The sequence below is a fragment of the Vulpes lagopus genome, chromosome 19, assembly GCF_018345385.1.
Source record: "Vulpes lagopus strain Blue_001 chromosome 19, ASM1834538v1, whole genome shotgun sequence".
Classification (NCBI taxonomy): domain Eukaryota; kingdom Metazoa; phylum Chordata; class Mammalia; order Carnivora; family Canidae; genus Vulpes; species Vulpes lagopus.
In genome coordinates, this window is record NC_054842.1 from 45,756,350 (window position 1) to 45,900,528 (window position 144,179).

Sequence of the window (144,179 nt, forward strand, 5' to 3'; positions counted from 1 at the left end):
TACTCCGTATAAGGAAAATTAACATGAAGATTGGGGAAAAGAAACGGTTTGCTTCATGTAGTTTTTGCTTGGGAAATCTGAAGTCTGTTTCTGATGGTCTTCTCTCCAAAATAAGTTGGATAGATGTGTATTCTTTTGAGAGAACTCATGCACCAGAGCTGTAATGCCTGAGCTTGAAAAAGGAAGCTTATATCACAGGTAAGAAGTTGATGGAAGAATGTTGGTTAGAGACACCACACAGCTCTAAAGGCACTTCCTTCCTCTGCCAGATGGAATCCAAATCTAGACCAACGTGCTTTTTGTTCAGAATGTCGTCTCTTCAATATATCAAAATAAGACCTCAAAATCTAGTTTTAAAAACAAGTGAACTAATCAAAGGTAGGATTTGTTTATCTGCTTCCAAAGGAAGGCATAATAACGATTCCTTCCTCAGAAGGAAAAAGACCATTTACTTACCTCTTCTACGTTACCTATTCGTTGATGCCCAAATGTGTTATTCTGGAAGAAATGACTCCTACAGTTCTGTAATGTTCACTGAGGATTCGGTATTTTACGAGTTGGGAATAGCATGCTAAAAGCATGGTCCCCACCTTGAAGGAATTCACCTAATCAGGAAGAAAAAATATTGTTTGCTGGCTAGATGCGTGATTAATTATAATGATTCACAGTTTCTATTCTGAGCTCTGCCATTCTACCCTGGGTAGCCCTGGGCAAATTGTTTAAATTTCCCCATGCCTCAGTTTTCTCATCTGTAAAATAGAACTAAGACTACCAGTCTTCCTCGGCTGTTCAATGAGAATTAATTAACGTTTGAGATCCTCAGATGAAAGACTCTCTGAATGTGTATAGGGCTATTACACAAATAATAAAACTGCTTTTATGCACAGCTGGGCATGATTCACGTGAGAAGAGACAAATTCTTGTAAGCTCTATATCCTGTCAAGGCCAGAATGTATATCTGCCCCTTGATGGTGTAAACCTTAGACTCTGTCCAACAGAAATATAACTTCACCCACATATGTAATTTTAAGTTTTCTACTTGCCAAATTAAAAATAAATATAAATAATAAATAAATAATAAATAAATAAATAAATAAATAAAAACAGGTAAAATAGTTTTAATAATATATTTGATTTAGCTCAATATACCTAAAAATGTTATTTCAACCTGTCATAAATATAAGCAAGTATTAATGAGCATTTTATGTTCTTTTTTTTTAAACTAAGGAATTGAAATCTGGTATATGTTTTATACTCAAAGAATATCCTGATTTTGACTAGCCAAGTGTCCAGTGTTCCTTAGCCACTTGTGGCTGGTGGCCCTTGTATGAGAGTTCAAGTCTAGAAGTTCTCAAAGCTCCAGGTTGTAAGTGTCATCCATTGGTCCATGTGCCTCTGGTTTCTCTTAGGTGGATAGGTCAGCACAAATATGCTCCACTCTTCTCCTCTGTACTGTTGGGCTTTAGAGAGGATGCTTCTAGAAAGTCCCTGCTTCTAGTCGCTCTTAAGAGATTAGCAAGATGGTAATGGAAGGCGCTCTAAAGAAAAAAATAAATCTTTCCACTTCTCTCATCCTCATAGAGGAGTGTCTTGACACATTTGGGGCAAGTTCCCTGTATTTCTTACCATGATTGCCAGCACACACTTGGCATCCCCCAGAGAATACACAGACTCACAGCATCACCCCTGAGACTTCACTTAAGAGCACTCAGTCAACTTTAAATGATTCCCAGTAAAGTTGATGAGAGTTTGAAATAAAATAAACAAAAATCTGTTTTGTTTTGTTTCATCTAATTGGAGGGAAACTGTCATTATTTGATTTGTTGGTTGGTTGATTGTTCTTTAAACAGAAGAGCATCAAACTATTAGGGGCCTGAACTATTGTTGATTTTAACCCTTAAATTCATTTGCTTTAGAAAAATCCTAACTCAAAAACTATAATGATTTTTCAAATCAATTTGAAATAGATAAGCCACCATGTCATCTTACATAATGGTTTGCACAGTACCAAATGCTCATGAAAAATATGCCTCATGTGGACACATTGGCCATTTCACTCTCCCCACTGATCTTTGGGAAACCCTTTCTCCTCGGCAGTCTTGGTAATCTCCCTGATGCATATTGAGACCATCTTGCTTCCACCTAAATTCCAGTCTTGATTTACCCCATGAATCTGCCTCATATCCCGCACTAAGCACATTCTCTGTGACCCTCTTCAAACAAAGTGGTGCATGGTCTTGAGTCATGCCAAGCTGACCTCAGGTCATCAAATGTTTATTAAGCATCTCCTGTGGGCAAAACAGGGCCTTGCAGGGCAATGTACCATAAGTATGAAGGACCTGGGCTCCAGATGCCTCCATCTCAAAGCAGTAAGAGGAAATGTGCATTTTTAGAGTGAAGGGAGGGACTACCTATGGGAGAAATGCAGCAAACTCTTCATACAAGAGTATTTTAGGTAGTTCAGGATGCTATAACAAAATAGATAGCATAGCTTATGCAACAAAACTATTTCTCACAGTTCTGGAAGCCAGAAATCCCAGACCAAGATCCAGCAGTACCGGTTTCTACTGAGAGCTCTCTTTTAGGCTTGTAGACAGCTGCCTTATTGCTGTGTGCTCACGTGGCCTTTCCTTGGTGTACGCAGAGTGAGAGAGCAAGCTCTCTGGTGTCTCTTCTTATAAGGGCACTAATCCCATCAGGACAGTGCCCCATCCTCAAGACCTTGTCTAATCGTAATCACCTCTTCAAGACCTTTCTCTAAATACCACCACGCTTTGGAGTTAAGACTTCAATATGTGAATTTGTGGGTGGGGAGGGACATAAACATTCAGTCCTTCGCATAGGGTCTCAGAGTAAAGAGACCTTACCCGGTTGGGTTGATCAGCAAATATTTAATGATGCAAGTTGCATCTGAGGTAGCTATTAAGGTGCCCTCCCTTCTGGATACTAATAGAAGTCATGCATCAAAGGCCAAATAGATGAAAAGAAGTTTGTACATGAGGGCAGCCATTTCTAATCAATATGCCTGCTCATGTGGCTTTTATTTCCCTTTCCTGAACTCCAGCCTGCATATCTCTCTGCCTTCTGGACATCTCCACCTTTAGGACCCACGAGTATCTAAAACTCAGAATCTCCAAAACAGAATTTGTTATCTTCTATCACCCAGCTTGTCCTTACTCCTGTCTTCCCAAACTTCTTTGGCGCCAACACCTTCCACTCAGCCATTCAAGCTAGAGATCAAGAGATCTCCTTCCTCACCTCTGAATCTAATCAACTACAAGTCCTATTGAATCCCCTCCTTGTCTTTCTCATCCCCTTCCCCTCCTCACAATTTCCACTGCCTATTCCACAGTTCTGAGCATTGTTCTCTCTCTTTTGAACTCCTGAAAGATTATTATTTTTTACTGTTACCATTACTGCTGCTGCTACTACTACTTAGCAAGTATTGAGAGTTTTCCATAGGGCAGTGTCCGCCCTGAGCACTTTATAGGTATTGTTGCCTTTAATCTTCACAGCTATTATAATTTGCATTTTACAGATGAGGAAACCAGGTCAACAAAGAGGCTAAGGAACTTGCCCAAAGACACAGGTGCTAAGTGGGAGAAACAGGTGCTGATTCCCAGCAGTCTGAATCCAGAACTTGCTCTCATCATGACCCTGGAGTTATTCTGATTTCTTGGCAGGGGGCTCCCTCCTTCCGGACTACTCACTTCCAATTCTTCCTCTGTACTATTGCCATAAAAATCTGTCTAAAATGCAATCTGATGTTCTCATTTCCTGACTTCAAATTCTTCAACCTCAGCTTCCATTTCCTATAGGATAAAACTGTGGGACACAGGGCCACAAAACCCTCCAGATCAGAGAAAGGCAGGGCCTTTTGAATCCTTTTGCTTCCCTACCTCACTCTTTTTAATCTAGCACTTCTAAATACTGGTCTCAGAACATGTCATTCCATTTCATGCCTTCAAGATGACACATGTGCTGTTCTCTCTTCACAGAATATTTTTCTTCAGTAAGGCACCACATTCCTTCCCATTCAAACGTGTGTGCATGCATCATACCCTAGCTTGAATGAAGCTTCCCCTCAAAGAAGCAAGCCAGTTAGCTAAAAAGTGATTTGCTGAAAGTGAATTCCTGAATGCTTACTTTGTCAAGTGACCAGTTTACCAAATTTATCAAAAACTTTAAACCACTTAGAAAGTTTACAACAGGGCAGCCCAGGTGGCTCAGCAGTTTAGCTCTGCCTTCAGCCTGGAGAGTGATCCTGGAGTCCCGGGATTGAGTCCCACATTGGGCTCCCTGCATGGAACCTGCTTCTCCCTCTGCCTGTGTCTCTGCCTCTCTCTCTCTCTCTCTCTCTGTATCTCATGAATAAATAAATAAAATCTTAAAAAAAAAAAGAGAGACAAAGAAAGAAGAAAGAAGAAAGAAAGAAGAAAGAAAGAAAGAAAGAAAGAAAGAAAGAGAAAGAAAGAAAGAAAGAAAGAAAGAAAGAAAGAAAGAAAGAAAGAAAGAAAAGAAAGAAAGAAAAAGAAGAAAGCTCACAACAATTCATCTTGGATGGGATGGTTTCTAAAGCCTTCTTAAGATATCTGTGAGGTTAATTAACCTGATTAATTGATCTCAGGATCCTGACCTACAGATTTTCCCTCCTTTCTCTCTGTGACTTCTGTACCCATGTCTACACTTGACTGATTTACTTATCACCCATGTAGTAATCATTTCACATGTCTGAGATCTGTAGGATATCGTGAACTCCATAACAGGCTGGCTGTGTATTTTTAATCCTTATCCCTATACCTGGTGGAATGTGAAGTATGGTAAAGCTTCAATAAATACATTACGCTAAATCTTACCTAATAAATAAATGAGCCCTTTTACATACTACTCCCTTTCATCCATAAGGAAAATTAAAATTAAATTAAACAAACAAAATAAAATATATTTTCTAGAAAGTAGTAGTCATAGAATATATATGCTGTGAGCCTGTTCCTCACATTTTGGGGGCCCACCTAGAAAATAAATGGAGACTCGCATACAAAACATTTTGAAGTTTCAAAGGCAGTCTAACAAACTATTCAATTAAATATACTCTTTTTGCCTTGAAAAAGATAGCTTCATAACCATCTGGAAACTAGGATTAAATTTAGAATTCTCAATGGTAGTGTAGGGGTATTCAATCCTAGACCCTAGTTCTTGGTCCCTGGCCCCTGGCCTATAGCCTACTCCTCCTTCTGCCCCAGTTCTACACTGTGAAGTGACACCCACATGCACTCACTCACTCACATTTATGTGGACATCCAGCCACCTGAGATAGCTGCCCCTCAATTCCATAGTGATGCAGCCCACTCCCTTAGGCCGTAAGGCCCTGGAGGGGGCTGAGTTCTTTGGGATGAGGAATTCCCGGTACCATGTAACTGGAATCCCTTGGGCTCACAGCCATTCAATGTTATGTTGGAAATGGAAAAGCATGCATGGCATATTAAATTTTAAAAGCAGAGTTTGGAAGTTTTAAGACATATGTATGATAATCTATTTTTATGAATACGCATGCATAAAAGTACATAGAAAAAAATCTAAAAATTATACATTGAATTTATTATGATTGTTATTATCTCCAGGTGGTAGGATCAGGTGTGATTTTTTTTTTTTTACTTACCTATATTTTATATGTTTCCACTATGAACATGAATTAACTTATATTATTTTTAAATAAAATTTAAATCAAAAACATTTTTTAAAGTACTTATACTGGGATAATTTCTACATGGTTTAAGTGAAACATGATATTTCTTAAAAAACCTCAGAAATTTAGTACTTCCTATCTAGGAATAGTAGAGGATTTATAAAATATACCAGAGAACTTACTGGCTAGTGAGGAAAATGCATGAAGCTATTGAGACCCCCATATTTACAGACATGCGCTCATGAAGCTATGAATGTATACATTTATACTGAGTCATATAAAAATACTCAAAGTATACAGTGCATATGTGTTCATCCCAGTGCCTGGAATTTTGTGGACAGAGAAGTGCTCTGTTCTCCACAGAGCCTGTCACTAGCTCACTGTCTGAATGTGGGCAAACCACTGTGGGCTCAGAATGGTAGAGTTGGGATATAAAACTAGTCATTAGCAAGATGGTCACAGACTCTCACAAATGACCATCTCTCTGCTATTACTAACGTGGAACGGAAGGATATTATTTGTTAATATTCCAGGTAATTTTAAGGATTGTGTGTGGGGGTGGGAACACATACATATGCAAATTGCCGATGGAGCTTGGATGCTTATATGCGTGGCATTTCAATAACCTTGGATGTTGTTAGGTTTTTTCCACTGAGAATAACCTTCTGCCTAGAGATGGAATCAGAATAATCATCATATAAATTTTCAACAATCTCAGTGAATAATAAATTGACCCAAATATTCCCTCAGTGTTCGTTATAAATTAATTCTGAACTAAGCTTCTCTGAACTCATTTTTAAGAGTTAGTTTTAAATTAGCATTTCCTGCCATTTGTAATAAATAAGTGTTACATACAAATAAGAATATGACAACATTTCTGTTTTCGGGGGATTCTATTTAGACCATAAATATTCACTCCAGGATAACTGTCTGGGAGTGAAAAAAAATTCCATTCCCAAAAGAACTGCTTATTTTCACCATATTCTGAAAAATTGATCTGTTTGAAAACAAGAATGTATTATACATTCTGAAGGTTTATGCATTCTGTTATCAACTTTGTTTCTCACAATACTAAAATAGAAATATAATTGCCTTCATAAGCTACACAAACAGCAAGTGAGAAATCAAAGAAACGTTCCATGGTGAAAGAGAATTAAAAATACTGAACACATTGCCATAACATGCCACATTCACACTCAAACTTCTTGTATTTATTCATTTTATTTACTTGTCTAGGTAGTTCTCTACTGATTTTAAGGATGCATTTCAAAAGCTGAGCATTCTGACAATAGAACACATATATCCTTAGGATCAATATTAAATTTGGTAGTTGAGTTTACCAGATAGCCTCAGAAGCCTATTCCTATCCTATAGCAGAATGGGCTAGCCTTGGAAATTCACCACTGAGGACATGCATTCCCAACCATGGCTCAGAAATCATTTAACTACCCTCCCTCCATGCTTTCCTGCACTTTTGCACACAAGAAGGAAGCAACGCAGTGTCTGGGGGAATGCTCTGAGCCTCCGGGGCTAGAGATGGTCTGTCTCTGTTGTTTTTGTTTGTTTGCTTAATTAACTGTGCTTTGTTTTTCTGATTATAAAAGGAATGTATGCCTGTTGCTATGAAAATTAATAATGCAGAAGGTAAAATTTAAGAAGTCAATGTCTCCGGTGATTCTATTCAATAGCCATACTCACTGCTAAGAGTTTGGTACATAATCTTCTTATGCTTTTAGTAAGTGTTGGTAACTTGCATTTTAAAAAATTAATCACATCATACATAGTTTCCTGCCAATAAACACATAAAAAGATGTTCGATATCATTAGCCCTTAGGGAAATGCAAACCAAAATCACAGTGAAATACCATTTCATACCCACTAGAACAGCTATCTTCAGAAAGACAGATAATAAATAACAGGTACTCATGAGGGTGCAGAGAAGTTAGGACCCTTATACACAACTGATTGGAATGGAAAGTGGTAGCCTGGCAGTTCCTCAAAAGGTTGAGATACAGTTGCCATGTGATCTAGAAATTCCATGTCTAAATTATACCCAAGAGAAATGAAAACCTATGTCCACACAAAACTTGTACACACATGTTCATAGCAGCATTTTCATGATAGCCAAAAGGTGGGAACAGCTCAAATGTCCATCAATTGATAAATGGATGAGTAAAATATGGTATACACCCATGTAATGGAATCTCATTTGGAAATAAGAAGAAATGAAGCAATAATGTATGCTACAACATGAATAGCTATTTTAAAATCACCCTCGGGGCACCTGGTTGGCTCAGACAAGAGAGCATGGGACTCTTTGGGGTTGTAGGTTCAAGCCCCACATTGGGCGTAGAGGTAATTTAAAAATAAAATCTTTAAAAAGAAAAAAGAATCACCCTAAGAAGCCAAATACAAAAGGCTTCATACTGTGATTACATTTATATGATACATCCTGAATAGGCAGATCCATGTAGAAAGAAAATAGAGTCTGTGATTACTAGGGCTGGGAAGAGGAGGAGGAATGACAAGAGAAAACTTAAGTCCAGACAGTTTTCTTTCAGGGTGATGAAAACGATCTAGAAATTAGCAGCAATTTATAACTCTGTGAACCATACTAGAAACCATCCAATTGTGCACTTTATTTTTTTAAATATATTTTTTAAAGATTTTATTTATTTATTCATGAGAGATAGAGAGAGGCAGAGACACAGGCAGAGGGAGAAGCAGGCACCATGCAGGGAGCCCGATGTGGGACTCGATCCCGGGTCTCCAGGATCACACCCGGGGCTGAAGGCAGTTGCTGAACCGCTGAGCCACCCAGGCTGCCCCAATTGTGCACTTTAAAAGAATGAATTTTATGCTATGTGAATTATGTATCAAAAAAGTGTTATTAAAATATATATATATACACTAGCTGTGTAACCTTCAACAGGTTATTTAACCTGAGTCTTAATTTCTTTTTTCTATAGGGTACTGTGTGGTTCTACTATTATGTATATTTGATATATATTTAATACTGATATATAATCACTATCATATATATAACCACTGATATATATGTATGTACATATACATCATCACCAATATATAATAAATATATTTATATCTTTATAATATTTTTAAATACATTATATATATTTATATATAATACTGTACCTGGCACAGGACAAATTTTCTGATAATGATAGCTATGGTGCTAAATTCTTTATGCTACAGCAAACTTCCTGTGATTTGGGGGGGATATTAATTTTATATTATATTTTATATTATATTTTATTATATTATATTTTATTATATTATATTTTATAGCCTAATATTTTCCAAGATAGTTTGAGAGAATAACTGGAGCAGATAAACAGGATTCTTAAGTATCAATAATAATGATCTTCGTCAGTTTTAGTTGTTACAGAGCAAACCTTTTTAATGTCTTTTCTCAATTTAAAATAACTAGTCATGCTCCTCCATATAATTTCCTCATCTTATATCCTACTTATTTTTTTTATATCCTAATTATTAAGCTCCTCTTCCATTTAGCTCTCTTCTTGATGAATAAGCCCAGATTTGTAACACTTACCTGACTGGTGATTTTACATTTACCTGCTTGGTTTCATTAATTTGTGTACTAAACCATTCTAAGAAGGCAGGGCCCATGTCTGTTTTTGTTGAACCCTGAATCAGTGCTAGCCCAGGGCCAGACACATAGTTAGAGTTCAAGAAATAGTTGTTTAATGAATGAGTGAATGAATAGATAGATAGATAGATAGATATTATATCTTCTCAGTGAATGGTCTTCCTGTAAATGGGTGGTTCTCAGTGAGGGATGGGGTGTGGAAAGAAGGCAGACTGTCATACAGGATACAGGGTGTCATATATGAATCACCTGGGGTGATTTTTTTTTTTTTTAAGTTACCTGACACCTTATCCCCACGGTGTAACTACCAGATCTTACAGTGTGCTGTATGGGGCAGGAAGGTCTACTTCACCCAAAACACACCTCCTACAACCAGTCACTAGTGACAAAAATTTCACCAAAGGACACAAAACCTTCCATTCATAATCAGAGATAAAGATTAGTGTTCAAATACCTTCCACCAGTGTGATACCACTGACTAGACCAAGTGTCAACAAAACTGACCTTTAGACCTGCCTTGACTTCGGATATGGGTATGGCAGGAAGGAAGGGGGATAAATACACGGGCTGCTGAGGATCCGAAGAAGGTATTGGAGAAGTGAAGCAAAAGCAGAGACACAGATGGGATAAGATGTTGAAGGCTTCATCTTCTTCCTAAACTTGGTAGTGTCAAGCCTACCTTCCCTTGGGCCCATTTGCTTTCTGCTCTCAGGATAAGAAGCTCATGAAGCATACTGCCCGGGTTTAAGACCTGCCTTGGCAGTCACGATCTATCACTGGTCCACCCAGTGATGTTTTCCCATATGAGCTGGGAGGAGAGCTTCTTGTCTACTGTGTGCTTCCTTCATTCTTATTTCCCAACATATGTTAATTTTTTAACCAGAACCCTAACTGCTAATTCATGTTCACCTTTGATCCAGTCTGTTCCCAAGAGCCTTGACTGTATCCAAATCCTATTTTTAACTTTTAAAAAAATATTTAATTTATTTATTTGGGAGACAGGGCACTAGAGAGACAGAGCAAGCACCAGTTGGGGGCAGAGGGAGAGGGAGAGGGCTCTACAGGGAGCCTGACAAGGGGCTCGATCCCATGACCAGGGATCATGACCTGAGCTGAACCAACCAAGCCACCCAGACTCCCCTATTCTTAACTTTTTAAACTATAAAATATAACATACACAGTACATAGAATATAAATGAATAGTTTAATGAATTATCATAAAGTCAATATTTATGTGACTAAAACAGTTTATATTTACATTGCATATGTATATATTATACATATATAAAATATTACAATAATTTTATTGCATTTCAGTTAAACCACAATAGGAAGAATTTTTAAAGGAAAAACAAATAGAAATGATATATTGTAAATACCTCCAAAAGACCCTACCCATGGCCCCTGTCCAACCACATTTCCTACAACCCTCCCTAAAAGAACCATTATTCTCACTTTTATGGCATTCACTTTTCTTGCTTTTCTTTTCTCTCTCTCTTTTTTTTAAGATGTATTTATTTATTTGTGAGAAAGTGAGAGTAGAGGGCAGGAGGAGGTTAGAGGAAGAGAGAGAATCCTAAGGAGACTCTGCACTGAATGCAGAGCCTGACATGGGACTCCGCCTCAGACAGAGACCCTGAGATCACGACCTGAGCTGAAACCAAGAGTCCAATGCCTAACCAACTACATCACCCAGGCGCCCCTTTTCTTGCTTTCCTTAATGGATTTATCACCTAAGTATGCATCTCTAAAAAAAAAAAAAAAAAAAAAACTTTAATTTTGTCGGTTTTTAAACTTTCCACAAATGGAATCATACAACATACATTTCTTCATGCTGGATTTCTTCCTCTCAACATCGTTCTTAAGATTTATCCACATTATTGCTTGTAGCTGCAATATTTTATTACATACAGTATTTATATACTTTTTATTTATACACAGTATTCTAGTGAATGAATGTCCCACAATTTGTTTACACATTCTCCCGTTGATGGATACTTGGGTTGTTTCCAGTTTCGGGATATTATGAGTAATAATGCTGTGAACATTTCATGTACGTGTCTCCTGACGTACAAATGCACCTATTTCTGTTGTGTGTGTGTGTGTGTGTGTCTCGGAGTAGGATTCTGATAACTTACCTGGTGGTATGTGTATCTTCACCTTTATTAGATAATGTCAAACTGCTTTCTGAAATGACCACCAATTTACAATCTGACCAGGAGTGCTTGAGAATTCTTTATACCTGGTACTATCAGACTTTTAGCTTATCCGGGAAGAAGCAGGATCTCATTACCATTTTAATATGCATGCCTACTCCCCCCTCTTTGGGGTACACTTTCTTTCCTACTGTTTGCTCTTCCTTAACATTTTCCTCATGATTTAATTTCTACTTACCAGCACGAATTCATTACCTATTGCTGTGGAGCAAATTATACCAAAAATTAGTGGCTTCAAACAACAAATACGTATTACCTTTCACACTCATCAGTGTAGGTCAGGAATCCAGGAGTGCCTTAGCTGGGTGGTTCGGGCTCAGGATTTCTTACGAGGATGCAGTCAAGGTATTTGCCAGGGCTGCAGTCTGAAGGCTTCCCTGGGGCCAGAGGATTCACTTCTAAGGTAGCTCACTCAGACACCTTACAAGTTAATGCAGCCACCATAGAGCGCTCAAGTGTCTTCATGCATGGCGGCCAACTTCTCCACGTGGGGGATCTAAGACAGGGGCAAAGAGGCAATCACAATGCCCTTTCCGACCTGGTCTTTGAAGTCACTTCTGACATTCTGTTCCTTACAAGAGAGGCACTAAATGTAGACAATAAAGGAGAGGAGAATTAGGCTTTGTGTCTTGAAAAATGGAGCATCAAAGAACTTGTGTACATGTTTTAAAATGACCACACAACACAATTCAAAATCTCTTGATTGTCACCATCTGGCAAGCACCAAAGTAATCATTCTTTCAGGCATTAATGGGCATTAAAATTCTTGGGCAAAAGTTTGATTTAAAAAACAAAACAGGGGGAATCCCTGGGTGGCTCAGTGGTTTAGCACCTGCCTTTGGCCCAGGACGTGATCCTGGAGTCTTGGGATCGAGTCCCACGTCAGGCTCCCTGCATGGAGCCTACTTCTCCCTCTGCCTGTGTCTCTGCCTCTCTCTCTCTCTCTCTCTCTCTGTGTGTGTGTGTGTCTCATGAATAAATAAAATCTTTAAAAAAAGAAAACAGAAAACGTGCATAGTCTCAAAGTATCTTCTTACAAGATATTTACTAATTACAAAGGGAATCATAATGACTTTACATGGAAAAACTTAGCAAACGTGACCTTGACCAAATTATCAAAATTAACATCACAATGAGACATATCAGGTGACTTCCAATATCATGCACTGAGGACACGTAACATCATTTCTGTGGTATTCTTGCCAAAAAATGCATAACTTAAATTTAATCATGGGTAAATATCAGATAAGCTAAATCCAAGTTGACGAACATTCTACAAAATAACTGGGTAGTACTCTTCAGTAGTATCAAGGTCATGAAAGACAAAGACGGGTTGAGAAGTTGTTCCAGATTAAAAGAGATTAAGGAGACTAAGGAGATATAAAAACAAAATGTGATCTTGGACCAGAAAAAAGCATATTAATCAGAAATTGGTAAAATTTGAATAAGTATAGTAGGCTAGTTTAAAGTGCTATGTTGATGTCCTCATTTTCATAATTGTACTGTGGTTATATAAGATGTTAACATTTGAGGAATCTGGGTGAACAGTATATAGGAATTCCTTGTTCTAGTTTTGTAAACCTTTGGTAAATCAATGAAAACAAAAAATTATTGTAAAAATATGTATCTTAATTAAAGGATCAATAAAAAGATATGAGTGATATAGTCAACATCAGAAGCTCACTAGTCTCAGGGACACCTGGGTGGCTCAGTGGTTGAGCATCTACCTTCAACTCCGGTTGTTATCTCGGGGTCCCTGGGATGGAGTCCCACATCAGGCTTCCCACGGGGAACCTGCTTCTCCCTCTGCCTATGTCTCTGCCTCTGTGTGTTTCTCAGGAATAAATAAATAAAATCTTAGAGGAAAAAAAAATAAGTTCACTAGTCTCTAACAGGTGTAGCTGCTGAGAAGAACTGCAACAGTTTTCTGTATGATTTCCATTTCTTCCTGCTTCAAGTCCTAGTGACTAGGCCTTTCTGGTGATATCCGCAATAGCAGTCCATCTAAAACAGCTAGACGGTATATAGTCATGTCAGTCTCCCACTTAAACCCTGTCAAGGGCTTCTCATATCTTAAAAGAAATCCATCTTTCCTAGCAAGGCATCCTCACAGGAATCCTTGGCCATAGCTAAGAGAACACATTCCCTAAGATATGCAATGGTTTCTCACTTCTGGATCTTTGCATTTGCTATTCCCTCTTCTTCACTGGGAAAGTTCTGATTTTTCTTGGAGATTAGCTTCCAAATATCTGTTTTTCTGTCTTTTTAGGGACCCTTTTCTCTCCAAATGCAGTTAATTGTTATCTCTTGCCTCTATGGCATTTTGTAAGGGACCTCCCTTGTAGCATCTGTTGTACTCTGTTGTACATAGGTGCTTGTATATCTGTTGTTGTTGCTTTTCTGGGTACTGTTAGCTTCTAGAGAGTCAAATCAAGCTCTGTTCATTCTCAGCACCGTCACAGTAACAAACCAATGGTAGACATATTAGTTATTTATTGCAATGTGAAAAAAAAAATTAAAGCCACTTAAAGCAATAAACATGTATTACCTAGTACAGTTTCTGAGGGTCAGAAGTCCAAGATCAGTGTAGAAGGATGGATTCTGTCTCAGGTTCTCCTAAGGCCCAAATCAAGGTGTTAGGCAGGGCTGCAATGATCCAAAGGCTTGACTAGGGCTGTTGGATCTGCTTCGGGGATGGCTTATTCACATAACTCTTGACAAAAGGCCTCAGTTCTTGTCCAGCTGTTGACAGAAGGCCTCAGTTTCACCGCATGGGACTCTTCATAGGTCACTGACTGTCCTCATTACATGGCAGCTGGCTTCTTCCAGAACAAGTGATCCAAGAGAGAAAGTTAGGCAGAAGCCACAATTTTTTTTCAATAAACTATCTCAGAAGTTACATACCAGCATTCTTGCTGTAGACTATTGGTCACACAAAGCTACCCTGGTAAAGTGGAAAAGCACCATACAGAGCACGCATACCCGGAGGCAGGAATCATTGGGAGCCATCTTAGGGGTTGAAAAACATAGTAGGCACTTATTCAATGTCTAAATGTATGAATGAATGAATGAATGAATGAATGAACCACCTTTGGACCATATCCCAAAGCACTTACTGATTAAACCAAAACGAACTTATGTATCTTAAGGCAGTCTCAACTATAATAGTCTCCCAAGACACTGACCAGGACCACAAAAAGCAGTTGAGAGAGGTTTCCAATGCATTATTCACCCACTCTCTGAATTGAAGGATCTTATTATCATTTTTCAGGAATATGGACTCAGATCAGGAAAGGCAGAGCGATTGACCTGAGGTCACTACAAAGGTCAGATGACCCAATAGTAGACTCCCTGTCCATTGAAGAGTTTTAGATGAGCACACCTTCTGGATGGTGTTGAGCTGTTTAGAATGCTGAGTCCTGGGATCCCTGGGTGGCTCAGTAGTTGAGAGACTCCCTTTGGCTCAGGGCGTGACCCTGGAGTCCCGGGATCGAGTCCCACATTGGGCTCCCTGCATGGAGCCTGCTTCTCCCTCTGCCTGTTGTCTCTCCCTCTCTTTCTGTGTCTCTCATGAGTAAATAAATAAAATCTTTAATAATAATAAAAAAAAGAATGCTGAGTCTTCTCCTATTTTCATTAAAGAGAGATTCATATGTGCAAGGGATGGCCAGCTCACAGACATCAAAATGTTAAGATTTTCCCTTTCCTAATTTTGGTATGAGACACACTTTTCCATTACGTCCTAATCTTTGGTATAAAAGCAGAACAAATAACTGGCCATTTCTGCAAATTTTTATTGAAGATTCTCATATTACTTACTAGCTGTGTACTTCTGAGAAGGATTCACAGCCTTATACCTTCATGTTGTCTTTCTGTATGACTAGTTCCCTGCGTGGACTGTCCTTTCCTTCACTTTTATATCAACCTATTCTAATTCTACTAGTTCTTCTAGTTCCAGCCAAGAATCTGCTCCTACAAGAAGTTTCCCTGATCATTCCCTCCAGGGAGTTCACTTCCTAATTGGACCAACCCTATCCTACAATTTGTTTCACTCTTAGCCTTTGAGTCTGTTCTTTAAGCATTTAGGTATATGCAGGATGTGTCATACATATTTTAATCTCTACTTCCCCAAAATAAAATATTCTTTTTTTCCATAATAAATAGTCTTTAAATGAACAAATAGATACATTGGATATCCTTTACTAGAATAACATTTAAAAAGAACTCTTTACTTTTGAAAACTTGAAGTTAAATACTTTTGCAATACTCAAACTCCTTTTCAATCTTTTGTTTGTTTTTTAGTTTCTGTTGGCTTTTTGTTGTGATTTCAGGTTTTTTAAATTATTACACCCTTGAAGGCAGGACATTGATACTGTAAAAGTAATGGGTTACACATGTGCCTTGTTGATGCCTTTCCCCTTTAACAAAATTAAGTTTGCTGATCACATTCATTTCTAAAGCCTTCTGAAAATGTGTGTCATGCTTATGGGTGGCTACATTCCACAGAACTGAATATGTGCTACGAAAGGAGAGGAGGCTTGGGGGTGGGGAGGAAACCCTTACAAGGCAAGAGAACTGAGCATGTGCGAGTTTCTGTACTAACCAAAGGAGGCAGGGAAGTGCAGTTTTGGAAATATCAAGAAGGCAGACAGAAAAGGAATTTAAGGGAGAGAGGGGAGTCTGACCACATTCAGGAGATCACCCAGGATCCACAAATGGGGAGAGTGCATCAAAGAAGGAAGCCTCTTCATCAGAGCACTGCTGACTCTCAGGACCTTTCTGGCATCTCTTTAGCAGGTCCCATCCTTTGGGGATGCCCAGACCAAGATACTATTCCTCACACTCAGTGACTCCTGAGATCCCAGCCCTTTACCTGACATGCTATTGGTCGCCCTGCATCAGAATTGCAGTGTGGGAGGGTGGAGTCCAATGGAAGACTTCTGGCTCTGCTTGCTACCTAGAAGCTGGCAGGTTACCTAATGGCTTGTAGCCTCAGTTTTCTCATCTATAAATTGGGGTTAATAATTCCTATAGTGCAGATATTTTTGTGGATCACAGGTATCACAGGATTATTATAAAGATTACACATCAGTAGATACTCAATAAACAGTAACTATGAAAAGCAGTCTTGCATGGTGGTTAAAAGCATGGAGTCTGGATCTGGATTGTCTGGGTTTGAATCCTTTTTTTAATTACCTACTCTCTGTATAACTTACTTTCTGTGATTCACTTTCCGAATCTATCAATGGGGATAATAGTGCAACCAGTATCTCACAGAGCTGATGAGAGGATACGATGGTTACAGTACAGTGCCTGTCACATGAAAGGTATTCAGTAGGTAGAAGTAGTAGTAGTAGCAGCAGCAGCAGCAGCAGCAGCAGTAGTAGTAGTAGTAGCAGTAGTTGCTGTTGTTGTTTTGATTTAAAAAGATGCAGTGGAGGGCTCTAGGTTAAGACTGTGCTCTAGTGCTGAACTAGCTGGCTTCCTTCCGATCCTTGTTCTACTCTTTACCAGTTTTATGATCCCAGAGTCTCCATTCTCTCATCTGTAAATTGGGGATAATAGTATCTTCTTCATAAAGATGAAATAAATTCATATGTATGAAGCTGATGCACAGTAAACAATAAATATTACTCATTAGTCCTATAAATTCCAATCACCCACAGCTCCAGTTTTTGTGCATTTCTTTGGGTCGTGGTAAAGCTTGACATTTTGTACAACTAAATAAACTTAAAGTTTATGTATTCTGTGGTGATTAACCTGAACTACCAGTTCCCTTGGAAATAAGCCAGGTTTTTAACCATAAAAGGTTTTCAACTGGGTCCCAGCTGACCATCTTTTCAGGGTCTATGTGTATAGCAGATGGTGAGCTGCATTTTCAAAACTGTTCTCTCCAAAGAGAAGACTGTAAAGTTCTCAGAAAAATGAAATGCCCTCATTACAAGAGAGTGCCATTGTCTCTGCTCCCTCACCCCATACCTTAATGACTGGCATCGTGAAGTCCCACATAAAGGGAAGAGACCTCATCATTAGGCGTGTTGGCGAATCTACAGACTGTGATTTTCAATGACACACCAAAAGCCAGCCACTTCAACTCGCATTTTTACTTTGCTCTCCGGCTGCACTGCAGTCACAGTACAAGTCATTCGCTCAGATGCCGGAAAGGCTGACACTCCAGGAAACTTTTTTTTCATTTCTTCAGCCAATGATCTTGCAGCCCAGTGATGTCACCCAACAATTATGCAATATGACTTAACTGTTGGATAGGTGACAGGAATTCCACTGACACCAAGATCACAATGAAACTGCTTAGCTGCTAAATTAGTCATATTGTACGTTACCGATAAGTCACTTTTAAACTGATTAACTGCCAGTTCAAATAGCACTATTGTCTAGTTAGGGAAGTCGGGGCCCCATCACTCATAGTTTAAATGATTACATCCAGTGACTCTAGCATCTGAATCATGCAAATGAAGTGGTTATCGAACTTCATAACAGCACAGGCCACTTGAAAAGGGACACAGTGTGAAAAGGAAACACTTTCTATCTTCCATTTTCAAGGGGAAATTTGTACAATATTTTCTGGACTGTAGCCTCCAATTAGTCATTCCAACCGCTTGATGATTTTCCAAATCCAAATAGCATGAGAATAGGATCCTGTTTCTCAGCGAAGACAGGGATTATTTAGCATTGTTTTTTTCTTTCTTCCACAAGCTGGCCTCTGTCCTACAATTCAACTACACTGTGAAAGGGGACTTTTTACTGACCGCAAACCACGAGGTGGATATCACTTATTCCATAATATCCATTGTTAAAATAATGCTTAAAGGTTCCCGTTTAAAAAGTATTACATGTGTGTTTGAGAAAACTTAGGAAATACTGAAAAGTACAAAAGGGAAGGAAAGCCCCCCACAATCTGATCCTTCTCCCCAAAAATCATAACTACAACTTTGTCAATTTCTTCCACTCTCAATAAAGAATGAATATAGCAGCCTAGCAAACTTTTGTCAGGGAGCGTGGTGGATGCTGGGCATAGAAAGATAAATAAGATTCCAACTGTCTCCCTTAAGAAGCGCACAGCTTAATGTAAGGGGGTATTTGAACACAAAAGAGGCATTTAGCACAGGCTGGAGAGAACAGAATGTGGAGTGGAGGACATGGAAGGGATTATCGGAGCAGATTAGAGAAATCCTAGAGCAGGGCTACTCAAAGTGTGGTCCGCAAGGTGACACCAGATCTTACAAGCTACCTACAGAAACAGAAAGAAAGTATTTAAAACTTCTGGAACATTTTGACAGGGTGATTGTCTGTCTTTTGCATCTAAAAATAACTTTTTAAATTGGACTGGTGTTTTGTACGTCTTTTTTTAATTTAACTTCTGTTGTATTTATTTTTATTGTATTTTCAAAAAAATCAGTCTACAACGGATTCAAAATTAAAAATGAAAAGCTCCCCTGTCACTATAAAAAAAACCACTGTCTTCAGGGACACAATAGCTTAGCTAAGTGTAGGGTAACCAACCGTCCTGGTTTGCACTAAACCTGGCAAAGTCCCAGGTTTAACCAGGATGAGTTGGCCACCCTACAAGTGTTTTAATTCCAAGAAAAAGTTAACTCCATGGGAGGATAGATCAGACGAAGGGGAAACAATCCTCAAAGAAACAAAAGAAGAAAATTTCTCTGAGCTGAAGAGAGATTTTACTCTTCAGGTCAAGAATTCACCAATAGCAAGGTAGGATCATTGAAAAGGGAGTCACAGTCAGCTACATCCTGATGCACTTTCTAAATTTCAAGGATCAAGAGGAGAAAAATCGCATGAGATGACACACACAGCAAAATAAAATGAACAAAATAAATTAGTAAGATGGTTAAGCACAATATTTATAATATTACATTCCTTTAACATAAAGATATTTGCTTCAGCTTCCTAAGAGAGAATATAATGTCCTTTATATACAAATATAATAATGAGGATAATAAACTGGAGATAGAAAACCATGCTATGAAAAAGGAAATGCCGGGATCCCTGGGTCGCGCAGCGGTTTGGCGCCTGTCTTTGGCCCAGGGCGCGATCCTGGAGACCCGGGATCGAGTCCAACGTCGGGCTCCCGGTGCATGGAGCCTGCTTCTCCCTCTGCCTGTGTCTCTGCCTCTCTCTCTCTCTCTCTCTCTCTCTGTTGACTATCATAAATAAATTAAAAAAAATTTTTTTTAATAAAAATAAATAAATTAAAAAAAGGAAATGCCAACATGGTTACACCTTTAACATAATTTATATGATTTGGCATGAAATTTGGCTCTATGCTTCCTGGTTGGTGATGAAAAGGTTAGGACTCACAGTCATTAAAACTGCCATAACTATGATGAAGGAAGAATTATATATCAGACTCTCAGTCAGACATTATTTCCTGGCACTGAAATGTAAAACAAATTATCTGAAGGAGTTTAATAGTAGGGATCATCGAGTGGTATAATAGACACTGTCCTCAATAGCATTTCTATAGCAAACATAGGAACATATTTCACATATGTTTCTTATAGGGATCCTCATTACTGTCAGTACAGGGTTTCAAGATAGAAATATATGCGACAGGGGGCAGCCCAGGTGGCTCAGTGGTTTAGCGCCACTTTCAAGCCAGGGTTTGATCCTGGAGACCCGGGATCGAGTCCAATGTCGGGCTCCCTGCATGGAGCCCACTTCTCCCTCTGCCTGTGTCTCTGCCTCTGTGTGTGTGTGTGTGAGTGTCTCTCATGAATAAATAAATAAAATTTAAAAAAAAGAAATATATGAGATAGTCCAAACACCTTATTTGATCCAAGGATAGAATTCAGAATACCCTAGAGAAGATGAATAATATGTCACTTCGTGGTCTCCAAATATTTTTTCTTTCAGCCAGACTAATGTGCTAACATAATTTAAGGTCTTATAATATCAAAAAAGAAGTTACTCTGGTGATTTTGTCTTTGATTGAAGGAGTATAAGAACTCCAGTTACAAAGGAAATACAGTTAGACTTTGTGTACCTAGCCTTGTCAGCACTCCGATATTAATATTAATTAATTATTAAATGGACATCAAATCTGTATGAGATGAAGCTATTATGCTTCACAGAATAAATATTATTTTAGTCGACATAAATAGCATTAATACTGATTAGTTTTACTTCTCTGGCACTCTCAAAAACTCTAATAAATATTGTAACACTTCCATTCATACGAATGGATTTGTCAAAATATTGTTCTAATATCCAGTCTTAATAATTTTAAGGTAGAAAAGCTTCTTTCACATGCCATCTGTTTGAGTGAAAATCAGTTTGTACATCAAGTATGTACATTTTGATCATTTTTTGTAGAATATATATTTGTATAAACACAGTACTAATAAATGCATAAGTACAGAAAAAATTCGCGAGATATGATAAAAATGTTAATCCTGCTTACCTCTGGGTGTCAGAATTTGAGTGACTTTTATTTTCTTATTTTACTTGTCCCTTGGCTCAAATAACTTGTATTATCTCTGCATGAAGAATGATTAGTATTGTTTTATTTAACTACATGTAAAGGTGGAAGTAAGAGAGGTCTCTACATCATCCCTGAAGCACATCACCCAGGTGATCTTTCTGCACCATCTACCTCTTGCATCACAGTTGCCCTTTAATGGCTTTCATGATGATTGCCAAGGTTGGGTAGTTTGAGAAATCATGCAATTAGGGTTAGAGACAATCCCCAATTTTGCCTTAATAGCAGCTAGGTGATGTTGGGCATATTTTTACACTTTTGATTTTCTGGTTCCTCACTTTCAAGATTAAGACGGGACTGTTGTAACCATAAAATGAAATCACTAATACACACTAAAGCTCCTGGAACAAAATAGGTATTCAATAAATATTGCATGCTAATTTACTCGCTCCATTCCTAAAAGGATTTGCCCTGTTTCTATAGATGCCAGTTCTCTTCCCTGCAGTATCCTCATGTAAACCTGGTTTACGTGTTGGAAAGTGTTGGAAAATTAAGCCCATAGTCTCTCTGTTCCCAAGTTCACTAGTTAGGAGTCGTGAAAGGGAGAAAAAGGAAGATCTACTGAGTATCAGGTACTGTTATGTGTGTTACTTTGCTTAAGGAAGGCTCTATATTTTCCTTTTTCACTTAAACATCTGTGAAGACTCAAGTTTTTTTCCTTATTATTAATGCATTCACCTCTGGAGAACTATGTTACATTATATCATCGTTCACCCTAAAACAAGTTCTTTCCTCCTGTTTTCATCTTCATAGACTCCTAGTGTTGACACAGAAGTATAGCTGGTTATGTCATTGTCACAGGTCACATTTTCAGAACTTCACATCACAGTGTTTGGGACTCCAGAAATGAAAATGATGTTTTTCTATCACTTCATCTACATGTCAAAATGTCTCAAATCTTTATTTCTTACATCAGTGGGTTTGTAATCGGTCTCTCTAACCTATGTTAAGCATGCTTTCCTTAAATGAGCCTTACTTGATATGGAGAAAAGGAGACAGAAGGATAATGAAATGGATATCTCTAATTATCAGGCCCCAGTTGGGAAAATGTGACTAGGTTTATCCTTCTAAAAAGAACTGACTCTCATCACATTTATAATGCAAAAAAAGCATTCCAATACAAGAATGTTTCTGGGTCTCTGACAACTTGTTCTCATTATAACTTTGTATTTCAGACAGAGAGAGTTAAGCAATTGTAGGGAGGCCTGAGAGACTTGGGAATGGGGCCTTCCTTCCTAATGATTTATTTCAGTTGAATTGCACATCGATTGCACAACAAAGGCTTCTATTTTCCTACTTTTTTTCTTTATCATGTGTCAATTATGCCTTTTTCCTTCACTCTCTTAAAACTTCACCCTTTCTCTTCTCTTATGCTTTTGTGTCTGTGACATAAAAACTCTAAGAAGGCAAATTGCTAACTGTATACCTCAAAGTCTCAACTACATATGATATAATTAGCCCCATAAACATGACCTGCATCTCTTCCCCTGAAAACTTTCCTAGCAATTTATCTACTAAAGCTTGGATTTTCTACAAACACATTTCCTAGGAAATGTCCCCAGATGGCATGTGATCTTTCCATTTTAGACAAGCTGCCTTGATCGGGTGTCACCCAACTGACCTGCTTTTCTCTACCTTTATTCTCAACACAATGTTGTCTCAACAGACTATCCTCTAAGTCCTGGTTTTTCTTCACTGACTTCCATTCTCAGCCCTATCCATACACCACCACACCTGCCACGTGCACTCATTGCTAGCATCCTCTTTATTCCCTCACAATTCTCACAGGGTCTCGGAGTGACCTTGAAACTCCCTAATCATTTCCCCAGTGTTCTCCTCCAATACTTTGGCTATATGGAGCTTGGCTTCAGATTTGTTACCACCTTAATTCCTTTTTTAATTTCCAGTTGGCTGAGAGCCAGCCCTTGGCCCTCTTGCCCATAATCACCTTGCATATTACCTATCCAGGTCATCCTTTTCTTCATATTTCTCTCTTTGATCAAAAGAGTAAACCAACCCAAAGCAGAGAGGATGGGTAACAGGGGAAGAAATCAGTGAGGGCTTGGGATACTCTTAGATCGCAGATCATAAAGCAGAGTAATCCTTGATGGCATCTAGTCCAATTCTGCCATTTTACAGATGACAGCGCTGGGACCTCAGAGTCCAATGTCATAGACCATTCATCTGAATCTAGACCAGAGCTACTGGGAAGAGCATTTCCGAGTGATTATAATAATTAACTTTGGAGTCATATACACTTGGGTTCAAATCCAAAGCTATGTGCCCTTGTACAATTAATTTAGACCCTCTAATCCATGATACTCTTACTATTAAAAAGGGGATGATAACGCCTACCTTGCTGGATTATGAAGCTGGATATACAGTCATTACTAATTATTAACTAGAATCCAGCGCTATTGAATTTTAGCCTAATGCTCTGTATAAGATAACGCTGTTACTATGGTTCTAGTGCCAATCTTTCAAGATTCTATATTTACTAATGATGGTGTGACTTTGAGCAATTTATGTACAAAACTGAAAATAAATTGATTAATCAGTTGATTAATCCACAATGTAAAGCTAATAATAATAATACCTAGTGTACAGGAGGTTGTGAGGATTAAACAGATAATCCTTATAAATATAGCATTCTACACGGTGTCTGGCATGTGGGAAACAACAAGACATTGAAATGCTCTAGGTAGTCCCAAATGCCCAGAGTGAATTCATGAATGGTCAGGATAATCTCCTGCCACATGCCCTCAGAAACAGATCCAGGGTTATATATTTGGTTCTCTTTGGCCCACAGCACCCATATTCATTCATTCAAGCTGGCCCTCAAACAGCAGGTAGCAGTAGAGCATGTGGAAATGGAAGAAAAGATGGTTTCCACCAAAGAAACGACTGTGAACAAAGAAGAAAAAGGGCAAGGTATGCTGGGGGTCTCTCACACGTGAATTAATTTGGTTTCAGAGACTTCAAATTGGCTTCCCTACCTATAGTCTCATGCCGTTCTATCCAGCATCCCTGCAGCTACCAGAAATAAAATACTAATTTCAACATGATTATAATCCTTCCAATTTTACTGCTCCCCATCACATTCAGAATAAAGTCCTAGCTCCTTAGCACAGCCCTTTAGCCCTGTCCCTCTCTTTCTACCAGCCTTGCCATCTTCAATTCCACTACTCTGCCAACTGCCCTCCCTGACTACACATATCTGAGTTATCGAACTCACCTTCAGCCCTGTGCATAGGCTGTATCCTTGGCCATAAACATTATATGTCCTACTTGGCCTTCAAGAGTCAATTCGGAGGTTGCCTGTGGGGAGTCCTCTATGATACCCTTTGCCCATCCCAGCCCTTCTGCCCAAGAGCAGCATCCCTCCTTGGAGGTCCCATAGCAGCCGACATGAACCTCAAGCATAGCTGGGAACATAGAGGATTCTGTGCTTGTATCTCCCTCCCTCTAGAATGTACATTCCTTGACCGCAGAGCCCGGACCCTTTCGGGGGCCCATTATGTGTCAGGCACAGGTGTAGGAATTAAGAATGCAGAGAACAAGCAAGAGAAAGTCAGTCCCTGATGTCTCAGAGCTCATGGCCCAGTGGGTTAAATCAGACAATTAACAAAGTTAAGTGCAACAATAAATATTTTTAGATAGGGACAAGAGCTGTGAAGATAATAAAATGGCATAATATGCTAAAATGTGGTAAGAGAGGGGAAGAACAACATAAGATAAAGTGGCCTAATCACAGCAATTGAGTAATAAACTGATGAGAGGTCAGTCATGTCAAGGAATATGAAGGATGATATTATTCCAGGCTAAGGGAAAAAAGTAAGAGCTCAAAATGCTTTTGGAAGGAAGGGATTGGTTGGGATGTAAAGGAGATTCAAACTCCTCCTGTTTGGGAACCGGGATTATACTAACTTTTCAGTTCGGGAGTATAAGACAGAGAAAAGCACCAAAATGATCAAGTCCACTTTAGACTTGGGGCCTTTAAGGGTTGGGGGCAGTGGGGGTGAACTGGGAAGAACAGGTAAATGAAGAAGGTTTCTGTAAAACAACATTTCCTGAAGAATGTTCCAGAAATGCCAGACTAGATCCCAGGTCACCCTCAAGTCTTTTGGGGAAATATTGCTCCTCCTAGTACTACTCCCCCACCCCTCATCCCCAACCACTGGGGCACTCATAATGTACCTTAGCATATTAAAGTCTCTGAATAATTCAGCATTTTGAAAAACTGGTTAATTTTGATTTCCCAATTGGTTTGACCATTGTACGTGTTTGTACGTGTTTTATTTTGTTTTGCTTTGTTTGAACACAGCAATGCTTAAGTCCTGAGAACCAGGACTTCAGGAAGCTCTGGTCTAAATCACTCTCCACAGCTCACAAGCCTTGCTGTGGTAATTTCTAGCTTCCAATCCATTTTGTTCAGGGATAAATAAGGAGATAGGATTCTTTAGAAGATACAATAGTTTGGTTTGCAAGTATAAAGATAAAAGAGTACATGAGTTACAACAAATCTAATTCACCAATTTATTCACCTTAAAATAGTTTCAACAAAATTAAAAATGATTAATAGGTGTAATGATAAATATATGTGACTATAAACTAATGTAAATGCTACAGAAAAACAAGAAGTTTATTGCTAAAGGTTAAAATTCAATTTAAATGCATTCTTATGCACTGCAGATTAGTCAGATTTTTTAAATTAAAATTAATGGTTTTTGCTCAACCAAATGCAAAAAAATTATCACAAATCCAGCTTGGTTATTTTGATTACAACTATTTTATTTTATTTTTTTAAAGATTTTATTTACTTATTTGACAGAGAATGTGAGAGTGAGAAGAAGCACAAGCTGCGGAAGAGGCAGGGGGAGAGGGAGAAGCAGATCCCTCTTCTGAGCAGGGAACCCAATGTGAGGCCTGATCCCAAGACCCCAAGAACGGGACCCGAGCTGAAGGCAGATGCCCAACCGACTGAGCCATCCAGACACCCCTGATTACGACCATTTTAAATGGCAAAAACTATCAAGCATACTCTAAGATTATGTTTTAAAGATCAGATACATGAAATCAGATTTCATAAGAATATAAATAGGGGGGGAAACCATGTCAAAGGCTAATTAATACCACTGACACTCTTTCAGTAACTAAAAATAAGATTAATAGCAATTTCCTCCAATACCATTTTATAATATATTTAATGTCCATTGAAAAAAATGGCATTCTTTCCTGATTAATGTATTTTAATAAACTATGCAAAATGGTTGTTCTAACCATATGAAAATGTCAAATTTTAATCATAAAGTTCACATATATATCATCAGCATATACAAAACCCACTTCCTTTTTTAATTCCCTTGTTTTTTTAGATTTTTATTTGACAGAGAGAGCAAGTGAGCACAAGCAGGGGGAACAGCAGAGGGAGAAGGAGAAGCAGACTCCCTACCGAGCAGGAAGCTCAATGCAGGGCTCTATCCCAGGATCCTGGGATCATGACCAGAGTCAAAGGCACATGCTTAACCTACTGAGCCACCCAGACACCCCCAAAACCCACTTCCTAACTAAGTTTTAATTATAGCCATCTTTGTCAAATAACTCTTTGCAAGTTTCCATTTTTCTAAAACCTTTACAATTATGAGTCATATCAAATAAAGTGGAGACCTCAAAATAAGTTACTGGGGAAATGAATGCTAATAGTGAAATAACCAAAAATGCTAACAGTATTTATGTATTTTCAAACCAAGTTTCTTCTGGTAAATATCACATGATTTGTTACATTTCCAAACTGGTTATCAAAATATGAAACACTAGCTTAATTATTCAGCTGATTAATGTACAGCTAATACAATAACAATGTCATTGTTAATTAGAATTAACCTAAACCTCCCAAATTATTGCTTTATAGAAGCCTTAAGTCAAAATTCACTTTTTAGGGATGCCTGGGTGGCTCAGTGGTTGAGCGTCTGTCTTTGGCTCAGGGTGTGATCCTGGGTCAGGAGATCAAGTCCCGCATTGTGCTCCCCACAGGGAGCCTGCTTCTCCCTCTTCCTGTGTCTCTGCCTCTCTCTCTCTGTGTCTCTCATAAACAAATGAATAAAATCTTCTTTAAAAAATTCACTTTTTAAAGTCTACCTTTTGTTGGTCTCCTAACGGTCAATTCAAAATTATAACTAAGAATTTTTATCATATTTTAACACACATGACTGTTTTTAGCATCTCAGTATTTATTCTTTATAGGATAAAGTGTTTCAGCACTCTGCAGTAATTTTTCTTTTTTTTGGAAGTTACTCAGGCCTCATGTTAAGGAAGAATTTATACAAGAAAATACTCATTTAAAATGCTTTTTCAACTAGTTAAATAGTACCTCTCCATTCATACGGTGAAATATCATAGATTTACACAAAAGACATGTTGTGTGGAAAGGAGTTTTTTAATAAGTGACACTGGGTCAATCAGCTACACATGTGAAAAAAATCTTGATCGTCTACCACAAACTACATATAAAAATAAACTTTTGATATATTATAGACCTAAATGTGAAAGGTAAAATATGTGACTTTCAGAAAAAAACATAAGAGAATATCTTCATGGCCTTAAAATAGGCCAAGATTTCTCAAACAGGACACAGAAATTACTAATCATAAAAAAGTGATAAATTTCAACTACATTAAATATAAGAACTTGCCTTCCATGAAAAGTCACCATTAGGAGGCAAGCCATAGGGTGGGAGAAGATATTTGTACTACATATCTGACAAAGGACTCATTCAAAGATATCAAGAACTTCTACAGGTCAAAAAAGCAGACAACTCAAGAGAAAAATTAGCAAAAGATCTGAATAGACATTTCACAAAACAGTGCATCCAAATGACCAGTAAATACGTGCAATGAAAATTAAAACCACAATGAGGTACCACTACCCACCCATCCAAACGACCAAAATTGTCCTGTATTTCTTTAAGTGAACATATCATTGTGGTAATAAAAACGACAAGTAGTATCTATACGCTTCTGTAGAGTTTATCCAAAAAAAGATAAACATATACATAGGCCTTATCAGTGTACATAAAAGAAGAGCTTCAACAGATTATCTTCAATGGTCTGGCCTGTTTAAACTGAGAATCCCAAGTGTTGGCAAGAATGAGAAACAAGCGGAACCCTTAAACATACGTTGCTGGTGAGAGCCTGAAATTGGTATGGCCACTTGGGAACTGTTCAGCATCATCTAGTAATGCTAACCATATGCCTACCATACAACCCAACAATCCATTTTCTAGGAGAGAAAGGAGTATGTATGTCTGCTAGAAGATTTGTTGCATAGTATTTCACCACAAAGTATTTAACCATTCTATTTTCCATGTGCGTTTGTGGTGTTGGCCTCTCCTGAGCTATTATGAATGGTGCTGCTCTGAACATAAGGATGAGAGAAGCTAGACAAAAAAACAAAAGTGAAAAATACATACTATAGTCTTTATAAATATTTTATAACAGATCATCCATTTTATAAATATACTGTTTATATAAAGTTCAAAACCAGGGGCGGGGAAGCATCTATGCTTTAGAAGGTGGGCTAGTGGGAAGACCTGAGATGGAGCACAGTGCCTAGAAGGGGGCATGGGGGAGGCTTTTGGGAAGCTGGTGCGTCCTGTTTCTGGGGTGCCTCTTTTGCACGTGTTGGTTATGTGGGTGCATTCGCTTTGTTAACATCTGTCAAACTGCTCACAGTTTGTGTATTTCCACTTTTGTGTTACACTGTAACCAAATCCATACTTTAAAAATTCTGTTACGTAGATGCAATGAAACGCCGGGACACCTGTACCCCTCGGTGTCCATCGAAAGATGAATGGATAAAGAAGATGTGGTTTATGTATACAATGTAATATTCCTCAGCCATTAGAAACGACAAATACCCACCATTTGCTTCGACGTGGATGGAACTGGAGGGTATTATGCTGAGTGAAATAAGTCAATCGGAGAAGGACAAACAATGTATGTTCTCATTCATTTGGGGAATATAAATAATAGTGAAAGGGAATATAAGGGAAGGGAGAAGAAATGTGTGGGAAATATCAGAAAGGGAGACAGAACATGGAAGACTCCTAACTCTGGGAAATGAACTAGGGGTGGTGGAAGGGGAGGAGGGTGGGGGGTGGGGGTGACCGGGTGGCGGGCACTGAGGGGGGCACTTGATGGGATGAGCACTGGGTGTTATTCTGTATGTTGGCAAATTGAACACCAATAAAAAATAAATTTATTATTAAAAAAAAATTCTGTTACGTACCCAGGCATGTGTTTGGAGTACAGTGTTAAATAAGAAGGATGTAGGCTAGAATGAACACCATGGTCCCTACTGGGAGAGGAAGAGAGCGAGAAGTGGGTATATGTATCCATCCAGCAGGTGGACCAGATACACACCAAATAGTAACAGCAATTCTCTGAGCTTCTGACCCTTTCTTTTTCTTTCTTTCTTCTTTCCTTCCTTCTTTCTTTCTTTCTTTCTTTCTTTCTTTCTTTTTTCCTTTTTTTTGGGTACTTTTTCTGGATTTCCTTAGGCGGCCAGATTACACAGAAAGGTAAATGTTATATATAGGCTCCTGCCAGGATTTAGACAAAAAGAATAAACCAATGTTATCAACACAGAGGCTTTGTCTATAGAGGCAAAAGAAAGAATTTTAAGCAATTATCTTCAATGGCCTGGAAAATTGAGTTAAAACATCAACGTGATATGAAATACATATTATGCAGAATATTATTGAGGAGCTGTGAAAGAAACTTGGAAAATATGGTCAACAGATGACTGTCTCTTCAATGTCAGGATCTTCTTGCTTTATGAAGTATCTGAAAAATTGCCTTTTTTTGCCCCCCACGTCCTAGCATATCAGTAACTCACCTACCATTTAGACATTTTAAATGCCTCATCAGAAGTCTCATGAAATGCATTTTAATTAAATAAGGCACAGGATAATCCAGCTTTCTTCTAAATAAGAAGCAAATCAACAAGTAAATATTTTCTCCTTCTCCCTCTTTGGCTGTCTCCCCTCCCACTTCTCTCCTTCCTCCCCCTCCCTAGGACTGCCTTGCCCGGGTGTCTTCCCTTCCCTCCACCTCCCTCCCCTATTTGGTCTGAGTCTTGGGGCTGCAAGTGAGGCTGGAAGGTCCTAAGCTGTACTCTCCTAGTGTCCTTGAAACACAAGCTGAAGAGGAGGCTCCACTCTAAAACTGAAAGTGCAGAGACAGAAGAGAAAGTGAACAATTCTCAGTTTCTTCTCCCCTCTCCCAGCTCTGGCTCCTCCCCCACTCAGTTTCCCAACACAGGCCCAGCTATAGGTCAAGATGAATGCAGCTGCCAACCCTGTGATGCCAGCTTGTTCACACTGACCACTTTTCACATGGTAGGTCACAGAGCAGTAGGGGAAAGGGAAGTGGTGATGCAATATCTAATAGCCAGGGGAGGGGTGGGGGACCAGAAAGCTGTTAGGAAAATAACCAAGATCCGGACAGTGAATGGAGCCTGTATCCACGTGGCTGAGGGCGGCCCTTTTCACCTATCATCATGGCCCGTGCAAAGCAGGTGCTGTCTGCCTCATGAAAGAACAAGAAATAATTGTTTAAATGAGATGACATACATCCAACTTGTTTGAAAACCCTGAAATTCTCCAAATATCAGGGATGAATTACAATTATGAAGATAAATGCTTCAGGGACTTTCAGAGCAACTCATATTTAAAAAGAGTACAAAAACTCAGGAAGATTAATGGGCATCCTAGAAATTCCCCCCACAAACTCTGAAACCTGCATAGAGACTTTCCGTTTCATGGGGACATGGAAGGTGGGGGGTGGTTTCCACTGAGCCCAGCAGAAGGGAGCAGAAAGGTCACCTTCTCCCAGTCAGCAAATATCTGAAATCCCCTCAGGCAGGATTGTGATATGAGGCCCAAGGACACAGAACACTACAGGATGATATTCCAGGCCAGAGCTGTGAGATCAAGAATCAGCCCCCAAAAGAAGCTGGGAAATTGCTCTTCTCACCCTGCTGGAAAGCCAGTCCCCCAGGGACAGAAGCACAGCAAAGGAGGATTGGTGCTTGGTCAGCCCACTTGGCAAAACTAGGTGGTGGTTCGAGAAAATGGCCTGGGAGCACCAACTAGGTTCGACTGTTTGATGTCTGAGAGGGCTTTGAGGTGAAGCAGAAACTGAAATGATTTGATAGAGAACCATGAAGGCAGGTGAAGGAGAAAAGGTAGAAGAGGGGCTACTCACTGTAGGCAAGTGAGTCAGTAGGTTGAGAGAGAGAGGGAGGCTGGGGGGTGTCAGGAAGAAAGAGCACCAGGTAAGAGAGGGGAGGAAACACCCCCAGAAGGAGTGGAATTCACAGCAGAACACAATCTGAAATTGTACAGGCCCAAGAGTTGTGGTTTGGGATGCTCTTATTATTGGGCTGAGGATTGTCTCTAAATAAGTGAACCGTTGGGGCTCTGGGTGGCTCAGGTGATGATCTTGGGATCCTGGGAGCCAGCCCCAGCAAGGAGTCTGCTTCTCCTCTCCCTCTGCCCCTCCCCTGCTCATGCTCTTTCTCTCAAATAAATAAAGAAAATCTTTCAAAGTAAATAAATAAATGAACCATAAAGGATCCAAACTTTTTTTTTAACTTTTCATCATAGAAAAAAATCAACATACAAAAAAGTAAGCAGAATATAAAAATGGCCTTCATATACCTATTACTTCAATAATTGTCAAATCGCAGCTAATCAGGCCTCATCCAGCTTCCATCTATTTCCCTCATTCTCATACTAGGTTTTTGTTTTTGTTTTTTTAATTTTTGTGGTTAAAAATACTCTCACACTAGTTGAAGGCATACTCCAGCTACTGTTCCATTTCATCAGGAAATATAGTATGTATCTCTAAAAGATCAAGATTTCTTTTATTCTTTTTAAATAATCACAATATCGTTATTATACCTTAAAAACAATTTCTTGATATCAGGGGCTACTTTGAAGTCATTTCTATGATAAAGCCTCTCCTTTTGTTGCTGTACCCAAAAGGGCTTATGCATTTTAAAACAACCTAGAAAAGCTAAGGAAACTTTACTAAGAGAAGGGACCAGAAGACTCCATACAACAGCTCTAAAAGACTCTGCTACAGCGTGCCTGGCTGGCTCAGCCTGTGGTGCACGCAACTCTTCATCTCAGGGTTGTGGGTTTGAACTCCACCTTGGGTATAGAGATTAAAAAAAATAAAATAAAATCATAAATAAATAACTACGTCAATTAGTTGCCACAAAAATATTTGAGCTACTTTTGATGACAGCAAAAAATCATGGGACCCAAGTGACAGGGAAAAGAACATTTTCTGTTCCACTTACCTTGAAGGTTGTATACTTTTTTGATAGTGCATCCCCTCTGAAAAATAAAGTCTATTATGCTACTATAGTACGTGCAGCATAAAGTATTTTAAAAACAGCTACCATTAGAGAACGGGATTTAAAAATAGAGACAGAAGTTTTCATTTTTCCCCCATACCCTAATAAATCATCATGGTCCCCTCCTTGGAGACTACTGCTCTTAATTGCCACAGTTATTCCAAGAGCAGTCTTTAAGCGGGGCTCGGGGGCCAAGTTTGGCAGGTTGAAAATGAACCTGGGGATATTCGTCCAAAGAGTACAAAGAATGATAGAGGTCAGTGGTCTCAATTCTGCTGTACTTTAGAGTCAGCCTGTTTTAAGAAATGTGACCACCCAGGCCCCTCCCCACACCAACTAATTAGTAATTCTGGAGGTGGGGTCTGTGAGTCGTTTTTTTTTAATTTTTTTTTTAATTTCCCAGATGACTCTAACAGGTGGACAGGGTTGAAAAATCAGCGGTATAGGTGTTCAAAAGAAAAGAGTTACTTCACTGGAAAATATCTGTCCTGACTTAAAAGCATTCTGGTCTACTACTTTCCCATGTAAGACTGGGGAAAATGTTTCACTTTTCAATAAAGACAGTGTGAAGGAAAGTGAGAAGAAAAGCACAAAGAAACTTTAGGGTAAAAACCATACCTAATAAAAGAACAGTGAGGTTCTCTCGGAAGGGGTGGTTTTCATTTCCAATTCCAGGTTCTAATTTACTACATCTTCAACTACCCCAATTTTGACAGACCTTATTTTTCCATTTAATCAAAAACATTTATCCAATTAGATTATTCAAATTATCTAATGACTATTTCATATTGCAATCATGGTTATTTCATAGATCAAAATAATTAATTCTGGCTACTTCATTATTTTGTTTAATCAAGTTTATCTCTCAACTTGGGTGGGGGGGGGGAGGGAAGCGCCTGACCTTAAAAAAATAATAATAAAAAGACATATTCTATCTCTGAGGAACTGACTTCATCGAATTATCCTGGAGGGAAAAGCAAGTACAAAAACGTGAACTACAGGCAGCTGGAAAGCAAAATTCTGCACAATGAATGACACACCAAATCCTGCAGGGAAATATGCACCACAATACATTATTTCCTGTGACTTCCTGCCCAGGGACACTGAAGAACAGTAAAAATTCTTCCAGAAATTATTTCTTCAGCTGCCTTATTGATGGATTTAGCATAGGTATTTGGTCAGAATTTAAATCATTCTCAAATCCAAGCATGTATATTGACAAATTTTTACACATCTACTCACAAGTGCCACTTGGCTCCTTAAAATGAAGGCTAAAGGGATCCCTGGGTGGCGCAGCGGTTTGGCGCATGCCTTTGGCCCAGGGCGCGATCCTGGAGACCCGGGATCGAATCCCACATCAGGCTCCCGGTGCATGGAGCCTGCTTCTCCCTCTGCCTGTGTCTCTGCCTCTCTCTCTCTCTCTGTGACTATCATAAATAAATAAAAAAAAAAAAATTAAAAAAAAAAAAATGAAGGCTAAAGAAACTCCAACTGGATACCGTTTTATCACAAGCCTGGAATGCTAAAAATGCTGTGGCAAAACCATCAATTCATTCATCTGAGTGAAAAAGCCTATAAAATCACAGGCATCTTTGGCCACATCCTTAAATTTCACTATCCTATCAATTCCACAAAAGTTATATTGACATTATCTTTTGTGCTAGAAGCAAAATTAATCGTCTTCTGCGGGGTACTTAAAGAAAATGAAGCGGGCAATCTAAGTGTGTTTTATGATGTTTAAAGAGACTAAAATGAGCTTATTCCATAAATAGCCTTCCTAAGAAATTCTGGGAAGCCATGAGGGGACTGTGATACTAGCACCTACCTACTGTAGATGACATTGTACATTAGATTGGCCATAGGGACTAGTTAAACTGGGGAAGGGTTGTCCCAACACACTCCAAGTTAGGACAGATAATAACACCAATAATATCTTTTTTATGATTTTGCATAGTACTTCACATTTGTCAATGATTTCTGATGACTTTTCATTTCCTGCTGATGTGCTTATGGCCATAGCTCAGGAACTCCATATCCCTCACCATAATGACTCCTAACTACTGTCTCACCTACTCCAGCCCTGTCAGCACTGCATCTTGGAGCCTGTCACTTTTGTACTGACTTCCTGGTTCTCACCTCCTACCACCTTCCTATATTTACTTCTCACCTGAGCCACAGGGAGCTTCATGCCATTCCCTAAAATACTGTTTGGTCCTAAACTCGATTCCTTGACCATACACCATTCCTTTGCTATCCTTCATAAATGTCCTCAATTTCCCTTTGACTGATGGGCATCTGTGGAAGCCTTTCCGGAAAACCCCATGGTTGGCCTTATTAGCTTTTATACTATCTTAACCTTTGTATGTTCTGTTATCTTCATCATCACTATTTCCAAATCTGGGTTCTTCTCCCTCCACCATCAACCCTAAACAGAAAATGAGCTCCTCCGGGCCATTACTCTGTCACAACCATTTAGTATCCCCAGAGTCCAGCAGGTGCTCAATCCAAGGAACTGATGGATTCAACTGAAGAATGATGGAAAGGATTTTTGTTCCTGTTTGAGGCAAAGAAAATGGAATAACCCAAAGTAGGAACTCAATGCCCTTTTTCACCTAGATCAAAGGTGAGAAATCTATTTTAACCTAAGCCAATTCTGGGAAAATTAGGGATTGCATTTTTTAAGGGTATATAAGATGAAAATATTTTTATTAAATGACAGAAATTCAATGTGGAAAATAGGCACTGAAGATAGTCAATATCTTGTGGATGTGAGAGGCAGCAACATAGAGTATTTATTTTTAATCTTTCATCTGGAAATCCACTTTGGACAGAATTATGAAGTTGTGCTTCATCAAGCAGAATCATTTATTCTTGGCATCTGGATTATGGAGGACCATAGGACCACATGGTTTCCGTTCCTTAAGAAGACTTTTCTTCAAAGGCTGACTTTTTAAATTTATTTATTTATTTTTAATTTTTGCCATCTTTGCTCTGCAAGGGGTCTCTTTAGCTCTTCCTAAGTGGATTCTTCTCCACCCTTGCATCCCTTTGCCTTTGTGAGCCAGGCACTAGAGTTAACACTTAGCAAGTACCCCCTCCCCCAAATTGCTCTTTAGCAGCCTCACATAAAAATTACCCTAAGGGAAATACCTGGATCCATAAATAGTTGTTTACAAACTATGATTCACTGGCTCTCAAGGGGTTATGTAGCAATTTGGGAGACTGGTTGGATGGGGCATGTTTTGACTATTCCATCACCTACAGGCCTTGAGCATTTCTGGAGTCTTTTCATGCTACGAAACCACATGTAACACATAAACACTCCAATTATGTCTACAAGACATCAAAATAGTTATCTAATTTGAACAAATCGACTATTTTTAAAGCATATTCATCTAGGATGGAAGAACCGATTGTTTTTGCCTCATGTAAATGAAAAGAACAAGCATATATTTAAACACATATTTAAAATTTTCTACCTGATTGTATTAGAGTTAAACAGATACCATGATAATATGACTCAAATGATTACTTCTCTGAACCTGTGAGATTACTATGTCAGAGGGGAGGGAAGGGATTATTTTTAGAGCATCTTTCAAGTGCTTTATAATTGCATTTAATCCCTCAGCAGCACTATGAGGTATGTATTGCACAGACCCATTTTACAGATGATGAAATCATGGTTCAGAGAGGTTAGGTAACTTTCCTGAAGAGGTCACATGAATAGCATATGATTGAGCTCGAGTTTGACCTTGGGTCTGTGTGTCTACAAGGCCAGTGCTCTGTCCTTTACATCACACCCCTGCCAGAGGCCCACAAAATTATAAGGAACCCAGAAGATGATCCAGGACAATGCACTGGGGCCTTACTCCATAACTGCATATAAGGCGAGCCATGCCAGACTGTTGAGTGTGGATTGCTAGTGCCGCACAGCTCCAGGAAAGGAAATGCCTCATCTGTTTAGAAACTCCAGCAGAACAACCCTTACCAGAATGCAGCATTAAGCAAAAGCTTAACTTCACAAATACAACAAGCAGTGAGTTATCACCTTGAGAAAAGACAAATTTCTCCATGTTTGGATATTTTTAGGTCACCTCTTAAATATATTTTTTGGTAGTTAAATAACTTGATTTTTTATAGTTTTAATCAAAGCTATGCACACACACAGTGTAAAGAATCCAATTTAGGGGGTGGCTCAGTTGGTTGAGTGCCTGACTCTTGATTTCGGCTCAGGTCATGATCTCAAGATTCTGAAATTGAGCCCCATGTTGGGACTCATTGCTCAGTGGGAAGTGTGCTTGAGGACTCTCTCCTTCTCCCTCCAGCCTCTGCCCTTTCCCCCACTCACATTCTCTCTCTCAAATAAATAGATCTTAAAAAAAAAAAAAAAAGAAAGAAAAAAAAGAATGCAATTTAGATGGTCTATTGTGAAAAACAGCAGTCCCTCATCCCTCCCCCAGCACCTTTCTCCCCATTCCAAAGGCAACCATGTCCAACATTTTTAGCTATTTGTTTTGTCTGCTTGATTAATTGGCTGAATGATGTTTTTGGTGTTAACTTCCACAATTCTAAATATACTATATTTGTTCAGATTGTTAATTTGATTAACATGACTCTTCACTGTGGACGATAAGGACAAAGTTTCCTTTCAGCTCCTTCTTCCACCCCATCAGGCACAGCTCCCCTTCTCACCTCTTCATGCACTCAGTATCACAAGATCACAATTTTGGTTCAATTAATACTTAGTGTTTATATTATAGTAAATATATAAATGTTATTTACAGCTAAGATTTGTCATATATATATACTATATTTCTCCTATTCTTTTTGGCTCAGACTTTTGTCTCCCTAGGGTTACTTTCTGTTTGTTTTGCCAAGTACTCTATGTATTATCACTAATTTAACTCCAAGGTCTCCATCAATTATTTAACCTTTTTCTTAAAATGTTCAAACACATCAGGATTCTTTTAATTTCATCTTTCTAAAGAAGCCTCTCCTTGAGCCTTGTAATGTGCATTGATCAGCTGGATAGTCCCGGACACTGGAGACCCACTTGCCACCCTGGCTCCCCCTTCCCTCTATCCTGTCTCCATTGCCTTTCTCCGTCTTCATTCCCTCATTTTGGTGCAGCAAGTCCTAACATAGCTTCTGAGAATGGGTGTATGAGAGGTGAAAATTTTTGAGGCCTTACATGACTGAAATTCAATTTATTTTCTATGTTTTTATGTTCCCAAATCTCCAACCTTCAATTATTTTCTATATCCTCTGAATCTCATATGATTTGTTACAAATCTCTTAAACAGGTAGACCCACAACTGGCCAGAGTATTCTAGTAACAGTCTGAAGAATGCAATACAAGAATTACTTTGTGATTACTGAATTTGGAACTCTAAATTCCTTCCTGCCACAGTCGCATATTACAGTTATTGTACCTTTGTCTTTCCTGCCTACATGTGTTCCTATTTAGGATTAACAACTCTGTTTTGCCAAGGTCATTTTGAATTCCATTCTTATATTCTAAAGTGCTAATAACCCAATATCTTAGCTTCCGCCGTAAACTGAACTTCATAAATATCATGCAAATTACTAACACAGCACACAAGTTCTTCTAGACTCTCAAACTTGCTGCCATCTCTTTTAATGGCTAATTCAAAAGTATTTCAAACCATTAAACAATTGGAAATCCTGATACATATGACATAATTGTTTCTTTATGAAGGAAAGAGTACTACTTTGTTGAGTTTCAAAGTCCAAGTTCTGGGGGATTTATTGTGGTGCTTTGCAAGGGTGTTCAGCTTCTGCTTTTCAAAGGCAATCTCTTTCCTTATTTATAATTAGGTAGTACGTAATTCTTTTTCCAGACCAAGCATCCATTCTGTTAATACTAAACAGATATAATTAAAGAGGCAGCAAGGCATAGTGAAAAAACACTTGCTGGAAGAGGGAGAAGATTAATGCTACTAATGCCAATCTGGGATATCAGATTTGTTGGATATACTAATAATCTAATATTTACTAATCCACTAACTATGTATTGAGCAACTATTAGGTTCCATGTGCTGTGTTAGGCACTAGCGCTATAGAGTGAAAACGACAGACATGGTCCCAGACCTTGAGAAACAGGACAACAAATACTGAGCAAGTAAATAACAAGTGGACCATTACAATAATTTATCCTTTATAAGACTCAGTTTCCTTGAGAGTAAAATAAAGAAAACAATAATACTACTTCATGAGCTCCAATGAGCTAAAAGAGTAGAAAAACTTTATCAGCTCTTTTTCTGTACAAACTACAAGCATCTTCTACTAGCCTTGATTTACCAGGGGCAGAGAGCATATCTTACTCATCTGTGAAAGTAGTCATCTCAGTCAGTGGTCAGTGCTTATCAAATGAGCAGGAAGTCAACATATGTGTGCTGAGCAAGCAATAACTCCAAAAGAAGATGAGTCTACATTTTCACACATGCAAAAATCTTTTCATTTTCTCACCAAGCTTATCCACCCATTCACGAACAAATGAACCTTATGCAGTAAAAAAGCATAAAGTCATATGATAGTGAGATATGTCCCCACTTAGCTTGAATCCAACGCTAAATTGTGAACGTTTGAGTAACTGAAATATTATAACATGTAAGTTTTCATCTATCCCATTTCATGTAACAAGCAGTTGTCCCAGACAATTTCTGAGAGCAGAGTACAATTTTTGGAGTGTCCGACAAAATTATTTGAGATTTGGAAAGCACCTAAATAAGACACACAGAATAAGTCAATTACTTTGAACTTCAATATGAGATGTAAAACAAAACAAAAAAAACTCCCAGCAAAGTTTCAGCCTACAGAACAATTTTCAAACAATGCTAAAACACATTCAAATAAGTGTAGGAAAATGTCAACTGACCTGCTTCCCGGCAAGTCTATAGAATAAATGTTCTTTAAATCTTTGGACGCTAAAATTTGTGTAGCAGACAGAGGATTTTACCATGCAAGGTAATTATTTTGGTTTTATTCCCCCCACAGGGCCTAAGGAATAGTTGTGATTTCTGTTCTCATAAAACCACAGAATAAAAGGCCTGGAAGGGGGTCTAGGAATTGTCCATTGCAGCTTCTTTATTTTTCAGAGGAGGGAAAACAGAGGCCCAGAGAGGTGAGATGATTTGCCAGTTCCAGAGCTGGGATGAGAACCAATGTCTCCTCTTCTCTGGGACAGGAAGCAGCAGCAGCCTGCTGAAAACATTGCCTGGTATCCCGGGAATTTGCTTGTCTGCTGTGTGGAGATAGTCTGACCTTGGAGAGTCTAATTCCAAGACAGTTACACATACATTCCTGCTAAAGATGCATCTTCATTTTAATAGAATGGCAGACCAATACCTCCAGTTGTTTTCTATTTTTTTTAAAGAATAGAAAAATAAAATTATCTCATATTATAAAAATTCTACTTCTTAATATAAGTAAATAGAAAGTTCTCCAGAGAAGCTTACTCAACCACAGCAGTGGTTCCCAACACACTAGCCTAATTAACTAGTACAACCCAAAGCCTGTACTGGTCTATTGTTTCTTTCATGTGCCAGGCAATGACCTCCTGCCCACTTCCTATCCACCCAAGATTCTCACTATCAGCTCTTCTCCTCAAAGCCATCCATAAAAAGTTCAACCCCTTTATCTTGGCCTCTCCTTCCACCATCATGAGATCACAAAACAAGACCAAAACCCAGAAAGTAGTTTGTCTTCACAAGTTTGGGAATATCTAATCTGCTGGCTCATAAATTATAAAATGGAGTAATATAGAGAACACGGGCCTGAAGAACATGCAGACCCAGTGTAAATATGGTTCTAGCTCTAAACTCTTGAAGAAGTCTTCAATCTTTCTAAGGCTCAATTTCTTCATCTATAAACTGGAGATGCTAATGGTTATCCCATGGAGTTGCTATAGAGATTAAACGAAGACACCTTTAAGGATCTACCACACTGCCTGGCACACACTTTAAGAACTAACTCTTTTCTACTCTCTCTCTGCTGCCCACTTTTTCTCCATTTTCTAGGAACCCTGTTGAATATGCAAGTAGTGTCATTTGTTATATAATTCTATTTTTCTATATATTTGGAATTATTAAAAATTCAAAATTATAAAAATTTCAAAATAAAGTTATTAAAAATGATCATTCCCTAATGTTCACAATGTTTAGTAAATATAAATAATCTTTCAATCATGCAGATTTGGGTGATAATATATTTTTAAAAAACAATACTTTACAGGATCCTTGGTGGTTCAGCGGTTTAGCACCTACCTTTGGCCCAGGGCGTGCTCCTGGGGTCCCAGGATCGAGTCCCGCATTGGGCTCCCAGCATGGAGCCTGCTTTTCCCTCTGCCCACCCCCCATCATGAATAAATAAATAAAAAATCTTTAAAAAAAAAACACAATACTTTAGAAGCTAGAGAATGACATTTTATGCATACTGAGACATGCCATAGAATAGCCAATGTTCTTAGGGAGGTTTTAGTCTAATATGTAAGCTATACAACAAAGCTATAGCAGTTGACCATCTTAATTATTGCTTATGAAATACTATTCTGATCATGTATATATTTGGAAAACATTTTTTATCAAAAATATTACCTACTTTTAAGTATATAAACACTGCTTAATTGGGTATCTTTTTAAAAAATGTTGTTTTATTATCAGTTATCATATACAGCCTGAATGCTGATCAACAACCAATGAAATCATATTCAGTTTGATGCATTTAAGTAAAATTAGTGAGTTCATGGTTCAGAATGGATATTTGTCTATATTTTTTAGAAGGTACTATTCTCCACCTAAGAGACGGTATTTTGCCCTTTGTGATAAAATCTCATGCCATTTTTAAACTAAGGTATAAAATACAAATATTTTAATCCATGGTTCTGTGGGTTTCTTGGAACTAATATGGTTAAATACTTAGGGCCAATTCACTTGGTCTCTCCAAATTTCAGTTTCCCAAGTTAGATGGATATAAATATATTTATAATAATACCTTTCTTTTAGGGATCCCTGGGTGGCGCAGCGGTTTGGCGCCTGCCTTTGGCCCAGGGCGCGATCCTGGAGACCCGGGATCGAATCCCACGTCGGGCTCTCGATGCATGGAGCCTGCTTCTCCCTCTGCCTGTGTCTCTGCCTCTCTCTCTCTTTGTATGACTATCATAAATAAATAATAAAAAAATTTTTTTTTAAATAATACTTTCTTTTAAAGAGTTCATAATGTGTTGAACCATTTTGTTATTAATTCTGAAGCATTTGTTAGGGTTAGTAGAAGCTATCTATTAAATTTAGTTGACCTAATGGGAACCACAGCCATGGCTGAATGCCTTGCCCAAGATCATACAAAGAGTTATAACGATCAAATGATATGACACATGGCAAAAGTTTGACAACCATAAAGTACTATGCAAATTCAAGGTATGACCAGAAATATAAATAGATCTGTGATGAGTTCTTGTAGTCATTGACTACTATTTTTAATATTCTTTTCCCTTGACTTTCTGACCAAAACTAAAATAAAACTTGCCACCAGAAAAATCTCATAGAGCATACGAAGTATACAGAACTCCTTGAAAATACAGTGCCATGTTATCTTTATGGGTATTAATAGTGATCCTGCTATTGAAGTAGCCTCTATGATTTATTTACTTTTTTTTTTTAAAGAATAAAACAATTAAGTTTGGAATTCTGACCAAACTCTAACTTGGGAGTTGACTTTCAATACTTCAAATCTCTCCTGCTGCATCTACTGATTTTCCTACTTGGCTGGAGAATTACTGAGAAATCTTGTAATGCATTCTAAGTATGTGCTACATGACGCCCTCTACACAGCTACAGAGTATCAGCAAAAGTTGTGTATTATTTTTCCTTATTCTCAGAACTGTTTCAGAGTATAATGAGCTGCCTCAGAGGGGTCTGAAGCCTTCTAATGAAAGGTGTTTAGGACGTGCCAAATACCATGGTTGCTATGAAAATTATCAACCAACTAGAAACATTAGCTATTTTATGCCAAAAAAACAGTGTTTTAACAATGATTCATTTTTTGGTCATTAGCTGATTATCCTAAGTTCTCATTATCTTGAAACTATATTGGTACCAAGAAAAAAATATGTTTTCAAATTTGGCTTCTTTTATGTGATGGTTCCATCTCTCATGTACCAACCATAAATTCTTTGCCTCTGGGACTGCAAATAATTCAGCATGTAATGGAAAGTTAGTATCACATGGCAAGACATTTGTTCCCATTGCAGAGTGAGGCCAGCTCTGAAATTCAAACCCTAATGAGAACAAGTATGTAAATGAGAGTAGCCAAACTAAACAGATGAAGAAAACAAAGCCTAGGGAGTCTATAAAAGACATTTTTTTAAGCCTAGGTATTCATTAACCCATAGCATTTAGACTCTCTGAGTTAAAAATAGAGCTGCCTTTCCAATAATTTGTTACTATCATGACATATCTATAGACCTACATTTAAAAAACTATATGGGGAGAACTTTTTACCCACATAGTAGATCTGTTTATTAAATTTTCCTATGAAAAGGGAATGTTATTTAAACTAGACTATTATACCAAATATTGAAAACGTTTTAATGTGGCTTAAATTAATAAGATTAATAATGGCTAGTGTCAAAGGAATGTGTATTCATGATCAAAATTTCAATCTGTGCTTTCTATGGAATACTAAAGATGCTGTGTTTTCAAGGATTTCTCCATATGATCTGATGTTAGCTTGGATATTTCCTCAACTTTCTGCAAATATAAAAATTCAACAAAAAAGTTTAAAATTTTGTCTAATAATTAAAATGAATTCTTTTTTATTTCCTCTTAAGGATACATGTTTATAGAAGCACCTACTTTTTGCAGGGAATTTCTCACTGTGCCAATCTTCCATGATTTTAGACATATTTATTGCTTTACTTTCATAATGTTGAATGAAAATGTAAGATGTAAAAATGGAAAATTCATTTATACAATATTTATTAAGCAACTAAAATATGCCAGCCTCTATTATAGACCTTAAGAATGCAAGAATGAACAAGAGGCGTGCCTGGTTGGCTCAGTCCGTCAGGTGTCTGACTCTTGGTTTCAGCTCAGGTCATGATCTCAGGGTCCTGGGATTCAGCTCCACCCTAGACCCACCTCTAGTGGGGAGTCTGCTTGAGATTCTCTCCCTCTGCTCCTCCTTGCCCTACTCCATCCACCCCCACCAAATAAACACATTTTAAAAACAAAAAAATGAATGAACAAGACAGATGAAAACCCTTGCCCTTCTAGGAGCAAGCCATTTTAGTGTAGGAAGATAGACGATAAACAAAATAAGGAAATGACATAATGTATTAAAAGGTAATAAGGGCTACAGTGAAAAATAAAATAGGAAAGAGGATGGGAATGGAAGAGGCTTACAGTTTTAAATAGTGTAGTCAGGGTAGGCCTCACTGAGAAGGTAACATTTAAGCAAAGCTTTGAAGGAGGTCAGGAAAGTAAGGATACAAACATCTCAGGGAATAAGCAGAAGGTACAGGAAATGCAAAGGTCCTGAGGCGGGAAATGAGACAAAAATTAGCATATTTGAGTGTTTCCAAAGCTGAAGCAAAAACATTTTGTGGACCTATTTATTTGTTGGCTGCCGCATGCAACATCAAGACTCTAAACTTGTCCTTTGGGAATCTAGATTCATAAAATATGAGAACCAAAAATAGTCATCCTCTCTCAGTCACCTCCTTATTTTACAGATAAAGAATATGAGACCCAGAGAGGTTATGACCTATTAAAAGACACATAGCTGCACAGAAAGCTGCAGAGCCCACAAAGGTTTCCTAATACTCCATTTTCGTTCAATTTTACTTCTCACATTTTCATCACATTTCTGTCCTTTGTGTCTCTTTAATTTCTTTTAAATTCCTTTTTAACTTCATAAATTAACTCTTTAAAGTGTCTTTGCATTAATTTGATTCAACTGAAAAAGCACTAATGGTTCCTAATGTTATCTTTCGATGGGATTCAAATATATACTATTCCTCAGGGGCAGTTTATCTTTAGACAGCAATTATGAGGTGTTATGTATCACATGACTAAAATTGTCTTGTCTGTCATTATACCTTTCTAAAGGTACATTTGGTTTAGGTGGTGCGTGGGGGTACATTTTTTACTATAAAAGTAATACATTCAGATAAAAATTCTATGTGATTGTTGTAGAAAATTCGGAAAATATTTTTAAAAATCAAGCATAAAAGGCCAATAACCTCATCACCCAGGGATAGCCACTATTTAAATTTTGATGCATTTTCCCCCGAATTCTTTTACTATGCATATGTGTAATTTTCTTTCAGAGATGAGATGCAATTTTGTTTAATGTCTCTTAACTCAATATTATACCATATTTGTCATATTTTTAAAAAATCGTCAAATGATAACAAATGTTCATCTTTAAAATGTTTTGCTCTTTTGAAAACTGAAGTCAACTACAGGGCAGCCCAGGTGGCTCAGCGGTTTACCGCCGCCTTCAGCCCAGGGCATGATCCTGGAGACCCAGGAGACCCAGGATCGAGTCCCATGTCGGGCTCCCTGCACAGAGCCTGCTTCTCCCTCTGCCTGTGTCTCTGCCTCTCTGTCTGTGTGTGTGTGTGTCATGAATAAATAAATAAAATCTTTAAAAAAAAAAAAAAAGAAGTCAACTACAAGCTCATTAATTAGATGAGGTATATAAACTTTGCATAAAGTAATATTTTCCTACCCATAACAAGGGACTATCATAAAGTAATATGATCAACAGTTGTAAGTTTCATAATTAAGTTGTAAAATAATTTAAGAGTTTTGGAATGATATTTAACAAAAATGCAACAATGGAACACGTGTATCCCTTTTAAAGAATTTGAACAACCTTGGTGTGCTACCCTTTTCTCTTTTTAGTCTTAATGCTTTATAATCGTATAAACACCTAGTGCCATCAAATAATAAACAATATATTTCAAAAGTATTGGATAAGATAAGCAATCTTTCTTTCCCTTTTTGTTTGAAATTTATACCAGTCCATTCCCCCTTACATTGGGGCAGATAGCACAAAACTTCTAGGTGTTTCTTCTCCCATGTTTCACTAGGAAAATAACTTTGTGTGCTTCAGAGAAAATAATGGCCTACCCATCTATCTCTGCTGAAGCTCTCAGACATGTTCGCTCGCTACTGGGTTTACCATGGTAAGAATAAATTTAACATTCATAGACATAAACCTGGAATTGAAAGAAGATAAAGGAAAGAGGAAAGTGGCCAGCCCAGTTGTCACCACCACCAGTGCACCAGAGTGCAACCTCATTAAAAAAATGCTACTCTAGCCTTCTCTTACTAATAAAAAACTAGCCCAAGAAACAGTAAAAATCATCCACTGTTCAATTGTACCTGACAAGAAAGAAAGAAAATGCAATGTATCAATACAGAAGTGTATGGCCTTGCCTCCTTTCTTCATAAAGATCCCTTCTTTGTGGCTCTTTTATAACTAACTGAATGTTTCACATCATTCCTAGATTTATCTATGTATATTTTTATCTCATTGGAAAAATGAGGCTCAGCCCTGAGCCTCCCTAAAATTAGCTCTACTTGTTAGAAGTTCTCCTTGTCAGGTGGTTCTATCACACTTATCTAATAATTACCTTTAAACAAAAATGCTTTCTTTTTCACTGTTGCTCAGAGTTGGGTTTTTTTGTTTTTTTTTCCAAGTGGGGCATTTCAAGTTCTTGAGCAATCAAAATCACTGACTGTAAGTCAGTTAAGGTTTTACTGAGAAAAAGACTTCCCTCTTACAGGTATTTAATGAGCTATGCTGCAAAGTTGTTAAATCTCTATTTTAAAAATGTCATAGAGATTGTTAAATATTTCTGCCATTTTGGTATGACACAAATAATTACGGCCATATAAAATGAAACTTACCTTTGACTATTTTTTAACAGATCTTTCTGAACACAATACACAACATATTCTAAACTGTGAGAAGTTAAGAAAACAGAGAGGTTTCTTTTTAAATGCAAATCCGATCATGTTAATCATCTGCTTGTAACCCTCCTGTGGCTTCCTGTTACATTTAAAATAAACTGCAAGCTCCTTCACTTGGCCAACAAGGTCCATAAGATGTAGCGCCTGCCTACTTCTCAAATGTCCACAGTGCCCTCCCCACAACACACTGGTTTCCACCAAACAACCATTGTCTTGTACCTGCTTCTCTTTCCTAAAGATGGCTATTGATAAAGAGCCCACCTGCCAGATGTCTAAGGTGCCCTTCGCCCCACCTTCCATTGAGTTTTGTTTCTTCTTAACACTTACGAATCTTTGAAATTACCACATCATTCATTTATTTCTTCGGTGTCTGTTCCTGTACTAAAATATAAGACCTATTAGAACAAAGACTTTACAGGATGCCTGGGTGGCTCAGTCAGTGGAGCATCGGCCTTCAGCTCGGTTCATGATCTCCGGGTGCTGGGAACGAGCCCCACGTCCGGCTCCCTGCTCACCTCTACTCCCAGCTCCTGTTCTCTATCTCTGTTGCTATCTCTGTATCTCTCAAATAAATAAATAAAATCTTAAAAAATAAAAAAGAACTTTTTTGGCTAGTTCACAACTGTTCCCCAAGTCAAGCAAAGAGATCAGCACATGGTAGTCTTCTAAATATATGTTAGATGAATGAACAGAGTAATATTTGGAGCTGTTTGTTCAAAATACAAGCTTGATTTTACTACGAGAATTTTTTTCTTTTATCAAAATACTTCAAATGAAATATTAATAAGCACAATTATTTTAAATACAGTAATTAAGTTTAAGGAAATCCAGCAGAGAATACGTGGAAAATATCAACGAATCATTATCATATAATTTATATTTCCTTAAAATACGCATTTTTGTGAAAGGGTTGATCTTTTTTTCTTTAAAGGGTAGGATCACTGTATTGATGGAGAACCTATAAAACAAGTATGAATGAAATATTTATAAACTAAAAATCTCGAATTAAGTCAGCTCTTGAATAAACACCTGCAATATGCAAAAAAAGATTAGAATCAAATCCAGAAGAAACGGAGTGAAGATGGAAAAAATATTCTAGATATTTGAAGATGAAAATATCTTTGTATCTAGTTAATTTAATTAAAAAAGAAAAAAAATAAAAATAAAAAAGAGGTAAATGTCACAAAATGTGTGTCATAGTAATACTGTTATGATTATTCATTAGATGTATGATGGCCAAAACTGTACAGATCTTTGGTTAGCATTTCACCTTGATTTTGAATTTTCCCCCATTTCCTTATTTCTTACTAGCCTCCTTCTTCTCCAAAGATCCCAGGTTATAGTTGGGGGAGAGGAGTGAAAATTAATTTGCGGAGAAGCAGCTCATCACATGACCATTTTAAGTAACGCCCAAATCCTGGATCCATGGATCATGGGTTGAGCTTTTAATGAGTATGAATGCTGCAAAGTAGGATTTCAAGTATTCTAAAGTTAAATGCTAGAAGTGTTTTGTTTCCAATAACTAAAGAGCTACTTATTTTAGAATTAAAATGTAACTGCTAATACAAAATAGTCAAGATTATATTTGTGCCTTTCAACCATTGATTCCTATGAATTAAAATTAGTCCAGGGGCGCCTGGGAGGCTCAGTCAGTTAAGCGTCTGCCTTCAGCTCAGATCATGATCTCAGAGTTCTGGGATCAGCTCTGCATCAGACTCCTTGCTCAGCAGGGAGCCTGCTTCTCCCTCTCCCTCTGCCTGTTGCTCCCCAGCTTGTGTTCTCTCTCTCTCTCTCTCCTTCTCTCTCTGTGTGTGCCAAATAAATAAAATTTTTAAAATTAGTCCAATCAGCCAGGTCAGAATGACCACCAGATTATCAGTCGACACTTAGATCATCCTTCATGTCCAAATCCAGCTTGTACAAGTTTCTACACTCAAACACATTTTTTTGAACTTCCTAAGCTGATAATAGTAACGTATGGAACTAACCCTAACCTAGAAGTCTAGAAATTGACAATGTCTTTCAATGTTCTTTTGTGCGTATTAAAGTCATAACTTAAAATTACAGGTATACTACCATTTGAAGCGATACATAATTACACTGTGCTTTTACCAACTTCACATATACAAGAAAGACAGAATAGATGGTATGATTCACCTTACCAAATGATATCCCATTAAATGTCCTTAAATAACTAGCTCATCTATGACAGAATACAGCTTCCTCATAAAATCATGTATACCTAATAACTTTTTAAAAGGTTTTTATGCTATTTGTTTGTTTTTTAAAGATTTTATTTATTTATTCGTGAAAGACACCAGAGAGGCAGAGACACAGGTAGAGGGAGAAGTAGGCCCCTTGCGGGGAGCCTGATGCAGGACTCGATCCCATAATAAACAGGTGTCCCTACTTATTTATTTTTTAAAGATGTATTTAATTATTTGAGAGCACACAAGTTCATGAGAGAAAGAAAGAGAGAGAGAGAGGATGGTAGGAAGAGCTGGACTCTGGGCTCCATCTCCCAACCCATGAGGTCATGACCTGAGCTAAAACCAAAAGTCGGACACTTAACCAGCCACCCAGGTGCCTCTATTCTATTTTTTTAAGAAAATATCTACACCCATTGTGGGGCTCAAACTTACAACCTCAAGATCAAGAGTTGCATGCTCTACCCACTGAGCCCGCCAGGCGCCCCAAGTAACTTTCTTTTTTAATTAATGAGCATTGAAAATATTACTGTCAATAGTATCACATTACGTAGCCATCTTTTCTTCCAAAGTCACCAAAACACTGCCACATGTTATCTTTTTTCTTTCCACTCTCTCAGTGGAATTGGTAGTTTAACACCTCACTACCACAATGTTGCTTCTTTTTAGTAATGGGAAATTGAGGGATTAATAGATTTGTCAATAGTCACAAAACAAGTTTACAACAAAATTTAAATTTACCTTAAAATCTTTTTTTAAAAAAGGAGGCAGGGGGCACCTGGGTAGCTCAGTCAGCTAAGCATCTGCCCTTGGCTCAGGTCATGATCTGAGGATTTCGAACACCACATTGGGCTCCCTGCCCAGTGGGGAGCCTGCTTCTCCCTCTCCCCTGTGCTTGTGCTCTCTCTCTCATATAAATAAATAAAAGCTTAAAAAAAACTGAAGCTTACTCTTGATTTCAAGTTTTCTCCAATTAGGCAATATAGATTTACTTAATTTTATCCCAACAGGTCAGAAACAATATATATATAGTATATATATACATATATAAAAATATATATATAATTATTTATATAATTTAAATAATATGTTATTTATATAAACAGTATATATAATCATTTAAATAATTACATATATTATTTAAAGGTGACATAATAACTAACAGATTATCTATTGAAGTTGCAGCATTAAGCTAGATTTCAGAACCACAGAATATTTTAGATTCTAAATTAAGTGCCACAATAGAAGAAAATAGGCTTTAAGAGGAAATTATATTTATTATTAGTTTGAAATGCACTATTTTCTTCCATCAGATTGCTACATTTTTCCAGAACTTCAAAGATCTTTGGGACTAAAGGGAATCTTCACTATTAAAAAAGACAATATTGTTTCATGGTATATCAAACTTTAGATTATCTAATAGAATTTTTCTTAAATGTGAAAATCTATACACTTCATTTGCTCTCAAGTGATGAAAAGATTGTGCATGTCAGATTATGTTTTCTTTCATAAAAGTATTTATGGAGTTTCACCAGGTTTAGAATTCTTTCATTGTAGTTTGTTGTTGTTATTATTTTGTTTTTGTTTTTTACTTTTCAGATATTATACAATGACCTCACTGCAAGGGATTAATAGTAAGATATGGTTCCAGAAATGGAACCCCAGGAAAATCATAGTAATAAATCAAGTACTACTTGTTTAGGCAACTGATATTTATTTCTAGCAAATGCTCTTTGGAACCTGAAAACTAGTCCTCCATTTTGTATTTTTCTAACAATTTGGTGATAAAAATATAGAAAGTAAAGATAAGCTATTTCTAGATCCCAGAAAAAGTTGTCAGCTAGGATACAGGCTGTCCAATTCTTTCCTTTTTTTTAAGATTTTATTTATTTATTCATGAGAGACACACAGAGAGAGGCAAAGACACAGGCAAAGGGAGAAGCGGGGAGCCTGATATGGGACTCGATCCCAGAACTCTGTGATCACAACCTGAGCCAAAGGCAGACGCTCAACCGCTGAGCCACCCAGGTGCCCACAGGCTGTCCAATTCTTAAAGCAAACAGGGAGGGCTCAATAAATGTCACTGACTGGTAGTATTAACGCTTAAGGGTTACTTCTCTTAGTTAGGTAGTTGCTTAGTTCTCCTGAAAGTATGATTTTCTTTTCTCTATCCCAGATTAGCTAGGTAATGTGCTATTACTGCTTTAAACGTATGATGTATTTGTTGAAAACAATAAAAAAGGTTGTCTTGAGTATCTACAGTTCACATTCCAGGATCTTGTGACCGTGAAACAATTTACCATCTGGTACTGATATGGTTAGATAATAACCTAGTAGAATTCGGAGTATGATACTCTCAGATGAAATCTTGCTAGTAGTTGTGGTGTTTTATTTTGTTTGGTTTTGGTTTTCTTGGTCATCAGTGGAAACAGTCGTTAGTTTCTAAGTTGTTGCAATTTTTTTCTTTGTCCCTGCATTGTTCTTCCTAAACATACCTCCCCTACATGGCTTTAAAGTAAATCGTTGGGGGGAGGTACCAGACGTAGGACAGTCAAGTTGGGTGCTCGGGAGCAGTAATCAAGGATTCCCACAGTTTCCACATGTGGTTTTGGGGTGTAAGCATAGAGCTAGGATACTCCCATTAAGACCCTTGGTCTTGTGTTTTGGGACTCCAGAGACCTCTCCAGTTCAATGAGTTAGGCTACCATGTTACTTATGACCAACTTTCCACACACACACACACACACACACACACACACAGAGCATGTATACTGATGCGTACATCTGGTTTCCTATCACTTTAAATAGTGGAGGTTTCTAATCCTTCGTGGGCCAACCATGCATTACACAATACTGTGTAGCTTTATGACAGTTCTATAATTTGTTTTTCTGTGCAAAATGCTTTTGAACCTATTTGTAACAACCAGAATTTTTATTATTTCTTCATAGCAGCTTTATGCAATAAATTCTCTACATTTCTAAGGAGCAAATGTATAAAAGAAGCTAGAGCCTTTAAGACTTTTGGAAAACTTACTTTCAAGAGAACAATTTTATTCATGCAGAAATCCTTAAGCATATAAATAAAACATTTTAACTTTACACATCTGATTTTAGGCCAAGATGTCTTTTAACATCTTTAACCCTTATTCTTACCCCCCCCCATATATATATATATATATATATATATATATAGCCCACTTACTGATCTCATCTAAATTATCTTTATCATTACTTCGATTTCATAATAAATCCTTAATGTGTTCTTTAAGGAGAAATAATCCTACACCTTACTTTAGATTTTTCCTTTAAGTGTGAGATTTAAGATTATCATAACAAGTAATCAAGTTTATGTAAGAAGATCATGTAATGGGATAGGCAGGCATCTGATGCTTATTTTTCCAAAATTAATCACCATTGTTAACAATATGGCAAATCAATCCAAAGTCAAATTAAGCTTTTTTAAGTCTGTATTGGATTTAATAGTTGATCTTACTTATTAATGGAGCATATAGCTAACAATTACTAAAATTACAGATTTAGAAATGAAACATTCCATTAGCTATCTCTGCCACAATAGCAGCATAATGTTACACTTTGTTCCTTTACTCTCTCCCATCTTCTTTAAGAAACAGGGATGTTATTATGTGGTCTTATTTCACATCCTGACCTCATTCACTTGGGTTTGGAGGACATGGTTTCCACTAAGGCTGAGAGACATGTGTGTAGGTTATTTACAACTAAGGGCCTGGAAATTCTCTGTAAACTGCCATTATCAAGACATCCTTTGCGATAAAAAGTATTTCTACTCTTCGAAGATTAGAGAACCGAGTGTAATGATTAACTGATTTATGCAAGTTATAATGATAGGACTCCTGAAGCTGTGATGTGTACGAAATGTTGATTTCCAGCAAGATTTCTTGGATTTTACTTACATGATATATTCGTGTGTCAAAGTTCAAGAGCCACCTTTCCCCCCAATTTTTTTTTTCTTTTTTTTAACCGTTTAAGAGAATGCACTTTCTTTTGCCAGGAAGTAGCTAAAAAAGATGAGAAAAATCTCTCCAGCACTTTACAGCCGCTCTCTGAACTGGGAGAGGAAAGGGGGCTTCCTCCTGACTTACTCTGGTTGTTCATGGCCCAATTCAAACCTTGTAACACTCTGGCTCCAACTGAGGGTTCTAGGATAAACAAAAGAAACATTTATGGAGCCCGTAAGCTGCTTTCTTGCTGAAAGTCAAAAAAAAAAAAAAAAAAAAAAAAAAAAAAACAGTCTCTGGAGTTTAAATGAACTCTTGGACGCTGAAATCACAGCAGAGTCGGGAAAATTAGGAATAGGCTGGTAACCTCTCATCTTTTTTGAAACTGACCTCACCCTGGGCGAGTAACCATCTCCTGATGCCATTGTTGGAGACAGAATTTCTGGCTGAAAAGATCAGTTTTCTGACTCAGTCTGGCTTAGCTGCTCTCGGTTAATCATCCCCATTTCGCCTCTGACTCTAGTGGTCAGCATCTATCTCCCGAAGACTTTTTTAAGGGACTCGCTCCCCCTAAGCAGCGCCCCTCTTTATCCTGCCTCGATCCCCCATCACCCCCATTTCTATCGCCCCCCGTTTCTCTTAAGGTTTTTTTTTTTTTTTTTTTTGCTAAACATTAGACACAGCACATGACCTCCATCCAGCGCTCCGGCGTCTCGGAACAAAACCGGCTGGCGCGGTCGTCCGGCTCCTCCAGGCTGCGCACTTAGGAGGCTCTGCGCTCTTCAACTCCTAAAGACCTGCAGCGTAAATGTTAAATTCAAAAAAAAAAAAAAAAAAAAAATTTTAAATTTCAAAAAAAAAAAGCTCCCTTTTTTAATTTTTTTTAAACCTTTAGCCCCGCCCACCCCTCCCCTCCCCTCCCCTCCCCTCCCCACCCCTCCCCTCCCCAAGCCTCCACGCGAAACTGCAGGAAACCGGAGGGGGCGGGGCGCTGACGTCACGACGCCGGCGCGTCACGGAACGGCGGCGGCTGCGGCGCTGGCGGTGGCTGCGGCAGCGGCGGCATTTTAGTCGACAGAGGCGGCGGCGGCGGCAGCGGGGCTGCTGCTCCTCCCAGCATCCCTGGCGCGGCCATTTCAGCCCCATCTTGGCCGAGGGGAGGGAGCTGCAGCCGCCGCTTGAGCAGTTTGAATTTCCAGTTTCTCCGGGGTCCGCCGACCGGGCGCACCGAGGAGGAGCCGAGGGAGCTCCCGCCGCTCGCTACCTCACGCCGCCGGAGCGTCTCCGCTCGCCGGCCCGCCGCCGCCGCCGCCCCTCAGCCTTCTCAGGAGCCGCGCGGGGAGGCCGCCGCCGCCGCCGCCGCCCGCGGGGTGGCTCCCCCGTGAGGGGAGGACCGCGCCGGCCTTCCCTCCCCCGGAGCGGGTTTCCGCCGGAGACGGCCGACATGGCCCCGGGGCTGAGCTCCGGCTGACGCCGGGGAGGAGCGGGCCGCCCGCGGACCTTCAGCCCGCCCAGCCCGCGGCTCCGGCCGGAACCCGGACCCCCCGGCTCCGGACCCGCCGCTGCTTCCCGGCGCTGACGAGCCCGAGCGGGGCCGCGCCGCCCCTCACGCCGCCCCTCGCGCCGCCGCCCTCCCGCGCCCTCCCGCGCCCTCCCGCCCCCGGCCGAGGCCTGCGGACCGCGCCGAGCGCCGAGCTGCGCCGACCACGGCGGCCCCGGCGCCGGGAGCAGGAAGCCGGCGGCCCGCCCCTGCCATCGCGCCCGCGCCGCCGCGCAGGGGCTTGAATTGAGGCGCCGCGGCTGCGGGAGGCGACGAGGAAGGAGGAGCCGCCGCGCGAGGGCGTCGGGGGGCAGAGCCGCAGGAAGCGGCGCGGAGCGATGTCTCCCGGAGCGGCCGGCGTCCCGAGCGGCCGGGGGCTCTGAGCAGCGGCCGGCCTCCCCGACCCCAGCGCGGACTCGGACTTTGCCTCCCGGGGGCCCCCTTGCCGGCTTCCGGCCACCTCGCGGAGGAGCCGGCGCGCCTCTCCGCCCCCCGCCGGCCTCCCTCACCATGTCCAAGATGCCGGCCAAGAAGAAGAGCTGCTTCCAGATCACCAGTGTCACCACCGCCCAGGTGGCCACTAGCATCACGGAGGACACCGAGAGCCTGGACGACCCGGACGAGTCGCGCACAGAGGACGTGTCCTCCGAGATCTTCGACGTGTCTCGGGCCACCGACTACGGCCCCGAGGAGGTCTGCGAGCGCAGCTCCTCCGAAGAGACGCTCAACAACGTTGGGGATGCGGAGACTCCCGGGACCGTGTCCCCGAACCTCCTGCTGGACGGACAGCTGGCGGCCGCGGCGGCGGCTCCCGCCAACGGAGGAGGAGCCGCGGCGGCCCGGAGCGTGGCCGGCGCGCTGGCCGGGACCCCGGCGGCCCCCTCGGCGGGGGCACCGGGCGCCCCCCCGGTGGCGGGCTCGTCCGCCGGGCCTGGGACTGCGGCCCCAGCACAGCCCCCCACCACTTGCAGTTCCCGTTTTCGAGTCATCAAGCTGGACCACGGGAGCGGGGAGCCCTACCGACGCGGCCGATGGACGTGCATGGAATACTATGAGCGGGATTCAGACAGCAGCGTCCTGACCAGGTCCGGGGATTGCATTAGGCACAGCAGTACTTTCGACCAGACTGCGGAGCGGGACAGCGGCCTGGGCGCCACCGGAGGGTCGGTGGTGGTGGTGGTGGCCTCCGTGCCGGGGGCGCACGGGCCCGACTCGTCAACTGACAGTTCCCTGACTGCTGTGTCACAGCTACCCCCGTCGGAGAAAATGAGCCAGCCCGCCCCGGCCCAGCCGCAGAGTTTTGGCGTTGGGCAGCCACAGCCACCGCCGCCCGTAGGTGGGGCTGTGGTTCAAAGCGCGGCTCCGGTGCCGCCGTTCCCGGGAGCCGCGGCCGGGCCACAGCCAATGATCGCGGCCCCGCAGCCAAGCCAGCCCCAGGGAACCGGCCCCGGCGTCCTCCCGCAGGGCCCCAATGGACAAGGGCTGCCGCTGACGAATGTAACCCTGCCGCAGCCGCCGGGCCCCGCGGTCGGCGCTCCCGCGACGCAGCAGCCCCAGCCGTTCGCGTACCCCCAGCCTCAGCTACCGCCCGGGCATTTGCTGCCAGTCCAGCCCGCGGGGCAGAGTGAGTACCTACAGCAGCACGTGGCCGGCCTGCAGCCGCCAAGCCCCGCGCAGCCCTCGTCCGCCGGCGCCGGAGCGAGCCTCCCCGCGGCCGCCAGCCTTCCCGTGGGCGCCGGCCCGACTGCCGCCGCGGTGGGGGCGCAGATAATGGGCGTGGCTTCCCTGCCCGGCGAGGCCGTGGCCCCGGGGCCCGGACCCGCGCCCGGCGGACAGGCGGCGCCCGGTCAGCCGGCCGGAGTGCCCCTGGCTGCTCTTGGATGCGCGGTGCAGCCGGGCCTGGTCCCCCCTGGGACCGTGCAGCCCCAGTCCGTGCCTCCGCCGCAGATGGGTGGCAGTGGGGCGCCGGCAGCGGTGCCCGGCGGCCCCCACGCCGTTCTACCCGGAGTTCCAAACGTGCCTGCAGCCGCGCCCGCTCCAAGCGTGCCTAGTGCGTCTACCACCTCCATTACTATGCCAAATGTTCCCGCGCCGCTGGCCCAGTCGCAGCAGCTGAGCAGCCATACGCCCGTCAGCAGGAGCAGCAGCGTAATCCCGCACGGTGGGCTGCCCTTGGCGCCAGGCACACCCAGTGCACCGACGAGTCTACCGCAGGCTGACCTAAGCCAGTTCCAGACTCAGACCCAGCCTTTGGTCGGGCAAGCCGACGATACCAGAAGAAAATCAGAACCCCTACCTCAACCACCACTTTCTCTCATTGCTGAAACTAAGCCTGTCGTGAAGCCTCCTGTTGCAGATGCCCTGGCCAACCCCCTTCAGTTAACACCTATGAACAGTCTCGCCACCTCTGTGTTCAGCATAGCTATTCCCGTGGATGGCGATGAAGACAGGTATGGAAATCTTCCTTAAAATACTTGATAGGAACCCTTGACCAAACACTAGTTTAGAGTGCAACTTAAGAGTTCTTCCCCCCCCCCCCCCCGCAGTTTGAGAGGCCCTTAGCATTTTTTAAATAGACAAATTGTGTTTTTAGTCAGGTTGATTTGTCAGGTTTTGAAAAGGCGTTAGTTTTAGATTGCTAATCTAAAGGTGTGTGATGAGAGAATTGGTCTTGTCACAGTCATTTAAGAGCACTGAATTGGATGAGGATACAACGTTTGTTCATTCAGAAAGATGGGTTTAAGCTTAATTTTCTCGATTTACAGGTGCTAACTGGTAGATTATGCCCCATAGCATTTTCTTAGGTAACAATCACACCTGAACGCTTATGGCAGAGTTTTGTCAGTGTGAGTTTGGAGACCAGGACATACAATTAGAAGTTTCCCATTCTGGAAAACCAGAGGTCATATAATAGGGATAGATCCATGTAAGGAATCTCCTCCAGTGTGTCTGCAAAGGCTGGAGAGAGTGGTGAAATGTCATGTCTGGCTTTGAAGATCATATCGTCCTCCAGCCTTTTTAATAAAAGAACATAGAAGGTCAGGAGGCTTCCCAGTGACATCGTTAAGATCCCCCCCCCCCTTTTTTTTTTTTAAAGCAAAAGGTGTGTTATCATCTATCAGTTTTTTGTTTTTTTTTTTTTTTTTACTATAGAAAGGGAGGTATGAAATAAGACTCTGTGACAGTAGTAAAAGCTACAGTTCTTGAAGTTAGAGTAATTTTATAGTAAAAGTGTTCATGCCAATAATTGGCTCCCTCTATTTAAGGGATGCTTTCTTAATGGTTTAAGTGAAAATTGGTGTATTGCCATACCAATTCTACAACAGTTGATGTTTGGTTATGGTTCAGTGAGGATTTTAAGTGGTTTTCAGGAAATGTTACCAGAAAATTTGACACACATTGCAAATTTTTAAAAACCGACTTGTTACAAAGCTAAAAATTACAGAGAAGGTTTCAGGTACTTTACAGTTAAGCATTTATTTGCTGGAGTTTTTTCTTTTGAGCGAGGTTAATTTTAGATATGTTAAAAGCTGTTTTTATGGATTTCTAGAATAATTGGTATGTAGAACAATGAGATCTGTTAAAGCTTTTTCTTCTTGTTTCTTCTGAGTTCCTTCACATTCTTAACTTTTCATTTCTAATTAGCCCTGAATTATTGTTATATACTTCTGTTGGTTTGAAAAATGCTCACTGAAATCATCTTCTCTGCTTTTTGTAATTCAAAGTTCATCTTTTTTTGTAGGTGACTTGCTTGTTGGGAGTCTTTTTTCCATTTGAGAACTCTTAGAGAATACCACGTGTCCCATAAGTGAGCCCAGCTAGCTAGTCATTGAGAAATTTTATATGGATGGGACTAACCAAGTAAAGAAACTGATTCCACAAGCCATTCAGAAAAATCCCTCTTTACATCTGCTCCCATATTTCATTTTTCACACATAGGGGCACATCTGAAATGCAGATTGAGTTTATTTGTTCACCTTTTGTAAGAGGCAACAGATAATCTTCCCTTTTCTAGCTGCCAGAAGCCAGGTTTTTCTCATGGGTTGGTAAATAACCATTTGCTTGCCTCTCTGTTCCTGTTGTACATTGCCCCCATATCTCAAGAAATGATGAGTGGTTTCCCAAACCACACTCCCCTCATAAAACACAGGCACATCTATAAATGAAGAATGTATTTTCTCTCCTCTTCACCACCTCTCTGTTTACAGCCTTTGTAATTAAATTCCCCAGAACTTTAATAGGATGATATGGCATGAAGCAGAGAGCTCTGTTGACAAATGGAAACTCTGGGATGTATTCTTTAGGGTATGACCTCAAAATGCAATTATTTATCCTCTTAACTTTATTAAAAGGGTTAATTATTTTTGAGAATCTTATTTCAGAAGGTGAATGAACTACAGATACTAACCGTATCTGTTCTTATCAATTGCAACAGTTAATCCAGTGCTGGGGTTTTGATGTGTGTGCAGTCCTATATTAAATGTGTTACTTCCCTCCCCCACCCAGTCTTTTAAAATCTGCATTGCTTATCAAATACCCGTTTCTAATTTTTGTTATACTCTTTCATTGGTTTTTAATGTAACATGCTAGTTTTCAAGATGTAATCTTACACATTTGACTATTTTGTCTCTGGACCAACACACCTGGTGAAGGAATAAATCCATTAAGTAGAAAGTTTTTTGTTTTTGTTTTTAACGGAAAGCCTTTGTAAAAGGGAATTTTAAAGTTGTATGCTTGAAATTAAATAACAGTTTTTCTAGGCGTATGCTAAAATTACTGAGATGACTATTTTTGAGGAAAACGTACCAACAAAAATCATAATTTTAATATGATTTGGGGTTGCCTTCTTAAAATCTGCATACAGTTTTAGTTGCAGTCATTCATATGTAAAATAAAACATTGGAGTGACAGGTTTTGAGTAATTACGACTTTGTGAATGGATTGACAAATTTCAGATCCTAAAATTTTGTGAATAGTTGGCTCTTTTAAGTTACTGTGTTAGTAACTAGTTTTTTGAGAAAAGGAAGGAAAATGGAAGATTAACAAATGATTGAGTTTCTTCAGTTTGATATATTGAAAACTATCTTGTGATTTTTGGCTCCATTACCATAATACAAGGCTTCATTTTGAGACTATTTTTAAAAAGAGGACTTTATAGTAATACATTTTAGTAATACACCTTTCAAAGGGCTGATGGTTGTGTATAGAAAGCAAGAATATATTTTAAAGTTCAGTTAACACTGCCTGTTGACTCTATATTAGTAATTACTATAAAGTCTATATATTATTCTAGCCTTTTTCATTGGAAAGGCTTATATAGTCTGTTGTTTCTTTAAATTTTTTTTTTTTTAATTTTTTATTTATTTATGATAGTCACAGAGAGAGAGAGAGAGGCAGAGACACAGGCGGAGGGAGAAGCAGGCTCCATGCACCGGGAGCCTGATGTGGGATTCGATCCCGGGTCTCCAGGATCGCGCCCTGGGCCAAAGGCAGGCGCCAAACCGCTGCGCCACCCAGGGATCCCATGTTTCTTTAAACTGATTTTGTGTAAACTGGAGAATATTGTAATGGTTGAAAATAGAGTTCATAAAAAAGCCACTTTTCCAGTGAATGTTACAAAATTTGTTTAAATTACTTACACACTTAACAGACCCCTTTTTGGTAAATGGGGAGAGATGCAAAATATTACTGGCCCTTTTGGAAAGGGAACACAGTACAGATCGTTTTCCATAGATAGCTGACCAATGTGAACCCTGTAGGCCACATACCAGGAACTCTTATGAATGGCTGCAATTGTGAACTGTCAGCTACAACCAAGGATTGTTAGAAACCTGATTGTAAGGATCCCTTAGTGGTATATATCTTTATATCTTGTTTAATGACTTTATTTGTGTAGCTTGCTAATGACTATGATTAAGTATTATAAATTGTGAATGTTAAGTGGTGTACCCTGGTAGGTGCTATTACTACTAATTTTGTTTATACAATTATATGTGTATCTCAAATATATACACACATACTTGTGCAGGTTTTTAACTTGATGATTAAGTGAGATTATATAAATGTATAAGAGCCAGAACTGTCACTCTTTATTGTATAACCTATAGATGCTTATTCTAGAGCTCTGAAAGTCTCACTGCATTTAGTCTTTACAAATGAAAGCTCCTTAGGTGAATTCTGTATTTCTTGGGAGCTATGTTTCTTTATCAGTATTGAAATGTGGATATAGTTTTGCCCTTCCAGCTTTACAGCTGTTTAAATCACACACTGCATGTTATCTTATGTACTCTTACCCAGGATTTTGTGATCAAAGTGTGAAATCCTGTGTATGAGTGGTGTTATTATTTAATATGAAAAGTGATGGATTCATCAGAGTGCCATACTAATTACTAAAATATACTTTAGTCAAAAACATGGCTCTAAATAAAGGCAATTATCATAGATTTCCAGAAGGATTGATGGTCCAAAAGTGTATCAGTAGGAATATGGCTTTAGTTTTGTTTTTTTATTAACAGTGACCTATATATTGTTCAAAAGTTTTTATGAACTAAATTCTATAGGCTGTACATTGCATAACCTTTAGTAAACATAGGGGCTTATATGTGTGTGTGTAAGGCACACTCTAAGTAACTATTTTAGTAACACTATTTTTTCCTTGTAGGGGGGAGTATCTTGAATGAAATTGCTTTTATGAGAAGTCCTTTTTTTTTTTTAATTTTTTTTTTAAATAATACTAGTACTGTGCTGTATATGTTTTCTACTTCCTGAGGATAAGTGTAATATTAAACTGTTTTTTGAGAATTTTGATATCACTGCTTTGGAAATAGTAAAACATGATACTGGATTTATAGATCTGGTATTTGCTAATTTGAAATAGAGTTTAGTCTTTCTCTGCACCAGAAGAGATTGGAAGTAAGTCATGCGCTTTAGTGTTCTAGTAACAAAGAGCACCCCCAACAATCAGATGGTAAAAAGACCAAAATTAGTCTCTTTACTGAGGAATGGTTTTGATAGGGGAGTATAAAAAGATCTTGACTTTTCTTTCCTAAAATAACAGAAGTTGGGGCAGGGGGAGGTAGAGAGTGATGGCAGATAACCAAGACAGAAGAAAATAGAGCAAAATAACATGAAATATGGGTCTCAGAAGGAATTAGGAACACTTATTACTAGTGAAGAAAAGGCATCCAATTCCTTTTTTAAATAATTGTTTTAGACTAGTAGGTATTTCCTTTTTGAACAAATACTGTTTATTTCTTAATTGCATTACTCTTTAAATACTCCTTAAGTATGAGGAAGAGGGGGTTTATAAAAACAGATTTGTCTATTTTAATGTGGCCTTAGTGATGATGTTCCCTAAGTAGTTTCTTGTTAATGGGAAGAGCAGAGTTTTAATAAAAATTTGTAATAGTTGACAGTATTTAAGGGGTATGAATAGCAAAATTCCTGACTTGGAATAAATCCTTTATGTTAGTTTTTTCTTTATACTAAACCAAGTGGACTTGTGATTTGAGGCTGCTCTTTTATGTGGTCTAATAAAATTACTGCATCCACAAAGAATGTACATACCTGAATCATTGGTATAATTTGGGTCTTTCCCACAGCAGTTCTTGAACATACCAGATTACTCAATATTTATTAGATTCTTAATCTGGCAATCTGGCATAGCTCAGGGCAAAAACCCCTCCATAAAGATTTAGGAACAGTAACCAATTCGTATCATCCCTATACATTGTTCTATGACTTTCATAATATATTTTAATGTATACATTTGAAGCTTGGCTGGTAATATTAAGGATATGTTATTTGCTTATATCTCTAAAAAGTATGTTCATAATTTCTGCTTTTAAACAGCTGAATTAAATTTCATTCATGCTTCTCTGGGTTGCTTACATCTCAAACTTAAAGCCCAATATTAGACTTAGTTTTATTTCTTTGTACCCTACTAACATTTGTTAAAAAGAATGAACTCTTATTAAGTTGTGTGTTTATATGTGACGGTTACATTAAAAATCTGCAGATCATTGAGTAGGACATACACTAAGTCCCATGTTAGTTGGAGTAAGCAAGACAAATAAGTGAAGTCCGAATGTTAAATTACTTAAAGCCTCCTTTCCCCATGAGCTTTCGCTAAAATTTGATAAAATAATATTAATGTATAGATAGAAGAGAAACTGAAATTATTATGTCGATTATTTGTAAATAACGCTGGTGTGTTTTAAATGCAATTTTTAACGTTTTAGGCAATACTTCATTATTAAACAAGTAAATTGTTTAATCTGTGAATGAAAGATGCCCAAAGCAAAGTTTAAAACTAACTAGTTTCTAGGGGAGAATTAGAATTAAGTTTTTCTAAATAGTTTTGTAAGTTAAACCAAAACCCATCTTTGTATTTGAGCTACCTAGCTTTTGAAAAACAAAAAAGGAGAGGGAGGCTCTTGGTCAAATAGAATCAGTAGAGTGTTTAATTATGTTTTAGCGTGTAATGTGAATGACTGTTACAGACAGTGGAGTTGGACATGCCTGGGCTGAAATCTCAACTATGCTATATACCTGAAGCATTTTTTGGCCTTCAGCTCTCATTATTTAGTCTTATAGACCCCATGTTTACCCCCATATGAAAAATGAGGATAATACTTGTGTTGGTAAGGTTGAGAGGATTAAATGAGCTATACAAATAATTTGTCAACAGTTCCTATATAATGTATGTATGGCAAGCATACACATCACCGAAATATTAGCAATTGCATAGTCCACAAACTGCTCTCCCAGATCACATCCTAACATGCTATAAATCATAGCAAGGGTCTTCAGTTTTGATCTGAAAGTATAATTGCATGGTATGGATGTAATCAGAGAAAGGGAGACATTGTTCTAGGCCAGAAAAGTCATGATAATGTAAGATTTATAGCAGTTGTGTTCTAATCCTGGCTTTTCTACCACTTAGTCCGTTTCTTTGGTTAAGTCTTTTATCTCCGTTTTCCTCATTGGTAAAGTTAGAATTTGAGACTTGGGCAGATTTTTAAGGTTCCCCGTGTATGACTCGATACATTTAGATGCGTTTCATAAGAGAGCTTGCCAACTTAAACCTTCCTGCCACCAGACTATCATGTGACCAAAAAAACAAAGCTTGCAGATACTCATCAAGTAGGTTGAATGCCCAAGAAAACACTTAAAGTGACAGTATGCCATTCAACTTTGTGTTCTCTAAATAGTAAGTACTTGGATACAGAAATGAGGACTATCCTGCCCTGCCAAGATCTCAGATTATATGAAAATAATTATCTAATGTGTACTTTGATATACATTATAGGCAGTGGTAGAGTAAATATAAGGTGCTAATCAGAACAGTTTAGGACACAAAGCCAGATTTAGTATGGGGAGGAAATAGACTGACTCCTGCTTAAAATTATTATCTGTTTAGGTAATAAGTTCACACAGCTCTAAATATACAAGAATATAAACTGAAAGCCTCTGCACCTCTGTCCTCCAGCCACCCAGTTTCTATCCTCAGCATCATTCTGTTATTGTGCATTCTTTTAAAGACAACTCTTAGACTGAATTTTTAAACGGGTGACTTAGGTTAGGTCACTGATAAGAAAAAGGTATGACTTTCTGAGTAGAGGAAGATGACAGTTTGTGTAACAGTGTGGAAGAATGAGATGTCAGATTTGGGAAATGATGTGATTAATTTGACAGGAACCAGAGTGAAGGGCTTAAATGTCATGGTGAGAAATTGAGGTGTTTTGTTGTTGTTTTTTATTTTTTATCAGAAGTTTATGGTTGCCATTAAAGGTGTTTCTTGAAGCTTTTATTATTAAAGTAGTATGTATCTTGGAACCATTTCATTACCCTTTTCAGTGATTGTTGTACTTATCTTAATAATGTTGGAATATTTGGTATCCGTTAAGATACTCTGCCAAAAGTAGATTTTTATATAGCATGATGTGGAAACTGTAATCCTATATTAAATACAAACCAAGCTTAAATTTTGTTAGGCCTTATGGATGCATAATCTCATTTCAGCAACTGTAAGGAAGTGTTCCTCCCATTTTTATGGACTAAGGAAACTGAGACTTTGAGGATTTGACTTACATAGTTATTGAGTAACATTGCATAGATTCAGAGTGAGGCCTTCTGAGTCCAAAGCCAGTACTTTTGGATATTTCCAGAGTTAGTTTTGTTTTATTAATTTGCTGATTATGAGATGGAGGCAGGAAAAGCTTCTCTAGCTACTGATGTTTTGTGTTGTAACCCTTTACCTAAAGGATATTTTTAATCATTTTAAGTCCTTTAGATAATGTTGGAGATGGCCCTTGTTCCTCTGCTTATTGTGTTTCCCTGGCTTCTATTTAGAGATCTTTAAAGTTGAGTTTTGACATAAGGGAAGAAAATATTTGCTGAGTTCAGGGCTCATGTACCTCATCCTTTAAGCTCCCACAATGTTTGTAGTTTAGTTTTTAGGTATAGTATATGTCTTTGTTTTTCCTCTGTTACAGTTACTCTACAAAGATAGTATCTTAGCAAAGCAGGTAGATAAGTGTCACATTCTAGTCACTCTGTGATGTACTACTTTCATGTACTCAGAAATTAACAGGACAGGTTATTTAGTATATAAAGTCAAGGGGAAAAGGATATGTTTTGTTCATTGATTTTGAAAAATGTCTACAAATGAGAGAACATTTTCATTTTTCATTTATGTGGCTGAAATAAATTCGGAATAAACCACACCTCAGTCTTCCTAAGAAGTGCTTTCTTGGCTTTATATTTAGATCAGTAGTTAACATTAACATCAAATATGTTATTAGAAAACTGCTTTCAAGTTTTATTTCTTGGGCAGAAGAGAATTTGTGACCAAGTTGGATAAAATTCATTATATCTTTCTAATAAATTTTTATTAATGTCGGTTGCCACTTGGTGCCTTCAGATTACATAGACTGTAACCTTGAAATGATCCCCATTAACAGTGTTTTCCTTGGGCTTTTAATTTCCTCAATTTTATGTCATTCCAAAACAGAAGTCTTTGATGATCAAGCCCTTCAGTATTTACAAATGGCTCTTTTGAAGTTCTTGATCAGCTAGGTTTTACAGACTTGTTTAACCTATGCCTATTAATCAATATTTTGAGAGTAATTGTTGCTATTTGCTAGAAATCCCTCAAGTTTATGGAAAACATCCCTGCTGAAGTATTCCAGAAACCAAAAATGTCATGTTTTATAAGACTTGTCTAAATGTTTATCTTTGGAATCTAGACTATTTAAATTTTTCTAGAGTACATAGATTGTATTACTCCATATGGCTTCTTCATTCTGAATGTATGTAGAAAGTGATTCACTGCCAGCTTTTGCAACCTAAATCTATTCGTTCTGACATGTTCTGAAGACTTTAGGTTCATTTGTAGTATTTTATTTCATAGGTTCCTTTTTTGCCCCAAGATACACAACTAACTGCAGATATGTTCTTTTTTCACTTCTACATTTGACTTATGAGAAACATTTCATTTTTAGAGTCTGTGCTGTAAAAATGCTGGAGTCTCATAACTTAAGTTATATGATTTCATTTAAAACCAATTTATCTGGCATGAATTTGATTCAAATTAAATATATATGTATGTATTTTTCTAAAGTCAGGGGATCTGAAGGTTTTTTTAAAGAATGTCATCCTCATAAATATATTGTAAATACTCTTTAATGAATTTTAAATTCCAGACTTGCAGAATAACATCTAGGTTTACTCTTTATTATTTTCTCATATTTACTACTTTCCTCTTTGAGTCACTCTGTTTTAAATCCAAGGTCTCCAAATAGACCTTTGTGAGTAGCAAACTTGTCCTCATATGGTCCCGGGTAAGCCTGGAATTAAAAAAAAAAAAAAAAAAAGCCAATCGAGTTTTCAGTTGGTTCAGTTGTCTTTGATTTAATTTGTGAGACTGATTTCCAAGTAAGTACAGTGGGGAGAAAAGGGCCTGACAAATATATCTTGAGAGGATCCAAGCTGTTAAACAGTAGTTAGCAGCCTCTTAATCCTTGATATTAGTAGGTCTTGGACCTAGTCTAGAGAAAAATAGAGAAAGAGTTAAAAGAATGGAAAGGAGTTTAAAGTAGATAGAGCAGGCAAAGAGAAATACATACACTGAAGATGCCAATTAAAGCAGTTGCTTTGGTGATACTCTGGCTTCTAGTGTCTTGTCTGCCTTTCCTAATTTTGGATCATCTAAGAGGTACCCTAGTGTTAAAAAACGCCTTTTGAAAAATGTATTTTTAAAAAACTCAGTAGATGACACAGTAAGGCTAATCTGAATTTTGAAATCATGGAATTTATTGAGCATTTGTTCTGCTTGTTGATCATTGATACTTGATTGGTATTCCAGTAGAATTTGGAAATCGTTTTCTTATCGTACTAGTAATGTAGAGACTTTAAATCTTAAGGTGCTTGTGAGGGTCTCAGAATTGCCATGTTGTATTTGAACTTCATTTTGGTGATAAAATAATAGCCATTATTTGTTGGCCATTGATTATATATACAGGGAGCTTTATATATAGTCTCAGTTCCTTAACCACCCTGCAAGGCTTAGATCATAATATCACCATTTAACTGAAAGAGACAAACCTGGAGAGGTTAATATTGAACTCTACTGTATGTTTAGCATAGTGGTTTAAGAGCATAAACTCTAGGACCAGATTGTTCCCTACTAGCTCTGTGTCATCAGTCAAGTAACTTCTATCTGATCTGTTTCCTTGTTGATGAGATGGGAACAATAATAACACCTACCACTTAGGGTTGTTGTAGAATTGCATTAATAAATGTAAAACACTCGGAATAATGTCTGGTATGTAGTAAGCACTTATGTTATTAACTTGCTGTTAGTTTGCTATAGCATGGGTCAAGGATTTTAGAGGTAATGTGACAAGTTTTTGTTAGCTCCCTAGTTTTGTATAGATTGGAGTTGGGGAACTACGGGAATATGCTGAGGTAGACGGGAGCTATTAGAAAGCAGGTTTGTCAAAAGGTTAGTTAGTAGTCCCTAAGAAACTACTCCAGAGCTGTGAGGTGAATCATGAAGGCTGGGAGCTTGCCAGGATGAGCCCATCGGTTAAGATTCTATGGTTATAGCCCTAGGGAGTGTGTCTCTAGGGAATGGTAGAAATAGATGGTGATTAAGATGTGGGAGCTTTTACCTCTTAAAGGGGCATTACTAATGCAAGAAATTAGAAAGCTGTCATATAATTGCTGTGCCATGTTTTGCCCTAATCCAGAGAAACCACATGTAAATAAATGGATTATGAAGGTAGAAATCCTATCAAGTTCATCCCAGAAAAGGACTCAATTGTTCATCATCAAACCCGATCAAATAGATCTGAATTTTTATATTATGAAGATGTAGTAGCTTAATTTATTTTACATGAATATCATACCTGGGAACAGCTTTGCTAAACTGCTAAATGTTTAGAGACTTAAAAAGGCATCTGATACAGAGTAGTAGCGATTAGGCTATGCACTGGTCCCATTCACATGAATATAAACATAGGTGCACACACATAATTGGATGTTATTTTATCTGTATTAAACCCTTTCTTCTAGAACCATAATCCTGAATTATTGTAAGGGTCAGCTGGATTTCATTCGGTTTTTTAATTTCTTTCAAAATGTTTTTAAGCAATCTTTTATGTAGTGTTTTTTTTTTTTTATTAAAGCTGTTACACAATATTAGAAATCTAAAATCTTCCATCTTTTTTTTTGAAAAGTAGTGATTTTACTGTACTTTCTCAACCTCATTTCCATTTGATTCTTGGATCTCACAGGAATCCTTCAACTGCTTTCTACCAAGCGTTCCATTTGAACACGTTTCAGGAATCAAAGAACCTCTGGGATAGGTATGAATACTTACATATGGAATGCATACATACAAAAGTGTATGCATGAATTGCTTTGCACTGTACTGGTTTCTCATCATTAAACCTAAACTTTATATGTCATTTTAGGGGGGGAATCATGCGATATCTAGCATGGGACAAAGCAGCAAAATAAACCAAAAGAACAATCTATATTTTAAATAGAATATAAACATACTTTTCTTTTTACTTCACTTTTAACTATATTTACTTTTTTGAAGGATTTACAGATTCTATTGAATTTTATTATATGAAATATCCACTTAGCCTTGTATATTTTAATGTAAAAATATATTCTGTAAAATAAACTACAGTTAATTTACTTTTGTCCTATTTTATATGCTTTCCCTGTAAATGCCTTAGTGACTCAAAGCAAAATGTTATTTCATATTAAGAAATTGGAGAAATTACAAGACCAAGGTATCAAAAATAGTCATTGTTGAATCCTGTTGAGAAACTAACATCAAGCTTCTTTGTTAGATTCCCTAGACCTGCCTACTTTACTGTTTTGTAAACCCCTAAAACAGTTTTTCTCTTAGAAATGCTATATACATTTTGTTTTTAACTTTGTAAAATATAAAGTCTTAAGAGTTCATTTATAGCAAAAGATAATTTGGTTTATCTTTCTGCTTAACACACATTTTAAGTAGTATATGCTCTGTTCAGTTATTTTGCTGAATATTTATCAGTGCTCCATCATTCTGTCTTTAATTAATAGAACAAGCACAAATGCTATTTTAAAAATTCACACAAAGCTTCGTTAGATTCTTTTAACTCTGCCTGGCAACGCATTTGTGTCCTCTGGCATAGTTTGGATACTACTCATGGACTTAACTCCATCTCTTTCATTAGAAAAGAGTATTGCTAAGTGCATGTACATGTCATGTTCAGACATGGTTTATATTGCCTACAAATGGTAACAGTCTTTTAATTCTTAGGCTTGATTTGTTTGTGTGTTACTCTAAAGAGATTTTCTAACAAAACATCTTTTCAGTGAATGTTCCTTAACTGAAAATGTTTTAAAACAGTTACTTACAGAGCAAGAACTTCTAAAATTTATAGTACAATGTTTATAATTTCAATTTTGAAATTATATAGCTGTATCAATGTAAATTAAGACATAAATGTAAATTGTGGCATGAAACAAGCATGAAAGTTCAGTCATTCAAAAGGCTTATCCAGTGTAGCCAGGGTGAATACTTTGGGTTGTACTTTACTTGCCCATTAGAAAAAGGAAAAATAATATTCTGTTTAGAAATGTAATAAGAAATAGTATTGGTTGTATGGTAATTTATTTCAAATAGCTAAATTTTGTAAGCTACCATGATACCATTATTAGTAAGAGCTATTATTTTCATCAGAACAATGTAGAAAGATGTTTTATTTTTTGTAATTTTGACCTAATATTAAAGGGTTTTGTTTCATAATAAAACAACCATAGAAGTTCCCTACTCATCATTTGTTGTTACAGCCAAATACTCCTTATCTGTTTTCTTTTCTAGATACAGAAGTATTTAAGGTATCAGAAATGAGGCAAGTTGCTGTATCTGTAGTTTCTCATTGGTTGAATGTATTTTCTCTTCTCCTTGAAGCCTGTTATCCAGAGCCAAAACAGTTAATAGTGTGTTAATAGTACGTTAATGCCAAACTATAATCAGAACTTCTATTCTAGATCAGCCATTCTGCACTATAAGTTGGCCCTTTGGTGCTAAAGTGACAGGTCCAACCCAATACTAGTGGTTTCCTTTTAACTTGGCACCTAGCTTATTAAATTTTCATTAGAGGGATACCTAGCTAGCTCAATTGGTAGAGCGTGTGACTCTTGATCTCGGGGTCATGAGTCAAGCCCCAGGCTGGGTATAGAGATTACTTAAATAAGATAAAACTTAAAATTGTTTCAATTGATACGAGCAGTAGGTTAGCTTTAATAGTTCTAACTGTATGACCTCAGTTGGCCAGTATCTACTACAGACTTTTTAGTAATTATATTAGCAAATAAAGTATTATTGACTATACATTCTTTTTCATTGCAGACAGGGTTGAAGATTTGTGTTAAGCTTTTAAAAATATTAAATATAACCTCTCCTGACTATGTTTGTGTTAGATTTCACCAAATTGCCTTGTTCATTTTTTTACTGTTATAAATTAAGGGTTTTTAAACCAATTTTCCTAATTTGGCAAGTATGTATTTTGCAGGAATGATTCTATTAAACAGAACCATTCAAGAGCTTAAGGGACTGTAAATCCTTTACATTATCTACTTAGTTTGAGGTATAAAAATTGCTTATCAGTATTGACATATACTATATTTCAGGCTTTTATTTATGAAATCATGGAACTCCTTTTCAGTAGACAGCTTTTAAGCCCTGTGCCAGTTTTCATTAAACCTGCCCTAAATAGCTGAAGATCCTTGGTTTTGCTTTACTTGAAAGACTGGAATCTTTTTTTTTTTTTTTTTTTCCAGAATTCTTTTAGCAGAGTATCTTTTAATCAAAATACAAGTAATTAATATACCTTTCCTCACATTGACTCAGAGGTCCCTAATGGCTCCTTTGTTTCCTTCCCTATGTAAATTAGAATTAGCAAGTTGACAAGTTTTCCACCCATTTGCTTCTGCCTGTATTTAGAAATTCTCTTTCCATTGATAGCCAATGCTTTATTCAGTTACTGTACTAAAATTGAAGCTACTGTCAAGCCTTCCTTTCCCTTTTCCTGTAGGTGCCATCATTGTTCTCTGTCTTGCCAGTTTGTCATTTGCAGAGTATTCAGGGAATCAATCAAGCTGAAACCATCTTACTCCAAATAAAAGGAAACCTCTTATTCCAAATAAAAGGACAAATGATATTGATAGCTCAAAAATAATACAACCCTTTCTTAGGAAGTGCAGAATGTTTGCATTGATGGTTTATTAAACTGAATAATGTAGCTGTCATAATTAGCTTTCTGGAGATTATCTTACTATAGTGATACTTAGTCTAGCCTATTGGCATTTCAGAGTAATAACTTTAAATTTTGACTTTCTACTTCTTTAAAGAACAGTCCCAAACTTAATTATTGGCATTGCTTTGTTATTAACAGCGACAAAATTAGTTTAGAAACTTACTTTACTGGGGAAAGAGCCTGGGGAACAGGCTCTTGTTGGGAGTCCTTTGTCTGAAAAAAAAAAAAAAAAAAAGCTGAGGGTAAGAATTTATAGCAAACAAATTTACCCTCTTGTATATAGCAGGTCAGTAAGGTAAAATAATATTAGGGAGGAAGAAACTTTTGCTCAGGTAGACTAAAGGAAGAAACCAGGTAATCTGCCAGGATTTAAACTTCGTTGATAAACGCTTGCAGTATTTCTGCCTTAATGAAGAAAATGCATAAGTGTAGTTAACAAATGAGAGTAACAGTTGCTAGGTGTGCTATCCCTGTGAGTTGGCTTGTCCTTCTTTATGATAGCACCACTCTTTAAAGAGATACGAATAAGGAAAGTAGTGCACATGGTTATTATTAACTTAAAATGAATGTCTAAGTTTATGGTCTTTTTTACTAGATACCTGATTTCAGTGAAGATGTTTTATTTTTTATAGTGATTATTCACTTAATCTATATGTAGTTTAAGAATTACTGGATTTTTTTAAAGTTCTTGTTTAAATCAAGCTATTTTGTGTTAGAAAACAAGTATTTAGTATTTTCTATCATTGATCCTATGAAATTTCATTTTTGAAGTTAGTAAATCAGAAATAAGCTGCTTGTATGAGATAATTTGTTTTATTCATCTGCTTAGAAGGTTGGGTTAATCTAGTTTTTGAAAGCTCAGTGATAAGACTTTTTAAAAATATTTTTATTGAAGTATAATTTGTATCAGAAAGGTACCCAATTTATAAATGTATACCTCAAACTGAATATACCTGTGTAACCAAGACCCAGCTCAGACACAATATTGTAAGCTCCTTATTTTGTGTCTGTATTTATCTGGACCCAACCAGTCCAAACCTATGTTGTTATAAGGTCAACAGTACATAATTTTGAAGAATCACCATAGTGAATTGCTTTTTGGAGACTGTTACTAGTTAAATATTCTCTCCTTATTAGGAGATGTTTTATTATAAGTACCTTGAGGATGATAAGAACCTGAACTATTTTTGTAAGCACCCCAAACATATTCTCTAATAATCCGTCCTTTAGTACTTACATAATTTATTATGTGATTACATTTTGACCTATTCCAGTTACAGACACCCAGTAGAAGATAATTAAAGACATGATGATGTTAGAGGACAAAGTTTAGTGACCTGTCACCTTGTAGGACTGGATCTCAGATTTATATAAAAATCTAAGGACATGCTTATAAAATATCCAGACATTAAAGTAGGAAGTTATAGCTATTCTTGGATGATAGCATTTATAAATATAACAATATGAAGCATATGAAGAGATTGAGAAATTGGCAGAACTTGTATGTAAATTCAGGAAAGTTGAAATTTAGGTTAGAATGAAAAAATACCTAAAATGTATTAGTTGCCTGTGTTTTACAGTATTGATTAGCAAGTGACAGGCCTGTCAAAAAAGCTAATGTAATTTTAGGCAATCTTTTTATAAGTAGAAAAAAGAGGAAAAGATAGTGACAGATGTATTGTACTCTATTTGTATAGGATAGTTACTCTAAATACAAAGGTAACTAGAAATTCTACCTGGACAGCCAGGGGGTATTTCAACAGAGGCTTTGAGCTTACTTTCTACAAGTAGGTGCATTCCTACAAAATAGTCTTGCCATCACTACAAATTAATATTAATACAATTAATAATTTTCTTCCTGGCTATGTCAGGAATGATGACCTTGAATGAGGCTTAAAGCCAATTATTTTTAAAATCCTTATTCTGTAGAATTATTCCCCCTCCCCCCCCACACACACACATACACACACACACTTAGTTCTAAATGGGAAAGAAGAGATAAGAAAAACATTGGAATTGAGCTCCTTGTTTTGTCATTGTTGGCCATGATTATCAGAAAACCTGAAATAGGGTGCCTGGGCGGCTCATTTGGTTAAGTACTTGACTCAGTCTCCCTCAGGTCTTCATCTCAGTTTAAGCCCTTTGTTGAGCTCCATGTTGGGCATGTAGTAGGCTAATTAAAACCTCAAAGAGCTGTGTATTTGCTTAATGAATGAAAGACTGGCAAACTCTTAGGAAAGAATCCCATATCAGAGGTAATTAGGGGGGGGGGCGGTCACAATAGGGAAAACAATGAGCTGGGTCTTAATAGGGAAAAGATATGTAAGAACTACATCACATGATTGAAAGTGTTGTCATTTAAAATTCAGACATTTTATGTCTCTCAAGTATAGCCTGGAAGTATTGGTCAAAGCTTCTTTAGGAAGTGGCTTTTTGAGTTGGAACCTGAAAGGTGCATAGAATTTGGTCATCAAGGGAAAGCGAAAATTCCAGTTAGAGGAATTCAGCCACTGTGAAAGTACAGGTCATATATGATAAGGATGGTTAAATTTGGTGCACAAATCATTTGAAGACAACAGAGAAGAGATATTTGATTGGACAGAGATCAAAGATAATAGAAATGTAATGAAGACCTGAATGAGGCAGTCAAGATGAGGAAAGATCAGTTGTCAGAAGATAGGAATTATGTGATGTCACAACTCAAGAGATATGCCAGGGAAAAGCAGTCAAATTTGATTCCAGAGTCTCAAACCTAATTGACTGAGGAAATGGTGGTACTGTTAGGAAATATTAGTGAAAGAATTGGTGTGGGAAGGAGAAAATAATAATGAGCTTCTTAATTTTAGTTACTTTTGGATGAGTTGAGCTGGTGGAAAATCAAGGTGGAAATACTCAAGGTATAACTAGAGCTGCAGACCTGTTGGAGAAGCTAAGGCTAGAAGAGATTGAAGACCATTTATTTATTTGTGTCATTATTGTTATTACTATTGCTATTATTTTTTTAGAGTTCAAGCTTTAGAAAAGGCTGAGATTGCCAAGAAGTAGCAGAGTAGGGTAAGAGGATCAAGCCAGGACCTTGGGAAACACTACCTACTTTTAGAGAACAGGAGAAGCTCTGAAGAAGACACGTGATCTTAGAGACTAGAAGATTCTGGGGATATTATTTACTAACCAAAAAGAGAATATTTGAATGTATTTTTTAAAAATTTCAAATTTACAGAAGAATTATAAGAATAATTAAAAACTCTCCAGTAATCTTACTGAGATTGAACATTCATTAACATTTTGTCATACTTTATTATCCTAAAATTATTTAGGAATCCTTTAAGAGTAAGTTGTAGATACCCTGTCCATTTGATCAAAGAATACTTTTAGCATATGTTGCCTAAGAAGATTATGTTATATGACAACAGTTTAATTTGCAAACTCAGGTTTGATATATTGTTATCTAATATGTAATATACAGTTTATATTCAGATTTTACGGTTGTCCCAGTGTCTTTCATGACATTTTTTACTTCATCCAAAAGCCAATACAAGACCACAGAATGCATTTAATTATCAAACACTTGTCTTTTTTCCTTCTGTCTTATATAGATAAATATTTTTCTTATTAGTCTTCAGTAGAACTATCTAAAGTTTGAGTAGACTTAAAGGCTGTATTATAAGGGGTGTGGAGCAGAGATAGGCAAGATGCCTAAAATCCAGCTGAAACAATTACTGGGACTGGGAAAATGTTATAAGAAGATGTCTTATTTCTCACAGTTTGGAGGGGGGTGAAAAGGAGAGAGGTAATGGCAAGGAGAACATATTAATGTGGATGTGTCCCTTGGAACAGAAATTGAAGTGTATTCATGCACCATTTTTTTTCTGTATCGTTTTATATACATATATATATGTATTAAGTTGGGATTCTAATTATCTGGAATTGGAAAAAGTAGTTAATTTGAAGACATTTTTAGTTACCTCTTGGGCTTTACAAATTATATAATTGCTATCCGTTATATTCTGTTGTATCCTCGTAGGTTCATTCCGACAGTTGCCTAGGGTTGATTGTCTGCTGCCCAGATTTTTAACCATTAGGTCTGCATCTCATTGTTTGATATGCTATTTAGTGGATCCTAAGCATTTCTTCTCCTCTCTTAGCTTTGCTGTGGTTGGCTAAAATGGGATACCTGATATACTGACATTATTTTCATCACATAACCAGACTTCAGAATTGATGATGAAAAACTGACAGCTCATCTGTTATATGCTTCTGCTCATGTGTTTACCACCTTCTTTAGTTAGTAAATTTTCTTAACATAAGTGATCACAGCCTACCTTGTAAGGTCATGGTTATTGTTTTCAGGGTAGAATTTGAGAAGCAGTTGAAATAGGTGAAAATAGTTGGTAAGGTCTTGTTAATTTACTTTTACTTTTCACCAGAATAGTTTAAGTAAACCAAACCTTTGACTAGAACAGAAACTTGTGTGAATTAACGTGTAAACTAATTTGCTAAACCCAATTTATTTTTTTCTGCAGAATCTAGAACTCTGTAGCAAAGCTTTTTAAGAAAAATCTCTTACTAAACTTGTTCAGATGAGAAGGATATTTAAATATAGCCTGAAGTTGTTGAACCAGAACAAACATATGTAACATCTGTTTTGTTTTCCTTCCAGACTTTCAACAACTTAAAAATTCAAACTCACACTTCTTTCAGTGTATTTAAAAATACAAAATACAGTGTATTTTATCTGCAGATAGTATTTTATCTGCAGATAGTTTGGCAACCTTTTGGGAAGAAAGAAATATTGAGTGGAATTATTTTATATTTTTGTTTCATTCATTTGGGTTGGTATAGATGAGAGAAATGGCTGACTATATTCTAGTTGGCATTCTCTTTGTGTGCAAATGTGCCCACTTGTACCAATATTCTAAATCACTCAGATCAAGATATATATATCATATATATATATATATATATATATATATATATATATATATATATTAGATGTTTGTGATTGATATAAAGCATTTAAATGCATTAGCTTACCCAAAATTAGCTCCTATGTTTAGGTTTCTGTTAACTATTTCTAAAACTTTTTTCATATTTTACAGAAACAAATTTAAAGTGCTAATTTAGAATATATATTCATTGATATATATCTTTAAGAAATAGCATTCTTATGCCATTTGTTTCCGGGTTATTTTCAAAGTTTAAAGATCCTTAGTTTATAAATACTAAAAGGTTTGGAAGGTGCTCATTGTATTTTTTTTTTTCTGTTTTTAATTATTTTTGGCCCAGAAAGAGTGGTATATGTAACTTGTGTCTTGGAAGCCAAAAATTGTATCTTATATGACATATCTACCTGGTGATATGTCCAGATGAAGAAGGTATTCTTTCCCTAGGTCTACAGACTATTTGAAGGGTAAGGAGGGAGAAGAGTTGTATTGTCTGGCTAATCTTACCACTCCTTCTGTTCATGGTGACTATTGACAATTGATCTTCAGAAAATTACTTTGCAGCACTTTTCTATTTTAGATATTGCTAACTTAGTTGAAGAGTAGTTGTATTTTCTAATGTTAGCTGTTATTAATGAAAGCTCAGAGTCAAATATACAGCTTTCTGTTAACAAAGCCTGCCATTCCTTATCACCTATGTATTTGAATAATGTATAACCGGCTTCCACCTACTGTTTTACCTTTTTTATCTTCTGTCCCAACCCCCATTTCTATTTATTTTAATCCTCTGTATGCTATTTCTACTCCTTTTGAGAAAATGAGAATTTTAAATCATTTGTGAATGAACATGATCTATTAAAAATACCAATAACCTATCTTGTTAGGTGTATTTTCTAAAGCTGTATGAATGAAATTTTCTAAGCCATGTATTTTGCATTTCTTCCACTAACAGGTACATTTGCTATGATGTATAACATGCTAAACACCTTTTCGTATATTTCTCATACTTAGTTTTTAACATAGCTAATCATCTTAAATTATATCTTGGCTCACCCACAGATAGATGAAGTTTCCTATAATTGTGTATGTCTTTTTATATGTGAGTTTCTTAGAACACACAGTGTTCGTATTCTGTTAGATATTATGTTTGGACTAATTTTTTTTTCGTAAGCTTATTTTTGATATTCCTAGCCTCATTTTCCCAATAAGTAATCTATGGAAAGACTATACATACTTTATTGGGAGTCATACAGGATTGGCCCATTTCGCCCTTTAAAATTCTTCTTAAAAATAAGCATTTCTGATGTTTAGGGAAGCATGTCTAGGGTTTCTCAAAACAGTGTAGTGAACTTTTTGAAGAAGGTGGTTTACACTTGAAAGTGAAATTTTGTACCAAACAAAGCAAAGCATATTTATTCAAATAGCAAGTTCCTTTAGGAACTTTGTAGGTTTTACTTAATTTCACATACAAGTTTTCAGATGACTTGGAAATTGCAGATCATCCACCTTCTTACCCCTATTTTCTCTACTTTGTTCTCTATCAGTATAAATTTGCCATAAAAGTAGCTAAATAATAGTAAATTTAAGCCTAGTTCTTGCCAAACTATACCATACAACTTAATAGCTCACTCTTAGGTAAATGGAATTTTTCCTCCTCACAAATTAAAAAAGAAATGATAAACAGCAAATATTGAGGATTTGTTTTTGATAGCAGTCTTGTCAGAGATTCAAGATGATTGATATATTAGAACAAGCTTCTAAATACTCATTTTGGGGAGAATTATAATTTTAAATTAAATTTTAAGGAGTATCGAATTAATCTTAACTATGTTCCTCTACAAACACCTCAGTTACCCAGTTTTCAAATTTTTAATAAGGATTTCCTACACATTGGAATTAAGTCATTGAAACCCTTCAAAGTTAACCCCTGTAGTTGGTAGAAACTAACTTTGAAAGTGCATGATGGGGAAAAATCTGATAATGGAAGCTTTGTATTTTTAAATGTAATACAGTTCTTAAGTCCTAAATTTACCATGTATTTGTATAATGTACACACCCTTTAAAAATTGTTTTCTATAAGCTTCATAGGGAAAATAACTACATTTACTTTATATGACTGGTTTTAATTCTATATTCCAGAGGCTTTCCGGGCATTTATCATAAAAAATATTTATTGTTGGCAGGCCCTTTAACAGAGGGTTGGTAGTCTGCCCTTAAAATGGCCAGTCTATCAGAGCCTTTACAGACAAGCCAAATTACCAGCATTACAGATAGATATATTTCAGGAAGCATTTACTTTGCTGCATGTGGCTGGGTATTATATCTTCTCTTGGGACTTGCCCCATAAGAGTAAATAATCAAAAGGATTTTTTAAAATTATGGTAGTATTTTGGTTGATAGGAGACAAAAGTTGCATAAAAACTTGCTAACAAATGTTTTGGTAATATGTTGATGAAATGACCACAACTTTAAACTGTTGCTTATCCTCATCAGTATGGGTTTTTGCCTTCACCAGGTGATTACATAATAAGGCTGTGCTTTGACAAAAGATAGTAAAGTTTTATGATTTTATTTAAGTCAAATGTGTTGTGAGATTACATTTGGAAAGGTTATATTTGTAAATTGGAAAAATCCTAATCTTCAGATTGTGTGGAAGACTTTTAAAGACCATGCATAATAGAAAAATTCCATTAAAAGTTAACATCTGTAACAGCATAATTCCAACCCCCTATATTTGGGTCAAATATTTCTGGAGATGGCCGCAGAGTTTCCTTACAATGCTATCTTTGAGTTTTCTATAGCTTTGCATATATTATTGATCTTCCTCAATAATGGCTTCCTTTCCCCCCTTTCCTTTGCCCCATTGTGCCATTTTATTTAGGGGGTTAATTTAGGCAAAACTATGCCCATAAATATGTGGGTTGCCTTTTTCTGTGGATTACTGACAACTAAAAGTAGAAATGAGTATTCACACTACACAAATGTTACTAATATTACCCTTCAACAATTAAAATAGATGCCCAATTGAAAGTTTTCTTGTAAAAATTTAATGAATATAAGATCATTCTTAATGAAGTAGTTTTTGCCATTATTAAATATTCCTATCCCTAATTTTGTTCTTTGCTCATAACAGATGAGCTATAGGACCACTTCTGAACAGGATACATTGTTATGTCTGTTACATAAAATGCATAATAAAATTTTATTCTTTCCATCATGTTGTCTAATTTTAAAATTTGGGGTGGTAGAGACAGTCTAGGATTTAGGTATAAAAATTGAATGCTGTCTTGAGCATTTAAATGATTGGTATGGATTATTATTGATCCATCCACCTGTGTTAGAAGTTTAGAAATTCATATGGATGTGAGTCAGATGATAGACTCAAGTGCCATTCTGTAGGACTTCAAAAATGTCTGTAGTAAGTTATGGTGTTAAATCATAATTTCTGGATCATGATCTTAAACCTTTAATTGGTTCCATTTCTCCTTGACTCTTTACTAACAAGTATTCCTGATGGCCTGAAAGTCCATGTTGAAATTTACAGTTTGAAGTATCCAGATTAAATATGAAATTATTTTACATTTTAAAAAAATATTTAAGTACAAAATATCAGTTGTGTAATCATGGTAAAACATAAAACTTTGCTATAAAAGATTTTTAAAGGCTATTTGATTAAAACACTTATTTACTTAAACTCTTTGCTAGAATTTTTTTTAGAATTCAGCATCGGAGGAGGAATGTGACATAATAATGATCGAAAGCCGAAAGTTTAAAAGTTGTGATGCCCTCACATGGTTGGAGGGTTATTCTAGCTTCTAAGGACTGAATGTTGTCCACAAGAGTGTCTCATCAGGTCATAAATTGGTAAGACTTAATGGATTAGATTTTATGTATTATACCTGATGTTATTGTATTGAGATGAATATTTATGAACAAAATGAGCACATTGTATAACTAAGAGTATAGTATTAAATATAAGTTCAAACTTGGAATTTTAAATACTTGGGAATATGTCATCCTTTCAAATTTCGTGAGGCTGAAGGCCGTATCTTTGCAGTGGTGTTTAATAAATAATCAGTTTAAAAAATAAAGTGACATCCTGTATTATAGTAACATTATTTAAATATTGCTCTGGCATCTGCTATAGGTGCTTACAGTGTAGTTAAGAGCCCCAAATACTTTCTAGTTATTATCACAGGAGGTATTTGAGAAATAATATATTAATCTTTTATTTTAAAAAAAAACACCTTATATCCATTTTCTTCTAAAGCCAGGAAAATTTTCTCAATTCTTATCTTGAGAATCAATATCAAATGAAAATGATACAGTAGAAGTCAGTATACTTTTTTTATTTTCCCTGAAAATAAAATACTTCCTTTCAGCATTGTATTTATTCTGCTTGGAAAACAAATTTTAATACTTGTTTTATATAGTGTCTTACTGCTTTGTTTTACACAGCTGTATTTTGCAGAGGACTCTTAGAATAATACAGTTTAGACTAGGATGAGATCTTAATCTTCAACCTGAAGATCATATCTTGCAAGTGAAGAAAAAGAGCTTGGGTTAAGTTATATGTCCAAAGTTGTAGAATTAATATTTTCATTAAAGTATGGCATACATACCTATAAGTGTATCGAAAATTATTTGAAATTATTGAATAGGCTACCATATCTGGTTTAAACTTTATCCTTAACCAGAAATATGTTAGTCTCTCCCTTGCATACATGCATCTTGTCTTTTGAATAATATTCTAAATTGTTTCTGATATGGTATTCCAGTCAGTGGTCTGGAAGGAAATGCAGCAAACTAATAACAATTGTCCTGTATTCTATAAACTTTTAAATTTTTATTTTTCACTTAGTACAATAACGTTACCCACCCAACTTGGGTAATTAGGAAAATCTAATTTCTTTAGTGTAGGATATCCGTCTTTAGTAGTCAGTGGATGGGGTACGTCTCAAAGGACCATGAACCCTGTGAAATATTGGATAGAACTTAATATATATTCAGTTTTTGATGAAAAGTTCAGAGCATTTGCCAGATTTTCACAAGCAGTTAAATGACATTGCTAATGAATACATCTAAGAGACAAGCCTTGTTATGTACCCAAGTACATGATGTAGGAAAGAAATTTTTAATGAGTATGCTGATTCTATAACTCTTAATTGAATTTAATCCAAGGCTAGTTTATTTTAAGTGATCGTTAGACTGATGGAACAAATCAGACCCTACCCACTTTTAGCTTAAGAATTTCATACTGTCAGTCCCTGGGCTCAAATGTTGATTTCTCCACATAGTAGTTGTTTGTTTGTTTGTTCTTGCTACTTAGTGCTTACTATGTGTCAAGCACTCTCCTAAGTATTTTTGTCATGTTTAATTTTTACAACAGCTGTATTATATAGATATTATCAGTATCCTCAGTTTATAGAAGGAAATTGAAAGCTTAAAGATTATATAACTTGATCAGGTCACATAGCCATTTAGTGGTGGAGCTAGGATTCAAATATAGCTTTCTAACTGGAATCATGGTTCTCAATTGTATGCTGGTATGCAGAGAGTAACCCTGGGGAACTTAAAGTTGATAAAGAAGAATTTTATATTGAGTGCAGATGTGAATACATAAATTTGATTTCCTTTGAACTGAAGTACCAGGGGGTGGTCCTTTATTATAAAACCATCTTTTAAAGCACCTGTCAAAAAAATAAATTTGGTAAGTTGCTTATGATTTTAAATTAAGTACTTATTGCATTAGAAAATAACTTCTATTCAAATTTAATGCTTATGACTATAAGCAAATATACATGTGTTAGAAAAGTTTCAGTACTTATTAAACAGATTTTGTATCAACTGTAACCATTAAGAAACTCACCCTTTAGGGGTACTTGGTTGGCTTGGTCAGTTAAGCGTCTGCCTTGGGCTCAGGTCGTGATCCCAGGATCCTGAGATAGAGCCCCACATGGGGCTCCCTGCTCAGCGGGGAGTCTGCTTCTCCCTGTCCTCTGCTTGCTGCTCCCCCTGCTTGGGCACGTGCTCTCTCTCGCTCGAGCTCGCTCGCTCTGTCAAAATAAAATCTTTAGAAGAAAAAAGAACTCACCTTTTATATTTAGGATTTATAAATAGCAAACATTGGGAAGCAGTTTAAAAATCTGCTTTGAGCTGCAAATGTTTCTTGAGGTAGGGAAATAAATCACATGTAAAACCTCCTACTAAGTGCTATATCAATTTCCCATTTGCCCTTAGTTGTGAATAATTCTATTAAGATACCTTTTCTATGTTTACTTTTTAAACATGTATATAACAAAATCTATATATTAGATACATGGATTTTTTTATTGAATACTTTATATAAAACTTTATTTTTAAAGTGTTTATACAAAAATTCCTGTCTACATAGAACTTACAGTTAAATCCACAATAATAGTACTGCTTAAAACAAAGACAAGTGAAACTGTAAGAATTCATTTACTCTTCAGTTTAGTTGAAATAGCCTATTAAGCATAAAATTAAGACCATGGTTTAAAGTATATAGCAATTTGATAGGTCATCAGAACATGAGAATACCATCTTAGAAGTCTTTTTCCAGATGATACATTTGTATCCCAGCTTCTTTAATAGTAATATATTTGCCTTTTCAAAATTAAAACTTTTGAATTTTGGGAAATAGAATAAACAATCACACCTAATTCAAATTTTTAACATAGTGACTGTCTCAGTATTCACATATTCCCTTCCAGACTTTGAGTACATATGCATGGATGTTAACAATTGCACTCACAGTTGAGTAGCTTTTAGCATTCCAAATATTTATCTAATGTGTGCAAAGCTGATATTGACATGTCATAGGTTTTAAATTTTGGACTGATAATTTTGATATCTACGATACCGCCCCTTCCAGTTTTTCATTCTACTTCTCATTTCTTCTTAGTCTCCTTGTCAAGCTTTTCCTTTCTGTTTGTTCTTTTAAGTATTATTGGTGTCCTCAGCATGCTGTTGAGACCCTCTTCTCACATTCTTCTTCATGCTAAGAACATGTAGATGGTTCTAAGTGTCATCTGTATACGGTAGGAAGCCTATGTGCTGTAGTCGCTCAAACTTTTTACCTAGGCATCTCTCCTTTTAACCCTCAAACATCTGATCTCCCATAATTGGAAAGTACTGCCACGTATCCCTTGTGAGTATTTCTTCAGCCTCTCTATCTCTTTCCTCCCCATTCAGGGCCCAATCCTTATGTGGAAATGCAAAAATCTTCTAACTGGTCTTCCTTATTTGAGTTTTCTAACATGGCTGACTGTACCTGCTGTTCTTTTTACTTGGAACATTTATGTGTGTGTGTGTGTCCTTTCATCTTCTCTACCCAACTTTGGCACTTCTTTTACTAAATGTTTTTTCCTGACCCTTGATGTTGATTGTTTCCCCAAAACACCCTCTAAAATCTTCCCTTTCTTAGCATTTATCACACCTCTAACTTGTCTATCTCCTAAATTCAACTGTATACTCGTAAGTTCTAGTGTATGGTTTATTTGATAATGTGTCTACAAAATCAGTGTCTGATGTTTAAATACATTAAAATCCCCCTAGAATGTGACATCATAAAATTTAGTAACTGGAAAGAATGTTAGAAATTATCATTAGTAGAGGCAAAAATCAGATGTAAAAACCACATCACCTCACTGTGTATTTCCTGATATTTAGATTTTGATCACTATACCTTACTAATACAGATTTATATAGTTAATAAATTAAGTGTTTAATATGTGCCAGACTCTAATGCATTATCCTCACTGAATACTCTTGTCTGGTCCTATTATTCTTTGGAGAGGATAAATAACTTGTATGAAATTATAAAAGTGATAGGGTGGGATTCAAACCTGGGTATGACTCCAGAAGCAAAGCCTTTTTTTTATCCGATATCTCCTCTGAGTTTATCTTCTGTGTCTAGAATTAAAATTTGGGTTGGAAGGGAATTTAGTGGTCATTTATTCCAACCATTTGTCTTATATTTGTCTCATGTCTATAATACTATACCTTCTCGGTTGTTGTCTAGCCTTCGAACACCTCCAGTGATGTTTATCATGGCATCCTGGTCTTCTTTATTTTTACATTTCATGTTTAAACCTTTTAGAAATTTGTCCTGTACAACAGCGTCTAAAATGTGGAGCAGAAAAATCTGATGATTGCCATCACTGAAACCATTTAATAGAGATTACGTTCATGTAAAAATATAAGCTGAATTATGTATTCTGTCAAAACATTGAACTGAGAACATTCTCTATTTCAGTGTCTTCATAGCTATCATAGTATAGCTATCATAGTCAAGAATATGGGTTCCAGTTTGTGGCCAAAAGTCATTGGTGTTAATATAGTTCTAAAGTTCTTTTTCAAAAATGGATACAGAGACATTGCTTAATATCTGAAGAGACCACAAGGATATTTTCCCACTTGATAATTAATGATTCTAGTGATGGATGTAAGGATTTCACAGGACTCCTATGTGGACTGCTTTAATCCAACAATGTGTAAAAACAAAGTACTGATACATCTGAATTTCTTCAGACTCCTGGATCTAGTCCACTTAGAACTTCCACTTGTCTATGAGACATGCTTAACGACATGGTGATATGAATTGTCTTCTTTCTCTGAGCTGACTAAACTACCAAGCCTTTGTTTTTTTGAGTTTTTTTGTTTGTTTGTTTTTTAACTACCAAGCCTTTGGCTTCCTCTTTCCACCTTCAGCATAGCTTTTGGGTTTTTTTCACTTCTTCTCCTTAGATTTGATTCTGATTGTCTATAGCAAATGATGTTGAGAGAACCCACAGATAGATATTTATGATGTATGGTTATACAGTTAAGCCTTTCACTAGGTTCACAAAATTATTTTCCCTAAATCCGTGATTCTAATGTAAAAAGATCTTTGTCTAGGTTTTTATCCAAAAGATAAGAGTCTTTAGAGTCCACTTGTATTTTCCACAAAAGTCTTTTATGAGTTTTGTCATTACCATGATCTGTATCTGAAACTGCTAAGTTTCACTGGCATAATTTTGTCAGAAGTAACCTGAAAGTCAGTGGAACTCTGGATATTCTATTCCTCAAACTTAAACCGTTTTTCTGCTTACTTCAGTTGCCAGTTACATAGAAACTACTGCACTTTCTTCCTCCTCAATAACAACCAGATGAGAGGAACATGACAAAAGGTTTATTGGCTTTTTATTTAAGCTATCTTTGTCAAGGAGAAAAACTATCTCAGGAGGCCTGCCCATTTTTACTATGTTCCAAGGATGCTCTTTTCATAATTTCTAATATTTAAATAGCTAGCTAATTTCTTAGTTCTTTTTCCTGTCATGATTAGCCCCACATAACATAAGTTTGTGGTAACTTAAAAAATATAATTAGGTAACATTAAATACTATTATATTCTATCTTTTTCTTCAATTAAATGTTTAATATCAATTTTATGGACAGTGTTATAATTAGTAAACCCCCTGCATAGACACAGTTCCTCCCTTTGTGGTTTAATTCAAGGGTGAACAATATTAAATAGAGACAGCAAAAACAATTATTTATGGAAGACTCAAAGAGAATGTAGGTGAAGCATTCCATTTCAGATGATAGTCTAAACTCCAGAATCTAAGGTGATTTAACAAATTTTAGATCATAATGTAAGTCTAGAATTTATCATAAATGATTTTATACAAATTGAGGTATAAAAGTGATTATAACTTTGTCATTTGTCCTAGCTATGTTACAGTATTGTTATCACCTAGAAGAATTCAAGGACCTTGATCCACAATGAGATGAGGAAAAGTTGTTAGCTGTCAGAAACTTTATAGCTGAAAATGTACCTATTTGAGTATAGTTCTGCTTGAGTGAAAAAACCTTATAAACCTTTAGATTTTATAGTAGTGCTACTCTTATATTTTTCTTCATTGTCTTATACCAGAATGTCTTCTTGAATTAATTCTAAAGCAGTGATTTTCAACTAGTATGTATGTATAGTATGTAGTATAGAAGCAAAGCAGTACTTGACTCACACTTGATCTGTTTTTAGTAATACTGTTGAAAAAGGAAGGCATGGGACATGTTTAGTTAAACATGTTTTGAAATTTTCACACACTGAAATAAGTCCAGTTATATATCATTGGCCTTTGGGGAAAATTTCCCACGGTAAATTAAGACTTTTTATTCTAAACAGTCACTAATGTTCAATCCACAGGAATTCTGTGCTTAATAAATATTGATGTAAATTTAAATCTCAAGTCAAATAATTTTTATTTGCATATATTTTATGACTGCCTTAAATCTTTAACATTTGACTAGTTGAGTACAAAGGAATAAATTTAAGGCATAACTAGAATTATTTCATTCTTTGGGTGAGGTATAAATATAAAGATTGTTTCTTTTCAAAATTTATTTTTATTTGTACCTCACTGCTTCATTTGCATTCTAAGATACACTGGGATAGTAAACCTTATACAGTGTCGGCCCAAATTGATCCAAACAATAGAAGAAACTAATTGTTTTAGTGTTTACTATTATAAAAAAAATATATCATAATTGTCACAGCAATCCTTTAGGGTAGGTACAACTATGATCCCACTTTATAAATGAGGAAACTGGTTTTAGTATTTAGCTTGCTGTGATCATCCCACTAGTAAGTAGTGGAGTTGGGATTTAAAACAAGCTAACTGATAGACAAATGGATAGATAGCTTGTCTAATTCTGAAGCCTGTAGCTCACCCCTTTATTTTAAGAGTGTGTGAGTGACAGTGTGGCAGGAACAAGGGGAGAGAGAATCTTAAGCACATTCCATGCCCAGTCTGGGCTCCAGGCTCAATCTCACGACCCTGAGATCATGACCTGAGCTGAAATAAACTGTCGGACACTTATCCGACTGAGCAACACAGGCACCCCTGAAGCTTGTGCTCTTAAAACCACTTTATTATTCCTTGGGAATTTAGTCTTTTACTTAAGTAACTGCTAAGAGGTAAGATGTCTTGCCCCAGAATGAAGTAGAGAGCAAAAGGGAATTAAGCCAATTGGTAGTAAGCTGATAACCTAGACAATTTTAACTTTTCTAAGTATATATACACAATACTTTATATTTGTTTTAGACAAGCAGTTTAAATTTTTGCTCAAAACCAAGCCAATCCAAATTTTTAAAATACTTCATTGCAAAACATGTATTGATTAATTAAAAGTAAAATAAATCAGAGTTTTCCCTGATGATAGTCTCTTCATTTTATTAAGGGATGGTGACTGTTCCTTTAGGCTAAACCAGAATGAAGCAACTGTCTCTCTAAAAACCTTATGATACTTTTATTTTTCTGGGTTTATCCTGCTTTAAAACAGTTCCTTGATAACCTTTATTTATTACTATCCCTGGACTTTGGGGACAGATTGGGAAGAGACATAAGGTAACAAAGACTGGTTAATACCTAAAAACAAAAGCTAGGGTTTGGTCAGATAATCCTAAGGACTAGTCTGATATAATTTTACTTTGTCAGATAGGTTGTCCATACAATTACGTTTGCTTTTTCTATTGAGCTATTATGAATAACATTTCTGTACCTTTAAGAATTGGGTGTAAGTGAAAAGATAAGTTTTAGATGAGCAAAATTATCTCTGTGCTCTTCACTAGTATTTGGCATGTGGTATTCAAGGGGATCATCTCATCGCTCATTTGGTTAGGCTCATTGTGGAAATGGAGTTGAAAGGGTTTTTTCAAGAACTGTTGAGTTGAAAAAAATTGGTATACAGAGTGCTGAAGGTAGAGGAGATAAATGTGAGGCCATTCAATGAAATACTTAGCTTTCTCAAGAAGGGCACTTTGTCCTGAGCCCATCTTTTCATTAACTCTTCACGTATTGGTTTTCCATTGTTTTGGCCCTACTTCTTTTCTCTCTATTTAAGCAAGCTCATCTCTTACAGTTTGGCTTTACCTACCACATTTCTACGGCTCTCAAATCTAGACTTCTAGGCCAGAGATTACTCTAGAGTTCTAGATACCTATTTTCAGCAACCTTCTTTCTATATATTTCTCTGCTAGAATCTATATCCTAGATGTCTTAAAATTCAACAGTCCCAAGTGAAACTTAAAGTTCTCATTTTCTCTTCTTTATTCGTGGTTCCTCTTCCACTCACTCCTTATCCCCTAAAATCTAGCCACCTTCCTATGACACAAAAACTGTCTGCCCACACCTAATTGCTCCAAGCTAAAAAAAATTGCAGCCATCCTTGGTATTTTCTTTGTTATAGGTGAGTCCCTTTTCCTTTACCATCCCTCTGATTTCTCATAGATTCTCTGTGCTTTGATTATAAAAACTATTTCATTTTTCCTTGCTTAATGCCTGTGACCAAGCATTTTGCAGTGTCCTCCCCCCTTGCTTGCTTAGGTAATATTTTTTTTTTAAAGAGTTTTCTTTCCTTCTCATCAACCTCCATTCCCACCACACAGGCATGCCCAAGAGAAGCCCACATTTGAGGGTTATATTAAGTTCCATAAAATGATGGACGTTGTCTGACTTCTATTCTTCCAACCAGTGTTCATTGAGCATTGGACATTGTGCAGAGGAGACAGATGAGAATTTCTCATTTTTTGTAAAAACGTCAGAAAGAAAAAAGTCTGAAAGATAAATGTTACTGAGATTTGGCTACATAGGAAATTAGAGGCAAAATTTGTTTAGCATGTATGCCCTATTGCCTCTAAAGGAATTTGGATTACCTAGATGTATGAATTAGATACTAGGCAGCAAGAAGATATGGCAAGTTTAGTTTCATACCGAAAATGAATGAGATTAAGAACTATTTCCCCAATTACTTGTTTTGAGTTTAGTTGAAATGATGGCATTATCCGTATCCATTAGATACTGAGGACTGCTTTGGGAAAAGTCACTTTTGCCATTAGGTATGGGAAATGGCTTTGGAGGTATCTAGTACAGCTAGCTACCTAATGTAGCTGGAGAATTGAGGTCCCAGAGGCAAAGTAGTAAGTGATATATGTATATATGACTGAGATAGATGAGATAGATGCAGCTATTACAACACAGCCTATGATAGATAAGTGGTTAGAGCTGTAAGGGTAGTGTGGGCCATGACTTCCTCTAATGCTTCTGGAAGGATAGGAAAACTAACCTTTACAGAAAAGAAAATATTTGAGCTGAAAGCTATGAAAGAAAGGTAGAATATCCACAGAACTATTTAGAGAATAAGAAACCGTATGAGCAAAGAATGAGAATAAACTACACAGTCTCAAGGAGTGTAGGATATCCGGTTTAAAAGTTGAGCAAGCATTTGGAATGGGAGGAAGTAATATAAATGCTGGCGTTAGAAATAAATTAGTAAGCTAGTTCTGATTTTTTCCTTTGACCCATTTTTATGTCATTGCTAAAGAATCCTGAATTACTTTTAAAAATGTTAGGTGGATTTATCTATATAAAAAGGTTGTTTTTATAATAGGCCCACTTCTGGGTGAAGTTAATTCAAGGCTGCTTGTTTGTGTTTCATTTCCCTTGACACTCTTTTCTATCTTGTTCTTTCTCCAGTTTGGTTCATTTTCATACACTTAACACCATGAAAGTTTCCTTAGTGATGAAAGTGCTGTTATTTCTTCATAGTCAAAAGGAAGGAATGCTATTGTTAACCTTTTAAAAGAGAATTGATCTTTTCTACAAAATGACTGTTAAACATAGCCCCTTCCTTGGAAGACTTTTTCTTAACACAGCTGTAGTAATTTGAACTCTTCTGTGTTTTTAATGTCCTCATTTCATATTAAGAATTTTTTTTTTAATTTTATTTTTTATTTTTTTATTTTTTTTATTTTTTTATGATAGTCACAGAGAGAGAGAGAGAGAGGCAGAGACACAGGCAGAGGGAGAAGCAGGCTCCATGCACCGGGAGCCCGACGTGGGATCCGATCTCGGGTCTCCAGGATCGCGCCCTGGGCCAAAGGCAAGCGCCAAACCGCTGCGCCACCCAGGGATCCCCATATTAAGAATTTTTATTGAGTTTTTCTCTTTTCTATTTCAATTTTCCATCTTTCTATGAAAGATGGTCCGTCAAGTCAGTACTGAAAAGTATAGATCTTTTGCTAGGTTAAGGTATATTTTAATTGTTAATTCTGATGTTTTTAGAAGTTGGTTAACCATTAGTTTCTAGCAGACTAAAAGAATGTCTCTAGAATATCTAGAATGAATATATGGAATTATATCCACTTTATTCCCTTTCAGTATAATCACATTATTTTCGTAAGGTACTCTGAGCTAGACATCAGTTGGCAACATTTGAAATCCTTTCTAATCTCTCTCCCCTTTTTTAGTCTTAGGTGCTAGTAGTATACATCTCAGTCTAGATAATTGTCAATCATATACTCTTTTCCCAATCTCCAGGGAGTAAAGTAACCAGGACCATAGTGTCAACTTTTTAATTTGGGCCAAAGCTCCTTGATACATATTCTTCACTTGTCAGTAATCAATTATGCTATCATCAAATTACCTAGCTGCTGTGTAAATAGTACAATGTAGTTTCTTTTAGGAGAGCCTGCTCTAAATGTAAGCACACCAACTTTAGGGAAAATGCCACTCTCCTCCTACCCCTTTCTCACACCCTTTATTTCAGTCCTGACTCAAAGGAAAAAAAATAACTTTTTCATCCTGTCAAACCTTACCTAATGTTAGTCTAATAAAAAATAACTAGTGCATAAGCTCATCTGCTTTAAGTGGATATCATTTTTTATATACAAGTATTTAACTTCAAATAATAGAATATTAAACTTTCTTAGTTTATATGGAATATTTGGATTGTAATGGTAAAATTGTTGTACATATTTCACTTTTGTATTATTCTCTAGCTTTTCAAGACTAAATTTTTACATCTGCCATCTTGAGTGTTTTAATAGAATTTTAGTTTGGCTGGTTTTTTAAATTGTTTCCTCAGTGACTCTATAGGAAAAAAACTATCAGAATTTTACTTGCCTAATACTAGAGATACCTCCCCCAAGATATCCTCACTTGGAAATGTAAAGAGATCTAGAAAAAGAAGGTAAAGCTAATATTAATCTTATCTATACCTTCTCTGGAAAACATTTTTAATGTAACATTTTTATTGTATAAAGTTATATAGCCTATTATATCAAATGTTAATCGCACTTTTGTTTTTTTCTTTCCAGAATCATTTTGAACAGAAGTAACTATATTAGAAGTTATAAACATTGTTTTCTACCATATTTTTAAGTGATTGTAATTCACCCTAAGCCAAAGAAATAAATTTTACAAATCACAAGTATCCTTTATATGTTATTTTGAATGTTAAACAAAGTACCTATCTTCTAGAATGAAGTAGTTCCTAAGGAACATGGAGTTGTTGCCTCCTCTTCGCTCCTCTCTCTTTTCTGTCTCCTGTCTTTCATTTGTTCATCCCCTGAGTTCACACTGTACAGGAAATAACTTAATAACTTTCGTGAGTCATTTTCTTTTTTGGAATGTGGTAGTTCTTTTGTTTTTTAACTTCAGTATTCTCCAAAGTGCAATGAAAGTATTCTTCTATCTCTGTCCCCCATCTGCCTGCCTTCCCAGACAGATAACCACTTTCTTAGTTTGTATGTGTGTATTCTTCCGGTTTCTTTATCCATATGCAAGCAAATGCTGTATCTATTATATCTGTGTCCCCCTCACACAGGTGATAATGTGCATACATCTGCACCTTTTACTTTTAAAGGTCTCTAAGATACATTGTTCTGATCTCAGTACACAGAAAAACATCTTTGGGGTCTTTTTTTATAAATAGGTAGTATTCAATTGCATAGATGGCTATACCATGATTTAGTTGATCAGTTCCCTGTTGATTATTAAACTTTGTTTTAAACAGTGCTATAATGAGTAGCCTTGTAAATATATTATTTCCCTTGTATGTAAAAATATAGGATAAATTCCCACATGTAGGATTGCTGACTCAAAGAGTAAATAAGAGTGAGTGAGCATGTGTGTGTGTGTGTGTGTGTGTGTGTGTGCATGTGTGTGCATGTAAAACTGTGATATAACCGGGCAGCCCAGGTGGCTCAGCGGTTTAGCGCCGCCTTCAGTCCCGGGCGTGATCCTGGAGACCCGGGATCAAGTCCCGTGTCAGGCTCCCTGCATAGAGCCTGCTTCTCCCTCTGCCTGTGTCTCTGCCTGTCTCTGTGTGTCTCTTATGAATAAATAAATAAATAAAATCTTAAAAAAAACTGATATAACCAATTTGCTTTGTATAAGGATTATACCAGTTTACAATTTAAATAACCATTCTATAAGAAGGCCCATTTCCCACAGCCTAACAGTGTATTAAATTTTAATACGCTTGCCAGTCTGTTTAGGGAAATGGTATTACATTATAATCTGTATTTTTATTATGAATGAGATCTTGAGTTTTTTTTCATGTCTTGTGAATTTTCTATGTGAAATCTACCCATTTCTCAAATTGGGAGTCTAGTCTTAATAGATTTAATAGATTTCTAGAAGTACTTTATATTTTAGTGAAATTATTAAGGGAGTTTTTTATTTTTCTATATTTTGAGGCATCTCGTTAGGCTTCTCCGAAGTATTTTACAGAAATTCTTAAAAGGACTTTTTAAAAGGCCATTGGTACAGATGATATGGTTGACTCTGGACAACAGGGGTCTGAGGTAGGAGAGGGACTCTCCTTGTACACCTGTACACTTTTTTATGTATACTCTTTGGATGTACTTTTTACCATGTGTATGTATCTCTTTTAACTTTTATTTTGAAATAATTATTGATTCATAAGTTGCAAAAAAAAGAAAAAAGTATAGTGAGGTCTCACGTACTCCTTCATCCAGTCCTGTGTGTCCTGTCTCCTGCCCCCCTCCTGCAATGGTAACATCTTATATGCTTATATCATAAGGTCCAAAGCTAGGAAATTGACATTGGTGTAATCTGCAGTATGTATGCTTTTTTACTCTTTAAATACTCATTTCTGGCCAGGATTTTGACCTTAAACTAATTACATGAATGTAAACGATGCTAAGGACATAATTGGTTTCTGTAGATGCTAAAAACAAATCTCAGTCTTTATGTATATTTTTAACTTTTTCATTGTTCCTTGGTTAAAAGCTTTTTTTTTTTTTTTTTGCACCACTGTAACACTGATTACTTGAGAAAATAATAATACTCAGTTTTGTGAGTTGCCATTTTACCTACTTGCTTAGCATGAATAATAGTTTTTATTATTCACAAAAATCACTTATTTTGTGTTAATAAAAAATCTTCATGGGGCTTTTTGTAAATTTAATCATGAAATTAAACAGAGTTTGTTTTTACATAGAGATGGTCAGTCATTAGAATACATAAAATTTTTAGTTTTTAGGTTAAGTTACTGTTAACTTTGATAGTTTTATTGCTAACCAAAGAAGCTTGCATTTGGCCATAGAATAAGTTTGTCTGAATTATATCTATTTTGGCTTTTTTTTTTTTTTAGAAGAACTGTTATTTGCTCTTAAGTGTTAAACTGTAAATATTTTAAAATTCTTCTTAGAGAAGAATGATGTATTTTTTTCTGTTTATCTTTCATAGGCTTGCTGAACTGTACATTCATTAGGTTTATTTTTCTGCATCAGTGACTTAACAGTTTCTTTCTAAAAAACAAAAATATATATTTCTTAGAAAAAAGGCCAGTTGTAGGGGCACCTGGATCACTCAGTCCATTGAGTGTCCAACTTTTGATTTTGGCTCAGGTCATGATCTCAGGGTTGTGGGATCAAGACCAGTGTCAGGCTGTGTGCTGAGCACAGAGTCTATTTGAGAGTCTGTCTCTCCCTCTTTCCCTGCCCTTGTCGTCCTCATCTCCAACCCCACCCCCGCCCCCAAAAAATGAGTAAGTAAATCTTTTAAAAAGAAAGAAAGAAAAGAAAAGATTTTGGCCAAATGTTACCAGGTTAGAATTAATCCAGTATAGTAGTAATTATATTATTTTGCAGTTTTTTGGAAGGGGGTAGGAGGATGAAGATTCTAGATTATTTACTAGAAACAATACATGATTCCTGAAGACTGGCCTTAAAGAACGATGATCACTTTTTTTTTTTTTTTTTGGAAAGATTGTAGCTTCTACTTGTGAGTTTATGAAGAATCATTTTTACCTTGTTTGGATAAGGGGTCTTGAATATAAGCATATCAGACTTGCCAGCTCAAGCAAAGAAGTTCTTGTTATAAAAGATTTGATTTTATAATTTGGGGAATTCCTGTAGTGGAGTTTTAATTGTGATTGTGACTCAAACACAAAGTTAGAAGGGTCTTTAAGCAGAAGAGGGTAATTTTTTAAATAATATCTGCATATAGATACATATAATTTTAAGATATCTTCAGCTTTCTAAGAAACCAAAAGAACATTTTAGTTCTTAGCAAATAGGTAAACTATGCTGGCTGTCTGAAGATCACAGCGCCTTTTCTAAGAAGTTACCTCCCTTGTTCTCAGAGTTCAGCCTCTTCTAGGAATGTGCTAGCTAAGATAAATGGCATATTATGCACATAATTTAATCTTTGAATTCATGCTAGTTTCACAAATGACATTTGGTACATAGTAAAGCACTCTCCATGATACGCAAAAGTCTGCATTTCTCTTAGGTTGTTATAGACAGTTGCTTATTCCTCTCACACAGTCTTACTGTTGAGGTAGAAAAAGCATGTGTTTTAACATTAAGTCTAGGTTTCAATTCTTTCTCTAGCATTATGTCTTTGAGTAAGTTACTTGGCCTCAGTTTCCTCAACTGTAAGATGAGATTGTTTCTCAACCCTGTAGTAAGGACTCACTAAAGTAATATGTGCCTGCAAAAGTGGTCAGTCATTCAAGTGTTTTCCTCTACCTTGTTGCTTTGTTAATTAGCATTTGTGTTGAGGGGAGAACAGAAAGAAAAAGTAATCAAAATATAAGAGAAGAAATTTGCTCTATTTTTATTTTAAACAAATAGCCATTGATGTCTCTGCCCACATTAATGAAGATAAAGAAAAAAGTTGATTTCTCATAAAAAGTTTTTTTTTTAATAGTGAGATCAGGTTAACCTAACCCTTCACCTTCATGGATTTTAATTTTTGAATAGAGACTGGAGATGATTTGTACAATCATCTTCCTGAGTGAGAGCATGAATGAAATGGTTAACCCTTTAAGAAAGATGAAAATGTAGGGAATTTATGAAGCCAGAATTTCATATCCAGCCTCAGTGAGGTTGCTAGTGATCTATTGTGGTAAGAGGAAGGAGATCTGGGAAGAAAAGCTAGGTGTGGAGAGCCAGTTGGGATGAATTTTAAAATGAATAACATTGAAAGCCAAGTTATCATGCTGTACCTTTGATTCATTGAGTTTTATTTTTCCTGTGAATGTGATTTTAATTTATTTAAACACTAAATTCAGGGACACCTGGCTGGCTCAGTCAATGGTGTGTGTGACTCTTGAGCTCAGGGTTGTGAGTTCAAGCCCTATGTTGGGTATAGAGATTACTTTTTTAAAAAAAAATAAAATCTTAAAAAAAATTCATCATATTAAAGGTAATACAGCCATGCTTAGTGTCTTTTCTCCCCACAGTTGTATATATCTGTCCATTTCCTCCATACCATACAATTTTTAACTCATCTAGTAAATAATAATCATTGTATGTTTTTATTCTAAAAGAGTGACCCATATCAAACCAAGTATTTCCTTTTAAAAATTATCCTTTGTCTTTATATAGCACTTACAGCTTACCAGAATAGTTCAAAGTCTTAGGAACTTAAGTTCAGAAACTAGTTATAACCATCAAGTTATAGTGATGAATGCAATAGTAAAAGAGAAAACAAGGCATATTACTTAAACATTAGGTCAAGAAAGCAAATAAAGGAAAATTTTTTATTCCACTTCAGTTGATCTCATTTTTAAGAGTGAGTGAAGCCCAAACCACTATGTTGGCTTTGAACACAACAGAAACCAACTTGTTACTACCCTCATTGAAATAATATTCTTAAACTATGTTCAGGTATGTTCTTGAAATATAATACTCTTATTTGCTTATTTAAGACAACCATATTGATATCTTTATTATAAATTGGCTTCTCAACCTTTAGTTTCTATCAGTTACCTGGAAGTTATTAAGCTACATTTCCTGGGTCCTACCTCAAGAGTGTGTAATGCAGTAGGTCTGGGGTGGACCCAAATGTTTACATTCCTAAGTTCCCAGGTGATAACTGATAACTGTTGGTCCAGTGACCATACTTTAAGAACTATGAATTTATTCAAACTCAAAATATTTTAATGGCGGGCAGCCTGGGTGGCTCAGCGATTTAGCGCCTGCCTTCAGCCCAGGGCCCGATCCTGGAGACCCAGGATCGAGTCCCACATCAGACTCCCTGCATGGAGTCTGCTTCTCCGTATGCCTGTGTCTCTGCCTCTCTCTCTCATGAATAAATAAATTAAAAAATAAAAATATATATTTTAATGGCTTTCTAATATAAACCAGTAATTGTTTCAAATCTAATTGCTGTCATATTGACTCTTTGACTCTTTCAGACTCTTTCAGTATGCATTTGAACTTTTACAGTGCCAAGCACTGTGTTCACTTCTTCACAGAGGTGAAGATAAGGAACCTCTCTCAAGGAACTCAGTCTGATAGAGTTAACAGTGGTAGTATTATTTAAGCTCCTTTATCCTTACAGGAGTTTTATGTATTGAGGTATATAATCCTCATTTTAGATTAAAAACCTGGGATCTAGAAACGTCAAATAATTTTTTCCAGAATTCACACAGTGACTGTATAAAGGAGCTGGAATTTGTTATTCTGCTTTCCTGGTTATGCAGTATAAAAAGTTTGTGAGGATTAGAGAACCACAGAAAAGATGGACTAGCTGGTTCTACCTTAGGAAGCCAGAAGGCATTACAGAACACCTGGCACTGAAGCATCTTAAGGAACAAGTACAAGACAGCCAGATGATGAATTGGAAACCATGAGCATTTGCAGCAGAGGGAGCAGTTCTGCAAAGCCATGGAAACTTAGAGAACCTATGTTTCACAGATTATAAAGAGTTATGTAAGACATAACACAATAGTCCAGATGAAGTGTGAGAAGAAAGGAGACCCTAAAAGACAGGGGTCAAAGTCATGAAGGGTAGGAAGTTTTATATTCCAGGTTAAGAAGGTTTTAAAATAGAATTAGTTTTTTTTTTTTTTTTTTCTTCTAACTTTCATCTTTGTAAGCCATTGGTTCTCAAAGTATGGTCTGTCAGGTAGCACAATCAGCATCACCTGGAAAGCTGTAGAAATGCAAATTCCTGGGCCCCACCCCAGACCTTCTAAATCAGAAATGAGGTGAAATCCAGCAATCTGTTTTAGAATTACTTCTAGATGACTGGTGCATGCTAAAATTTGAGAACCACTGCCATAGGTTATATAGAATTCTTTAAAAAATAGCCTTCAAATAGCCAGAAATCACTGTAGTAATAGTAATTGTATCTGACTGATGTAATTAAGTACAGTGCCTAACAAAATTGAGTTGTTACTACTTTTTAAGGGACACATCTTCATTCAGTATGATCCATTTATACTTTGCAAACATAGCCCTTCATCGCTGTGAAGGAGGTCTGAGTTAGTAGAATTAGAGTTTAATATATCAGCAAGAATAAGATGCTAATTATTGTTCCTTAGCCTAAGGGAATGGTTTGGAAACTTACTAATATTACTCTAATCATCAAAAAAAAAAGCAATAAATCCTTTTTAAGGGTTAGTGACTTAATTTTTCGTTTCATTTTGGTTGCTTGTTAGTATTTAAGGTGTTCTGTTTAAAACAGAGATGTGTTAAAAGAATGTATTTACATCAAGAAACAACTAAAACTAATTTACCTTTTCCTTGACATAGAAATAAAAAATGGAGAGTGTAATCTAGGATGGTCAAACTCTGACCTAAATGCCTAGTACTGTCTTTTCTGCAAATTGTAGCCAATATTTGGTGAACATATCCACGTGGTGTCTGAACTGAACTTTATAACAAAGCCTTATGGTTTATATAATTGTTCTATAGCTTATAGTTACATATAGCCATACTTTGTTTTGCACTGCTTTCTACAAGCATTTAAAGCCTAATGTATATAAGTATTTGTTAACAATCTATATATCCTTTCTAGTTATTAGGTATGCAAAACCTGTTTTCATCTTAGAAATAGAAGCAAGAAATGAAGGCGTATGCTGTAATTAATATGATTAATGCTCAGATAAACAAACTTAGTGTCTTGCGTGTATTGATTCAAGGATCTAGAAATAGGAAGTCCACTGAGGTACTGACAAAGAACTCTTCATTTTACACATGAAAAAATATGTCCAGGGAAGTTAAATACTTGATTTGCTGATGGTCACACAGGGAGTGAGTAGCAGAACCAGGATTATAACTAAGTCTACTTGGATTACAATATCAAAGGCACCACTACATAAGACGAAATATTCCTGTGCCTCAATCTGATATCACTCTGAGAGCCCATATCATCTAAAATAGAATAGTCTTCAGATACATTAGCATCTAAATTTTCTTAGATAGAATATACTTTATGAAGAGTATTTTGCAAAATTTTGTATCAAAATTGTTTAAAGACCTTTTTTGTATTGATAAAGTATTTTTTGTCTTTACAAGAAAATTTAGTAACTGTTCTTCAAAATTTACAAAAATACCAAGAAAAGGATATAAATATGTACTATTCTTACTATTTAAGAGGACAATTATTGAACCTTCTGTGTTATCATAAAACTGCTAAGGTGATAGTTGAACTTGGGATATACTTACTGCTAGACTACTTCCAAATATTTCCAGGAAAAACTGGACTAAACCACATACCATTCATTGTAGATGATTTTTGCCGGCTAGTAAGCTACAATGAAAGTATGTAGATTTGCCAGAATGTTGGGATCCTGTTAACCCACCTGCAAGTATCATTTGCCCAAAGGCCCTTTATAAGCTGGTTCTAGAAATTTTTAAATGAGAAGTAATATCTATAGAAGGAAAGTCTTCATCTGAATTTTAATGCAATAAGTGACCACTAGAATTTCCACATGAAAGTCAATTAGAATATATAATTTGTAAATGAAGTTTAAGAGATGTGGAGAGTGTGGAGAGATACATTCAAAATGTATCTTTTTAAAAGTTCATGGAGTTAAAAACTCCTGAATAGAACTGGGAGTTGGCTTTTAAAGTAGCATATATATGTCATGGGAATTTAGAAATGTTGGAACTACGAAGCATTTTAAAACTCCTCTATTTACTGAGATCTCTCACTTTCAAAATGAGAGCTTTGGGTACTGAGATTATGAGAACAGACTTAATAAGCTATTTTAAGTTACTATTTTTGGCTTTATGTAAAACATGTTTTTAATTATTTTAAGAGTTGGAAAGCAGGCTACATTTTTTAGAATAATTTAATGAAATATTCTAATTTTTTCCAGTGCATCTGGGGGAGGTGGTGTTGTAGCCATTGACAACAAAATAGAACAAGCAATGGTAAGTAAAAGTTTATAGTTCTCTTTATAGGTTGTTGGTTGTAAGAAACAGTTGGTTTTTATCAATTCTAAGAAACAAAACACCAAATTTCTAATCTAGAAATACCAGTGGAGTTAATATTTCCCCCCATTTGAACATCTCACATTTCATGCATTACCATTGATAAATCAGGGCCATTTTGAGGGGCATACATAATCAGAATGCATTATGTGCCTTCAGATACTTCAGCATCAAAAATAGTTTATAGACAAAAGAGCATTAAAATGAAAACTTCAGCTGGAAACCTTTGTCATGCATTTATAAATGCTGTCTTTAGTCAGTTCTAATAAATAGACCGTGTGGAATCTGTTTCTGATTTCTGCTATTACTATCAATTTTTTTGTTCCCTTAAAGATATTTTGTTCATATTGTATAAAATATTTTGATTGAAGCTTATTAAAACTATAGACTATAAATAAGGACCATTAGTCTCAAACTATTTTTCTTTAAAGATTTTAGAGTTGGAAATAGTAGGTCACTTTATCTCTTAAAGAAGTGCTATAACTAGTTTAATATCCTTTGTTCTCTTGGTCTAGCCTCTAAGCATGTGATTTTAAACTTTTTTTTTTTTAATTCTGAGCTTGTAATTGACAATTTAAGGAGCCTAGTATTTTTGGAAATCACTCCAAACTTTGAAAAGAAATCCTGGGCTTGCTGCCTAGTTGGAAACTGGATTTTTTTTTTTCCACCCTTATCTCCTTTAAGGCCAGTCAAGATACAGTAGAAACATTAAAAGCAAGAGCACAAAAACTTAATATAAAAATGCCTCATGTTTATAAGGCACCAAGTAGGCCAGAACCAAATAGCAACACCTTTCCCTTTCACCGTTTTTGACATTGCTAATTTTGTTTTTCACAGGATCTGGTGAAAAGCCATTTGATGTATGCAGTAAGAGAAGAAGTGGAAGTTCTAAAGGAACAAATAAAAGAATTAGTTGAAAGAAACTCTTTACTTGAACGAGAAAATGCACTGTTAAAATCTCTTTCAAACAATGATCAATTATCCCAACTCCCAGCCCAACAGGCCAATACTGGTAGCACTTCTCAACAGCAAGCAGTGATAGCACAGCCTCCGCAGCCAACGCAACCTCCACAGCAGCCGAATGTCTCCTCAGCATAAAGCTTTCTTGCCTCATTAAGAAAAAAAACTGAAAGCAATCTATCCTTGTGTGCCACTGGTATTCTTTCCACTTTATACGAAAGCAAGTAGCCATGCTTCGGTTGTGTGTTTGGCCTTTTCAGTATTAGACAATCATTCTACAGGAGCTTTTCCTCCCTTTGAGATGTCATGCAGCGCTGTTGATGTCCAGTTTTATGTCATCAGTACACAAGGAGAATAATAGATGGGGTTTATTAAAGCAAGCAAAGTCTGCATTTTACCTGGTGCGCATGAGTGGGGTCTTTTAAGAGCTTTGGTGGCTCTCCCGTTTTTCCTATTACCCATGGATTTACCCTGAGCCTTCCTATCACATTATAAATAACAGTTCATCTAAAGAGCCACTTTTCTTTCAATATCAGTAACATTTGCCTATGTAAGTTTTCATTTATTTGTGTTTTATTTATTACAGGGCTGCTATTTTCATAATGTACATGAACAATGTCACAGAACTTTTTTAATTTTTTTTTGAATAATTATAAGTATCAGTAAAGGATTTGAAAGACAGGATTGCATTTAATAGATAAAACGTTTAGGCAATAATTGAACAAAAGAATCCTGGCATATTTCTAACACTAATGGCAATTTACCTTCGGTATTTATTTTCAGTAGTAAAGACCCAGCTTGAATGTAAATTTTGTATAGTGTAAGTATGAAGAACATAGTGCAACTGTACAGGTAGTCACCAGTTATTGTGATATAATAAATAATTGGGCTATTTTGATGAAGAAAACTGTTCATTTGTTTCTACTTTCTAATAGAGAAATTGCCACGATTCCTCTGCTTTTTGACATTTCGTATGACTTTCTTTTTTCGGGTGGGAATAAAAAGCTGTGAAATTGTTCAACCTACTTTGTAACCAAAGAAGCAAAGCTGTGTAATGGAGTTTTTTTTATAATGCACATTCTTTATGTATTTTTATTTAGTGTTTTCTCGGTCACAATTTTCTTTGCTGTCTAGCATGATCTGCATGATCTATAATCTTTGAACCACTTTCGTACCTCATGTTTTTATCCAGCACTCTTATTGTAATATGTACTAGTCTGTGAACAATGTCAAATAAAAAAGAACGAACAGGTAGTATGTTGGAGCTGAGCTAGTGTACTATACACTAGTTGTTAAAAAAAAAAAAAATGAAGTGAGCCATCTTTTGTTCATTTAAAATGGTGTTTTGAATTTCGTATGCAGAAAACGTTTTGTTACATTGCAGATTTTAATGTATTTAATAAATGCAACATGCAGATTAAGTGCAGTGTATACTGAGTATTTAAATTAAAATGTACATTTCATAAATACAGTTTCAAGAGAAAGCATCATTTTGTGTATACTAACACATTAAGTGTATGTCAGAAATTGATGTATAAATATATATTTTAACACATTTTCTGAAATTAAACTGCAGTTTTGTTGAAATATTTGGCTCTATATGTGTTCAAAATTTAATTTGATTAGATTTGTATTTTCACAGTTCAAGATTCCTTAAATGAAAACCTGTGTTATTAATGAGTTAATAATAGTTCTTACATTTTCAAAGTAAAATAATTTAAAGAATGCAAGAATGGTGAGCAATATTTGTACTCAAGACTCATATTATGTCAGTGACATTTAAGTAAATCCTTGTCTACCAAAACTTTTACTTGAATTCAGAAAGGTGCCTGTAGAAAATTAACATGCTTTGTGTCTATAGCCAGCTAGCTAATCAGGAGTTAATGAGAACCAATAGTTAGCTCTCCATGTTGTTAAAAGAGGATAAATAAGTGTTCTTTATTTAAAATTAAAACTCCATCAGATTTAGCCACAAACTAAATGCATAAAGTTGGGGTATATGTGGGATCACCAGATATCTTCTATTCCAGTTGTGCTAGAAGATATATTGTTGAATATAAACAAAATTTTAATCTTAATAATAACATTAGAAATAACCAAGGAACTAACGACATGTGCTTGAAGAAAGAAGCTATCCTGTAGATGTAGAGTAAGATTTTAAGTAGTCACCCACAGATGAGTTAGAAAATGAAATTTCTGTGTTGGGATGTTAACCAGAAGGCTCACCGAATGTGCCCCTCAAAGTGCAGAGTGTGATATTTAATACAGGCAAAGAAAAACTAGTATTGGGATTTTTGTGAAAAAATAAAGTTTGGTTTTTGGGATTAAAAAAAAACACTTTATAAATACAGAAGTAATTACAAAGGAAATGATAGGTTAATTTTAAAAGGTAATTAAAAGCAATTACTACTACATTTTTTAAAAACCACCACGATAGAAAATATGGGTAATTCACAGAAGAAATAAATGGCAGTTTATAAAGTTTCAGCCCCTAGTAACGTATAAAAATGCAAATTAACATTTAACAAATTGTCATTTGTCTTTTAAATAGCAGGACCTAATGGAGAAAGGCAAACTCCTCTGTAATTCTAGAAAGTAACTTGACAATATGTATCAAGAGCCTTAAATATTAATAAACTTTTCAGTTTAATAGTATAAGAAGATAACTCATGGTGCAGTGTTCAAAAATGACACTAGTGCTCGTCCTTTGCTCTCCCATTCCCCGGCCCTTTCCCTTTGGACCTCCCTCCTCAGTATCTACCCCTGAAAACAGCTGTGAAAGGAAGCTTATTTTCAGAATCAGATACATTGTATTTGGAAACAGCATCAGATTATTTCCCCAAGTGATTACTTTGTTAGACGTCAGGAGATTTAAGGTCTCTTGCTCTCCATAATTCAAATATTTATTAAGATGCTAATTTTGGGCCACAGTCTTATAGGAATGCCATCTATAATTTTCTCAATGCAATGCCCATAGACCAAGGTGCCACATAAGTTTTCTGTTGGTTACTTTAGCCAACCAGAAAATCATAGGTGAAAATTTTTCTGATAATGGCAACGTGTCTGCAATACAAACCTAACTTTCCCCGGAAATTTATTTTAGGTAGTTGATGATGTGATTTTACAGCCTGCTACACCCCATCCCCCCCAAAAAAAGTGTTATGAAGTATGCAGTTACTTGAACTCATAGCTGTATGTTCAGAACAACTGGATATTTCCAATTCTGTTACAGACGTTCTGAGCTAAGAAGTATTAAGACAATGCTTTAACATCAAGTCCCTAGAGATGAGTACTCATAACTGCTTTTATTCACAAAGAATTGTCACAGATGGGAGATTGTGATGTTCCTCCGAGCTCCAGACTCTAGTCATTCCTAGAGCTATTTAAAAAGAGCAAGGGAAAGCCCTTAAAATTAGAGTAACAAAAATACCTGTTCATCATGGAAATGTATCTCTGTAGAACCAGAAATAAAATACCAGTTGATTTTAGGGGAACAGATGTTTAAGATGATCTGAAGTCATGAGGTTTTTTTTTTTTTTTTTTTTTTTTTTTTAAGGAGGCTCAGTGGCGGGCACTTTGTAACATGACTCAATTCTCTTCAGTAATTTTGTTAAAAGGACGAAGCCCAGCTCTAAAAACTACCAACAGTTGGAGGGCATAGATGAACCAACATGTACAATGCAATAAACACAGGGAAGGATGGTTTTGTGAAGGAAGGTCCCCTCAAAGAGGTGACCCCTGATACCGAAAAGTGCTCAAAAGCTTAAAGGAGACCCAAAAGGTTGGATAGCCACAGAATTGTTTCCCAGGAGACAGGCAAAGGCTGACTCCTCCGCCCCAGTAGGTTGGCATCTAGAGTAAAAATTATTGAATGATTTTAGGCAGTGGGATTGTGATCAGATAAGCATTAGGAAAAAAAGATCCTTCTAGTTATCAATGATGGGAGGTAGATTGGGGAGCTGAAACCACAAGTGGAAAGACACTAATCCAGAAACGAATAGGCAAAATTGCAAAATGATAAATAGGTTTGTGATACTCATGAGGAAGTTTGTCCTGGATCTTTCTATACCATTCCCAATGTCAGGTGCCTATTCTTTCTGCTTCCAAAGAAAGATCTGAGAACCCCGAGTCTTACAATGTTCTAGTCAAAACTTTTCCTTCCAACAACCATATACCTCTAGGAACTGAAAGTCTTTGCTTAGGGGGATTTCACAAATTTGGCAAAAGGGTAAGGGGAATGGAGGAACCCTGGCTATCACATTTATGCCTCAGTCAGTTCATCCCCGCAGGTAAACCAAATTTAGTCCTTTTATGGTGACTAGGATTAGAGCGGCCCAGAAGCAGGAGTTCCAAGCCTGCCGTTCAGGGCTATCCCTCCCCAAAAAGGAGAATGCGGGTTCTGGCCCCGCTGCAGATACCGAAACCCAAGTCAAAATAGGTTTTGCTGGCTTCGACTTTAATTCATTCTTTGACACGGTTCGACCCAGGAGGGCTTCTCTTTCCTGGGAGTCTGCTGCCTAGCAAAACCCCCTGTCTCCCCACCTCCGGCCGCCTCAAACCTCGGAACTCCTGTTTCTATTTTCTAGCAATACTAAGGACTTCTTGTTTAGTGACGTATATTTGCGCCCTATTTTCTCCTTTTCAATCGTCTAGGTTGCTTCCCTGTTACGTGTATTTCTATGCTGAAGTCACAGAATTTCTATAGCAAAATGTGTTCTTTGAATGTATGTATTCCTTTGTCAGCGGAGAATATTACTGCACAAGTGCTATTTAATGATCTCCTTGGTGGGATATAATTGGTCTAACCTGCTTTGTTCGCAGATGAAAGATGCTAAGTGAGGTACTGTACAAAGCAAGTTAAAGGTCATAGACTTTTTTTTTTTTTCAAGAATCATCATAAATAAAAGTAAGACAGGATTGGTAAGAGTAAAGTATGAAGTTGGTATTTTGCATTGACACAGTCTACTTGGTCATAAAATTTGTTCCACAGAGCGAGTTAGCTTTATTTTTTTTCTTCTTCTTCTCACCAGAGAAACTGATAGATTGGGCAGTTTTGAGCATTTTCCCATGATCTGATGCCATGGTTTGAGCTATAAAACAGAGCATCTAAATTTACATACTAAGACATTGCCCACAGAAGCCAGTTACCTCCTTGATAGAGGGAAGGAAAAGGTGTGCCAACTTAGATCATAAAAGTAACTGAATTTTAAAATAGGGCAAATGCCGCAATTCTGCTCCCCCCCCAGAAAAAAAGGTTGTTACCTTTTCATTTTTCTATGTAACAACTGTACAGTATTCTTGCCCAGTGCAATCCAACTGTTTTCCAGATCACACTTCTTATCATTTCACAGACAAGCATCTCATCTATAGATAGATCACACCTGAGGACGTCCATGGACAGCAAAGGAATATTTTTCTCACACTTGGCATGAAATAATATCAGGTCAGTGTCTTATTCTAGTGTTTCTACTAAAATACATAACAATATGTAATTTAATCAGGTGTCTGATGGACAGAAAAATAAGTACGTGTAACTTTGTAAATCCCCTCAAGGTTTTTGCTTTTTGAGAAGTTTGGGTTTTATTTTTTTATTTTATAGAAACATTGTCGAAATGCACTTCAATTCTATTTCAATTCAGGTGCTGCACCCTGGACTAGATATTGGGGGATAGGAAGATAAATGGAACATGATTTGTGCACTCCAGGAGCTATCGTCCAATGTAAAAGCAAAAACTAAAGTGCCATTGCTTATTCAAAGTATGTGTCATGGTTTGTGGACCTCATATAATCTGTTGAATGAAAGGTTCATGTAAATCAACAGTGATACTGCCATGCCACACGAAACCCTTTGACATTGCCAGGAAACAACTCTAAATCACCAAAAAGCTTTAACATCGAACAATACTTTTAAAAAGAGGGGACTTGGTGAAAAGCTTCCTATCTCTACAGTGAGCCTGTGAGGTGTCCCCTAAAAGAGAGAAGTTTACACATTTTTTAATATTCTAAGTTTGTAGATAATGGAACTGATTTAAATCAAACTTAACTAGAGTAGAATTTGTGTGTCATGAGTTATATTATCTATTGTCTCATAGAGAACACACTCATTATCTTGGCTGACCAAATCAGCTACCATTCAACGAACCAAGTTAAGAATAACTCAGGTGCCTGATGCCAAAAATAAATCTGATAGAGCTGAGAATCCAGAAACAACTTTGTACTGAGTAAAGGATAAAAGTAGCATTTCAAATCAGTAGGGGGAGAATGGATTATTCAACAAATAGTATTGGGATGACATAACTATTTGGGGGGAAAAAAAAATTTAGATCTCTAGCTCACAAAAAGTAATTCCAGCTAGACAAGCAGGAGGTCTTAGGCTTTTTGGTCACATATCCCTTATAGAAATCTCCCCATGAAAAGGCGGATAAGCAAAAAGTTTTACAAAATTATGAAGAGAGGCCCGACCTCAGCAGAATAAGGGAAATGCACTTACTTAAAAAAATAAGAAACTATCTCAAATCCAATTGGCAAATATTTAAAATATATGTAAATCACAAGTCTTGCAAGGGTGCGGAAAAACAGGAATCCTACATTGTCAGGGAATGTGTAAATTGGCACAGCTACCTTTAAAGGCAATCGAATGGTCCCCACTAAAATTTAAAATTCAAATGCCCTCTCACCCAACATTTCCGTTTTTTAATGAGACACTTTTCATACCTGTTTTCACAGGGTGGCGTGTACAATGGTGTCAAGTGTACCTTTGTAATAGAATAAAATTGGTAAAAAAAAAAAAAAAATCAAGAGGATGGAACAATATACAATACTGGGCATCAATGAAAAAGAGTAAGATTCATACGCATACTGACATGGAAAGGTCTCTAAGATACAATAATTTTTTTTAAGTTTGGGGGAAAATGAAGGCTAATACATGCAATACATATGATACCATTGATTTTAAAACACACACACACACAAATACTGTATAGTGTACTTCTTAAGTACCTATTTGTATATTATAAAAATGTACAGAGAAGATCTGGAAGGATACTAACCAAACTGTTAACAGTAGTTTGGTGGAGTGCATTAGCTTTAACTGTAATATTCGATGTTTTTGAGTATGCATTCATGTATTGTTTGTGTAATGACAAATTAATAAATTAGAAATAAAATAAAATAGAAAGTGTTTTCTTCTTGTCTTCTGCTAATGCCCCCCACCCCCCGCCCGCCCCGGTGCTCTGGGTCTCGCTGTTTTCAGCCTCCTGCCCTCCCCTCTCCCTCTCTCTCATTTCTTCTCCTTGCCCCTCTCCTGGGACTTCACCAGAGTCCGTGTTTATACAGGCCTAATACGTAAATACATGATAAATAAGTAACCTTCCCCACTTGCTTTTTCTACCAATTCTTCTCCGTTTCTGCTCTTCCACTTCCACTGACTGCTGGCTGCACACAGCCTGACCTGGTAGGAGACCCCCCTGTGCCCACAAAGCCCTTTTCACACAGTCCCCAATGATCCCTGTGTTGCTAACTCCATCCAGTGAGTTTCGGCCCTTGGCTTATTGAATGGTTTTACCTAATTTTGGTTTATTATCATCTGTTTAGTCTTCAAGATGGTTGTCGACTCCTTTATGTCCCTTGTTTTCATCTTTTTAGGGGTTCCTCTTATAAAAAAAATTATACATATATGTACATATATATATATATGAGAGAGCTGAATTTGCAATTTGTCTTTTAATAGATTCATCCATTTCCATGTATTATCATTACAGGCATATTTGGCTATATTTTCGCCATCTTATTTTGTGTTTTCTCCTTAAAATGCTTTCTAGCCACCCCCCTTCTCCGTTTTTTTGGCTTTTATTCAAATGATTGTTTTCTCATTCATTTTTCCCTCTCTGATCGTTGGTAAGTTATACATTCCATATCCATTCTTCCAGTGGTTTATGTTCTAGATTTTTTTTTATCATTTTGCTGTGAAAATGTTGAGTCAAACATTTTGTGTACAAAGTAAACAATATAATGAACTCCTATATACCTATCACCCAGCTTAAACGATTATCCACTCATGACCAATCTCGTATTATTTACACTTGCACCAATTTTGCCCACTATCCTCTGGATTATTTTGAAAGAAATTCAAGACATCATGACACTTCCTCCATTCCTATTATATTTCAGCACATACTGCTACAAGATAAGAATTCTTTAAAAAAACATAACCATAATGCTATTATCCCACTTCAAAATTAACGATTATCATTAAAAATCTAGTTTATGTCTACATTTCCTTGTTTAAATTTTTTTATAGTGCATTTATCAGATTTTGGATAAAAGTAAGGTCCATACAGGGCAACTGGTTGGCATACCTCTGAAGTCTCTTTTAATCTAGAGATTCCCTACTCCCTTCTTTTTCCCTGGAAGTTCTTTAAAAATCAGTGTCATTTGTCCTGTAGCTTTTCCAAATTCCATTTCTTCCTGATTACATTCTGGTACAATCATCTGCCCCCTGGAGTTAGATTAGTTAGATCTAGAAGCCTAATGAGATTCAGGTTCATATTTTGCCCAGATTAATTCATAAGTGGTGGTGTACGCTTCCATCATATAATGTCTGCTTGTCCCTATTTTGTGATTTGGGCATCAATTAATAATCACTGTCCAGACCAGTAACCTTTTAATTCTATCATTCCTTCTTACTCATCAGTGAAGTCACGTCTCGAAGGAGAAACTCACCCTCATCAGCTATTCAGTTACACAGAGGTATGGTTCCTTAAGGAAGACAGAGACTTATGTCTTTCCTTTTATTTCTCAGTTTTCAAAACAATGAGTTGCACACCTACAAAGGAATAAAAATAAATAAGGAGTGATTAAGGAAGACTTACTCTGATCTTTATTCTGAGAAGAGAGAATTAAGTGAGTTGATTTAGGACTTCTATTTCAGGTGTTGGTAGGGAGAAGCCAGGAAACAGTAACTCCCAAAAAGCTGGGAGATGGGAAATGGCAATCTAAAGACTTGGCCTGTTTTCAGCTGAGTCTGGGTGTAACTTCCGAGCAGGAGTACCTTGAGAGAACACAGGTAGGAAGTCCACCTCTGGGCAGGGTGGGGGCTGGCTCGGAGGCACTGTTGGCAGACAGGAAAATCAGGGCAGGGTGCCCTGAGCCTGCAGAGAATGAAGAGTTACACAAATGAGCAGCGGACTTTTGTGTGTTTGCTTTCGACCACATGGATCCTGGAGATGGTCACCCTTCCAAGTGGGGAGGTTTCCTAAGAGACACAGCATGGGATGAGGGATATTTAGCTTATGCAGCATGTCCTCTAAGCAATGCAGTGAAGAGCAGCAACACTGGTGCCCATGTGTCCTGTCATCTTTATTAACCTTGTCTTGACTCTCCCTGCAACTCAGTTTTATCATTTTCATGATATTGCCCCGGACACAAGAAGAGGTTTAAGTGTTGGGACATCAGCTTAAGAACCTAGGTGGTGGACACAAGAACCTAGGTCTGTACAGCTCTCCTAGCAACCACTCCTCTCATCCACCCTTCTTAGGTCCTACTTCTCTCCCTTGCTTCTCCCCTTTCCTCCTCCATCCTATCCTGCCCCCCCTTTGACTGTCCTCCTGAAGCACTCACTAAGATCAAAAAGAACCTCCTTCCTTGAAATATCGGCCTCTTTTTCAATGTGACTCTGGGGACGCCCGGGTTGCTCAGTCCGTTAAGCATCCTCCTCTTGGATTCAGCTCAGGTCCTGCTCTCATGGTTCTGGAGATCTGCCGAGGTCTGGCTCCCAGCTCAGCGGAGTCTGCTTGGACACTCTCCCCATCTGCCCCTTCCCCCATTCCTACTCTCTGTCTCACACACACACTCTCTCTCAAATAAATACATCTTTAAAAAGAAAATAAAAATACATGGGACTCCTGAAGACTACTCTGTCCTGTGCTCCAGAAAAAAAAAATGAACAAGTGAAGACTTGGCCCCAGTTGCAGAGACACATCCGCCTTCTTGCTTCCAGGACCTCGAGTTCCAAACCTGTGAGTCTTGGCTTTTTCACTGACTTCAGCTTCCCCGAACCCATCCCCTTTCGGCATTAGGCAATGCCTGTGATGACAGCTGACTCATCCGGGAATGCAGCTTTCCTGGAAGTTTCCTCTGCTTAGATAATCACACCTTGGGGGGTGGGGGGAAAAAACACTAGTTAATACAAGATTTTTTTTTTTTCAGGTTTCACATTTAATTCCTAAATCCATTCAGAGTTTGTTTTTGTGTATGGTGTGAAAAAAAGTGATCTAATGTTAGAGATGAAAAATGAAAAAATGAAGATGAAAAAATGTTGGCACAATGTAGAGAGTGTCAGAGGAGAAGAAAAGGCATCAGAGTCCTGGGGCCAATATGTGGGTCTTAAAATCTAACTAAGAAACATGGCACAGAAGGCTGCTAACGCCTAGAGCCGGGAGCTGAGAGGTATAGAACTAAATGAGAATCTACCTTTGCCCGTTGATAGCCAAAGGCAGCTGAGTGAGAGCAGAGACTCCTTTTTTATTTACAGCTGCAGTACTTAGTACTTTCATTAAATGGATGGAGAGCTACGTGGACGAATGAATGAGGATTCACATTTATGTTAAATATTCTTTATTCTTGAGTTTTCTGGTCTGTAAATGCAGCCTGAGATAACCAGATCATAGGTTTGTTGTGAGGATTAAACAGTATGAAATATGTACACACTCACCTGGGACCTGGCCTGCTGGGTACGTGCAATAAATGTTTGTCTTGCTTTCCTTTCTACGTCCGGCTGGCCATCCGACAGAGGCCAGGCTCTGTTTCCTCATCACTTTTTGACCAGAAGGTCTAGGGAAAAGGCTGAGTGATTTTGAAGCCCTGGAAATAGCACCTATGATAATTCAGGTCACCTCCAAAACCTTTTTTTCGCCTTTTATCTCCTCCTCCTAACTATCCTATTGTAAGGTTTGGAAACGCAAGTATTTTGCTCAGTTCAGATCGGGGAAGAGGTTCAGGGAATCCTGAGAGCTTGTAACCCGCCAAAGATGTCAGATCAGGTTGGTGGTAGAACTAGATTGCAGGCTGTGGTTGCCGTATCCCATGCTTTTCTCCCTGTTGGACTCAAATGGGTTGGAAGTCACCAGAAAAAGAGCATTCCTTTTGTGGAACAAATAATGTTGAAGCTGCATACAAATCATTCCTACTCATTGATTCATCTATTTTATTTCATTGAGGCAGCTCTGTGATTCAAAAGATGACCACATGGGATACATAAAGTGAGAATAACACGTGACAATATATCCTCCTCGGAATGAAGAAAGGTAAGTCGCCTTACCTGGAATACCACCACGCTGCAGTCAGCTCACTGACACCTCCGACTTCTGCAGCCTCGGTGCAGGGGAGAGGTGCTATTTGTTCATTCGTTAGAAATGTGTATTCCAGGGCATCCCTGGGAGGCTCAGCGTTTGGCGCCTGCCTTCAGCCCAGGGCCTGATCCTGGAGTCCCGGGATCGAGTCCCGCATCAGGTCCCCCCACAGGGAGCCTGCTTCTCCCTCTGCCTGGGTCTCTGCCTCTCTCTCTCTGTGTCTCTCATGAATAAATAAATAAAATCTTAAAAAAGAAAAAAAGAAAAGAAATGTGCATTCCGAAGGCACCTGGTGGCTCAGTCCATTAAATGCCTGCCTTCACCTTAGGTCAGGACCCCAGGGTCCTGGGATGGAGCCTTGCATCAGCCTCCTGACTCAGCGGGGAGCCTGCTTCTTCCTCTGCCTTTGCCTGCCACTCCTCCTGCTTGTATTCTCTCTGTCTGTGTGTGTGTGTCAAATAAATAAATAAAATCTTAAAAAAAAAAAAAAAAAAAAAAAAAAAAGAAAAGAAAAGAAAAAAATGTGTATTCCTGGGGCCCCTGGGTGGCTCAGTTGGTGAAGCAACTGACTCTTGATTTCACCTCAGGTCTTGATCTCAGGGTTGTGAGTTCAAGCCCTGCATTGGGCTCCATTGTTGATATGGAGCCTACTTTAAAAACAACAACAATAATTTGTAATAAAAATAATAATTTAAAACTTGTTTAAATGTATATTTCCGTAAGTACTACATGATCATTGAAAAATTCCCCCAAAAAAGCTTATTTTTTTAAAGAGCCCAAACCTCCCCTACCTACGCACTCTCAACCCTACTCTGCAGTTAATCTCTGCTAACTCTGCAGTTAATGTGCATATAATTCAAATATACGTGCATCACACAAGACGCGTGTGTGTAGTTTTTTCACATAAATGGGATCATACCAAACATATTCTTCTTCAACCTGCTTTCCACAAATCTATAGTAATCAATGGACATCCTTCTATATCACCACAGAGATCATCTTTACCATTGAAATGGTTGCATAGTTTACACCATAACATTTCCCTATTAGTGGACAATTGGCACTTGATTTTTTCCTATAACCAAAATTGTTTATCTGTATATCTTTGTCCAATCGCATGAGAATTTCTTCAGAATGTCATTAGCCAACATTTCTTGAGTCCTTTGCCTTCACACCAGGTGATTAGGACAAGAGGATTGCTGAGTTGTGGCCATGAACTCATCTCACTGTAAAAAAAGTGGAGAACTGAGACTCACAAAAGGTAAAACCAGAGTTTTATCTTTAGGGTTTTTTTGGTTTTGTTTTACAAACTGCGTAATTATGCACTTGTGCTATTCTGTTTCTTGGCTTCTGAGGAATTCTTCCCTATTGATACTATGTCACCTTCTAAAAAGTCTTTCAAAATACTTTCCTGGGACTTATTACAGACTGATAATGGGAAAATATTTGCCATTTGATCTAAGCTCTTCTTGTTTGGTCTGTACATATGCATGCTATGCAAAATCATGCAGAATTAAAACAATAGGATAAATTTTATCTTGCAAAAAGCAAAGAATTTTACAAGTAATTATCTTCAAATGTAGCATAGATATGCTAAATCATCACTTTCATTTATATGTGGTAAAAGTCAAACTTCAGAAAATTTTATTATTTTTCTAAATTAAGATGTGATATATAACATTATATTAGTTTCAGGTTTATGATATAATGATTCAATATCATGTATCCTGAAAAACAATCACCACAATAAGTCTAACATCTATCACCATACAGAGTTACATAATTATTTTCTCGCCCATATTTATAATAAATATTTTAAATCCTTGCTTGCTACTTACATTGTCTGTCATTTCCAGGTCTGTTTCTTTCTTTTTTCTTTTTTTTCCAGGTCTGTTTCTATTTACTTACTTTTCTCCTCATTAAGGGTCACATTGTCCTGCTTTTTCACATGTCTAGTAATATTTGACTGGATACTAGGCATTGTAAATTTTGCATTCTTGACTTCTAGATTTTGTTGACTTAAAAAAAAAATCAGACTTGTTCTGACAGTTAAGCAGATTGAGGAAAAGCTTGATATTTTTTAGGCTGATTCTTAACCTTTTTTTTTTAAAGATTTTATTTATTTATTCATGAGAGACACACAGAGAGAGAGAGCAGAGACACAGGCAGAGGGAGAAGCAGGCTCCCTGCAGAGAGCCCGATGTGGGATTCGACCCCAGGACCCTGGGATCACTACCTGAGCCAAAGGCAGATGCTCAACCACTGAGTCTCCCAGGTGCCCCTGATTTTTAAGCTTTTTAAAGGGAAGGCCTAGAGTAGCCTTCACTCTGAGCTAGTTTAGCCCCACTTCTAAAGTATGAGAAGACCTGGATGGTCAATGACAGTTTAATACCCTGGTTGACTGGAATTCAGAATGAGTTCTGGGGTGTTTATTTCTCAGCTTCTTGGTAATTCCTTGCCTCTCTTACAGAATTTTGTTCTGCAGGTGTACAATTTGGTATTGAGCAATATTTTAGTAGGACCTCTGCAATTTTCTGAGCTATGTCTCCATTTAGCTCTTTTCTCATCAGCACTCTGCTCTACAAATTGTAACCACCTCAGCTTCTCCAAACTCCAGTCTCAGTCTTCGCACTGAGACTGCTGTGCCCTATTTGAGTTTTCTTTTCCTGTGCAATCGTCTGAAAATTACCTCTATGTAGAAAATTAGGGTGACCACAGGGCTCATCTCATTTATTTTCCTTCTGTCAGGGATCACAGTTCTGCAATGTCCTTTGTTCAGCATTTGGGAACAATTGTTTAACCATCTATTATGTCTAGTCTTCTACTTGTTTCTAACAAAAGGCTAAATCTGATCTCAGTTACTTTGTCATTACCAGAGGTGGAAATCCAATTTTTTTTTACATATTGAAAATGTACAACCTTGTCCCAAACTGAAACCTCTTCTACGTCTGTGACTCAAATTTATTAACTATCAAGATGAATAAGTTCTGAGAACCTGATATACAACGTGTTGACTATGGTCAATAATACAGTGTTGTATACTTGAAAGTCATTGAAAGAAGATCTTATAGGTTCTCACTACAAAAAGGAGGAGGGGAGGGAGGGAGGAAAGAAAGAAACAAACAAACAAAAAACAAAGAAAGATAGAAATATTAACTATGTAAGTTGGCAATGGATGCATTAATTATCTTGATCTTGGTAACCATTCCATAATGTATAGGTATATCAAATCATCATGTTATAGAATTTAAATATATATATTTGTCATCATTCCTCAATGAAGCAGAACAAATAAATAAATAATAAAATTTATCAATGATCAAGATTTTGCCTTCCATTCCACAGTGAGCTGAATGGTGGCCCTCCAACAACATGTCCACATCCTAATCCTCAACCTGTGGCTAATACTGTCTTATATGAAAAAGTGTATTATACAGCAAAGGTGTGATTAAGTTAAGGGTATTGAGAGGAGGTGTATGTCCTGAATTACCCAGGTGGACTCTAAATGCAATCATATGTATACTTGCAAGAAAGAGAGGAAATTTTACCATAGGAGAGGAGGAGGCAATGGAACCATGGAGGCAGAGCTCAGAGTGATAAAGCCATGAGCCAAGGATGACCGGAAGTCAGTGGAAGCTGGAAGAGACAACGAATGAACTTTCCTCTAGAGCCTTTAGAGGAAATCCTGTCCGACCGATACCTTGGACTTGTAGCCTCCAAAACTGAAAGAGAAGAAATTTGTTGTTTGAAGCCACCCGGTTGGTGGTGATTTGTTATGGCAAACCCAGGAAACTAATGCACATTCCTTTTACTTTTTTCCTTGCTAAAGTATTTTAACACAGATCTTAGCTCAAATGTTATTATTGAATCTTTCTTCCCTCCTTCCTCCCCTGTCTCCTGTAAATAGGAGTCATCTCCAGAGTCCTGCTCAGGTTCAAGTTCCACATTATTGGCGAGCAGCTTCCTATATGATGTTCTGTGCTTCATACTGTATCACATTAGCAGACCCACAGTATCTGATTGTTACTTAATGCATTTTTAATGAGGCCCAGCTTTCAAATAATTTATACAATCCCTGATTAAAGACAATTCCCAAACTAATGTCAAACCCACATTTAAAATGTGTCTTCTAAATCCAGGCATACAATTAGTGTTTCAAATAATATTTGGTCTGAGCATTCTACTCCTGTTCACACTTAACAAATTCATCCCCAATCTTTCTTGTTCCTAATTCTAGATTAAATATCTTTAAGCATCTGTCTCCAGCTATCATTTAATAACTACCCAAGCTGCAAGGCACCTCAGAATGATCAAACAAAACAGAAGTGATACAGATAACTATCAAATAACTTCATTTTTCCAAGAGGCCTGCGGTAATCTTCACATATGGACCTTTACTTTTCCACCTCAATTACATCACAATGAAACAAGAGAAACCATGTTTATTTTTTCTGGTCACTGTCTCTCTCCTTGGCACTTTAGTTTTGCTCAAAGCCCCCTGACTCCTCCCTGGAAACTGAATATTCAAAAGTTCCTTTGTCTAACCTTCCCTATGTCATGCTTCATTGCCAACCACCAACCTAACAGAGGGCTACTGGGCTCACAATTTGTTCTCTGGTCCAATATCTGAGGTCCAGGTGTGATTATTCCAAAATAGAAGTTCTTTTGTGTTACAGGGAAAGCACACTAAATAACAAATCATGCAAATAAAAAATACAGCATAGGGAATGTAGTCAATGGTGTTGTGATAGTGTTGTATGGGCACAAATGGGAGCTACACACACCTAAGCACAGACTTGCTGAATCACTATGTTGTACACTTGAAACTAATGTAACATGCATGTCAAGTATATTGAAATTTTAAAAAGAAAGAAAGGAAACGAAGTGTACTGAACTAAAAGAGTCAAAAGGCCTAGGTCTAAGGCCTGGTCCTGGCTCTGTATGGCTTGAAACCCTTTTCAGAGGAAGTTACCATGTGACGTAGGGTAGCGTTTCCACCTTGTGGGATGAATTTAGGTACTGTGTAGACATTCATCCAGCAAAAAAATAATACTGACCCACATCAAAAGTTATCTGAATTTCAATTAACTTCTAATTTGCATGATGAGGTCACCTCAAGTTTGTGTTACCAGGTCTTTTTACTTTTAAGATTTATTAATTTATTCATTTGACAGAGAAAGAGAGCGAGACTGTGCATAAGCAGGGGGAGGGGCAGGCAGAGGGAGAGGGAGACTCCTCACTGAGCAGGGAGCCTGACAAGGGGCTTGATCCCAGGACCCCGGGATCACGACCTGAGCCAAAGGCAGGCGCTCAGCCAACTGAGCCACCCAGGCCTCCCTGTTCCTCAGCCTTTAACATCTCTTTTAACATTGGCTATTCTTTTTTTTTCTTTTTAATTGTGCTAAAATACACAATATAACATTTACCATGTTAATCTTTTTTTTTTTTTTTTGTAAAGTAGACTCCACACCCAATGTGGAACCCAACACAGGCCTTGAACTCATGACCCTGAGATCAAGAACTGAACTGAGATCAAGAGTCTGATACTTAATCAGCTGAGTCATCCAGGTGCCCCCTCGTGTTAACCATTTTTAAGAGTACAGTTCTGTGGCATAAACTGCATTCACATGTCTTGCTACCATTACCACCATCTATCTGCAGAACTTTCATCTTAAAAAACTGAAACTCTGGAGCACATGGGTGGCTCAGTGGTTGAGCATCTGCCTTAGGCTCAGGTCACGATCCTGGGGACCTGGGATCGAATCCCACATCAGGCTCCCCTCATGGAGCCTGCTTCTCCCTCTGCCTCTCTCTCTGTGTCTCTCATGAATAAATAAATATTTTTTTAAAATAAAGCACTAAAATAAATAAATAAATAATAAATAAATAAATAAATAAATAAATGTTAAAAAAAAAAAAAGAAGAAGAAGAAGAAGAAAAACTGAAACTCTGTTCCCATTCTTCACTCCTCCTACCCCTGGCAATCACCACTCTCCTTTCTGTCTCCATGAACTGGACTACCCTAAGAACCTCAGGTAAGTGGGATCATACAGTACTTGTCCTTTTGTGACTGGCTTATTTCACTTAGCAGAAGGCCCTCAAAGTTCATTCATGTGGTAGCTCGTGTCAGAATTTCTTCTTAAGCATGAATAAAATCCCATTGTATGTGTATGTACCACTGTTTGTTTGTCCAGGCATCCACCAGTGGATACAATGGATACATCTATCATCCAGATACTCTGGTTACTTCCATCTTTTTTCTATTGCAAATAATGCTGCTGTTAACATGGTCATAACATTGGCCATGTTTCCCTCTTAACAAAGAGGTAGTAAGGCCCAGGCCTGTCTTTAGTAGACTCCTAAGCATCTAGCTGGAATTTAATAACATTTAAGAGCCTTGTCTTGTTTTTATTGTATTCGTTTTTATGGTTTTATTTTTATGGCAAGTACATTCGTCTATAAGGGCTGCCATAACAAGGAACCACAAACTGGGTGATCAAAAAAAATAATAATAATTTACTGCCATGTAGTTTAGGAGGCTAGAAATCCAAAATCATGGTGTTGGCAGGGCCTTGCTTCATCTGGGACTCTGGATAGACTTCTTCCTCGCCTCTGATAGCTTCCTGTGGTGACTAGTAATCCCTGACGTTCCCTGGTTTACCATCAGCCCGTCTCTGCTTCCCATCGCACATGGCCATCTTCACATTGTCTTCCTTTTGTGTATGTCTGTGTCTGTGTCCAAATTTCCCCTTTCTAGAAGGAAACCATCAGACTAGATTAGGACCCATCCTAATAATTTCATTTTAACTTGATTATCTCTGTGATCTCTTAATTTCTAAATAATGTCATATTCTGAGGGAATAGGGGTTAGAACATCAATATATCTTTTGTGCAGGGGGTGGGAGACACAATCTAACCCATAATAGCAAAGAAAATTGGTTTTCCATTTACATGGTGATATAGAGCTGTAGAATCTAAATCTCATAGTGAGTAGATATCCATTATTAAATAAAGATGAACAAGCTCTCCTTTAAGAGGCAGAGACTGCACATGATTTCTCTTGAATTTCCATTTTCCATTTCGCTCCCCCCACAAAATTATATCATAATGTAGTGGTTTTTAACCACTGGTGATTTTGTGCCACAAGGAACTTTTGGCAATAGCTAGACATTTTTTGTTGTCATAACTTGGGGAGTTGGGGGGTATGCTACTGATGTCTAGTGGTAGAGGCCAGGAATGCTAATTATTCTTAAGAACACAGGAAAGCAACAACAGAGAATTAACTGCCCCATAATGTATTGTGGTTAAGAGACCTGACTCCATCTAATACATTCGTATGCCTCAAAGTCTTTATAACCCTACTCACTGCAATAAAAATATGCTTATAAGAATCAAAATACATTTTTGCTATAGACTACATGTTTGTGTCCCCCCCATATTCATAGGTTCTAGTCCTAACTACAGTGTGATGGCATCATTTGGGAAGTGATTAGGTCATAAGAGTGGATTCATATTCTTATAAAAAAGATTTCAGAGAGATCGCTCATCCCTTCCACCATGTAAGGACACAGTAAGAAGATGGCTGTCTATGAACCAGGAGTGGGTCTTCACCAGGCTCTCAATGGGCCTGCATCTTGATCTTGGACCGCCTTGCCTCTAGAACTGTGAGAAATAAATCTCTGTTGTTTGCAAGCCATCTAGTCTAAGGTATTTTTCTTATAGCAGCCTGAACAGACTGAAACAATTTTTATTACCCATGACTGTAAAGTTCTGGCTGTTAAGATTTTTTTCAATTATTAGTATATCATTGTATCAGTATACAATTAATCAAAAAAAAAAGGCCCAAAAACTATTAAAAATCATGATAAATTTTAAACTTAAAAAAGCTCTACTGGAATATCTTAATAAGAGCACTATTCCTGATCATTTTTAAGTTAACTAATGTATCCATGGATGAATATTATTTACTTGTTGCATGGGGCAGATTTAGTATTAGTTCCATTTTTATTTTTCATTTTTGTAGATGCCAGCTCTGAAAAACCTTGTTGACATAAGTAGATGGGAATGAGAGTTTTGTTATGGCGACATCGATCATCAATCCTTGAAGTCATTTGAGCTCTACCTCAAAGTCCACATAGTGATTTCTCCTTGGTTATTATTTTTGGTGATCAACGTTGAAAATTCCATTAAGTCTCTCTTCAATTTTGCTGAAATAAAAATTGAGAAATTCCTGCTTTGCAAAGGGAATTGTTACCCAAACAATACAAAAGGTGATATTTCAAATTGTTTAGACTCCAGAGATTTTTATCCTCCAGAGCAAGGCCTCTCAGTAAGAGTAGGACAGGGAGAGAAAAGAAGGGGAGAGCGTGTCTGTCCCCAGGTAGACTCGTATTAGTAAAGAATACCTACGGAAGGGGCGCCTGGTGGCTCAGTCAGTTGTTAAGATTGACTCTTGGTTTCTGTTCAGGTCATGATCTCAGGGTGTGAGATCAAGCCGACATCTGGTTCCGCACTGAGAGGGGAGTTTGCTTGAAGACTTTGTCCCTCTTCCCCTCACCCCTCTCTCTTTCTCTCTGTCCCACAAGTAAATAAATAGATCTTTCAAAAAAAAAAAAAAGAATACTATGGAAGTTGAGGATCTGGAAATTAATCGCCTTACCAGTATTTTTGCTTAGTTTCCTGTATAAAGTCTTCATTTGCTGCTTTGAAGATCACTAATATAAAATATCCTTTTAAAATACACTTATATGGACGCCTGGGTGGCTCAGTTGGTTAAGCATCTGGCTTTGGCTCAGGTCATGATCCCAGGGTCCTGGGATCGAGCCCTGCATCAGGCTCCCTGCTCAACAGGGAGCTTGCTTCTCCCTCTGCTTTTTTCCCTGCTTGTGCTCTCTCTCTCACATAAATAAATAAATAAATAAATAAATAAATAAATAAATAAATAAATAAAATCTTAAAAAAAAAATATATATATACTTATGTAAAACACACCAAAAAAATGAATCAATTTAAAAATACTTAATATTTTTAAAAAATAATAATAAATAAATAAAAATATTTAATATTTAAATATTTTAAATATTTAAAGTTCTTAACCAAGAAATAAAGCTAATACATGCAATGAAATAAAGTATTTCAGTAATAAAGTAATACATGCAATGGAAACTTTAATGGTGGGCAAATGACTGAAGCATAGGAAATCCTGCCACGATGGATAAAGCATAGGCTTTGACATCACACAAATACAAATTAGAATTTTAGGGACCTTGCACAAATCACTTTACCACTCTGAGCCTCAGTTTCCTCATCTGTAAAAAGGCAATGAAACCTGTTTTATAGGTTGTTTCTAAGGACTGAATAAAATACTATATAGAAAAATGCTCTGTAAGCTATAAAAGAAAGTTATAAGGCCTTGTTTAAAGTGATGTTGGAGGGGTGCCTGCGTGCCTGCCTTCTGCTCAGGTCATGATCTGGGGTCTGGGATCAAGCCCACTTTGGGTTCCTAGGGGAGCCTGCTTCTCCCTCTCCCTCTGCCAGTCCCCCTGCTAATTCTCTCCCTCTCCCTCTCTCAAAAAAATAAATAAAATCTTAAAAAAAAACAAAAACAAAGTGATGTTAGAGTGTTTCTTCTCCTCCCCACCCTCAATATTAATTAAATTAATAAAAACATCTCACTAGAGAAGTATCTCCCCCTTGGGCCTGAGTTCTGAGCTGATTATCCAGATTCAAAAGTTGGATTCTAATATCAGAAAAAGACGACCTAGAAGTTAAATCCACAGCTTCTTATTAGCATTTTTTTTATTCCCTTGCTAAATATGACAATTGTGTTTTTAAACCATAAGACTTCAGCGAATACTAAGGTTGCTTCCTACCTTAGAATGCACAGAAATTGCAGGAGAAATAGATTTCCTATGTAAGTACGTGCCTGGGAAGTTCGTACATCCGACCATCTCTTTGCACATTCTCTCCTGGATGACAAGTGCTCCGCTCCATTCCCAGTGCCTTATCTCACAGTTGCCATGCACATTTGAGGTTTTTATTTGCTGTTTATGGTATTATTAAGCACTCACAATATACGGAATTGTTCCTTATGGACTGAAGGCTGAAAAAGAAAGTTTCCAATGAAAACCAGTCTTGTGATTCAAAGGCTTTGTGCAAATTAAAAGAGCAAAGTGCTTGAATAGGTCAACATAAAAATGAATGCTTGTACAGTCAGTTTCTAGAAAAATCATCAGAGAGCTATCAAACAGGAGATAATGAAAGATTTTCAGAGCATCTAAATAAAAAATACAGAGACTCTAAAATGTTGGTACTGTTTATGCACTTCTTTCCTTGGTTACAATGTTCCTATATTTAAAAATGGGATTTTTTAGGTTCGCCTGGGTGTTGAGTCATTAAGCATCTGCCTTCTGCTCAGGTCATGATCTCAGTGTCCTGGAGCCTTGCATCAGGCTCCCTGCTCAGGGGGGGAGTCTGCTATTCCTTCTTCCTCTGCCTCCCTCCCACCCCGCATGCTCGGTTTCTCCTGTGTGCACACTCTCTCTCTCCCTCAAATAAATAAAATCTTTAAAAATTAATTTAAAAAATTAAAATGGGATTTTCTAAAATATTGTGCTGAGACAGCATATTAGCAACAGATCTTTTACCACATGTAAGATTTTTTACCCCAAAACAGTATTGAGGCTATTAAGCTATGTCATAAAATAACCCCAAAATGGTATTTTTAAGATTTTTTTATGTCACATTTTATAACAACATATAAAATGAAAACATTTTGCTTAATCTTAGTATGCTTTGTTCTTTGTAAAATGCAATGATTTAATTTTTTCCACTCTTATTATTCTTCCTGTTATAAACTTGTTTAATGCAATAAATTAAATTTATATCATTTCTTGCAGTATTAATGTGTTCAGGAGACATTGTTTAGCTGCTTCCTTTAATCCAAGCACATGTTGGCTGCCTTGAGTTCTTGTGGATATTCAGTCAAAATATATTCTAATTTTAAAAGTGTTCTGAGGTAAAGTAAGTTTGGTATATGAAATTCGACATTTAAAATCCGCTGGTGTTCAGATTTGGCTAGATATGAAAAGAACATGAGAAAATATTCACGATCAACTGTCTCCTGAAAAACTATAGAATAACATCAACAGTAATTTTGTTTTTTAAAGACTATATGTTTGTATACTAAAAAGCCAGAAAATCCCCTCCAAATTGTTAGCAATAGCTACTTGGGGGCCGGGGGGCTGAAAATGAGAGAGAATGTCAGAGAATTTTCCGATTTTTATACACATTTTTATTGAATATATTTAATGTGCAGGCATTATTTTTCTGACTTATAGTTTATTTTTAATTACAATCAACAGTGAATGTAGTTTTAGCAGTAGCAAAACTAAGTCAATTATGAGAGTTACTTTTAAAAGGGAGTCTCAGGACACCTTGGTGGCTCAGTGGTAAAGCATCTGCCTTTGGCTCAAGGCATGATCCTGGAGTCCCTGGATTGAGTCCCACATGAAGCTCCCTGCATGGAGCCTGCTTCTCCCTCTGCCTGTGTCTCTGCACCACCCTCCCCCCCACCCCGCCATGTGTGTCTCTCATGAATAAATAAATAAAATCTTTAAGAAAAAATAAAAGGATTAAAAAAAATAAATAATAATAATGATAATAATAATAATAATACAAAAAATAAAAGGGAGTCTCTATCCCACCAATATATTTGAAATGTTGCCTGCTTTAGCCGTGGAGGAATTTGAGACCATCTCCTCCAACATCTACTCCAAACTCTTTGAGTCCAGGAGCTGCCTGCCTCCCCAGGGACCACATGTCGTAGGAATGCAAGGCTCGGTGCATTAGCACTTTGTTAGCATCCTCTGTGTTCAGGAGCCAAAGTGCTGCACAGAACTCCAGGGCAAGCTTTTCAGAAGAGAATCTCCATTTCCGCTCACTCAGAATGAAAGAAAAGTCATTTCGTTCAGTTTAGAAATGTTTAGATGATTCTTAGTTTATAGGGTTCCAGTTTGAATTGCTTTATTTCCCTGCTTTAGCCTTGATTTCTCTAACAACAGTTTCTGCTCTGTAGAATAGGTTCTGCAGGCTCTGTTCTCCACGTTTCTTGGTAAAGTGTCTCCCAAACTCATCTGGTCACACGCATCACCAGACACATTTGTTAAAAATAAGATCCCAAGGCCCCATCACCGACCTGTTTGGTTAGGACCCCTGAAGCCATTCTAGGTCACCCAGGTGACTCTTAGGATCAGGTGAATGTGAAAAATGTTGCCTCAGTTTAATGAATATCTAGCTGGGTCTTAAATTTTTATGACCAGATGTGTCCTAGAGATGCTCTAGGCCAGTGGCTCTAAACTTAGAACCTCAGAATTATCGGAGCATTCGTTAAACCACAATGGTGAGGTTCCATTCCCACTTTCTGATACAGTCAATCTGCAATTGTGGGATTGAAGGATTTGCCTATAAGTTCCCATATGATGCTGCTGCCGACCCCAGGGACGACTCTTTGAGAACCACTCAAGTCCAGTTGCTTTCCCCCTCTTTTAACCACAAGCCACAATGGGAGAAACATTTCACATTGGACCCCGTGCTCACACGTGTTGATCTGAAAAGTTTCATAGAAAAATACTCATTCTTGCTATTCTTGCTATGAGAAGTACACTCGGGTATTTTATATTTTACTTCACTCTTTAAAAATCCACTAAATGAATTGCACGTCCCAGCAATAGGCTGCAGTCAGCAATTTGAAAAAGGAAAAAAAAAAAAAAAAAAAAAAAAACCTAAAGTTAACCTAATCTTTGAAAGGTTTAGATCAGTGACACACTTTTTTGATCACATGCATTAAAAGTAAAACATTTTTGAGCATGCACTTGCCAAATTTGTACGTTTGTAAATTATATACTTGTACTCTCATGATCCATATATAAGATATTAGTAGAGCTTCATATTTTCCTTTACGTTTCAGATGGGGGAAAAATGCAAATAAAGGTTCTGACACTTCTTCCGGCTTCTGAGTATATCATCTTCCCAAACTACTCTACCTTGGAGACTCAGATGCCCAGAAACTTCCAAGGCCACACAACTGGCTTCTGATAAGACAATTTTGTTTTGTTTAAAGGAGTTAAAAAGTAAGTAGATGCTGGTTAAATAATGAGTGGCTTTTTTTTTTTTTTTGCTCCTTTTAAAAAATTTCCAAAAGGTATAGGATGATATGTGAATACCATACCACTTTTTTAAAAAAGGCTACCAACTTTCATATGATGTAATTTCACAGAAGCATTAAATGTGATACATGGTGGTGACTCACAGTACCTATGAGATGGGCTTTTCTAAAATGATGAGACTGGTTCCAGTGTCCCCACTACTTTCTAGTTACAATGACAACTGTGCCAGAGAGTTGGCTACACTTCATCTGAACAATGAGACCCTCATGGAGAAGTTCTGCCCATAGCTGGGATCTGACTCCTAATTTTCTTGTGTCCAGTTCCTGGTAAATAAGGAGAAGTACGCTACAGACATTGGGCCATTTCCCCCTCTTTGTGGTAAGCTGTAGTGACTGAAACTTTTGGATCCCCCAAGAGGCAGGAAGCAGGATCTGCTGTTACTCTATGTTCCGAGAAGAGAAATTTTATCTTTGTTCCTGTCATAGAACATCTTCATAAGGCTCTAATTAGGCAGCATGCATGTGACCCACTATGGCTCTCACACATGCGCAGACAATACATTTGATTGTCAATAAGACTCAGAATAATTATGTGGCCACTAGAATTAATTATAACTTTCAAACATGATGGGATGAGAAACCCCTAACTTAAAAAAAAAAAACCAGAAAGCTATCTGACTGCTTGTGAATAGTAAATATCTTACCCCAAAAGACACTTGTAAAGTTACAGAGGGAAGTTAAAAAAAAAAACTCAAAGGATTTCTTTATATGAGCTGGGAAGATCTTACAAGTTTGATGGGGAAAAACAAAATCTTCACTTGAAAATTGAACTCTGAGGTTTGCCAATAAAACGCAAATCCCAGTTCGAAAGGGGATGCTTGAAGGTTAATCAGCCTCTGAAAGAGCTCTATGGGATTGCTGACCTGGGTACCCTCCGTGCATAGGGACAAGAAGGACCAACAAGGGGCTGGCCCCTGGACCCACAGCCCGACTGGGCTCCCATTCCGTGTTTCAGCTCAGCCTTCATCCGCTCTGTGTTTCACTCTGTGTAGCTGTCTCTCTCTCTGCCTCTCTTTCTTCCTCTTTCTCTTTTTTTTTTTCTGTTTTTTTTTTTTTCTACTTCATCTCACCCATCCTCCAGCTGGCCATAATGTAGCAAGAAATGTAAATATGTTTACTTTTGTTAAACTTATTTAAAATATACATGTTTCCGATTTTAATTTTAAAAGTGATCGATTGAACACCTGATGGTTCTCCTCAAAAAAATTATGTTTGCTTTGAGTTTGCATGTGGTCTCTGATCTATGAGATTTTATTCCCTAAGATATCAGGGGCTCATTCACAAGAGGAAAAAAAATTCTCTGTGCCCCCAATTTAGATTATGGAATCGCTCGCATTCCCTATCAAGCAGAAGACACTGGAAATACTTTAATTATTTTTGTTTGGTCTCCACCTGGTGGTTGGAAATCAAAACACAAGCCATTAATGGAACTGGAAAAACCAATTGTTTCAATTCCTCTTTCAGATAGATGAGATCAAATTCTTTAATGAGAAAATGTTTTCAAACTGGAAAGAAAAAGTAATTAAATATGAAAATTTTTAAAGACTGATCAATGACTTTCTTTTTTTAAATTTCTCCTTCTTCTTCTTCTTCTTCTTCTTCTTCTTCTTCTTCTTCTTCTTTTCTTTTTTAATTGTTTCTTTATAGGAACCAAGAATGGGGAAGGCATCTTAATTTTTCAACTCCTGGGATTACTTTCTACCAGTGTCTGATAGTCTCCCAAACCACCAATCTTCATCTAAAAGTGCCCCGGGATATGTTTATAGTTTTTAATGGAGTTACAAAATTTGTAACTCAAAACACACAGCATTGAAAGTCCTACAGGTGTATAAGTCTTATTCTTGTTGAAAACACCAACAAATAAATGAACAAATAAATATCTTTGGAAGACCACCACATTTCGAATGCAGGGAGCATATATACTGCATAGTGAGCCTTCAATGCTAATTTTTCTCTCATCCCTTTATTCTGTGTTCCTGATATGCAATATTTTCTTTCATTCTACAAATATGTTGAATGAACACTATGTTAAATACAGGCCCTTATATGAGGGCCTATGGAGCCTTCTCACAGAACCTTATGATGCTTCTTCATATCACAATCATAATTAAATAATTAATGGTGTAATTACTTCGATTCTTATAAGTCTCCTAGTTAGGGTCTATGAAGTTGCCATAAACTGAATTAGTGAATACGGAACCGCTGTTCCTAGAAGTATAGAGTTAGGTTCCTGCCAGACTCGGATCACATTTTCATCAACTGATGGATATATAATGTTGTGTGCCATGTATTTCCTTTAAAGACGCCTTTTTGGGACACCTGGATGGCTCAGCAGTTGAGCATCTGCCTTCGGCTCAGGGCGTGACCCCGGGGTCCTGGAATCAAGTCCCGCATTGGGCTCCCTGCATGGAGCCTGCTTCTCCCTCTGCCTGTGTCTCTGCCTCTCTCGCTGTGTCTCTCATGAATAAATAAATAAGATCTTTAAAAAATAAATAAAGACATCTTATTTAATTTATCTTGTCGATTCGTTAAGATTGGACCCATACAACTCATGCCTGAATGAGGCTCATCTAACACACATGCATTTTCTCCATGGGGCACATCACAGCCTTCTTGCACTCATAGCACCAGACAGCACCTCAACACTGAACTTAAGGTTCACTTCGAACAGTAGAATCACCCACAAAAAGCACAAAAATGCAAAAATAGTGGCCCTAAGAGGCCATGAAAAAGACATTGTTCCGAGTATGAGTACTGAAACAAGAAGACAGCAGTCACCTTGTTCAACTTCAACTGGAAACATGTGTCTCACAACACAAATTTTTTGAAGCCCTGCATGTCTATTAATGACCATGAAAGCATGGCAAGCATTGATTTGAGGGTTACAGATAGATTTTAGGAAATAGGCTGTTATGGACAAAATTGAGACTTCCCAAAATTTATATGTTGAAGCCCAAACTCCCAATGTGACTATATTTAGGGCTAGGGCCTTTAAGGAGGTAATTCAGATTAAATGAGATCATAAGGGTGGGGCCTTGGGACACCTGGGTGGCTCAGTGGTTGAGTGTCTGCCTTTGGCTCAGGTTGTGATCCCCAGGCTCCGGGATCAAGTCCCGCATCGGGCTCCCCACAGTGAGCCTGCTTCTCTCTCTGCCTAAATGTCTCTGCCTCTCTCTTTCTGTGTCTCTCATGAATAAATAAATAAAATCTTAAAAAAAAAAAAAAAAGGTGGGGCCTTAACCCAATAGGACTGGTGTTCTCATATGAGGAAGAGACACCCTTTCTCTGTTTTTGCAGGTGGTTAGAGAAAAGGTCGTGTGAGGACATAATGAGAAATTGGTCATCAGCAAGCGAGGAAGAGAGACTTCATCAAAAATGGAATTTTCCAGCACTTTGATTTTGGACTTGTAGCCTCCAGGACTCTGAGAAAACAAATTTCTATTTAAACGTCCCCTCTGTAGTATTTTGTAATGGCCCTAGCAGGCAAATTTGCAAATACAGGATCCACAAGGACTGACTGTGTTTCTGAGGAGGATCGGCTGTATTTTTTTTTTAACATCAGCCTCCCTGCTGAATTGTAAGCTACATGAGGGCAGGAACTGTGGCTCTGCTTGTTCACTGTAATTTCTCGAAGCACAGTGCCTTATCTATACTAAATACTTAATAAATCTATCGTCTAAAATGCAAGGTTTGATATACAGTTTCATGTCCAATGTCTTTCCTTGCCCTCCCATTGTTCTTGTTCTTTTAATGTACTATCATTATAGTTTTCATATATTCTATTTTTTTCATATTTTATTATTGCAGAGAGATCAGAATGAGTCCTATGAAATGATGGCATCTTGTATTCACTGTCTTCCTGGCAGCAGCTGTGACATAGTTGTCACGGCCCGTGCGTTAATGAACTTGGTCATGGCTGTCCATATTACCTTCACTTCTGTTGAGTTGTGTGCATTGTCCTACTAGATGTGTTAAGCTTTATTGCCTTTCAGAGTGTCTTCAAAATCTTTACACTACGATTCAATACTGAAACAAAAAGTCATTGTCTACAAAGGAAGGCCTCGTGGTATAGGTGTGGGACTTAAGTCTGATATTTGTAGAGCAAATATTTGTTGTTGGAGGAGTTACTGCGGCTCTATAGTTTCTTTCCTTTTTAAAAAAAATACGTTTCAAAGATTTTATTTATTCATTTGATGTGGGGGAGAGAGATTGAGAGTGAGAGAACAAGAGGAGGGAGAGGGAGAAGCAGAAAGCCCCACCACGGGGCTTGATCCCAGGACCTGAGTTCAACCGGTTGAGCCACCAAGGCGCCCTGCAGCTCTACATTTTCTTGCAAAGCAACAAGCAAGTGCTTTAGGAGACCTAAGAAAGGAAGATATCCATGAACAGATGAAGAGAAGTTCCCTTCTGTTAAGGAGGTCTGTGTAAAGATTGCTTGTCAACTTGCTACCCCAATATTGGTGTACAACCAGCAGCAGCAGCAGCATCTGGAAGCTTATTAGCAATGCAGAATTTCAGCTCCATCCCAGACCTACTGAATCCGAATCTGCATTTTAACAAGACTCTCAGGAGATTCGTGTGCCCAGTCAAGTCTGAGAAGCACTGGCATTTCGCACACCAAGATACGCACCTGAATGAATTTGGAGATCTTGCCAAGTGATGAAAGAATTGTCAAAGTAACGAGAGGTTTGTGTGCTCAATTATTGCATAAGGACTTCAGCTGTGCCACAGCCTAATTGGCAGCGTTCTGTTTCATTCTTAGTCATTCATAAAATAATGGTCCTTCCTACAAACAGTGGCATCTTAGATTTGAAGAAATACGGCTAGTATTAGTTCAAGACCTTAGTTTTGCTCTAAATTATCGTGGTCACAGGTGTGGAGACCCAAGTGGAGCTAATTTATCACAATTTACAGTCACTCAAGCAGCAAACTCTCAAATCAATAATGTTTTTCAGTTTCAGCTCCTGGAAAAGCTCAGATTAAAGCATCAGTGGAGCAGAGAGAGAGACAAAGGGCCCTTCTCTGGGAAGAAGCAAAATAATAAGCCACATCTTCACAAGTGATCAAAGTCCATGCAAGAAATGCTTCTATGACTAAAGATTGATGGGAGATTTGAAAGAAAGGGAGAAGAAATATGTACAGATGCTCTTTACCTTGACAGGTGAATCTTTTTAAATGTTTCAATTAGAAAATTTTATGATGTTCCTCTTTTATTCATTCTGGCCCACAACGGCGGGGGGTGGGGGGATAGTAAGTAAAATGAACAGAATTGGGGGGAAATGGAATAACTGGCTTATTATTAAGAGTGATTGTTTTTCTTAATCATTTCTGAGTTTTTACAGGTTCATACATAGGTAAATACAAAATGTATGCAAATATATTCATTTGAAGCCCTCAGATGCTTTGCTTGATATTATGGAGTTTAATTTAAAGCCTGTGGGCTCTGAAACTGACTACCAAGGTTCATAGCCCAGCACCAGCACTTATTCATTGTGTGACTTTGGGAAAGCTACTTAACCTCTCTGATTCAGTGCTGTCATTTGAAAACAGAAAAAAATCAAAATTGTTTTAAAGACAAATGTGCAAAGCACTTAGAATAGTGTCTTGCATATAATGAGTGGCCAATAACTGTGAGATGTGGTTCTTTCTGATATTAATATTCTTAGCCTTGAGCATTAATTCTTAGTGTATGGTCCCTAGAATAGCAGCATTAGCATCACCTGGGAATTTGTCAGAAATGCAAATTCTCTGAGTTCAACCCAGACCTACTCAATCAGAAATTCTGGGAGTGGGGCCTCCATCCCTTTGCTTCAACCTGCCCTTCAGGTGGTTTGATGCAGACTAAAATTTGAGAGTAGCTGACATAGGGGACTAGCCCTTTAGTTGTGGTGATCTGAAGTTTAAATTCCTAACTCTTCAGCTTCCTGCTCTTTAGCTTTTTAGCATGATGGAAAGAGCCAGTGGAGACAGCAAGTCAATTTACACTCTTGTGCAGGCCTACTCTGAAAGCTTGATAACACTGCACTTAAGTTAGAAGGAGCAAGGGATTGAAAAGCAGAGTGTAGTAAAGATCACGCTGCATGAAGAAGAGAAGCCAAGTCCACAGGAAGCCAAAGTCCCCAAAGTACTTAAAGCACAGCTAGAAAATCCGATGGTAAGAGTGTAATAATAACACGTGATTACAGCTACTGCAGTGAATAAGCAGGTAAGAAGGCAAAATGAGCCAGAGAAAAGATGAAATGGCCAGAGATGTCAAAGCAGCTAAATTGTGTTGTATTAACACTTTCCTAGCTCACAGTGAGACCCTGAGCCCTACCGTGAATTTTGTTTAGTTATTCTTTGGGGACAGGTGCCTTTAAAATTTACTGGTGATAAACATATTGACAAGGTCTGTGGCTAACTACTAAGGCTGCTGCATTTGCTACCTTCTAGGGTCTGGGGATGAATTCCTTCCTGGAAATGTGTAATTAGTTTCCTTGGTTATTTGACCTGGGTTGGCTGGGCATTGGCTGTCATTCTTTTGATGCACTTGACTTATATTTGCTTCCCTTGGCGATGATGAAGAATGGCCACTGGAAATGATTTAAAGTAGAGTTTACTGAACTCTAGACAGAGCTGAGGAGTTGATTAGAGACTCAGAGTCATGTGTCCAAATGCTGCTTTTTCATTTTTTGTGGCCTTGGAGGAAATTTTGCTTTGTAGCATCTAAATTTCACAAAAGAGTATCAAGAAGGCCCTCTCCATCCCATGTCTCTCTCCCCTCCCACACACCCCCAACGCTGCCAAGCCAGGAGTAACCCTATCTTTTCATCTCCTGTTAGATCTAGAAATTTCACTGTCCTAGGTAGGGCACTGAACTGATTAAAATGTAAATCCTCAGAAGATTTTTAAGATGCTTGCCTGGCCAAACTGATCACACAGTACTTTGCAAACATGCGGTATTGCATAAAATTTCAACTAGAAAGAAATAGTACCTCTAATAAGTGTCCATATCTGATGCTGCTGTGTTAACTGTTCATTTTGTTCTCGGCTGCATTGTCCCAACTTAGCCAAATGAGTCATGTTTAGTTAGACATTAAGCACAGAATAGCTGGAGACTGTACCAGGTTGGTAACACAAATGATCAGAGGCCCACAAAGCCTAACCCAATGTACTGGTACGGAAAGAGTTTCTAAGGCTCTATAGCTGCTTAGAGTAAATACACTAATAACCTCTGTGGCCTAGACTCCCTTTTCTGTTTACTTTTCCTTCAAATCTATCTTGTCCCCAAACACAAAAATACTCCTTCTAGCAAAAACAAATCCCAAAAGTCAAGAGGTGGAAGCAAATCAAGTGTCAATCAGTGGATAAATGGTTCAGCAAAGTGTGGTATAGACATATGGTGGAATATTACTCAGCCTTAAAAAGGAAGGAGATGGGAGGCCTGAGTGGCTCAGTAGTTGAGCATCTGCCTTTGGCTCAGGGTGAGATCCTGGGGTCCCGGGATTGAGTCCCACATCGGGCTCCCTCTACCTATGTCTCTCTCTGTGTGTCTCTCATGAATAAACAAATAAAATCTTAAAAAAAAAAAAAAAAGAGGAAGGAGATCCTGGCACATGCTATGGCATGGGTGAACCTTGAGAATGTATGTTAAAATAAGCCAGTCACCACAAGAAAAATACTATAATATGATCCATTTATATGAGGAATCCAAAGTTGTCAACTTAATGGAAACAAAGTAGAATGGTGGTTGCCGAGGTCTGAGAGGAGGGGAAGATGAGGAGTTACTGCTTAATAAATATAGAGTTCAAGTTTTGCAAGATAAAAAAATTCTGGCGGTCTGTTTCACAGCATTGCAAATGTCCTCAACACTACTAAAATGTACACTTAAAAATCAGATGGTGGATTTATGCCATGTGTTATTTACTACGATAAAAAGAAAATTCAGGGTGCTTGGGTGGCTCAGTTAGTTGGTTAAGTGTCTGCCTTTGGCTCAGGTCACGATCCTGTCCTGAGATCAAGCCCCACATTAGGCTCACTGCTCAGCTGGGAGCCTGCCTCTCCCTCTTCCCCTGCCCCTCCCTCCACTTGTGCACACTCTCTCTCTCAATCTCTAATGAAAAAAAATATATACCTTTAATAAAAAAAAAAATTAGGCATCCCTTGAAAAAATGGCTAAAATGGTAAATTATACATATTTTACCACAATTAAAAATAAAAATAAAAGGCAAAAAAATAGAAATAATCCAAAAGGCCAAAGTACCACATAAAAACGCTGTACTTTTTCTTTATACCTGGATTCCAAAAAAGTCCTATTAGACAGTGGCTTTTAATGGAATAATGAGAAGAAACAGAAGCTGAGGAAGAACGGTTAGCCTGACTGAAGTGCCCTCAAAATATAACCTGGGCAGTCTGCCCCAGCATCTGCTTTCATAAATGTTGAGCTAAACAATGCTCTTGCTATGAAAAAAAGAGACAAGTTTAAAAAGAAAAAAAACTAGTCAATCCAGGGCCCCCACTGCTGCCCTGCAGAGAGGGGACGACTGTGCCTCTGACCCCGAGCACAGCTACCATCTGGATGTGTGTGCATGAATATCCTATGAGGGATGGTCAGCAGCTGCTGCCTATTTGATCTGAGGAAGGAACCAGAAGGGGTGAGCTTGAATTTCATGGAGAGCTTTGGGGTGAATGTTTGCAAGAAACTGCTGTCTCCAGAATTAGCCAGGGAAGAGTTTTGGAGGGAGGTGCTGGAATTCTCTGGAACAAAGTTTTTCTGAAGCGTAATCCTGTGCAAGGTCAAAAGGCAAAAAGCACTCAAGTCTCTTTTTATTTTCATTTTTTAAGATTTTATTTATTTATTCATGAGAGACACAGAGAGGGCCAGAGACATAGGCAGAGGGAGAAGCAGGCTCCATGCAGGGAGCCTGATGGGGGACTCGGTCTAGGACCCCAGGATCATGACCTGAGCCAAAGGCAGACGCTCCACCACTGAGCCACCCAGGTGCCCCTCATCAAGTCCCTTTTAACTCCATAATTCTTTTGTTAACTAAGGTGATTCATATCCTCAGGGACTTATGCTGAGGTCAGCAGGAGCCACTGCAGTTACCCATCCACCTGAGAACAGGGGAGAAAAGTTAAAATTGGTGTCATGGAACACAACTATAGTGTGTATGTGAGCAACACACAGGAGCGGAGCCAGGCCTGAGACAAGGCTGCAATAAAGGTGATTGTAATTTCCCCTTTTTGACTTAGATTTTAGCTATGTCCATGGTTTCAAATTTCCTACAATGAACACGTATTACCACTTTGCTTGGGGAAAAAAGACCCCCTTCTCAATCTGCAGCAATGCTCTCTTATTATTAATAAGTGCACAGAGATTACCCTGGCCCCATCACAAGTGATGAAGTCACAGATCATTGTGGATTCTTTGCACTGTCAAAATTTTAACACCATATTAAAGAAACATAAAGCTGAATCTTTACTTCGCACCATGCATGAAAATAAATTCAGTACATTATAAAATAAATGTTTTAAAACACACATAAAGAATACTAAGAAAAATATCTTTGTATAACTGTGGATGAAAAAGGCCTTTTTTAAGATGGCACCGATGCCAAAAATCATAAGTAAACAACGGGTACATCTACACTCATAAAAATGAAAAGCCACTAAGATAGACAGTGATTCTGGAAAAATATTATTTTAAAACATGAAAATATAGATAATGTCTTTATAAATAAAGAGGGCTTAAAGCTATTTCAAAAATCACATTTTTGTTTAAAAAAATTAAAAAGTGAAAGATCTGAACAGAAAAATCACACAACACAAATGACAAAACTATGAAAATTTGTCTTAACATTAGTACTAATAAAAATAGAAAATTAAAAGACTTCTTTTTCACATCTTGTGTTGGCAGATATTATAAACCCTTTTCTTCCATCCTATGGATTGAATTCCCACCAAAGCTGCCTTGGGAGTGGTGAATGAGGGCAACTCCTACATTTGTCAAAGTCTGGTTACCATTTCCCATTACCACTGCCCACACAGGGAGACTAGGAAGTAGGGAGTTTTGATGGCAAAGGTGAGGAAGTAGATCTCAGCCAGTGGTTTAATGAAGCACCATCCCATAGAGCAACTGGAATCTTCATATAATGTTGATGGGAGTGTTTATTAATAGAAGCACTTACAAAAACTGTTTGACAGTGTCTATGAAAGCTAAATTTACGCATACCCTATGACTCAGCATTTCCACTTCTTGGTATGTACACAACAGAAGTGAGTCCTTAACGCGTACCCAGGTTCAGCCCAAGTAATGTACAAGAATGTTCATAATTTCAACAGCCCTTTGTGATAGAAACACTTAACACACTAGGAATAGGAGGGAACTTCCTCAACCTGATTAAAGACATCTACAGAAAATCCACAGCTTATTCTTAATGGTGAAAAACTGAGTGCTTTTTTCCTAAGACCAAGAAGAGAACAAAGATGTCCAGTCTCAACACTTCCATCCAACATTTTATTGATTGGACTGTTCTAGCCAGAGCAGTTAAGCCAGAAAATGAAATAAAAGACATACAGATTAGAAGGAAGTACAGTTATCTCTATTTGCAGACGGCATGATCTTATATGTGGAAAATCCTAACTATGAGAATTAATAAATGAGTTCAAAAAGGTACAGGATACAAAAATCAATATATAAAAATTAATTATATTTCTATACATCTGTGATGAGCCAACATAAAATGAAATGAACAATTCTATTACAATAGCATCAAAAAGAAAAAAATGGTTACAAATAAATGTAACAAAAATGTAAGACTTAGACGCTGACAACTACAAAACACTATAGAAAAGAAATGAAAGAAAACCTAATTAAAACTATGTAAAGACATCATGTTTTCATGGGTCGGAAGACTTAATATGGTTAAAACGGCAGCATTCTCCACCCTGATCTACCAATTCAAGGCAAAAAATTCAAAGTAGTAAGTGGCTTCTTTGCAAAAATTTAAAAATTCATATGGAATTGCAAGGGACCAACAATAGCGAAAACAATCCTTATTTTTTAAAAGATTTTATTTATTTATTCATGAGAGACAGAGAGAGAGAGAGAGAGAGAGAGGCAGAGACACAGGCAGAAGGAGAAGCCGGCTCCACGCAGGGAGCCCAATGTGGGACTCGATCCCGGGTCTCCAGGATCACGCCCTGGGCTGAAGGCAGCGCTAAACCGCTGAGCCACCCAGGCTGCCCCAAAACAATCTTTAAAAAGACAAAGTTGGACAACTCAAACTTCTAGATTTCAAAACTTACAACAAAGCTACAATAATCAAGACAGTGTGGTACTGGCATAGAGTAGACATGCTAAATCAATGAAGTAGAACTGAGAGTCCCAGAAATAAACCCTCAAGATTACAGTCTATTGGTTTTTAACAAGAGTTCCAAAAAGACTAAATAGGAAAAGAATAGTCTTCAGTAAATGATGCCAGGACATGTTGATATCCACATACAAGAGCGTCTCCCCCTCCACCTCACAACATCAACAAAAGTTAACTAAAAATTGGATCAAACACCTAAATGTAGGAGCTGAAACTGTAAAACTCTTAAAATGATTCAGAGACATAAGACTTTCTGGCTTATTTCTTAGACATGACACCAAAAGCATAAGTAAATGGGGTGGACACCATTAAAATGAAAAACTTTTGTGCTTCAAAGGACATTATCAAGAAAGTGAAAAGAAAATCCACAGAGTGGGACGAAACTTTGGCAAATCCTATATGTGATAAGAGACTTCTGTGACTTCTGCGCAGCATGTACAAGAAACTACTACAACACTGTGATAAAAAGGCAAACAACTAACTTTTTTTTTAAATAGGCAAAGGATCTGAATAGACATTTCCCCAAGGGAAGATACAGAAATGACTAACCTGCACCTGAAAGGTTGCTCAACATTCTTAGCCATCAGGGAAACGTCAGTTAAAACCAGAATGGAAACAAAACAAAACAAAACAAAACAAAAAAACAGAATGAGATACCATTTCATACCCACTAGGATGCCTAAAATCCAAAAGACAAATAATAACAAGGGTTGGTGAAGACGCTGAGAAACAAGAGCCCTCACGCACTGCTGGTGGGAACATAAGATGCTGTGGCTGCTTCGGAAAACGGTTCAGCAATTCTTCAAACAGTTAAACACGGGATTATCCTATGATCCAGCAATTCCACTCCTAGGAATAAACCCAAGGGAAAAAAAATGTATGTTCACTGCCCATACAGATACTTCTACACAAATGTTCATGGCAGCATTATTCATAGTGGCCAAGAGATGGAAGTCAGCTGATGGATGGAAAAGAGTGGGGTAGTGTATCAAACAATGGAATATTTTTTTGGCAATAAAAATAAATGAAGTATTGGTCTATCTGCTACACCATGGATGAACCTTGAAAACATGCTGAGTGAAGGAAAGGGCCGCAGGCTGTGTGATGTCATTTATATGAAATGTTAGGAACGGCCCATTCCCTTCGAGTCCTTTCTCTTCACATTTCAGAGCTCAGGTAGTGAATGAAATTTTGGAATTGCCTTCCACTAGGCCAAGCCATTCCATTTCCCCTCAATCCAAACCGACTTCTTTGCTGCTCGCTGGGCCCCTGTTCCCCTCTGTTTGCTCTTTCCCTCCACCTGCAGAAAAGGCCAACCCTGTATGTGTTTGTTCAGTTCAAGACTAGAGCACGCGTGGGGTTCTGATTCCCAAGCTCGCCAGGAGGCAGGCGCCGAGGTGTCAGAGAGGCCCTGAGGTGACAAACAGGGCACTCGGAGCTTCCAGGGGATGGGCTGAGTTATGGAAACAGTGGTGGGCCCCACTCAGTTTCGGAACTGATCTAGGAGAGTGTTTCCCCTGTGGCTGAGGCCTCCTCCTTTTTCCAGTTGAAGGCTTATCAGGAAGGCGGTTGGGAGGAGACAGGCTGGAGAAGCCAGGGTCTATGAGGCCTCTTTACAGACGTGGGTGATTCAGGTGCCTTTGCTGTGTGTGGGGTCCCCCCTCGTTATTCCCTGGTCACGCCCCCTTTGTAGCATCACTGATGTCACACCTACACGTACAGCATGGAGTTAATCCCAGCTCTGTGACTATGACCATAAAACGGAAAAAATACTCCTGGGTTTAGCTCACAGGACTTCTGCTAAAAGACCCAAAGACATATTTTTGAAAGTTTACATTAAGAGAAATACCCTGACCACGTGGCATGTGTGAGAGCTTCACACACCGATAGAGGTCCCACAAATGACCCTTTTCGTTATGTCATCGAAGTCTCCTAACACTGTGGTCCTTTATAAAGGCAGTGAAAGCCTTGCAACCACTTCCTCCAAAATGGGCCTTTGAAATGAATCTAAGAAGCTCCAAAAGTTCCATTCTGAGATCTGAAAATAAGCCAAGTCTAGGGGACAGTAATGTCCGGTAAAACTACTTTCACGTCGCATTAGACAGTGGCAGCGTCAAGATGTTTTATGTCAAAGTATCTGAACAACACGTTATACTCGCCAGTTACCAGAGTATTTCCCTGGGGCCTGCACCATCAGCCAGACTTGGGATTTTGTTAAAAACGCAAATTCTCAGGCCCAACCCAGACCTCTCCCAAGCAGAAGCTCTGGGAGTGGAGCCCAGCACTCTATGCTTTAAGGAGCCCTCCAGATGATTCCAGAACACCCGCAAGTTGGAGAACCACAGCTGTACCCAGTGACCTCTGGGTATAATCGATGATCCAACATTTCAAGCATCTGCTTTCAGCTCACACCCACTGGACACAGACTCTCAGACTCTCCCTCCTAGTTCCCTGCCAAAGTATCTGCTCTGCAGTTTGGATCTCAATTCAAAGAGATTCAAGTCACAAACCCTGGCTTATTTCATTTTCTGTCAGCTTCATTCAGACCATCAGCAGTACTGCGGTGGAGGGAGATGCCATCTTGGTCACCTTGGGGTCTGTCCCCTTCCTGAAGGATGCAGCTCCTGAGAAGCGTCTATGGAACTGGAAACGGGTCTCACTTTTAGCCCATCACAACCCCACTGATTCCCTCGGGGTCCTCACTGGCAGTGGCTCTGCTCAGGCTCTCAGCAAAGCACTGAGCCATCTCCTCCAAAAGGGTCCTTGCCAGCCCGAGGGACCCCAGGGAGCCGTGCCTCTGGGTGCTCCCACCCTCCTGAACCCCTGGCTCTATTGCTCCTCTAGGCTCTTACAAAAGAACTGAAGAACATTGACTTCTGGTTGCTTCTGCATTTAATCTTTCAAGAATCCCTGAAGCCCCAAAGCCCTCAGGACTTGAAATTCAGAGAGAACAAACATGATTTTAAAACTCCGTATATTATCTTGCCATAGGTATTTCTCACTATCACGTAGATAGCCTGATATGTATTATTCGTTAGACGTCAAGGTTATATGCAAGGGCAGAATGTGGAAGATGGCACTCTAGGTCATAATTAGGATAACGATAAGCAAATGCATGTTTTTTCTCGTGCTTTATTTTTGCTATTTAAAATTATCATTTTATTATTTGATCACAGTGATCAAAATATAAACAATTTTTAAAAATATGCAAATGACCCTATTCTGGTTAAAAAAAAAAAGAAACCAAGAGGGTGCCTGGGTGGCTCAGTCAGTTAAGTGTCTGCGTTCTGCTCAGGTCATGATCCCAGGGTCCAGGGATCAGGTCAGTATTAGCAGCAGCAGCAACAGCAGCATCGTCGTCATCATCATCATCATTATCATCAACATCATCATCATCAGACTCCCTGCTCAGCGGGGCAGCGGGGAGTCTGCTTCTCCCTCTCCCTCTGCCCCCACCCCTTCTCGTGCTTGCACTGGCTCTCATTCTCAAATGAATATATAAAAAATCTTAAAAAAAAAAAAACACCCAAGCTGCTGGTATCCACATTTCTTTCCCATTTTAGTATGGCCATATCAGTACACGTATTATCTTACATCCTGCTCCTTGCACTTATTAATGATTTCCATGTTACCCAATAAACGTTCCTACATTAATTCACAGGGTCTGCAGGAAACTGATTACAGTCGGCACAGATCCTTCAACCTCATAATTCCCCCCCTCGGAATTCTACTTCACACATGTGTTCAGAGCAAACTTAACAGTCTTCTCTTGTCAATTTTTCATTGCTCCCCCCATTTAAGGAAACGGGATGCCTCCGCATTTGACCCCATCCCCTTAATCTCTTCTACTTGAACTACCACTGGCCTCTGTCAAGTGCCTCTCTGAGCAGGACGCTGCTGTTGCCCCACAGACAAAGGCATAAAGTCAATGAAAAGCAGTGCCCACTGCTCTCCCATTGCTGGAGAAAGAAGTCATCTCTCCTGACTTATCCCACCCCACAAGGATTTTTCATCCCTGGAATTTCTTTAGAGTTCCCAGGGCTGGGCAGGAAGGGTGACCCCACAGTGCTTTCAGCCCTCTGGTAATAATATAGGAGCCAAATCTGCTTAATCCTCCTTCCTAGAAACAGAATCATAGGGTCCAGCCCTGAAATCTAAAGGAAAACCCTGAATGCAATTTTATCTCTCAAACTCCTATCATGGTTTTCAAAATATGCTTCACAAGGAATGATTTAGACTAGTAGGTGGATGGAGAATGGAGTGTCTGTCCCCAGAACCTAAAGTATTTGTACCCTGTGTGTATTCTATAAACCAACATTTGCCCCCCTGCTGCCTGTCACCCACTCTTCTATAAATAAAGAACCTGATATATTAAGGTCCCAAGATTGACTACAATCAAATATTTATTTGATGTATTCTATTTTCTCAGAAATTTCAGGAGGACAATGGAAGAAATATTAAAGGAATTCCTTTTCTTTCTTTCTCCCTGACTCCCACCCTCAAGTTAGGTTCCGTCGACTGAGCAAAAGATTGAAGACATACTGCTGGTGGTTTTATTATGAAGATAAAGAAATCATTATGAAGGTAAGGTCTTCTCTGCAAAATTACTCTTAAAATCCAAGGTTGTGTTTAACAAAATTTATTCACGACACTCATCAAAGAACAATAAGGTAGACTTTATTTCGGACCATTTCTACAGCTGTAGGGACCACTGAAATGGGGTTTTGCAGGGGGCCAGAGAGTTCAAGCTCTGCTCCAAATACAGTTTCCTCCAAATAAGGAAAAGTGGGAATTTATGGCCAAGTATGGGGTGGGAAGCAGTCAGTGAATGGAAAATTGCTAAGAGGAAACATCAGGGGTCAGGGGGACTCTGGCTAAGCCGACTTGGCAGGATTCTTGCTGAAGGGAGGCTGGGTACTCAGACATCACGTGGGGGATGGTGGAGGCCAAGGAACCCAACCCCATATCAAGGATAGGGGATTTGGCCAAACTAACTTAGCAGGACTCTTGCTAAAATTGAACAATGAAAAGGCAAACACAGGAGCCCAAAAGTCATATCCTAGCTGAAATTAGAGATCTTAGTCTGAGCTGCTACAACAAAAAAATATCACGGTCTAGGTAGCTTACACATTTATTTCTCCCAGTCTGGAGTCTGGGAAGTCCACGATCAAGGTGCCAGCATATTTGGTGTCTGATGAGAGCTCAGTTTCTGGTTCAGAGATGGCCGTCTTCTCAAGGTGTCCTCACATGGTGGAAGAGGTGATGGGACTGTCTGAGGCCTCTTTTATAAGACCACTAATCCCATTCATTATAAGAGCTCTACCCTCCTGTCCTAATCACCTCCCAAAGGCCCCACCTCCTAATATCATCACCCTGGGGGGGTGGAATTTCAACATATGGATTGCAGAGGATGCAGCATGCAGTCCACAACAAGACACTTGAGACGAGACTCAGTAAAGAGAGACTGGCAGTTTTAAGAATATTTGGAAATAGCAGAAAAGATGATTGGGATTCTTCAAGGCAAAACTAAGCCCTATTTAGAGCCCCCTTGTGCAGGTAATCTGACTCCAGCCTTTCACTGCCCGTCAGCTCTTTTACAGCTCTGTAAACCCGTGGACTAGTGATAGCTGGGCAAAGTAGGTCTTGTCTATAGAAACGCAAACATACTCTGTTTGCGGATGTTTGGGATTGATTTCCCTCCCTTCCATGGAAAAAGCCAGTTTTCCTGTTCATAAATTCATTTTAAACATTGCCTTATTCCATATAAATTTGTGCTCATTTGACTTCTTTGAACTAGTTAACATCCCACTGACTACTTCATTAACAATAAGTTGAATAAGTCTTTAATATGTGCTCATATTGTATCTTCATGAAAGTTCTGATTTTGGCATTTTTATCTAATTTTTATTTAAAGTCTTTTTCTTCTTTAAAGATTCTATTTATTTATTCACAAAAGGCACAGAGAGAGAGAGGCAGAGACAGGGGCAGAGGGAGAAGCAGGCTTCCTGCGGAGAGCCTGATGCGGGGACTCGATCCCAGGACCCCAGGATCACGCCCTGAGCCAAAGGCAGAGCTCAACCACTGACCCACTCAGGTGCCCCAATTTTTATTTAAATTCAACTAATTAATACACAATGCATTTTTAGTTTCTGAGGTAGGGGCCAGTTATTCATCAGTCTTAAATATCCTGGAACACGGTCCAGTCTCCCATTTCCAAAAAGAGGACTAGAAAAATCTACCCTTCCGATCAAAGAATTGCTAAATAAACTATAAAAATAATCCAATACATTTACAGGCTATAAGGGACCTGGTTCCACATGGGTGAAGGAGGTAGAGGTAAATACATTGAGCCCTTTAAAAGGGATCCCTAAGGGTGAAAGAGTGGATCAGAATGAAATTTGTCTACCAACTCAGGCAGATTTCAAGGAAGTTTGTCTTCATTCTGGACTCATAGTCCCAGGTAAAGATGAGTTTACTGTAAAAACTTGTTAAACATAAGAAATCATTCCACCATGAGGGACAGTCAGGGAACATAAGTACCAGAAGTTGAGATGACTAAAAAGACAAACTGAAGCAGAATAAAATAATTATCTTTGAAATTATTAAAAATATTTTTAAATAATCAAAACTAAATAAAATACTTCTTAAAAACAGGCAGATTGAGGAGAAAATTTGAGAAAGAATTAAATAGAAATTTTAGAAGTTAAAAAAGAAGGGGTGCCTGGATGGCTCAGTAGGTTAAGCATCTACCTGTGGCTCAGGTCACGATCTCGGGATCCTGGGATCAAGCCCCATGTTGGGCTCCCTGCTCAGTGGGGAATCTACTGCTCCCTCTGCCTCTACCCCCAGGCTTGTGCTCTCTCTCTTGCTCACTCTCTCTCTCTCTCTCAAATAAATAAATAAAATCTTTAAAAGGGGAGGGGGTCACCCGGAGGTCTCAGTGGTTGAGCGTCTGCCTTTGGCTCCCGTTGAGACCCTGAGGTCCTGGGATCGAGTCCCACATCAGGTTCCCTGCAGGGAGCCTGCTTCTCCCTCTACCTATGTCTCTGCTCTCTGTGTGTTTCTTATGAATGAATAAGTAAAAAAATCTTTAAAAAAAAGAAGTGAAATAGTTATTGAAATAAATATATAGTATTTAATAATATATTCACACAACTGATAAATAATATAATAATATTTAATAATATATTCACACAACTGATAAGTAAAAAAATCCATTAAACAAAACTAAAGAGATAATTATCAGGCTAGAAGATAGATGTGAGAAAATGACCTAAAATATCACAGAGAGATAAAACGAGGTAAAAGATAAATACAGAGAGATAAAGAAAAGGGATTATGACCAAAAAATGAGGAGACATAGAAGACAGTGTGAGCAGGCTAAGCATCGTTGGAATAGGAATTCTAGGAGGAAAGAATGAAGAGAGAGAAATTTGAAGAGGTAAATGGCAGAAAAATGTGTAGTCTTGGTTAAAAGACATAAATGCCCAGATTTAAGGATCATTCTGATATGGAAATCAGGAAAAATAAACGCTGTAGTGAAACTGGAAAACACCAAAAACACAAAGAAAGTCTTTTGAGACTCAAGATCCCTTAGAGAAAGCACATGTACCTCACAAAGAAAGAGCAGTGAACTGAGAGCTGACTTTACAAGAGCAATGCCAGAGTGGCCAGACGATAGAACACTGTCTTCTGACTGTGAGAGGGAAATAAGTGTCACTGTGGACATCAGAAACCAACTCATTCGAGAGAGAAGAAAAAATAAAAATATTTACATAGA

At 37.7% G+C, this 144,179-nt stretch overlaps 1 protein-coding gene and 2 long non-coding RNA genes across 4 annotated transcripts; 1 reads left to right on the forward strand and 2 right to left on the reverse strand.

Moving 5' to 3' along the window:
• Positions 1-39,563: 39,563 nt before the first annotated feature.
• On the reverse strand, positions 39,564-41,548 carry LOC121478604. Its single transcript, XR_005984550.1, has 2 exons — positions 41,487-41,548; positions 39,564-39,855 (listed from the first exon to the last, which is right to left on the reverse strand). It is a non-coding gene; the product is annotated as an uncharacterized LOC121478604 (long non-coding RNA).
• A 40-nt stretch (positions 41,549-41,588) lies between these two features.
• Positions 41,589-53,551, reverse strand: LOC121478603. Its single transcript, XR_005984549.1, has 3 exons — positions 53,350-53,551; positions 52,803-52,859; positions 41,589-41,647 (listed from the first exon to the last, which is right to left on the reverse strand). It is a non-coding gene; the product is annotated as an uncharacterized LOC121478603 (long non-coding RNA).
• A 1,031-nt stretch (positions 53,552-54,582) lies between these two features.
• Positions 54,583-102,062, forward strand: TSC22D2 (TSC22 domain family member 2). Of its 2 annotated transcripts, XM_041733704.1 has the most exons (4): positions 54,583-56,648; positions 67,998-68,069; positions 99,401-99,455; positions 100,353-102,062. In XM_041733704.1, exons 1-4 carry the CDS (start codon positions 54,709-54,711, stop codon positions 100,611-100,613), a joined length of 2,328 nt encoding a protein of 775 aa, XP_041589638.1. In that variant the 5' UTR covers positions 54,583-54,708; the 3' UTR covers positions 100,614-102,062. The 2 variants fall into 2 exon arrangements, with proteins under 2 accessions (XP_041589638.1, XP_041589639.1); XM_041733705.1 differs by lacking the exon at positions 67,998-68,069.
• Positions 102,063-144,179: the final 42,117 nt, after the last annotated feature.

Excerpts from the sequence above, each read along its gene's own strand:
- TSC22D2 (XM_041733704.1), top strand. The coding sequence starts at position 54,709 with ATGTCCAAGATGCCGGCCAAGAAGAAGAGCTGCTTCCAGATCACCAGT. Across the intron at positions 68,070-99,400 it reads TCAAAGAACCTCTGGGATAG|TGCATCTGGGGGAGGTGGTG; the intron begins GTATGAATACTT and ends AATTTTTTCCAG. Across the intron at positions 99,456-100,352 it reads ACAAAATAGAACAAGCAATG|GATCTGGTGAAAAGCCATTT; the intron begins GTAAGTAAAAGT and ends TGTTTTTCACAG.